Source organism: Sceloporus occidentalis, unplaced genomic scaffold, assembly GCF_023333645.1.
Source record: "Sceloporus occidentalis isolate IW3139 unplaced genomic scaffold, rSceOcc1.0.p SCAF_30, whole genome shotgun sequence".
In the NCBI taxonomy this organism is placed as follows: Eukaryota; Metazoa; Chordata; class Lepidosauria; order Squamata; family Phrynosomatidae; genus Sceloporus; species Sceloporus occidentalis.
The window spans coordinates 6,552,070-6,696,248 of NW_028317010.1; the positions used below are offsets into that span (position 1 = coordinate 6,552,070).

The 144,179-nt window shown below is 38.6% G+C and overlaps 5 protein-coding genes across 5 annotated transcripts; 1 reads left to right on the forward strand and 4 right to left on the reverse strand.

Moving 5' to 3' along the window:
* Positions 1 to 64,344: 64,344 nt before the first annotated feature.
* Positions 64,345 to 87,253, reverse strand: LOC149298985 (taste receptor type 2 member 1-like). The gene is made up of 3 exons (XM_089486810.1): positions 87,208 to 87,253; positions 79,460 to 80,307; positions 64,345 to 64,548 (listed from the first exon to the last, which is right to left on the reverse strand). The coding sequence occupies exons 1-3, from the start codon at positions 87,251 to 87,253 to the stop codon at positions 64,345 to 64,347; spliced, it is 1,098 nt and encodes a 365-aa protein (XP_089342936.1).
* Positions 87,254 to 87,255: 2 nt separating this feature from the next.
* LOC149298986 (taste receptor type 2 member 40-like) lies at positions 87,256 to 88,072 on the reverse strand. The gene is made up of 2 exons (XM_089486812.1): positions 87,367 to 88,072; positions 87,256 to 87,281 (listed from the first exon to the last, which is right to left on the reverse strand). Exons 1-2 carry the CDS (start codon positions 88,070 to 88,072, stop codon positions 87,256 to 87,258), a joined length of 732 nt encoding a protein of 243 aa, XP_089342938.1.
* An 18,537-nt stretch (positions 88,073 to 106,609) lies between these two features.
* LOC149298987 (gamma-aminobutyric acid receptor-associated protein-like 1) lies at positions 106,610 to 110,959 on the forward strand. Its single transcript, XM_089486925.1, has 4 exons — positions 106,610 to 106,699; positions 108,961 to 109,039; positions 109,719 to 109,837; positions 110,894 to 110,959. The coding sequence occupies exons 1-4, from the start codon at positions 106,610 to 106,612 to the stop codon at positions 110,957 to 110,959; spliced, it is 354 nt and encodes a 117-aa protein (XP_089343051.1).
* Positions 110,960 to 114,080: 3,121 nt separating this feature from the next.
* Positions 114,081 to 118,647, reverse strand: LOC149298988 (claudin-10-like). The gene is made up of 5 exons (XM_089486943.1): positions 118,428 to 118,647; positions 116,216 to 116,377; positions 115,273 to 115,354; positions 115,073 to 115,180; positions 114,081 to 114,207 (listed from the first exon to the last, which is right to left on the reverse strand). The coding sequence occupies exons 1-5, from the start codon at positions 118,645 to 118,647 to the stop codon at positions 114,081 to 114,083; spliced, it is 699 nt and encodes a 232-aa protein (XP_089343069.1).
* Positions 118,648 to 122,109: 3,462 nt separating this feature from the next.
* STYK1 (STY kinase 1) lies at positions 122,110 to 128,444 on the reverse strand. Its single transcript, XM_089486876.1, has 9 exons — positions 128,375 to 128,444; positions 126,675 to 126,800; positions 125,670 to 125,912; positions 125,211 to 125,392; positions 124,839 to 124,922; positions 124,548 to 124,756; positions 123,949 to 123,989; positions 122,593 to 122,689; positions 122,110 to 122,314 (listed from the first exon to the last, which is right to left on the reverse strand). The coding sequence occupies exons 1-9, from the start codon at positions 128,442 to 128,444 to the stop codon at positions 122,110 to 122,112; spliced, it is 1,257 nt and encodes a 418-aa protein (XP_089343002.1).
* Between the last annotated feature and the right edge of the window lie 15,735 nt (positions 128,445 to 144,179).

The following is a 144,179-nucleotide window of genomic DNA, read 5'->3' on the forward strand; positions in this document are numbered from 1 at the left end:
ACTTGCACCAAAGAGGAAAACTGTTCTTTTTGTGGGGAGAAGCTGGGCCAGGAGCACAAATTCATCTTGGCGTGTGTGCTCAGTTGAATAGGTTGCAGGAAAGCTGAATGTGAGTGTTGGATCTGCCTATGCCTGATTCATGACAGCCTTAAGTTCAGTGTGTGCCAAGCACGTGCCTAAGCAGCTGACAGAGGAGGATAAGCGCAAGTGCTTAGATGTTTGTTCCCGACACATGGCCCATTATCGTAAAGAAGGTGATGATGTCCTGTAGAAGGTCACGGGTGATGAAACGTGGGTTCACCATTACGAGCCCGAAAGCAAGCGGCAGAGTATGCAGTGGAAGCCTCATGATGATGATGGGAAAGCACCGGTGCATCAGTGGCTACGCATTCAACCAAAAACAATTTTTGCTGATGGCATTAAAAAGTTGGATCGACGTTTGGAAAAATGCATAGCAAAGGAAGGTGACTATGTAGAAAAGTGATGTAATTTGTTTTGAAATAAATAGAGTTAAAAAAAGTGTGGAAACTGTGAACAAATGTGCAATTAAAATTTTCCTTTATTTTTATTTAAAATGTTATTTGTACAAAATAATGTCTTACATATATAAATATAATTTTAAAAAGCCATAGCTGTAGTGAAAAAAATATATACAAAATTTGTGTTGTTAAACTAATTGAGGAAGAGGAAATTTACAGTTGAGCAGAGGCATTGTAAAAACATGAAAATTGCTTTGGTCTGGTGTAAAATGTCCCTTGCCCTGAAGGGGTTAAGCATCTGTGTGCTAAAACACTATAAAGGAACTTCACGAATGGAATCGATTTGCACATTATTTCGGTTTTTCATCTACATTGAGACAGTGTGCAAATAAAGTCTGGTAGACAAAACAAATCTGTTACATTAAGAGCCGATGAGCAAATCAGCTGGAAAATGTGTGCTGGAAATGTGTGGGAGGCAGACGCTACAGCTTTACGATTATTTTATGTATCAGTATAGTGTTTTTTCCCCCAAAGCAATGATTGCAGTGTCACTTTCAGGCAAGGTCTATGCCTCAGAATAAAACCAATAGCGAAACTAGCTGTGCTCTAAGGGGGCATGTATTGCCCTAGTACATTTTATCAATCACCCCTTTCCAACATCAAACTGTCCGCCTGTCCTGATTTAAGATTTTCCGTTGTTGCTAAACCATTACCAGGAGAATTGGCTGTGTGCCCTAAAAAAATAAATGGTAGAAATAATCAGGTTCAGTGCAGTGTGATAATAGTGTCTACCATCAGAGCTCTTATTTGTCCTCATTTGCATACAGGAACAGAAAGGTCAATAAAAACAAAACAGCTACTGGAACACAAAGGCCTTGATGTCTATTCACTAACTTTCTTGTAGACATTTAAATAATACAGAATGGAAAGGTGAGCCTGATATGTAACACTCATTCAAATGAACAGTCAATGTCAAAAATGTCTATTAAAGCCAGAGTTAGTTAACTTTTTATCACATAAGACAGTGCCATTATATTATCATATACAAATGACCTCATCAATGGGACATTGGTGAAATACCATGTGACTCTGCTAAGATTTCAGAAGGACTTTTTTTTTGCCAAAACACAATCTTTACCACACTGCATTTCATGAATATGTCTTAACGTGGCGAAATGCCTTCTTGCCAGCCTTGTGAACGCAGAAAATGGTTAAGGGGAAGAAATAATTAAAACGATGAATTAAAACAATGCACCACTGGAATTGTACTTCGCTATTAGGTATAAATACTAATATATGGAACTTCTCTGTATTTTAGCTGGTGGCTGTTGAGAGGTCTGTGCTGGCAACTGTACAAATAACCACTCATCTCGAATTGGGCTGTGAGTTTGTCCTATGACCCATTATGTTCATAGATGGTGTATTCACAAAGGCTGCTGTTAGGAACCCTGAAGCTTTGTTCTTTCCTTGACCCAATTTCCTGATGCTCAAGTAGGGGAATTATGAAGCTGTGCAGATCTTTCTTCCCTGCTCCTTCCATGATTCATAACATTGAAGAGTGACCACATTGGGATATGACATCATACTCTTTTGTCCTTATTCTCTTCAACCGCAGGGGCAGCAGTAATTGTATTCCACTTGGACCCTCTAAAATGGTTTGTTCAAGATAGTCTAGTTACTGTATCTCCTTTCTGTCTTTTACCTTATACTTAATCGATGGTCTCAGTGAGTCAGACAAGTAAAATGAACTTGATTGTCCTTCATCAACCTCTAACGTCAATAACCCTGTGTCTGTGTGTGCTGTCACCCAGGGATTAGTTAATCGTCTTGCAGTCCTGGGGACAGTGTTGTCAGCACATTCACAAAAAAGACAACATCTCTTAAAGTACAGATATACAGCAGTATTGTAAATGTTTAATATATGCATATGGAGCTTGGAGAATGCAATTCCCTTCACAAGTATCTATCAGAAATGTAGTGGGTTAGAGGTTGACAAACCTTTGAAAATTGAATAGACGTAAATGAGACACTTAAAAAACATGTTTTCAAGGCCATGACTCAAAGACTCCTGGGTTAAAAAAACCATATAATGGGCCATGTGGCAAATTACACTATGAGTATTACCAGTAATTGTATTGGATTAAGAGCTTTCTTAATCTGGCAAAATATGTGAAAGCTAATGTTTGTTTTACACATGAATAATAGTATTGTGCAACATTATTATGTTTAATGGAGAAAATAATTTATAATCTCAATCCTAGGATGAATTTCATTATTACAAACACTTTAGCTAAGGGTTGGTCTTAGTAGCAGTGCTAATGTCCCCAATATGTGAAAGTAGGTCTGGTGCCTTAAAATGGTGTAATGGAAGTCTCTGCAATGCATGGGGCCTAGGCACAAGAGGTCTACAACTACTTTGCTATTCTAGATGTGTGTGTGTCAGGTGGGTGGCAAAGACGCAACTAGCCTGGCCCTTCTTTAGCTAACTCATTTCTAGTCTTGAGAACAGCCCTATTATAAACTCCCAAAGGCTGCAACCTTTAAAAAACGATCTACTCAGTTGACAGAGAGGAAACCGGAAAGGATTAATATAATTAACACATACCATACTAGCAAGGGATTATGCGGACAACATTTCACCACACTAATCGCCTCACATATTCAACAATGGCAAATACACAACAGAGGGATAAGGAAAGTAACACTAAAACATAGACTTGATAGTGACCAAATCTGAATACATTCAGAAGTTTTGTAAGGCAACTCCAAACAAGGTTGCCCTAAGTATGTAGGAATTTGCAGCTTCTGAATCCAGATGACAACCAGGGTTCCTTCTGAAATCAATGAGAACCCAACTGGCCCCAGCAAAGCTTTGTGCAAATCAATAGATAGATAAATCGGTGGGCTGCATAGCTTATCATGATCTTAGGTTATTTTCCTCCATGTATATTATATTAACATAATAACTAATTTCAGTTACTCTGGAATATGACACCCATTGATGATTTAGTAAATTCCTTATGATGCGATGTTCACAGATTTTTCTAGTTCACACCTGGCTCTAAGTGGGCTTCAGGATATGAGTTGAGGATGGTATGTTCGGTCTATTTTCAATTCATATGGAAGCATTTTAATGCCAGTAGAATCTGAAATGTTAGTTTAATGCATACTCGCACAAATGGGCAAAGAATTTATGTTAATGAATGTATATCAAGCTGAAAATGTCTCACGAATAAAACAGAGAATTTATCCAACACCAGAAAAGAGGAGTTTCAAAATAATCTTGCACAAATGTGCAGCTCTGAATATTGTAGTACAACATAATGCTATTGTATATTATGAACTCCTGTTAAGGACTAAGCTACCAGGGAAGACTTTAATTAGACAATTCTAATTATCCCCACTAAATAGCAATTCCATGTTGGGAAAACTAGAAAGCAACTGTAGTAACATAAGCGTGGACGATTTCTTTATGGCGTAATTTGTACTGCATGATAGCTTTTCACAACATGACCACACTTAGCCAGCTCATGTGAGTAATCCACTCCACAGATAACGTGTGATGTTACCCATTCTATGGACTACGGAATATGAAGATAATCTAGATGTTTTTCCATATAACCGCAATGCTTTAATTTGTGTGATGCAATGCCACAGCCATCAACATTTTCTTTAAATGGGAAGGTTGGCAAGTCTCACCCTTGGGGAAAGACCAATAAAATGGACCCACTATACAGCAGCCTAAATTTGGCAGACAATATGCCCAGAGCGGTATCCAGTCCTGTCTAACACACATCTCCAACAGAGTTTAACACAGAACACAAAGTGCAGAAAGGATCCATGGAAATGCTGCTTAAGATCATTGGAGCTTTAGTAAAAACTCCAGTGGCTACTTATTAAAGTATAATAAAGAAAAAAATAGCTTCTTGCAGTGATCCAAGATGTTGAAATTAGAGCATCCCAGTGAATAATTTCTTACCAGTTGTCTAATTTAAATCAACTCTCGCCTTTTCAGGTCATCCTTTAACCTCATTAAAACAAATATTTTCTCTTTGATCAGAAAATATAGCGCTGTGTACAATGTTGTTGACAAAACCCTTTTTTTTTCTCACTTTGTTGCAATAGACCTACTTTAGACTGGCGGCCATTGCTGTTGTCATTCATTTGATATTTTGGAAACTTATGGCAGTGTTATGTAGCCCCTTCCTCAATGGACTTTTATAAGTCAGAGTGCTGTGTGATTAACAATGAGCCATTGTATTGTTTGACACAGGCTGCATGATAAGGAGTCAGAGTGTTTGTCTAATAGAACTGTTTTAAATATAGCACAATATTTTTTTTACATTTATTTTTGACATGACACAAGTAATAGAAAATGGTATGAATATCTCTTTAAAGTCAGGAACTTCATAGCTACCTGCTGGTTATCCCTGGTGTAGAGGAAGGCAGTCTCTACAGAGTTCTGAGATTGCTCTTATTACCCCCTCATGAAGTCACTCACCAAGAAGAGGCAGTGCTCCAGGTAGCCTACCCTAAAATGTTCTGGGATCTTGTGATGTCATAGCGGCATCTCTGAACTGTAGGCTAACTGCTGTTTGAGGCAGGACACTTGGAAATTTCAGAGCAGGGCCCTTGATGACCATTGTAAACATATTTGTAATGTCAAATAAATGTATCTTGTTTCGATGTTAGACTTCTTTTAAATGATAAAATGCTGTGAAAATTGAAAAATACATCTATTACTCATGAGTTGTCATTCCTAGGCAATTACAGAATGGACTCATTTTTTTAAATGATAAATGTAAATAATGCCCAAAACATACAGTAGTTCAAGCATGCATTGTTAGAAAATTATGATATCAGAAGGATTATGGACTATTATGTTAGTCCAATAAAAAAGGTATCACCGCATACTCTGCAATACTTTTTGTTGACATCATGTCTACTGGACTAATACGGCTTAACCCATTTACATATATATATATATGTATATATAAAAGGGTGAAGCTGTATTAGTCCAGTAGACACGATGTCAAAAAATAGAGTATTGCAGAGTATGCGGTGATACCTTTTTTATTGGACTAACATAATATTAAAAAGACAAGCTTTCGAGAGTTATCCTCCCTTCATCAGGTCTGAAGCAATCAGACCTGATGAAGGGAGTATAACTCTCGAAAGCTTGTCTTTTTAATATTATGTTAGTCCAATTATGTTAGTCCAATAAAAAAGGTATCACCGCATACTCTATATGTATATATATACATACACAGTATATGTGTGCAGTGTGCGCAGAGATCACTACCAAAGTGGACTAGTACTGCTATCAAATCTGCTATTGGCTCTAGCCCTGTATCTCTTGGAGACCTAGCAAAGTCCCTGCTCATTATTCAGTGTAATTTTATTCAGTGTAATCTATTGGATTCATATACTCAACTGTGCACTCTATCCATTCTAGAATTACAGCCATTTTGGAATGCACTCAATCTATCCATTCTAGAATTTTTACAGTGTGTATCCTTCAGCACCAGAATTCTTATACAATATTTTATTATAAGATGTGTACGCTGTATGAGTATGTGATGTCAGTTTATGATTTACAGGTTTTATGATGCACTCAGAGAAAATGGGTAAAAAAGTCTGCATTAAGTGCAAGATACTGGACATGTGAAGATGTATTTTATTTTCCACCTCATAATAAAAAGGAAATCAATGCAAACAGCAGAGAGATTTTACTCCAACCAAGAACGACAATAAAACAAACATGTAATTGGAGTCAATAAATGAGGTGGAGAATTCTCCGAGGCTTTTCTTAATGTAGATATAAAATGATTTTACACAAATATTGAGTCAATCTAAATATCAGCAGACACCAGGCATGTGCAAGAAGCCCGAACAATTTGTTCCTTTACTTTCTTGACCTCTCCAACCTCTGTACAAAAATATAAGCAGGGTTATTTTTAATAATAGTTATTAAAAAGAGTGTAATGCATTTTGCGTACTGGATCTAGGACTGAACAAACATTCAGATGGTAACGATTACACTGCAGGTTATGCAAAATATGAAACATTTTAGGGGACTCTAAAAAAGTAGAATTCATTGATCTTATTTTGCTGATGTCTGTTGGCTATGATGCCCAATGCACCTGGTCCTTATGCATTAGACCCAATCAATGGAGAAAAGCAGCAACATGGGTTTTTTTTGTTTCTAAGGTTAATTGAACATGTGCAAAAGAGGGAGACCGCCTGCCGCTTTCTAACTGGATCCCATTGTTAGGTATAGATTATGGAAATTATGATGAGTATTGTAGTCTTAAAAAGTATTTGAAAGGCTTCAAATTCAAAGTCAAGGTTGTAATTTTCTCTGCAGTTCCTGTGTCTACCCGTTTTCTTACAATAAATTAAAAATCTACTCTTCAGTAACATGATACCTGGATGTATATTGGAGGATACAAATAATCAAAGGTGAACCTGGTATATATAGCGATGCATTAGAAGCGCTTCCTGATGAAACCGAACAAAAGGCTAAAATGTAAAATGCCCTAGGCTCTTTCAGAAATCAAAGCATGGCAGTGAAGAATCCAACCGTTTTTAAGTAGCAACCAGCTCATAGTCCTAAATATATTCAATACACCTGTCAGTTACAATGTTACAAAAGTACTCAGCCATGTTGCAGGCATTTCTTGAAGTTCTTGAATTTGTCTAGAAATTTACAAAATATACACAGTGATAGACATGAAAATCAACTTTAGCACTAAGATCTTTTAAATATAATATATTGAAAGGAAAGAAAATTGAGTTAATATTACAAATATTAAAAAGTACAAACAAGTACAAGCACTTAGGATGGGATATAGTAGGCAACATCTTGTTCTCAAAGTTAACATGTTAGAAGCGAGAAAAATGGGCAAAGCGTAAGAATCGACTTTGACAAGGGCCAAATTATGATGGCTAGACGACTGAGTCAGAGCATCTCCAAAACTACAGCCCTTGTGGGATGTTCCTGGTCTTCAGTGGTGAGGCCCAACCTCACAACAGGACTTAAGGGATCTGCTGCTAACGTCTTGGTGCCAGATACCCCAGCACACCTTCAGAGGTCTAGTGTCTCCATGCCCTGGGGGGTCAGGGCTGTTATGGTGGCAAAAGGGGGACCTACACAATATTAGGCAGGTGGTCACAATGTAATGTCTGATTGGTGTATATGAATGATGTAGTCAAACTTCAATCCTTTGGAGAAACATAAAACAGAAAAAAACATAAAATACACAGTGTAGTAATGTAAATATGGCAGAAATAGGTGCTCTTATATAATGCACTCACATATGGATGAAAATGTATAGGCTCCTTAATGCCAATAGAGGTGCTATTCTTGTCTCCCAGTGTGACACTCCACAAAATGTGAAAATGATATGAATATAAATAGAAAAAAAAATTTATTCCAGAAAAAGCAGCAGCTTACATTTAAAATATGCAGTATCCAGCATCCATAGCATAAGATCCAGGTAAGAAGTAAAAGCAAAGTAAGCAAAAATAAATATAGAAAACGAGTGCATAAAAATAGATCAGCTCAGCATTTTGGTGGAATATCACTAAGCGCACAAATCACCAATTTTTTGTTTCTACTTTATATTTTTTGTGGATAAGGAGCCACATCGATTCACAGTGTAGCTGGTGCTGGGTTAAGAGCCAAGTATTTTGCATGTTCATCCTCATTTGATAAGAGACATGCGATCAAGGAACCTGCTAAGTATTTGATCCTGCATTTTATGGCAGCTCATGGACTAGTTTAAAAAATAGAAAACATTTTCTTTAACCTTTCAACGTGTGAAATAGATTTCATAGAACAGTATAGTTGGTAGACTTGTGCAAATGGAGCAAAAACAATTTAGAGGCTTTTTTCATTTTGTTTTTGGTCCATTCATTTTTAGACAAATTTTGTTTCCTGCCCTTTTGGTTCTGGCAAAACTTGGAGGGCTTTTTTATTTTGAAATGGAATTTGTCATTTATTCACATTCACTCTCTTACACAATCTCATACTTTCTCTCAACGTCTCCCTACCTCCTCCTACAAGAGCTTTCATGCTTTCACGCACAAAGCTGGGACAGGCTTCCCCCATTCTTCCAGTTGTGGATCTACTACACCAGACTGGGATAATGCTGCAGAGAACCAGGGCAAGCAGACCACCAGAGAAGACAGGAGAAAAAAGAAACAAAGAACAAGAAGTAGAGCAATGTAGAAGGAGAAGGGTAGATACAGAGAGAGTAGAGAAATATTGTGAAAGAATGTGAGAGTGAGCATGTGAGAGAGTGTGAGAGTGAAAAAAGTCCCAATGAAATGCAAACAGAAAATGTGTGTCTGGGTATATTAGTGTGTGAGCATTTGTGCGTGTTAGTGCCTGGGTGCGTGTTAGTGCATGGGTGCGTGTTAGTGCCCGGGTGCGTGTTAGTGCCTGGGTGCGTGTTAGTGTAAGTGCTCCTTATTTATCAGAACAGAAAGAAGGGCAATACCCACTTCATAATAATATCCAGAACACAAAATTGATTAGCCCCTTTATTATTTGGCAGGGACAACCGTAAGAAACACTAGCCACTGTTGACAACAGCACCCATTATGCAAAGACATAACACATGTTCTAAGCTTATTGGAGTCTAGCAGTTTTTGTGACAGGGCTTGCCCATAGGAAGCAGATGGAAGTGCTATGTGTCCAGGACCCATATTACAACAATTATACCAGTGGAGCTAGTGCAATTAAACTATTTTATGGCCACATGGGTTAAGGGCACATACATCAAGCTTCATTCAGATGCACAAACATTTTTGTTAGTGATAATGCTGCAGATCATTACCAGTGCTTAATTCTACTACTCAGGAACTCCATGAAGTGATTATGCCAGATTGACCACAGTAAGGCTACTTTTAAGAGCCCACGGTCCACCTAAAAAGCCTGCAGATAGTCTACAGCAGAAGTGCGCAACTCCAGTCCTCGAGGGCTGAAAACAAGTCACTGTTTTTTGGATACCACAGCTGGCACATAGGCATCTCAATTAAAAATTAATTAAACTATTTGTTTTCAGGCAAGAATACACAGAACCTCTGCTCTGTTTATGGCTTTTGATGTCTGGAGCTGTACACCCCTGGTCTAGAGTATTTGGCAACAAAATTAGAATATTAAATCTGAAGACAATTCTACATTATAGAGCAAGATGTCTGATTGGGGATTCTGCAGCCAAGGTTTCATCAGAGCCCTGGTCACAGCTGTGTTTCACTGAGCCACATGTGTAACAGAAAAAATGATCAGAGGAAAATGATTCTTGAGGACTGACCCTCTGGAGAAAAATGGCAGTTGCTCCAGTTTCATTTATCTTAAGTTGCTAGAAAAACTGGTTCTAATTAACATATCTATGTTTGTGGCAAATATGAAATGCAAATGTATAAGACAGGATGGTCCACCTTTAACCCAAATGTCTATAAATAATCTGTACTGTAGAACTGTATCAAGATTACCATAGCCCTGTTTTATAAGTATCCCCAGTTAAATGAGCCACCTGGTCAACCCCTTATAATGGAACACATACTGTGTAAAAATTATATCTACTTTAATTATCTTTGTTAAAACCAAGCATATTGATAAAACACATTGCTGTTCAGTTTTAAACCTATACAATGATTATCTAATTTATATATCTGAACAAATGGCAATCCGAATTAAAGAGAGGAAAGAGAATTGCAGGGCAAAATTTGTAAGAAATATATTTTATTACACTTAAGCAGTCTGAGCATAATAAGAATAATAGTAGATTGGTGAAAGCTTCATGAAGGTGATGTTGACCCAACATCAATACATGTTAAGAGAAACAGATTCCAGCAATAGGTATTTTGTAGACTATTTTGTAGATAGACTTGCTGGGGTGCCTGCTTTCCTCCAGTATTCCTTTAATTCACTCTAATTATGTATATACTACATAGTAACACCAAGCTCTAATTAAGTTAACCAGACGATGGAAATTGGTAAACATATCTTGACCATGGAAGCTTCTTCACTTAAATAGGGTAGACTTCATGGTAATGTCATCTGAGATCAATAAACTAATTTAGTTCTTATTAGGTAATATTAACAATGTAACTGATTCCAAACAGAGAAGACAATACATGTTACAGTTCAACAACCAATAAGCCCGTGTCATTTGTTAAATCTCACACAAACACAGCACAAAATCAAAATCTTTTGTATTGTTAGGTGCAGGTTAACAAATCATTGGGGAACCTGCAACCTGTGGAATAACATATGGCATGGACTACCTAAGCACACGTCAGAAGATAAGGACCATGAAGCTATTCCAGTAATGAGAAATAAATGGAATTTCCAACAAAATCATTTGAGGATCTGAAAAGTAAAAAGTGCAAGAAAAGAGGAAACTGGTGTTTGAATTCAGAGTAAAAATGCCTATAGACAATAATACGTTATGGATGAAAGAAAAGCCTTTATCAAGATCATACTCAGCTCAAAGGAGCTCAAAGGAGATAAGAGGTTTATGTAATGTTTTAAGACTTGTGTCTCAGGCTCCGTGGATGATAACCACCATATACACTTACTGCTTGTAGGAAATTGTAACTACTGTTTGATAACGCTACACAATTATAGCGACACATACAAAATTAGGTAATTTGAGTTACTTGTGGATTATGTAAGATTTATTTCATTTAATGAATACATATTGGGCTCAGGTATAGACTGATCATGTATAAATAAGCATATCACACACAAAAACCGTTACATGTATTCTGCATGGTGTCTCTGTGTAATTAGGCATGCACACTTTTACAATACATACAATAGAGAGTGCCATAATGACAAATATACATATGGGGCATTCACACAAGTTACTCTAATGCCTCACGGAGGAAATAGGGTTATATTGTGGCATGCATGGGCAAGGAAGGGGTCTTAGTACTTACACAAAAACCCCGAACAGCAGCGCCCGGATCCCCAGCTCCTCTAGAACAGCCCGCATCATCCACAGACATCAGAGGTTCGGGCACCGGCTACCGGGACCGGAGAGATAACGACTGCTCCAGAAGGTTACAGGAACTCCTCATATGCGGAGACGCTACGAGTGACAGCTCCTGATCTACACTATATCCGCTGCATGAGACTGATCCGGCACCTAAGACACTGTGAGAGACAGTTCCTGGTCAGTACAAGAGACAGGTCCAGCCGTGCACCGGAGACACTGCAAGAGACAGCTCCTGATCTCTACTTGAGACAGCTCCAGCCGTGCACCGGAGACACGGCAAAAGACAGCTCCTGATCAGAACTAGAGACCGCTCCAACCGTGCACCGGGGAGACAACTTGGGCTCGGAACTGTAAGGTACTTTTCAGCAGTTACTCCGCAGGAGAGAATGTAGAGACACAGCCTGCTAGGAATTTGCCCCGGTAACCGGGAGACAGTGATAGCCTAAGCCTGAACACAGAGACAGCCTGGACTAGACTGGCAGATCGCAATCAGATCACTTGGATTTCCCCACTGGCTGATTGCGGGAATACAACTAAAGCGGTTTACTGCGAGACAGCTTTTGGGTCTACTCGCTCTGAGACTACAAAGACAACTAAAGCTACTAACGCTAAGAGACTGCAGGTGATGGGAAATGTTCACATTCGAAGGTTAACTTTGAGGCCACAAGAGACAGCTATTATTAGAGAGCGTGTGCAATAGATCTCTCTCCTACTGCTTGAGACTTGTCATGGGCAGCCAGTGGCGACTCTAGAAACAATATATAGGGGGGGCACACAAGATACCACAGTCAAACTGGGGGGGCATTAATAATTTCCACCATTAAATCATACCACTGAAAAAACACACACACACAGACACACATATATATATATATATATATATTGCCAAAAGTAATGTGCTATGGAATGATACTTTTGTTATTGGACAATACAATATTTGATCATTCAACATGGGAAGCCTGAAGCGACAATTTAGTACGACTAATCATTGAAATCCTTTAAACAACACAATACCTTAACTTTTCCACTAAATGATTTCAGGGCCTAATATTAGTCCCTGCTGCCGATATATATATATATATAAATATACACAATCTCTAAATCAGCGCACACACATCAAATAGATTATAAACTCTCATGACTGTAGTTAGCGCTGATTTAGAGATTGTGTATGATTTTGGTCTTCAGCAGCACCCCCTTATAATTAATGCTAGTTCAGGTGAGTGCTTCCTTTTTGTATTTGTTTGCATATATAAATATATATATAAATATTAGACCCTGCTGCCGATAGCAGGTATAGATCAACACATTAACACACAAACCCAGCTTTGCATGTATAGATCAATTGAAATTCACTTGTGATCTCAGCACTGAAGGTATATCAAATAAACAGAATCAGACATACAAATCCTGTATTTGCAGGTATACAATAATAATATATGAAATGTAGCATTGCAGGTATAGATCAAATAAATACAAGGAAACAGCATTGCAGGTATTAATCAACTGAACAAGACAAGACAAACCCTGTATTTGCAGGTATACATAAATAATGTATGGAAACATAACATAGCAGATATGGATCTACAGAAGAACACACAAACCAAGCTTTGCAGGTACAGATCAATTGGAATTCACATAAAAACACGGCATTAAAGGTATATTTAAAACCCCCTAAATTACAGGGATAGATCACAGGTTGCACACCACAACCACGCTGCCCACATAGAACCTGGCCAGCACCCAGATAACACACATAAGATTTGCCATCTTTGTCCCATATACACCCTGCCTGTGCCATCCTGTTCCCCAAGGCTCAAACATCCTGCTAGTGCCATCTTTGCCCTTCCACAATTATACATCTATGATACACACAAACACATTAACTCATGCTCTCCCTCATTCAGACTAATCATCCACACATTAACTCATGCTCTCCCTCATTCAGACAATTCATCCATTTTAAGAAACTACACCCCTTGGAGCTTCAAATGAGGGGCTACATGTATTTCTAGGACAAAAGTTGAGTGCACAAATAATGATGGAATATGTCGCTTTGCCTTGAAAATATGTTTTTTCTAACCATAACGACATGTTCATTTGTGTCTTGAGCACTCCAGGTTTGTACTAGAAACACATGTAGCCAAGGGATGTCGTTTTTGCAAATGTGTACTTTTTGTGCCATAATTTAACTTCCTACGTGAGCAGTAATGCCACGTCAAGGCTTCAACCCTAATTACTGACCATTCACATGCCTTTCATATCTCCATTCAGTCGCAGAAGCACACACCATTCTTTCCCCTTACAATCCCAAAGAAATTATGGTAAAGGGAGAAGAAAAAATCACTTTTACAGCAAAAATAAGTTTTGCAGTAAAAATGCAAGGCGCTCCAGGGATGATATGGTTACTCACGTACCGCACAGGCTAAATGGCTGATTTTAATAATATTTGCAGTTCATCAGGATTTCAAAAATTGCCTCCCTCTACCGTTGGCTAAATTTAACCCCATGATCAAAGGGATCATAGGATTAAAAATTTGTATCGGCCATTTTTAAAAAGGGAATGTGACTTTTTATAGCTATATGATCGCTGTGGTAACATTGGCTACCACAGTGATCATTTAGCTAGAATACTTAAACTTTTTTTTTTTTTAAAGTTAAACTACTTTATGTTTAAATAATTTAATTTGGGGGTCTCTAGGCAATTTTGATCTTTTTTTATCTGCCTTTAGAGACCCCCAAATCATTTTTTTTACATTTTTATTTTTTTTAACTTAATATTTTTTATTCTTTTTCTTTACAATCTATATACCGTTGGCAAGGTGAGGCGATTACCTTTCCAATGGTATATGTTGGGGGTATGTAGCTGCTTAGGTGCCTGAGATACAGGCATCTAAGCAGCATGCCCCCATACCTCTTTTACTGACAATTGTCAGTTGTTAATAAAGTTGCGCGGTGACGTCATCGCGTCATTGCGCGAGACGTCACCGGGCAGATCGGGTGGCCCCGATGATGCCCTTCAGTGTGAGGGGCAGATCGCCGGGGTAGGTGGTGATGGAGGTCCACAGACCTCCATCAAGGTAAGATAGTGCTAGTGACGGCATGGTGCCGTCGTTAGCACCTGACTGGGACTGCTAGCGACGGCACCATGCCGTCGTTAGCAGTCAAGGACTGTCCTGGGTGGTTACAAATTCGGCGGGGGGGCAACAGGGGGGGCAAGGAATAACCTAGGGGGGGGCAATTGCCCCCCCTTGCCCCCCTGTAGCGACGCCACTGTGGGCAGCTAAGACTCCTTTCACAGACAGACACTACTTATATGCAAACACTACTTACCTTAAGATATTGTAGTTGACAGATAGGACTGCTGATGCTGAGAGACAGACTGTGTGTTCTACTCAGAGAAAGACAGGGCTAAGAGTGCTTACCCCACCAGATTATTCCAGCTATAAGGATTCCCCTGGGCACAGGTGACTTTGAAGGAGGGACTTTGGGTTTATTCACTAAACAATCCTAGGCTAAATAGATGGAGGATTAACCCAGGGTTGGATTTACATTGACTTGGAGAGGGTATCTGACTATCTGTGGGACACACTGGGGACTGAATCTGCATAGGACAGAGAGTGGTCCATATGCACTGAAAGGTCAAATGTCTACAGGCCTACAGTTCTCTTCCTTAATAGGTTTACATATTTGGGCACAATGTCATTACATATCAAATGGAGAGACCTCTCAGCTTGGGCACCTAGGCTAGGTATCTTACCTTTTGAGTGTCAGATGAGTAGCAATGATATTGTTTCTCAATCTTTGCCTAGTGAAGGTTCTTCAAACAACTCCAGTACAAACACTTTATCCCACAAATTACCCAAAGAGCAAGTGCTCCCTACCATCTATTTATGTAACAAAAAGGGCATCTGGTCCTGTTAGGTATATACCATGGCATACAAGTACTATAGGTTGAGAGAACCTATCATACCTAATCACATATTCTGTTTTACAAACCCTTTGGCATAAAGTAATATTTCAGTGTTTAGACAAACTTAAATACATTTGCTTTACACACATTAGACATCCATGCTCACTTACACACAATTATACATCCATGCTCACACACGCACACATGTACACATCAACCCATGCTTACAATCATACAAACATACAAACATTTCTGCCCTGCTTACCTCTTACTGCACCAGCAGCTTTTCTACTGTGCGAGCAGCCTGGGTATGCCTCGGTATGCTTCTGTCTCCCTCTGCCAGATCGATGTGGTCCAGGTCGGAAGGGCCCTTTCAACACTTTTTTGAATTGGTACGAGGAGACATGAACAAAGGGTCCGTAGTTACAACAGTGTTTCCACTGGAAGCTTTTCTGATGTAATATAATCAGTAGGATGTTTAGGTATAGGTGGCACCATTAGAGGGGATGTCATCACGTGCGTCTTAGTTCATTTTAGCAGTGGATCCTGCCTTTTGTCAGGGCAGCACACATCATTTATACATCACTGGCTATAAAACATGTCATCTGTGACTAAACCTTTCCTGACAAGACTAAAAATTGAGATTATGTAACATTTTGCTGAAACACAGCCTTGGAATTGAATGGAACAGCCCAATTTCAAAGTTTGGTAGTGATGGTGGCACCCCATTTTTTCAGATTAGGGTAGATATAAAGGATACTCCCACTATCCTTGACAATATTTTTAATGAAGCATTAAGGATACAAGGAATACATACTCAATGCTATACCTTAAACCCCCATAATTATTTAATTTTACTTACCTTTTTGTTTCATGCAAGTACTCACTTATCCCGCAACATACCCCCTGGCACATATATCAACACATACTTACACCCTCACGCTAAAACACATATAAATGCTTACACATACTTACATCTAGGCTAACACACAAACATTTATACACATCTATGCTAACACACACACATTAAGGTGGATGCCCTTCCCTGTCTCTCACCATCTGAGCGAACAGGTCATCTTTTTTGCTATTTTCTGGTACAAACTTTATGAAGAAAATGTCATACAACTTCAGAGGAAGGGTTGCTAGAAAAGGCATTTGCCCTTTTCTGATGTTAAAAAAGTGAGGCGCGATCCATTCCTGAAATTGAGCTCATAGACGGTACCTCTAGTAGCCTTCTCTAACTCTAAACATTTAAAAGTTCCCTTACATAGATCAGGCTCTGGATCCGCTGTCACAACTGGAAAAAATTATGGTATGTCCCCTTTTAGAAGTGTAGGGAATTATTATTATTATTATTATTATTATTATTATCTTTTCTTTATATAGCGCCAACAGTTTATGCAGCGCTTAATACAATACATAAGTTCAAGGAGTATGACAAGACAAGAATTGACAGACTAAGACAAACCGATACATTCGGTGGAGAGAGCCCTGCTCGCAAGCTTACAATCTTGAGGAATCACACTTTTAATCACATATTGGTATAAATAAGGTTCCTGGGTCACTAGCCCATTGATTCTCCATATGTTAAGGAACATTAACCAGGAAGCATAGTTATTTTCCTTCTCTTTTTTCCTCAAACTAAGTCACAGAGTGTCAGCTCTGTGACTTAGAATCTGCAGTAATCTCTAGTCCCGAATGCCAGAGCTTTCACTTTGAGGCCTTATGCTTAAAACGATAAAAGTAATGACCAGGACATACTGAACGTGACATAAATAGGATGAATTGAATCACTTGAGAAGAATTTCATCTAGGGTTTTTTTTTGCTTGGCGAGAGTAATAACCCATAATATAATTTAAAAAAAGGATTCCCATGGGTTTAACATAATAACATGAAAAATATAGAACTCTAAAGTAATTTGGGAAGAAAAGGGGAAATTCAATATTTGCAGGTTGTGATTTCTCATAATGAGAGAAAAGTAATTGAAAACATGGATGATTAGGCAAATACCTTTCTTATCAGTCTTGCCGCTCTAAAGGACATGTTTTGTTAGGATTGCTGGCATTTATATTTATACATTAAAAATTAAGCAATTAATTTTTTTCTAAATCCAAATCGGAATCCTATTAACATTCACACTTCCACAGACATACGTGGGCTTGTATCTGTTTGCTTCAAGCAAAAGGATAATTACTGTCGTATAGCTTGTACTTTTCAGGATGTAAGGTAGGCACCTAGATGTTAGGTGACCCGCAAAGCTTCTTGGTAAACAGGTGGGTACTAAGTTGCCACTGACAACCGCATTACTGGTTTATTTATGTATAAATTTGCACCTTATGCTTATTTGCACCACAATGAGTGACTATATCACACTTGTAGTAATATGACCAGTTAAATCCAAAATGAAATCCACAAAGGCCCTTCAACAAGGCTTACAAGGTATTTTTTAGTTGACACTCATATTTTAACATAATATTTATCTTTTAGTAAACCTGGACAAATTTCATGAAACACTGCATCATTTTGTTCCTATAGATTCCACGTTTGTTAGATCTGTACATTCGCACTAGGAGTTATTTAGTGGATATTTTTTTGGTCTACATACGGTGAGCGTGGTGTCTAATGGGATGCTATGGCCATGATGAGCAGAATTTGTTCCTAGATGCCTCTAGGTACAAGATTTTAGGTGTGTCAATTCCTACATTTGTAATGATGATTTATGTCAAAGCATGTGATGAATCTGAAAACGATAGATATAATATAGTTTAAGCTCCATCCCAGTTGCCTTTCTGCAGAAGGACTGTATATGTATTAATAATTTACAAAATATTGGTGATAGAGAATAGCCCTGAATGGCACCTCACCAATAGGCAACGATGGTCAAATGAAAGCCCCTTTCAAGTGGTACTAAAGCAAACTGCTATTTTTGGACCTATTTTTGTTTAAGCTATATCATTTAAGAAAAAAATATTATGATTGGTCTTTATGCAACGCTCAAGTGAATACTTCTCAATTAACTACGGTATAAATATACTCTTTATTAATGGAATTGCAGAGACTGCATTGATTTCAGCTGTTCTTTTTAAGGCAGTTTTAGTAAACATTGTTTTCTGATTGCAAAGGAAACAGTGTCCATCTACTGTGATTGTTTATTTAAAACGGGTTAAAAATCACATTTCGCAAATATATTTCCCCAAATGACATATCACTGCAAATTTAAATATTTTTCTTATGAAAAATCCCTATTTTTGGAAATCTGCATCTTGGCACTACATCTTATTAACCTGAATATAGAAGACCTGAATATACCTTAGGGTCTTATCAATGAGGCCATTCTAGCTCAAGTGTACCTACATTTCTTAAACAACCTGAATTTCCACCCTGACCACACAGTAAATGTGCTTCTGCTCGAGTAAATCCGGACAATTCCTCTGCGCCTGGAATGCTGCCAAGGTGTAAATGGGATATTTTCTTGTAAAGCGTCTTCCAGCAGTTAGAATACTGAGAGAGACAGTGCCTGCTCAAAGAATTTCTGGCGTATTCAGCTCCAAGGTCAATACTGTAATAAATGTTTTATTATCATTATTATTATTATTATTATTATTATTCAATTAAATAGGATAAAAGCAACCAGGGTTGGCACTGGGGATTCTATTGCTCTGCACATGTTTTGTGAAATATTTTTCCTTGAGATATAGTAAAGAATGGATGGATACTTTTTATATACGTTCCCTTTACAAAAAGTTCATATACATTTTTTAACAAAGACAAAGTAAAAAAAAATGAAGACGTATATGAAAGAAAAATAACCAACTTTGACACAAATTCATAAAATACTTACTGCATTTACACAGTTGTATGTATTGCCTCCCAGACACAAACAATGGTCCTGGTGCTTCAAGCCCATTTTGTGCCTATAAATCCCAGCCTTTACTAAATGTAAATTACAGTGGCCGTCAAAGTTTTGTATGGGGGTGAATACGGTAATTGGGCACCGGCTCCTGGAGCGTTTGGTTGGTATCGGCAATCTGGACTTGCTTTTACCAAAACTCAAAAAGTTTGGGTGCAATTTTTTCCCTAAAAATAACTCTTAAATGACAGTCCTAAATATTTATTTTGCATATAGATGTTATATGATTTGTTTTAAACTATCCATGTAGAATTTAATGTTATTTGAGCAAAACTGTGCTAAGAGCTAGACTTTGTGCTTGCTTTTATTCAATTGGTTTCCACCTTACTTAATTCAATTATATTTATTCATTTTGTAACAATTTGGAATACAATAACAAAGCTGAGCAGAAAATCTCTTGTGCACAGAAAAGTTTCAAGTAAAATTATTATTCAGTCGTCTTGTGCACCAAGCCCACAGAATGCACAGCTTAGTTTAGTATGACTCCAAAGTTTGAAGACTCTAATTTCGCTATTTAAGGAAGGCAATGATGTAAATAATTATACTGATAATTCAAGGGCCTAAAAAAAGAAACCGTTTTTCAGTTTAGCAAAAATTGGCAAAGAATCTTTGATCACTGACAAAAAAAGTGGCTTGCAGAATACATTTAATAATGCCACCGTGTACGTGGCAGGTACAGTTTAACAAAATACAAGAGGAACAAGATACACGTTGAACATCCCCCGGCACTCACTCGTTAAAATGTATCATTCTTTAAATTGGCCCTTTGTACTGCTTCAAAAGTCCATGAAAGCTCAGAACTAGGGACATCACTCCGTCACAGTTTCCCAGTCTTATTTAACCTTCGATGAACTTGCGTGTATGTTTTTTTTATTCCCCTATGTAGGCTGCTGGTGTCTTCATACGCTATCTGAAAGAGAAATACGTTGTTTTATTTCACTGCAAAGAATGTACAATCAAATCACTCAGATGTGAAATGCTGAAAGCCAAGGTTTGGTGCTAAAATGGAAATAAAAGATGCAGTAGAAGAGAAGAAGGACTGATCAGTTAACAATGTCACAGCTGACATGAGCTGTCCTGTGGAATAAATCTCAGGGTTTAGTATATAAGTGGATACATTTGACATTATTATTTCTCTTTTGCCAACAGATGATTCATTAAACATGCAATGCAAATCACTGGTTAGGTAATTTCCACTTGGTATTATGTTTATGCGAGATTTTCCAATTCCCTCAACGATGATTTCACAAATTTCATACACAATTACCTAAACAAGTCAGTACCTGATATGGAATTCAAACAATGATATATAATGATATATGTTCCCTAATTCAGATTCAAAGGAGCGCAAAACCTTTTCAAATTCAGTTAGATTCAAATTCAGCCAGATTCAATCATGAAAATGTCACCTTTCTACTGAAACTAGTAATAAAAATACCAATAAGATAAGCAACATTTTTTTTAATTTGCCTGTAATTCAGTTAAAATCAGCTCATTTTTGCAAAATGCAACCAAGTCAATGTTAAACCCAAGTAGCTTATTGCTATCATTTTTCCAGGTACCTGGTAACCCTCTGCTGACAATACCTCTAAAGCTGTTCCATCATCCACACACAGAAAGGAACCTTAACTTAGGTGGAGATTTCAGTGCCACTAATTAAATCCCGCTATGAGAACATGCGTCAGTAAGTGCAAGTCAGCAGCACTGGAATTTAATTCCATCAGGGGAAAAGTGACAAACATTTTTCTGTAGCCCTGAATGCATGAACATTTTTCAGAACCTTGATTCAGATTTTCCATGTATTGTGAATAAGTAATTCCACTTTGAAGTGGCCACATCGCTATTTGTTCAGGCTATTTACTACAACAGTGGCACCTTGTGGCCCCATCAGCCCCCTCCCCCTCAGTAACTCACATATGCACTGGCATATTTACTGGCATACACACACTAACACACACACACTCATGCTAACACACACCCTGTTATACATACACTCTCACTCTAATATACTTACTTACATTCTCCACACAGGCTCTTTGGGTCAGTCCAGAATTCATCATCAGATGAGATTGGCCCTTTTTGAAGACTTTTGGACTGACCTGGGGGTAATTGCCCATCTGTCACCCGGGCCAGTCCACCCTTGAGGGATAAACTACTAATGTTTCATTAAGGAAATTAGCATTGTCCATATATTATCCCCTGTGGTGTATTGTCTCCAAATATGTAAGTGTAATATTATTCTTATACTTTATAAAGCACCAACAGATTCTGCAGCATTGTACAAAGAAGAAAATGATACAGATAACGACAAGTACAATACAGCAATTGGATACAAGAGGAATGAAGGGCCCTGTTCCCGCAGGAACTTACAATCTAGGTGGATAAGGGGTGAGAAACAGGAGGTGAGGACTGCATGGTAGTGAATGACATTAATGTAGGGCGAGATAAGGGTTGTAAGTGGGTGAGAGAGACATTTTGATGTTTATGTCAGTGGTAGGCTTCCCTGAAGAGAAAAGTTTATGGAGCGTTTAAGGAGGGTAGAGTTGGTGAGAGTCGGACAGCACGGGGAAGAGAGTCCCAGAGGGTTGGTGTTGCGCGAGAGAAGTCCTGTAGGAGTCGCCAGCAAAAGACACGGAGAGGGATCTGTTGGACAGATTCGAGTTAATCCAGGAAAGAGCAGTGTCACTGAGACCAAGAGAGCTGAGAGTCTGTAGGAGGAGGGAGTGGTCGACTGTGTCAAAAGCAGCAGAGAGGTCAAGTAAGATTAAGATACAGTAGCTGCCATTGTTTCTAGCAGATAGAAGGTTGCTTTTTGACCTTGGGGAGAGCAGTATCAGTCGAGTGCTGTGGGCGAAAACCAGATAGCAGGGGGTCGAGTAGGGAGTTTGAGGACACAAAGTGGGTTAGACAGTTGTAGATTAGTTTTTCTAAGAGTATAGATGTTATTGGAAGTAGTGATAGGGGGCGGTAGTTAGAAGGTGAATTTGGATCAAGGCAGGGTTTCTTGAGGATGGGAGTGACCTGTGCATGTTTGAATGGCGATGGAAATATACCAGTAGAGAGTGAGGAGTTGAAGATGTGAGTGAGGGCAGGCGTAAGGCTAGAGGAGTGTGATGGAATTAGGTATGACGGGATGGGGTCAAGAGGGCATGTAGTGAGGTGTGAGGAAGACAGTAGAGCGTGAACTTCGTCCACTGTGGTTGGGGGGAAGAAGCGGAGGGACACAGAGGGGTTGATTGCGGAAGGAGGAGGAACGTGGAGACCATGCACTGGAATGTTGTTGAGGATGGATTATTTTTTTTTGTGTATCACAAAAGTGTTTTGTACAGTGTTCAACTGCCTACGCAATCCTTCTTCCCGGATCTGGATTAACTACTTTTAGTATATTAGTTGCCATTCTGCATTAGTGTTTTGTCCCATCACCAAAAGTCACGTTAACTCGGATGACAAAACTTCACACTTCAGATGCACTTACATGCTACAACTCACAATTGTACATTAGCATTCAAACTGCTTAATTGCAAGCGACAATACAAATATTTAGTTGACATTTTGTCAAAATTTTACGGCAAACTTGCCTGTACTACTAACTTCTACCAACTTTAGTGAATGAATACATTTGTGTCTTCTCTTGCTCTTTCTGGCAGTTATGACCATGTAATAAATTGAGAAAAAATTATATTTATGGTAACTCTTGCAAAAGGAGACTAAAATCTGAAAGAAACATCGAGGTCGGAGTACTGTAAGGTGTGCACAGTATAGTTCTGGAGCAGCTGGCTGTTTTTTTCGTGCCAATCGATAAGCTAATATAATGCATGGCTGCTCCCTCTACACTGCTTGGAGCACATCAGATCCTGCAAGTAAGCGCAAACACACTTTAATATCCAGTATTATCACTTAATTACTTAATGCAGAGGAAAATTGAATTGTCTTATGATTGCCCATAAGGGACTCTGGTAATTCAAAGGCTTTAACAATGAGTATCAGTGTGACAGAATGTGCTTCTTTAGCCATATGGTGCTGAAGCAAATGTTTGCAGTTCAGGTCAAAACTTTTGCTTCTCAAGAGAGTAGCTATTTAACAGACTTTTTTATTATTATTATTATTATTATTATTATTATGTTGGGAATTAGATACTTTGTTGGCAATGTTAAAACACATACATCAAACAGTAGTTGCCTATTAAATAGATACTCCAGCATGTGATAGCTGAATGGTCCCTCTAAATTGTCTCTTCGTTTGCAAATTGGACATTGGACAATAATTGCAAACCATGGAGGAGGAAGACAGCTGCACAGCTGTAGTTTCTACCTCAGGTAGGTGCGTTCTTCTTTTCTATAGAACAATATTGGATTTATTTACACAGCTGTAATGATCATTTGACCAAAGGAAGGGACTGCACTCACCTAACACTATTTGGATTTTTGAGTACAGCTGAAATGAGCTATACTATATGGCCATACAGAGTGATAGAATGCCCGATACGTTAATCTGCCAAACAAGGCATGTGACATTATGTTTGGGGCACCATTGATGATATAACAGTAATCCTGCATACTGATTTAGGCCTCATCCATTTATGATGTTATTCCTCATCTGCAACATGCTATACGCTATATTCAAAAGTATCAACATTATGGATTTTAATGTCACCTTTGGTAAATAACTAGGTACTATTCAAAGTGACAGGCTCATCAAAATTGATTAGTTATATACAGAAATTAGGATGTGGGGTACAAATTATACACAAAACTAATTCACACTAGCTTTATCCTGACCCATTAAAAAAACTTCAGAATAATGAGCCAGTAAATCCAGCACTCACTGCCAAAGGATTGGAGCCATATTAAAGTGGCACTGGAATTTATGTACTTTCACAAATCTGGGCTACTTTAGGCTTGCACTTAGTTCACAATCACGACTTCTGACGGGCCCACTTGGTCATGTGCCCATTATGGATAATACTCAACAACGTGTCCTTTATCTACTAACAAAATCATATAACACATCTTGTTTTAAACATGCAAGGGATAGGTGTAAAGCTATCCGCTGAACACAAGACAACGCCAAGCACCAAAAAAGGTTTGAGAAAATAGGCAGAATTTGCTCTTGTATTCTGTTAAAATCTCTTTCTGTGTTTTTTATAGAAACGTTTCCAGTAAATACTAGATTTCATCCACATTTCATCAATGTTCTATGTTTTATTTTACCTAGAACTCGGAGAACTTAAAGAAAGGACAAAGAACATACATTTCTTGTTGACAGACTTAACACATTTCATTCCTATTCCATATTTTCAAATTTTCATATGCAGAATTTGAAGTCTAAAAATAGTTTATACTAACAAGACATCCTACAAAGAGCAGGAAGAATATCAAGGAATTAAAATTGCAGTAGATGTAAGATCATATGCGTGTCGCTTTGGATTCTTACTAGAGGTTGAAGGATGTAGATAGCACTGTAATACCTTAACATTATAAAAAAAAACACATATTGTGCTAGAAATACTAAACACTGAAATAATTTGTTGAACTATTCGCATTTCCCGTCTTTTTCTACTACTATCATTAATCCATGTCATAGTTATCGTTTTTTGGGGTGCGCTACATTGCAGCAGAAGGAAACTTTGAAAATTAATAAATGAAAGAAATCTCGGAAAAAAGATATTTCATTTTATAGCTAGACCTTACGATGTAATCAGAATTTTTTAATACCAGTTATATTTCAGTTACACCGAGGCTCAGACAGGCCACCTGGAAAACCCGGCAAATGCTTGGTGGGTCAATGGCACCGCACACTTACCTTCAATACTACTCCAACGGGAGATTGGGAGCAGTATAAGACTGTAAGGGCGTATTTTTGAGGCTGCCTATTGCCAGGTGCAGGCATGTCATTTAGCGAGCCTAGACCTTAAAGTCCCACAGCCACTTTTCTTCCCCAGTCTGGCATGGTGGGGTGAAATTAATAACATGAGTTTAGTGCATGACAACACATCAGTTTGAATCGGTTAAATTAGTAAAACCACAATTTCCAGATCATGGGCAACCTAGGAATTCCAATAGCAGCAAGTGCGGCCGGCTGTTCAATTATACAGAATTTCCAGAATATGGGGTTGGGAGTAAGTATCCAGTAAGATAAGGTCAGATTTGTCCCTTTATACACTAATGAATATTCGTAGGTTAACATAACCATCTCATGTCTGTTTGGCGCCTACCTGGACTTTGGCAAATACTTAATCTGGAAGAACTTTGTCTGTTTCCGCATTTCAGAAATCAGAAATACAAAAAAACCCCATTCATTTTAGGAAGTATTCTTGTCTTTCCGCACCATCATCCACCATCATAACCTTCTAGATAGAATTAGCATAGACACATTTATTTTATTCATGATAAAGTTTGATATGCTCAGCAACCTCATTTTCGTAGCATTATTAATAACACTACATTTTAATAACTAAATGTGATTAAACTAGATTTTTAATAACTAAAATCTTAGTTTAAAAACACCCAATGGGAATTGTGACATGACCTTACTCTTACTTTGAATAAATACTAGAATAATTAACTCTGCTGTCTAAAATATTACATTCTGAATTATAATTAAATTTGCTGTTCTGCCTACTTTGTTGAATTTAACACTTATGTAACTCATTGCAGCATAAAACATTCCTATTAGTGTTGAATTCCCAAACCATTCCTTGAAATTATTATTATTATTTATTGTTTTATATAGCGCCATCAAATTCCGTAGCGCTGTACAATGGGTAGACCGGACATAACAAGAAGTATGTAACATAACAAATCGACTTACAGAGACAACAGGTGAGGAGGGCCCTGCTCAAACCAGCTTACAGTCTAGAAATATATCATTTTTAATCATGATATTAAAAATTAAAAAGGTGCACTTCTTTGGTTGATGGCAGTGGAGGCCCCTGCGGGTTACCAATAGAGTTGGTCATGCGGACATTTAAAATCCTGGTGCCAAATCTGCTGCGTAGTCCGTACCGCGTTAACCCTGTATTAACCCCTTCTACAAAAAATGGCAAAAAAATAACAGAAAAAAACAAACACGAAGAATGTACGCGAATATGCGCCCAAACCGAACACAGGAACATGCGAATATTTACGGAATACAAAGATTGTTTCCCCCATGAAGATGAACACGAAGGTCCTGCAGCCGTTTTGCATTGTGCATGTGTTTTTTATTTCTCCCATATGTCCTCCCAGTACCTCCCAGATTTTGCTGCTGGTGGTGGTTCTGCTGTTCCTGTGTTGTTGCATTGCAATTGGGAGTACACCTTGGATGATTGATTTTATATATATATGCTTACAAACCCCTTGTTCTGTATATAAATGTTATTATTTTTTCATTTGAAACCTTGATAGATTTTGTACATTTCTTTTTATTGTTTCAACAAGCTATGTTAGCTGCTGAATGCAGTCAGGTGTTTCACTGTGATTTGGTGGTGTCTGAGAAGGTGAAAAGGTGATGGAGTTAATGCAAACTTAGCAAGCAGAACAGTTGATGGCTCCTGCCAGGAACTACCAGAGCAAACTATTAGACAAGCTGACATGGTCTATGAGGCAATTAAGGAGAAACGATTACCTTGTGTCAATGTGGCTTCAAACCAAAATCTTCAATTCCACATGGAAGAAATGAGTAAATGTGGACTGGACTATTGGAAACCAATCTTACCATTTCAATGGATTTTGACACAGTTCAATGGCTGAAATTAAGATAAATTCATTATGTATTCTTTATTGTTTTGTGACGCAGATTATTATTATTTAAATATTTATATAGCTCCAGTGTTATATAATTTACATCTCCCACCTGCCTGTAAATGTTATATTTTGTGTTTTTTCTAATAAAATGAATATGAAACTTTTTGGATTACTGTTTAGCCTTGGGACAGTCTAGTTGTATCCCATTGTCTTCTGTTTCAGTTGATAAAGAACAACACAAGACACTCATTTAAACGTTGTGAACAAATGAAATAATGTAATGTCACATTCAAGCCTTTTGGGTTTGAGTAAGATTTATTATTCACAGTTTTCATGTTTCAAATAGAAAATATTTTGTGCTTAACCCCTTAATGACAAAGCCCGTACATGTACGAGTTCAAAATGCATTGTTTTCAATGGGTTTAGGGACCGCCCATTGTCCATAAGGGGTTAAACTTTGTACATCTTGGTATAGCTATAAAAAATAAAACCTGAATGATTATCTTTAGCCATTACAGTCTGTCGTTAAAGGGTATATGAATGGAACATGTGTTCTCCATCTTCATAACGACCTACTTTGCTGATATATTGCTGTTTACCGAAGCTATAACTTACCACCATACACTTTTATGTAACTCATGGCAGATGTAATGTAAGGAAGTCTTATTTTTATTAAGAATGTGGTCAAAAGGTGGAACAGCCTCCCACAAGAATTGGTTGCGGCCAGGGCCGGCCCAAGGCAAAATGCTGCCTGGGGCGAATTTTAAAATGCCGCCCCCCCCCCATTATCTACCCTTCCTCTCCCTCCGTCCCTGCCGCCCCCCTCCCCCTTGTACTTACCTTTCAGCAGTCCTGCGGCGAGTCTCCCTGTTCGGTCTCGGTGCCGGCTTGTAATGCTGAGCACCGAGACCGAACAGGGAGACTCGCCACAGAGGAGAGAGAGAGGGGCGCCGAGCGGGTACTGACAGCTTGGTAAGCGAAAACCACTCGGAGCCCCTTTCTCTCTCTTTCGCTTTTAAAAATTAAAAAAAAAAGGGCTTGGGGCGGCAAAGTGCCGCCCCTTCAAAAGTGCCGCCTGGAGCGGTTGCCCCACTCGGCTCCATTGTCGGGCCGGCACTGGTTGCGGCTAACACAGTAATGGATCTTAAGCAAATATGGTTAAGGATTCAGTGTTTACATAAAAAAATGGCCAGACTGGCAGGCCACCAAGTTCCCATGTTTCTAAGTCTACAGTAAGTAGAGTTTCTATCCCAATCTAGTGTATAGTCACACATTCTGTAATTTTGGCCATTGAATGTAATTACGTGTCTGGTCTAGCAGTGTCTACGCATCCTGTCTGCTCAAGCTGCCTGTTGTCAAAACTGCACATTTTCAAAATTTTATACCATCTGTCACAGCACATCTTGCTGAGTAGGTTTCAAGTTAATTAGTAACCCGTTAGGGATTTGTTGATCATATTTACATAAAAAAACATGAAATACAACTGCCTACACATGCCAGGGCTCACACATTTTTTCTTGAACTTTAGGCATATATAAATGGGGCACCCTGGTGTAAGGAAATAAAAAGAGAGGTGAAAAGGCATGTTTGTATTGGTTTTCCAATTTGCATTTCTTACACTAGGAAGCACTATTTGCATTGTGAATAATTATACTTTTTCAGGGATAATTAAATTTAATTGCAAATCATTCATACCTATTTAATTACTGCTCATGCATGAAAACTTGTATGTAAAATAACAAGTAAGATTTTCAATATACATGTAAAGTTGTATTTTCTTGTATCAGCCCACACATTCAGTCCCTCGCCAGATCCTGCCACTTGCACCTAAAAAGCATCTCTCGCATCCGCCCATTCCTCGCCTAAGAATCCTCAAAAACTCTGATTCATTCACTTATAATTTTCCGTCTTGACTACTGCAACATTCTTCTGGTTGGCATTCCACTGTCTCGACTCTCTCCTCTACAGTCTGTCCTAAATGCTGCTGCTAGGCTTATCTTCCTTGCACGCCGCTCCTCTTCTGCTTCCCCACTCTGTGAAACCCTCCACTGGCTCCCTATTACCTATAGAATAAAATTTAAAATCTGATACAGGGCCCTCCATAACACTGCTCCTCTATACATTTCTGCCCTCCAAAAAAAAAAACACTCCCATACGCGATCCTTACGTTCTTCCCATGGGCTAAGGCTCTCCTCCTGACTTGTCACCTCTTCCTTTTCCCGTCTACAAGATTTCACTCAGGCTGCCCCATATCTCTGGAATCGACTTCAACGGAACCTTCAGCATTCTCCCTCCCTCCCAACATTCAAGAAACATCTCAAAACCCACTTCAGAGAAGCCGCACCATCTTAGTTACTAGAACCTCCTTGCAGGGACGTGCTGGGCCGGGGGGCAGGGGGGCAATTGAATCCGGGCCGGCGGGCTGGCCGGGTGGCCGGCAGACGAACATTCATGGCAGCCGCAAAGTTAAAAACTAAGCGGCTGCCACCAGGACTGTCCGCCGTGCCGGTAGCGTACCTGGCGGGGGGCGGTCCGCCTGGAGTGCCGCTCACTGAGGGGTGCCGGCACGCCTCCAAAAACGATGCGCACGGCAACTGTGGCTGTGCGTCGGGACTTGATGTCAAATCCCGGCGCACAACACTGAAGCCACGCCCACCGTCTTCCGCGCTCTCTGCACCGGAAGGACGGGACACAGAAGAGGAAGAAGAGGAAGAATGAAGAGGAGGAAGAAAAGTGACAGTGCCAGAGGAAAGGTAGGAAAATATTAGTAAGTGTGTGAGAGTGATGGGTGTTATGCTATAGTTTATAATGAATGTTTGTGAATGAGGGTTTGAGATTACATGGAAGTGTGGGGGGATAGCATGGCATAGGGAGGCTGTCTAGGCATAATAGGAGTGTGATTGCTGTTATCAAATTTTTTTTTGTCCTACTGTGGTGTGTTAACAACACTTTTATTAAAAGTAAATTACATACCAAAATTGGACAGAAAAATTCAATAACAGTATTAATATTGCAAACAGCAATCACACGCCTATCATGCTAAGTCAGCCAGTACATGCTAGAACCTGGGCATGATAGGATTGTGATTGCTGTTAATTATAAATATGTATATATATATATATATATATATTAATATTATATAATGATAGCAGTTATGCTGTACCCCTGTCAATGTTTGCCTAACCATAGAAAATATGCAGTTTTAAAGTGTGTGTGTGGGGGGGGGGTGCCACATACAGCATCTGCCACAGGTGCCAAATACTCTAGGTATGCCCTTGCGTCGTGCGGCAGTCAGGCCCAATGGCCATTCCTCAGCTCTTCGTCCCACGTATTAAAAGGGGTGGGATGAAGAGCTGAGGCACGGCTATTGGGCGGCGCGGTGCGTGCCGCTTTAATTTCATTAGGCGCCGGTGGAGTGACTGCCGCACGGTGGCCGCTTTCAATGTCGCTCGCAGTCGCTTTGGTGGCGCAATGGGCCACTTGACTAGACTTGCCCCCCAGGCCTTAGGCTGCCAGCCCTCCCCTGCCTCCTTGTCATTGATACAACTACCACACTACCTCTCATCCTTTCTCTGTGCCTTATGTTCCCTCAACATTGTAAGCTTGCGAGCAGAGCTCTCTCCACCTAATCTATCGGTTTGTCTTAGTCTATCAATTCTGGTCTTCTCATACCCCTTGAATATATGTATTGTATTAAGCGCTGCGTAAATTGTTGGCGCTATATAAATAAAAGATAATAATAATAATAATATCAAGGGAATTTGGACATTTTTTTAAGCAATTGTTCAGTTGGCTGCCCAGAGGTTTGCTTAGGCTAGGGGTAATTTTAAATTGAAAATAGCAATAGCAATTGAGTAGTTTAGCAGTTACATGAGCTAAATGTGTGTTGACCAGTAAGTATACGTTATATTATATTATAATATTAGATATATTGTATATATAGCAATCATCTGTCCCAATATTTTCGCCTAATGTATTGCGTATGTCATCCCCAATGCAATATATTAAGCATGTGAAACTCTGGGACTATTAAATAAATTGTATTACACTTCATAATATTCATTTTGCTAATTTTCATTTACAGATAACTGAAATCCCAGGGAATTAGTTATTTTAGTTGTTAGGAGAGCGGCAGAATAAAAGATCTTTTATTTTTCCAGATTAATTGCTGAGAGAGTTTTAATAAAGACATCATGATAAGGTGTCAAGTCGTGTTTAGTTTTAAAGGCATCATTATCAATGGAGCCAGTTATATGCGTGATGCTTGCTTATCTGCATTTGCTGTTAGTATAATTAGCATACATTAATTAATTTTAAGTGATTTGTAATTTTTTAAAATATTATCTGTATTTTTAATTCACTGAAATCTCTTGCTACCTTTAGTTTGCTAGATATTTATATTAGATATAAGATGAGCATTTACTGAGACCCAGAGGGGATAGCAATTCATCATACTTTTATAGTCTTCCATGATCATATGCCCACTGCTTAAAGGGAAGCTCCAGCCATCATATGAACTTTACATTTTTTGGTGTCCTCCCTTGCTAATGCATGGCGGCATCCTGCGAGATCCCCATATGCATGTACCCTTTTCTCACCCCCAGCTATTTCACTTGCAGGAAATTTATCTGGTTTTGTGCAGCTAAACAGTGCCATAAAATTTTGCTCCAGAACGGAGGTGTTTCTCTGCAGCTCTGGAGCTGTAGCTTGTACTTATTTTTCTTTTTGTAGGCCTACAGGATGTCTGGATCTTTTTGGTCCCACACTAAGAAGATGAATGGCCCACAGGCCAGTTCACCAAAAAGTAGAGTCTTTAGGGATCCAACTCCACTGAAGCATTTTATGTGGGTGAAAATCTGTGACAAAAAGTACAATGTGTGGTTGAAAATTAAAAAGTTTCATGTAGTCCCAGCCCATGACTAGCTTTATAAAAATGTATCTATCACATGCCAGCCAAATGGCCAGTTTGGTGAGGAAAAACATAAAAGGTGCAAGGAAAGGTCCTCCAGGCCAATGCAAAACTATATTACTGTATATAGCATTGTGTTTAATGCGCCAAGAAAAATATTTATTTTGTGCATGGGATTTACCTTAAAAGTTATGGAGAAAGATGTCCCTTGACGGATTAACAATCTCAGACCAAACTAGTAATATAAATCCTCTGATAAAAGGAAAAGCATTGTGATCTTGAATAGACGGCAATATATCGACATGTTATATCCTAACCACCCCATCATTTCAGGCATGAATAGTTTAAGTGACAATATAAGTCATTATGCCACCAATTTTATACCACCTGGTGTCCAATCTTCTCTCACATATTCGTGATACAAAGCATGCAGGCTAGCTTATCTAGCTAATTTGAACATTTATAGCATTCTACACTCAGAAGACACCTTGATTGCTTCAAGTTCTTGCTGCTAAAGGTGGGTCTACAAGCAATTGAAACATAAGGTGTCCTTAGTTTTTCACACACAACTTCTACATTTTGGCTTTATTTTTGTTGAATAAGTCATGGTATAGCATAGGTTAAATTTTCACTTTATTTGCAGTGGTAGTTTTTTTTTATTAGTGTGACAATACCAGAACATAAACAAAAAAGCAAGAGCTCTAGGCTGACAAAGCTAAGGACACAGATTATGCAGGAAGCAAAGAGAAAATTAGGAACACAGATGGTGCACATTGTACATCTGAGACTGGAAACACAAGGGTCAGAAGAAGAGCTCAAGAATGCACTAAAACACAAAAACAGTTTGAGTATTATTATGCAGAATTTAAGATTCGATTTAACCCCTCCATCTTAATGGGTAGGGATGACAGGCAAGGGGTTTTTACTATTGTGAGCATTGGATGGGGAGAGTTATAGGTGGTCCCAATACCTCAAGGTTATTTTTTTATCCTCTGCCCACCACACATGGGGATGATTGCTTGACCTTTTTGTCAATATAGGATGTTTCATTATTTTCATTTTTAATTATATACACTACTGTTCAAACGTTTAGGGCCACTTGAAATTTTCTTTGATTTTCTTTGATTGTGAAAGAAAATCTGATTTTGTCCATTAAGGTGACATCAAATAAATATGTATACATTGTTAATGTTGTAAATGACTATTGGAGCTATTGTAATTAAATGTAGTGAATATACAAGTGATGAGCAAGATGCACTTGACCTCAGATGAGTCTGCTTAGTGGAATTAGCCTGTGCTAAATTTGGGATTAGCATCCTGCCTACACGTGTCCTTTGAAAGTAGTAAGTGTGGAAATGCCTGGATTAGTTGCCACTATTTAGAGTTAATTCAAAATTAATTAGAGTTAGTTCAAAATTCTAAAATAGTGAGGGGTAAGTTTCCTCCTTGAGAAAGAACAAGTTGACCTGAGTGAATAACCAGAGGTGAAAAGCTGTATACATGGACTAGGGGTAGAATGGATATCAAGCCTACAGTGTTCATATAGTCTTAAAACGCTTAAATGCATTTTATTCCATATTCTTCTCTGTTACATCAATGCTTTTCTTACAGCCACTGAATGCATCTGAAACAGTTGCTATGCAACAGTAACTATTCCTCAGTGAAAGTTGTTAAAATGTTCCTTGTGTTATTCTCTTAGGATCACATGGCTACCAAAACACTAAAAAAATGTCAGAAAGTATACATAATAAAAAACACATCTCATATGTGTGCCTTTTGACTATTTACTTAGGTGATAGTAGTGTTTCAATTCAGTCTCAAGAACGTTCTTTGGTTTGTTCTTAATTATCTGCTCCAAGCTGAAAAGAGCACAATGTTCAAATATTTAGAACTCATAATGGTAGTTCTACGGCATGGACAGAGACAGACACAACTATTACTCCCTTCCTAATCAATGCTTATTAGGCATTCTCCAATAGATTATTATTTTAATTTTGTATTATATGATTTGATTTGATTTTTGCTGTCTAAGCACAAATTACAATGTTGGAAAGCATTATCAGGAAAGTTTTGCATTATGCTTCCTAGGAAGTATCAGAGAGACACACATTAAATATGATTATATCAACTCTTCACTTAAACACTATATACCCTGTACAAGATGTGCTCAGCAGAACACATCTACTGCAAGCTTAGAATCGGTGGCATGGGTAAAGAGGCAAGATCATACTGGGGATTCTGCATTTGCTAGAAGACCAAATTAAAATGTAAAGGGACTGTCATATTGAAATAAAGTGGATATGATGGGTTAGAATATACTTGTGATTTATGATTTTCATTTAGCTACTGATGGCTGCCACAATTTTTTGGAAATATCTAATGCCTTGAATGAGATGGGACCCATGAAGACCATTCATCAATGAGGTGGTTTATGTAGTGATCAACCGTGTTTGTGTGTTCTTGTGTATGTGAATGTGTTGTGGGGTTTAGGTGAAGCTTGTTAAGTAAAAAAGGTTGCCCACATTACTTCCTCGGTTGGTACCAAAGGTAAAAGAACATTGTTTTTTGCATTATGAGTGTTCTTCTAAACAGTGCATTTCAAGTGTGGCAAGAGCAAAGACTAGCCCCATCAAAAAGCCTCTTTTTTTTCTGGGAGCAATCATAATTGATTGTTTATGGTAAGGGAAAGAGAAATGTCACTGATCGCATACCCACAATGATAATGTGATAATGCGATAATGATAACCATCAGTATGCATAGGAGCTTGCACTGTTGCACTCGAATATTCTGTATTACGGTAATTTTGTGCTGTACTACACTATTATATATTTTTTTAAATTATTATCGGTTTTGTGTTTTAGCATACTTTATTATACATGTATTCCACTTCATAAAAAGCCTAAGCGTGTCTAGATTAAATGTGGTGCAAACTGGACTCGCTTAAAGGATTATTTTTGGGCAGGGCACAAAGATTTTACAGCAATGGGATTGTTGCTTCCAATGCTTTCTTTTATAAGGTATATATAGGTATTGTTTCAGTGTAGGTGAAATAGCATTTTTAAGAACTGAAATAGAACATAGCACAGAGTTATCAAATAAGGAGAAAGCAATTTTCGCATTGCATTTTAGACATAAGAAGTAGGCATGCTAGCACAATTGGAAAGACAGGATAGACTAAAAAAGAACAGCTAGACCAGCATTTTTCAGTCGGGGCCACCTGTGGGCAACAACCTATAAGTGTGGAGTCACCAGCCTGTAGTCTTATTCTGGGAATATACAGAGAGTTTCTATGAGCTTTAGGTAAGGATTAAGTCAGGTGTCTGAGTGGGGAGTGTTAGCCTATTTAACTATGCCATTGTCTAATCAGGATGTTAAAGTGCCAATTTCATTGATATCACCTTTGTCATTGTAATGTCATTTTGTACCAGACACTGTGGCATCCCTTTTGAATAGAAAAATTATAATCCAATCACTCCCTGATTCTTTTAGCTATGCTACTTTTGTTGTGTTTATATAAAAACCCAATAAATGAGGTTATCATTTGGAAGATGCAGCCTGTCTGATAAGCTAAATGCTATCCCCTTGCATCTTTAGGCAATCCTAAAGCAGCTCTACTTATAGGTCTGCCCGACAAAGGTTGACCACTCTTCTACACTGTTGCAACCCTGCAAGATGTACTTTTGAAGGCTTACTCCAGGGTCAGGTACCGGAGGCATATTTATACTTGATTTCCCTTGAGCCATGTTTTGTCACAATAATATTATGGACTAGACCGAATAACCTATTGTGCATAGTAACAGATATAATCCTTGGTCATTTTTTAATGTTACTAATTAACGCCATGTTACTATATTCAACAGCAGCCTCGCTAGTCCCACATGTTAATGTATAATCATTATAGAATTATTTCCCAGCACTAGTAAATCTGTACCACAATGCCTTGCAAGCCAAAGAGCTGCAATAGGGTCAATAGTGAATAATGAATTTCCAATGCTCTTTGTGCAGCAAGTAACAGGATTACAAAGAACATGGGAATCCCTGTAAATCTATTACTTGCAATCTATCTGTCTACAAACCAATAAAGCATAGATTAGCTTCATGCCTATAGTTGCAGGTCACTCTTTATTTTTATCATTAGCTTCCCATTAGAGCTATACTGCAATTATATACAATTACATTACTAGTGCATATATAGGGAATACATGTTAGACAAAACGTGTCATGTGTTAATGCACTCTCTGAAAAAGCTCATATGTGTACTCTTCTGCCAATGCCATTCTACACAGATATTCGTTTGGCTACTACCCCTCCCCCCCAAAGCCCCCACACACCTACTTTCCACTCACTTCCTAACCCCTTTTAAGTCTGACTAGGGCTAGACTCAACCTTATGTCCAGCTAGCCCTTAATCATTCTCGGGGAGGAAACCCTGTATTTTTTATTCTGTAAAGTAATGCCTTCTTTATGCTGATATTTCAGTTATTCTAAAACTATGTATATGTATATGTATTTGTATATAATTCTAAATTATTCTTATTTTAGCATTGAGCACCTTCATACTCTTTCATATTGAACCTTCTTTAGTCTAAAATAATATGAACTTACCATGAACAGTAAATTGTCTTCATCAATTGAGCTACAGTAACCTGATCTAAACATATCAGTATCGTCCACGTGGTTGATCACAATATAAATGCTACTGTTTGTTTATATTATCCAGATAGTTGATGTTATTATTATTATTATTATTAATAATAATAATAATAATAATATAATAAGTACTACTACTATTTATTACCACTACTACTATTTATTACTGGTACTATTATTATTATTAGTAATAGTTGTTGTATACATATAAACTGTAACTTAAGTTTATACCCCTTCACTTCATGTACCTCTAGCAAATAACTACCAAGATTTAGGACAACCAAAGAGGGACACTTAGCTTTAGGGGGTGTGATTATAGGCTTGGCTTTTGAGCAGGACATTTTGGCTACTTTAGGCCCTAGTTACAGCTATTTATGCAACTCATTAAGGTATCCAGAATGGGAATGTATTTTATTTACACAATTTAATTTACAAATTGATTTCTTGTGTTTGTATAGACATTATAGTGACTGTTATGGTTATAGAACACATTGATACCCAGCAAGCATTCTGAGCTCCTATTCAAGAGGGACATCATGGGAGGAAAGATGGATTTGGGTCCAAAAGAAGGATTGCCCCTTCTAAAGTGGAATACTTAAAAGGTATGGTAATACACAGTAAATGTGCTCATAAAAATGTGATTGATGCTTTTAATTATTACATGTCAAAAGGGGTCATAAAAAGAAGGTTTAACACTTTTTTTTATGTGCAAAGCGGACATGTCATAGCACCAAGATCCAATATTTTACCCAAAGAAAAATGTTTTACAAATCTTCACAGAACACGCTGAAGAAAAAATATATTTATAGTCAGTAGAGTCCATTTCTCATGTGCTTGTCATTATCATTCACTAAAACATCAGTGTTGGGGGCGGCATTTAAACTGAGATGTTTGATACATTCCTTTGTTGGTGTCTCGGCCTCTGTAAATCCTAGGGAAATCAAGTAATGTCGGAGCCTTCTGAGACAGCTGTAGGCTAGCTATGTTTAACAGTTCTGCCAAAGTTTATTAAACACTAATGGAGACATGAAATATAGATAACCAGCAGCACACAGAGAGAACGAGCTACAGAGTCAGATGGGAAATAGTAAATTATGTGTTGGATCACAAAAGGAAATCTCAGTACAGTCACTGTATCTTTTTCTCATACAGGAGTTATTGCCCATGTATCAGTGCCATGCTATGATCACTTAAGGGCTTTGTGCTAAGTACATTTGAACACTCTGTACATATACTATAGCTGTTTGCAATATTTAAGAGTTAACTTGATTATTTCAGCTATTTATATTTAGTCAGTATTGTGCAGTTAAGTAAATACATTAATTCTATACATTAAAAATAGGGAATAATGGTTATAGTAAGTGGATCTCTCTTGGCTTTTGAGAACATTGCTAGTCTACCTCCTGTAACCTTCTCTATAGATAACGCTACACATTTTCATAGCCCAACATCAAAAGCAATGTCTTATGTTTCTAGGTGATAGTGCCTCTTAAAATGTAATAGCATCATTTTTAGTGGTGTGCCAGGTGGATTTATCTAGACTCAACTCACTGCCCCATTTCCTAGTATAAGCACTTTCTCATTAAGAATTTCCACAGCTCATACCATAAACCATTTAATTCATGTATGCCCATATTCCTACTGATAGGCCACCCATGCCTAATAAATCTACACTGCTCCTATTCATTCTGATTTTCCAACCAAGTGTGACACTAGAGCTTATGACTCTGAAACATCAATCATTCTTTTTTCCATGCCTGTTTTCTTTTTTATAAAATTGTGTTGAGTCACAATGATACCACTTGGTTTTCTATTACTATTTCACTTAAAGCCATGACATGCACTAGACTTGAGCATTCAGATTTGTACAAATATTAATTCTAATTTCCTAAAATTGTATGAATGTCTGGAAACAACGAGGGACCCCCAAAGAAACAAATGAAAATGAAGCAGAGATCTCTGAATTCTCATTTGCATTTTGTTGCTGTCATTACTCTTGCACTCTCTCACAATGTCTCCCTACCTTCTCCTACAACTACTTCCGTGTCCCTGTCTTCTTTTCCACAGTTCCGCTTCTTTCTTCATCCGCTTTTACCCATGTAGAGGCTGTTGACATGTGGCATACTGTAGCTCTGCCCTTTTGCAGAACCACTCCAAGAGGCCAGAATATTGCAGACGGATTCACAAAGAAAGAGAATTGTACATTATATGCGCCTCTCTTTCTCTGTTAAATGTATCCCCCAGTGTTTTCACTTAGTGGTTTCAAATGCACAACGAGGTTTATATGATAGAATTTTTATTCCACAAAACCGTTATAGACACATATACTGTATAAAGTTAATAGACCTCAGTATGAGAATGATTTAGATATACCCCAATATCACCCAGATCCTATCCCCCCAAAAAAGATGCAGTAAAGAAAACATATTGTAAAGGATCATAGCACACGGGTATGGTAAAAGAGGTAATATGGGCAGAAATCAGGTAATCAAAATTGTAGCCTTTTTCTGATAACTTAAGTTAATTGGGGCAAAATCAGGTGATTAGTACATTTACACACATACTGTACTAGAACATTTTGTACTTGTTCTGCTGAGGGATTGTCCAGGAGCTTTTTTCATTTTATTATTCAATCTTATACCAAATATCATCCCTGTCTAATTCACAATAAGGCCAATTTTTTGCATTAATGAGTAATTTAAGGTAATTTGAAGTACTAGAAAGATCCTTTATGACTATTTTAAAGCTCTTAATAATTATATCTGAAGATAGCATGCTTACATTTCCCAGTAAAGCTTTATCTCAATATTACTGTTGTTATTTCTAATATATTTCATCCTGCTTAAGACTGGAAGCAAGGTTCCCAAATGAATACACAAAAGTTCCTGTATAAATAAATTATGATGAGTCAATCTTTAAAGAGTAGAATCACTATAATAATTAAGTACATTCTAAGAGGACTCAACCTGCCTCTACCATATAGATTTTTTTGTTGCTATGATACACATAGGTATTGGTAATATACTAATCAGTTAATGGAGTATATTATAGTTTTCTTCTTTGATTGTACTAATATAGAAGGCTATTGTAAACAATTTCTGACTATCCTGACCACCAAGGAAAACAGGGACGCAGTAAAACCAAGGCTTTTCGTGTGTGAGTGCCAGAAGGAAAACTGCAAGTGAGGTAAGTGATGATGGTTGGAGGAAGTATTTATGAATGAATAAACAAATTAATACATGTATGTATGTCTGTTAGAATCAGAGTATATGAGTGTGTTTGTGAGTTACCCTGTACTGTATGTTTAAGTGCATGTTTGTGAGCACGTATGTATAAGGGTTTGTGTGTCAACATGAATGTAAGTGTGTGTAAGCATGAATGTGTTTGTGTGTGAGTATGTATGTGCAAGTGTTTGTGTGTGAGCATGAATCTTTAAGTGTGTGTGAGGGAGTATGTGATAGCATGAATGTTTGGGTGTGTTGAGTAGGAGTATGTGTATGTTAGTGTAAGTTTGTGTTAGCATGAGTATGTAAGTTTGTGTAATTGTGTATACGTATGTGGGGGGGCAAGGGGCTGATGTGCTTTATTCCCCCCCCAGGGCCAGAAGTTGCCAGCCCTCCCCTAAAGAAGGCAAACCAAATAAACACGGTATACAAACATTATACCTTTTGTCAAGATATGGAGACACTTTCTTATATCTGTGTTTGATTTTTAATATTGATTAATCTTACGTACAAACAGTTTTTTCAAGGTCAATATTTAGTTTACGCTATTTTTTTTGTACAGACAAATCTTATGGCTATGACATCATAAACATGTGCAGCTTTAATAGGTGAGATCATAATCGTCTGGACACTCAAATGTATATGCTATAAATGGAACTGATTATGGCAACTAGACAACACATATGCCTTGTACGTCATTACTTTGGTATTATTTAATATTTTTTATGGCGCCATCCTATTCTGAAGCACTGTACAATGGGCCTGATGAACTTGTGGTTGATATTTCAGCCTGGAGCTCTTTACATGTGGCTGCTGATGCACTCATCATTTTGTGAGAACTGTCTTTCTTTAACTAACAGTAACACGTGAGTAGAGTATCAATTTTTTACGAAAGCACCTGCGGCCTCATTGAGTTATGTACAGTTTCAGGCTTGGATAACGGAGACGTTATATCAGCCATCACTCAAACACATCAGCAGAAAAGGTTACTTTCTCCCCTGCAGATATGAGCATATATATATTTATAATGTATTCCTTCAGAGTAGTAGGAGGTAGGGATGAATTCTGATCACTCTCAAAATCACCCCAAATACAGTTTTTCCCATAACTTTTTTTATTTATTTAAATATTTATTTGTCAGAACTGTCTCAAACACACAAAACGGCTGATAGAAGCAAAAGAAAATGAATTTTAAAATGTTTCTGATGTTCTCTGTGAAGCTGATAAGCTTCCAAATGTCTCCGCAGATTTGGACTGTCTAGAATTAGCACAATGCCACTTTCCTTTTGCTGCCGCTAGCTGTCAAGTGTATTTATGCTCTGAGTTTTTCACTATTGTGTCCACATGACATGTTGAGGGAATCCTCTTTTATTTTTCACAGTGTGTGTATGAATTCAGATCCACTGGGAGGTCTAGTGTGGGTGATTAAGGAAATCTTCATATAACATCACATTACTGCAGATTGTGGCTACAAATCCTAATATTGATTTGTTTTTAAAGGTAAACCTCATTGTTAAAATTGGGGTGAATAGCCAGGTTTTGTTTAGTGATGGATAATAAAGAGATCATATATTTAACAACATTTTTTAACATTTAACAACCAAAAGTTGTTACATAAAACCTTACAAGATAAAAGGATTGCAAAATATTTCCATGAACTACCATGAAGTCTACAAAATTAAAGGGACTTTAATCCATTTATAAAATTGTATTGAAGTGACTGCTAAAGTTGTCTATATAATGGGCACAACAAAGATAAAGTGATAAGTACAACCTACAAATAATATTGAAAGAGCAGAAAGATCAATGGCAAACACAATTACTGTAAATCAACGGGAAGCTGCTGTCCTTGGTGCTGAAAGTCAGGTCTGAGTGCAATTTAGAAACATGTAGACGCACGGTTCTAGAATTCTGCACTGGTACAAAAAAATATCACATTCCTGACATCACACCTCACGCTACTCATGTTTCATATCGCACCCCTCTGACACCTTTATATGAAAGGCAGCCAGACACCACAGGTAATGTCATTGGTGACTCGGCATGTCTCTGATTTAAACTTAACTTATTTAATGAAAGTTTCTTACCCTGAAGGCTCTGATTGTGCCAGCAGTGCGGTATCCCTTCTGTACTTGGTGCAGTTTCTAAATTACCTTATTCTATCTTGCATAACCCAAAAGGAACCTCCAATTCTTACTAGTTGACATATACACAATACAAATCTTTTTAAAACACCCACACGTAAAAGGTCAGTGCACAGATTGTTCACGCTAGAGTTATTGTGCTGGTCTTTAAATAAAAAGGTGTTGTTTATGAGCAAAAGGCAGGCCAGTGTTATAGATTGCTTGTTTTATTCATTAAATACGATCATTAAAATGACATGGCACAATCTTCTAAGGTGTAACGTATCTATTAACTGTACAGGATATTACATTACACTCTAGGACGAGTACTGATCTAAGACACAGATCACATAAAGATAAATTCGATACATATCTGGCTTTACTTAAGTACTTAAGTGTTGAGTTTTGAACATATTAACAAAGGCATCAAGGACAACTTCATGCCAGCAACTAAAATGGTGCGAACAGTATATACATGGTTAGAAAATACAGAATTCTATACAATAGGAGTATGGGTCAGTTTTGGCCATTAAATATCCCAGTGCTGAAAAACACTTTAGCAAAATTTCTATTATCTAAATTTCTATAGGAGCCTGTCCATTGATTTTTTTTTACTTTAATTGGGCTGGAGTTTATGCTGAAAGGGCTCCAATTCAATAAAATCCATTTGACTCTTCGGTAGAAAATATGACCTTAAACTCCATTACCCTTAATAGCCACCTAATTTGCTAACCGATTTGACCACCAACTCTAATGTCAGATTTGGCCATCAACTCAACAGCTGTTGAAAAAAGGAAGCCGTCAAATTGAAGTTGACAACAACTTCACCCAACTCTGCAGGACAGCGGTTGAACCAACATAATTTTTTTGTTAATAAATAAGTAGCTTAATGTAACTTAACACAACACTTTAAAGAATTGACCTGTATTGTTTACAGCCAACTACATCCTCCATGTACTAAAATATACTTGGAACGGGACACAAAACACAAAGAGGAGACTTTGCTGACTATTTTGGAGAGACATCATTTTTTTATAGTTTTATGAAAGAAGCATTTGTGCCTTGATATTTTTCAAGCATAATAAAGAAAACAGCATGAAAGCCTGGTAGTGTACATGCCCCAGTACATTTCCCATTGCGCTTGAGTTCAGGATTAAAAACTACAAAGAAAGACATTTTACTGCTACATCCAGAAATAAAAAAATAATATCTTTATAAACTTTTTTTTAAAATAAGTATTTTACGATCATTTCCTCTTAAAAACCTCTCTTGAACTTAGGCTGCAGTTATCATTTAAGTGTACTCTTGCAGTACCACTCAAAATGTTAAAATACCGCCAAAAGCAAGCAGTTAGAGTCATTACTCATTCTGACTGCAGTAATTAACACTACAAATTAGCCAATTAAGGCACAGAACAGTTTCCAGAGGGAAGCAGTGACCTTGATACCCCTTTGGACAGTGATTAATGCTGTGTTTATTTAAGAGATTTCTTTTAACCTATGCTAGGAAGCTGGGCAGAGATTAGTCTAGTGCAAGCAGGAGATCCTTTATTTAGGAATTAATTAACGTCTTGAATTTTGCATGTGCCTTTAAGATCTACAAGATGTTTTCAGTGAAGGACAGAGATTAGAATCAAGGTGCCACTGACTCGGGATGTTATAACAGAATTTCTATTTAGGTTGGTTACAAGAAGAATCAAACTTGTTCCAGTAGTAGAAACGTTAGCAAGACAAGTGACTGTCTAGTATATTATTGTAATTTACATATTAGTAAAGCAAAACTAGGATAAATGTTATTCTGGATTGTAATAATTTGTTATATGTGACGGCATCATTGCTCTGAACAGAAATTCTAACCAGCTTTGGAAAAGCAATCCCACAGAGATTTGCTGAAGTCTTTTGCAGCACTGAGATACTTGAGGGCCAAACGCAATTAAACAACATATTGTGTATTATATTTAATGTTAATATTCTTTAAAAAAAATGTATTTTAACATTAAACATTTTATCATTTAACATTTTGGGTGCAGATTGTTACTGACTCCTTTTCTTTCTTCCACTTATCCAACAATGGGGTGATAAATGTATCTGTTAAAAGTCAGCTCAAGTTAGCACAGTGGAGATATCAGGGGTAGCTGTAGGCCCCCGAGTGCACTTGGGCAACATATATTTTTCCATCAATTTAATGAACCTGTAAGCATTTTATCTATAGTTAAAAATAAACCTTTGCGAACAGGTGTGTGTGCAAACCCTGTGTTGAATGCAAGAGGTTGACATTGTTGCAGTGCAATTAATTTTTCAATAGACGCGTGACGGGCCACCATCAATTTTGTTTCATGTGACAACCTTTCCTTATTCTGCAGTTCTGGCTTGTGACTTCTGGCGGTTAGGAAGCCTGAAAGGTGCACTTTATAAAACTCATTTAAAATTGAAAATATCTCAGGAGTAGTTAATCATCACATTTTAAATTGAAATATGGAAAATCCCCCCCAGTGTTACTATAACCTGCAGGAAATATCTCCAGACATAATTGTGAATAAAGATAAAAAATGAAGCCAATGAAACGGACACCCAGAGTCCCAGGCAGCCAGTTAAACACAGAATGTATGTTTGAATCAGCTAACCAGTGGCAAGAAAACACTTCCATTGAAATTAATCAGACCCCCTGGAGCATGTCGTAACCAGAGCCGGCCTTAAGTGTTCTGGCGTCCTGTGTGGACTACTCCTCTGGTGCCCCCCCATCCCATCCCCTCTGCCCCTTCTGCCTATCCTTACTTACCTCGTTGCCGGAGTCCTGCGGTTGGAGCGGGAGGCGTTGTCTGAACATAGTTATTGGAGACCTAAATACTGTAGGTCACAAACACATTGAAGTTTCAATGTATACCTGCTATTGGTATTTGTTGATCCAATAATTATACCTTAGATACAATAAATGAATGATTAGGCACACGATCAAGTAGTGGTGCGATTGTACTTTGTTATATGGTAACAAAAATGGCTACAATTCAGCCACATAGAGACTCTACCAAGCCAATGTTTTTCACCAACAAGGCAGGAATTATTTGTACAAACTTATAAAGACGTATAAGTATTATTGATAGCCCTGATGCATAGCACTACTTAATAAACATGGTCCTAAAAAGCAGAATCCGTACTTACTATTTTATACAAAATACCACAAATGTAGCCCTTTCTTAGCTCCTGGGAAATCAGTTTGGCTCATGAAAAATTCTGTTTCATTCTTAAATTCTATTGTCAACTTTTGTATGCGAACATCACATCCACATTAAACTCTTATTTTAACCGAAAGTTTTTTGTTAAACAAAAAGCCAGGGTAAAAATGCATTGCAAGACAAAACGATATCTTCTTATCTCTATTTCATTAGATATGTCACTGGAAGAAGCACAAATAAATAAAAATATAATAACTGAGAGTACAATGTACTCTTGATTTAGGTTTGGCTGCTATTGATTCACTATGGGAAATTCTCTAGGGAACTGTTCTTCCTAAGTTCATGCAGCTGTCTTTCACTTTTTACTGCACTGCATCTTGGGAAAAGGTTGACTATATGCGAAACAGAACATAAATAGACGAAATACCTCATTTCAGTAACTGTTTGCATCACTACCCATATGATGTGTAAATCATGTGGCGTCAGGAAATGTTGCTTCAATCATGATTTCTGATGGAAGAAACTAGTGTTTTCCCACTTTTGTATGTTTCTATGGGAGGTTACCCTGGGACGTCACCATGTTCTCCACAATTTTGGGCATGTTGGTGGATGCGGACAAAGAAAGAAGAACGGAAGATGGATGACAAGAATAACAAGAAGATGAAAAAGATTCTAGAGAAGAAGCAGAGCTGTGAGACACAGAAGCAGTCCGTGGAAGTGAAATCAAAACAAAAATTCAGCTTTTTGCTTTGATTCCATCCATTACGTGGGTGCTCTTGCCTCATTTTCAGAGATCCATACGAACTGACCAACTATGCAGACTTTGTTAACTTTGCATTTTGTACGAACCCAAGACTACTAAGCCTATATGCTGAGAACAGCGCAGCTGCTGTTTTGGGGGAATAGTTACCAATTTGCTTTTTTGAATTAATCTCAAATGAAACTATGTTATGGTCACTATTTCTCAAATGTTCCCTTACTTTAATTTAGATGTTTTAGATAAGCTCTTCATTATTAGTTATTACCAGCTCCAGACAGGTATCCATTCTGGTTGGAGTCTCTACTAATTGTGACATAAAGTTTTCATTTTGACAGGTGCAGAAACTTGCTGCCCTTAGCAGATCTAGTTTTTCCATGATTCCAATATATATGGGTAGTTAATATCTCCCGTGATTAAAACTTTCCCCCAGATTTGTAGCTTTTTACTTTTTGATTTGCAATAAAAGCTGATCTTCAACTTAATGCTACTGGATTTTAATTGAGGGTTCATATGTAAACAAATCCACCCCCTTTTTCAAGTTACTCATCCAGTTCCAGCAAAATGTAAAAAAAATAAAGTTTATTATTATGAGCAAGTGCTAAAATTAGCGATGCATCTTCCCAAAAATCTTGAAAGAGTGAAAGTAAAAGCATTTCAAATACAGAAGGGGTGTCTATTTTTTTAAAAAATGAATGGTTTGATGGGGTAAATTTGAGTGGCTGGGCTCAAAGATAGGGCATAGGCACAGACTGACCAAAATGGGGGAACATGGGTGGTACCACTGTACTCGGGAGATGTTGCTGAACACACATTGGGGTGTTGTTGGATAGTGACGTATACCTGGAGCTATAAATTTATACCTGAGGTACAATTTCTGTGAAAGAAAAAAATTACTACCACAAACTTTGGCAGAGGCTAGTGGTAGAATCTCATGCATGGATAGGGTTAAAATACTAGCATGAAATACCTTGGGGTGTCTAGTTTAAAAAATATATGGTTTGATGGGGTAAATTGAATTAGCCGGCTTCAAAGATGGCCCTATTTGGACAAGGGGCAGTAGGACCAGAAGTAAAAGTTCCAAGTTAAAATTAAAACGTTCACTTCCTAAATGTGTCGTTTTACCTCCTAAATAACCCGATATCACTATACTCGGGAGATATCGGGGTCTTGTTTGAAAGTGACGCATACCAAGAGCTGTACAGCCATACCTGAAGCGCAATTTTTGTGATAAAAAAACACAAAATAAATTACACACATTGACAAAGGGTTGTAGTAGAATAAGCGCATGGAAAGAGTTAAAATACCAGCATTTGAAATACCTTGAGGTGTCTAGTTTTCAAAAATATATGATTTGATGGGGTAAATTACATTGGCCAGCTTCAAAGATACCCGAAATAGCACATGGGGCAGAATGACCAGATTTGGAAAAAAATGGTTTTGAAATAGCAAAACACTACTTGTACTTATTGCCCAATAATGTGCAGAAAAAAGCAAAACAAACATAAAAACATTGGGTATTTCTAAACTCAACAAATAGTAGACTCTATTTAGCAGGTTTTTTCATTAGCTTTTTTGGATAAATAAAATATTTTTCAAATAAAAGTGAGAAAAAGTTTCATCACATTTTATTAGTTTTTTTATAGGAATTAGATAGGTTTTTTTTTCTGAAGAAAAACCCTTTTTGTCCTGAAAAAAACAATATATAACTAGTGTGGGTACACTAAATGAGTGAGGAGAAAATTACACCTAAACACAAGTACCGCAAAAGTGTTAAAACTGCCTCGGTCCCAAAGGGTACAAAAAGTAAAAAAAACAGCTTGGTCCTTAAGGGGTTAAGGAGAGGAAGGGTGAGGATGTCATGACGCCGAAATGGAAAAAATGAATGAATAATGAATATATGGAGGTTTGTTGTTCATTTTAATTTGTTTTGTTGGTGAGAATGCATGAATTTGGACTATAAATTAAGTTTTAGTGTTTACCCTTTTTCCTGTTAGATGTCTCGTTTTCTTGAAGCCTTTTAGGCTAAGAAATGGTGAACTCTGTTCTTGTACCAGACATTACATTTATAGAGACTCCAGATTGTTTTAATCCCACTGTATGTTTTGCAAGATACATTGTATCTCTTTCCTTGACAGTTTGTGTCTGATCAACCTAAGGGAAACACAAGTGTCACTAGAAAAACAAATGCTTTTCTCTTCTTTTGCGCTTTAGCTCTACCAATTTAGAAGGCAACAGTCTCAATGCAGGAGCTATTTTTGACCATTTTGCTGTCTGCACGTACAGTCATTTAGAGAAAGCTTTCTGTAACTATAAATCACAAGCAAAAAACATTGGCACAACTTTAAAACTACCTTTTCTGCTGTGAAGCGAAAGCTATTTAGAATGTTTAGCTGGTCTGAAGCATTCTCTAGGTTTAAAATGTTTCAGGTAATAACAGCCATGTACAGAAAAAGTTACACTCTTATTATTTTTATTATTATTATACTTTATTTATAAAGTGCTGATTCCGCAGCGATGTACAAAGATGAAAAGGTTACAGATAACGACAGGTACAATACAGCTATTGACATACAGATACAAGAGGAATGGAGGGCTCTGTTCCCGCAAGAACTTACAATCTAGGTGGATAAGGGGTGAGAAACAGGAGGTGAGGACTGCGTGGTAGTGAATTATGTTAACGTGGGCGGGATAAGGGCTGTAAGTGGGTGAGAGAGAAGTTTTGATGTTTATGTCAGTGGTAGGCTTCCCTGAAGGGAAAAGTTTTTAGGGAGCATTTGAAGGAGGGTAGAGTTGGTGAGAGTCGGACAGCACGGTGCTGCGCGGCGCGAGAGAAGTCCTGTAGGCGGACATGGGAGGAGGTGATGAGTGAAGATGCAAGGAGCAGGTCATTGTGGGATCTTAGAGGGCGGGCTGGAGTATATTTGCTGATGAGGGAAGATATGTAGAGGGGAGTGGCGTTAGTGAGAGCTTTGTAGGATAGAGTGAGTATTTTGAATTTAATTCTGCTATTGATGGGGAGCCAGTGGAGGGACTCGCAGAGAGGTGCAGCAGATGCAGAGTGTCGGGTGAGATAGATTAGTCTGGCAGGGGCATTGAGGACAGACTGGAAGGGGGATAGTCGGGAGAGAGGGAGGCCGGTAAGTAGGTTGTTGCAGTAGTCTAGACAGGAGATTACAAGGGAGTGGATTAGTTGTTTTGCGGTGCTGGCAGTCAGGGATGGACAAATTTTGGAAATGTTGCGTAGTTGGTTGTGGCAGGATTTAGAGAGTGATTTGATGTGAGGGATACATGATAGGTTTGAGTCTAGGGTCACTCCGAGGCAGCGGAGTTGTGGTGAAGGAGAGATAGTGGTACCGTCGACAGTGATAGAAAGTTCAGAAAGGGGAATAGAGTTAGAGGAAGGGATTAGAAGGAGCTAAGTCTTAGACATATTTATCTTGAGGTGGTGAGAGGCCATCCAGGAAGAGATGCCAAATAGGCAGCTGCTGTTCTGAGAGAACACAGATGCAGAGAGATTGGGGGTGATGCAACAAGAATAATTTATTTTATAAGATTACTTTTTAGCCATGCCTCGGATACCAATAAGCACCACCTTTAGAATACATTGCAATGATTGAGAAGTTTGGTTTTATTCCATGTTTTTATGTATTTTCCTAATGGAATTCACCCACAATACCTGGATAGATTACATAGTGGTCTATTAACAGGTTCTGTAAGTAATGTTTCAATGTAAGAATTGGGGCAAAAAAAACCCTATTTACTAGCGTGATTACAATTTTTAAGGCAACCTGTAATTAGTTGGGTAAATTGGGTAAAAATATACAATCTCAACCTGACTGCCAATATTTGTTAGCTGCTACATTAGCTCTCAATGTGAGTGATAATGGAAAGTACAATTTTAAATGGAGCCAATTAATAAAAATAAATGGTGATTGCTAATTTACAATAAAGTAATTACATCCCAATCCAAATTAACCACAATAAAATGGAAATAAAATGCCATAATAGATCCCATCATAATAGTTGGCCTTAACCCCTTCGTGACAAAGGCTGATTTTACTTTTTGTACCCTTCGTGACAATGGCCGTTTTAACATTTCTGCGCTGCTCGTGTTTAGCTGTAATTTTCTTCTTTCCCGTTTACTGAACCCACACACATTAGATATTGTTTTTTTCAGGACAAGAAGGGCTTTCTTTAGATGACATTGTTTTGATTGTATCGTATTATTTACTATTAAAAAAAGTATAAAATATGGTGAAAAATTTAGAAAAAAATGACTGTTTCTAACTTTTAGTTGAAAAATCTTTTACTCATCTATAAAAGGTAATAAAAAAACCTGCTAAATAGATTCTACTATTTGTCCTGAGTTTAGAAATACCCAATGTTTTTATGTTTTTTTGCTTTTTTCTGCACGTTATGGAGCAATAAGTACAGGTAGCGTTTTGCTATTTCAAAGCCATTTTTTCCAAATCTGGTAATTCTTCCCCCCATGTGCCATTTCGGGTATCTTTGAAGCCGGCCAATGCAATTTACCCCATCAAGTCATATATTTTTGAAAACTAGACAGCCCAGGGTATTCCAAATGCTGGTATTTTAACCCTTTCCAAGCACTTATTCTACCATCAGCCTTTGTCAAACTTTATGGTAGTAATTTTTTTGCATTTGTTTTTTCACACACATTTTACTTTAGGTATAAATAAACAGGTTCTGGTATATGTCACTATCAAAAAACACCCCAATATGTGTTTAGCAACATCTCCTGAGTACAGCGATACCTCACATGAATGATTTTGCCTGGCTGTTTGGGGGCAAAAGGGCCACATTTGGGGCATGCACATTTTTCAATGTTGCACTTTGGCATTTGGGGATCCACTGCCCATGCCCTATTTGGTACATCTTTGAGCCGGGCCATTTCAGTGTGCCCAATAAAGCTATATATTTTTGAAAACTAGACACCCCAGGGTATTTCAAATGCTAGTATTTTAACTCTTTCCATGCACCATATCTACCACCAGTCTTTGTCAAACTTTGTGATAGTCATTTTTTTCCATTTGTTTTGTCACACACATTTTACTTCAGGTATGAATTAAAAAGTTCTCGTATATGTCACTATCACAAAACACCCCAATATGTGTTCAGCAACATCTCCTGAGCGCAGTGATACCCCACATGAATGATTTTGCCTGGCTGTTCGGGGGCAAAAAAGCCACATTTGGGGCATGCACATTTTTCAATGTTGAACTTTGGCATTTGGGGATCCACTGCCCGTGCCCTATTTGGTACATCTTTGAGCCGGGCCATTTCAGTATGCCCAACAAAACCATATATTTTGAAAACTAGACACCCCAGGGTATTTTAAATGCTGGTATTTTAACTCTTTGCATGCACACATTTTACCACCAGCATTTTTTAAAGTTTGCAGTAGTATTTTTGTGTGTGTATTTTTCCCACACACACCTACTTTATGTATGAATTTACAGCTCCTGGTATATGCCGCTGTCACACGACACCCCAATATGTGTTCAGCAACATCTCCTGAGTACAGTGATACCCCACATGCATGGGTTTGTCATTTTTGGGGGGAACTAAAAGGCCACATTTGGTACGTGTGCATTTTTCTAATTGGAAATTAGATGTGTGGCCATCCTTCCCCCCGTGTTAATTGGGACCTTGTTGAACCCGGCCAATTCAATTTACCCCATCAAATCATACATTTTTTAAAAGTAGACACCCCATGGGCATTTAATATGCCAGTATTTTAACTCTTTCCATGCGAGAATTGTTTTAAGCTAATATGCTAATTTTAGGACTTGCTCACAAAAATATATTTTTTATATTTTTTTTTTTTTTTTGCCTTTTTTTTTTATTTTTTTAACATTTTTTTTCAACTTGAAGGTTCCCCTGATAGTGACATCAGTGGGAAATTATTTTTACATTTTACTGTTTTTTTACTATTTTTTTTTCTAATTATTATTAATTTTATTTTATTTTTAATTTATTTTTTCTAATCACACTGTGATTAGAAAGCTGAGCTCCATTGACTTTCATGGTTGAATGCAGTACCTATATTCAACCTGCAAGTGGAGCCAGAGTTCTCTAGAGGGTCTGGAGACCGTCTAGCGAACTTTTTAGACTTTATTGTTTCTTTATTGAATTTTCCCGGACCGCCGCCATCTTGCAGATGGCGAAGATCACCGGCAGCTGCGGCTGTGACCGCTCTCCGGAGCGGTCACAGCCCATCCAAAGGTAAGTGTTTGGTGTCGCTGGATGCCTCCTGATCGAGGCATTCCAGTGACACCATTTAAGTTTAGGAGGCGATCGTTGATCGCCTCCTAAACGCTTTTAAAACGGGCGTCCGCCGCCATACAAAGTATGGCGGATGTTGACGCCCCGGGGAGGGGCCAGAGATGGCCCCTTTGTGCCGATAATGGCGTTGCTGAATGCCTCGAGGTCGAGGCATTACAGCAACGCCGTTTCGGTGCAGAAAGCGAAAATAGATCGCTTTCTGCACCCGTTTAATGACGTGCCGGTCCTGGCACGTCATTTGTCGTTATCGACATGAATTTCCGTGACGTGCCCGGACCGGCAATTGTCATCAAGGGGTTAAAGCAACACTTGGGAAAGACTTTTCCATTTTAAGCTTCTTGCTAGCCAGATACTTTCCTCTGTGTGTTTTGGAGATGGATGAACATTTTTGGGTATCGGCAATAATTTTTGGCCAACTCTAGTTGAGAAAAAAATGTATATATATATTTATATATAGTTTAGAATAGTACGAACTAGGCATGTGCAAATGGGCCAAAAATGATTCAGACGCATTTTTAGTTTTTGACCCATTGGTTTTCATTTCCTGGCCATTCGTTTCGGACCAAAACTCAGGGGCGTTTTTAAATCGGGAATGAAAGAGTTTGCCCAGTGCCCACATTCACTCTCATTCTCGTTCCCTAAATGTTTCCCTACCTTCTCTGCGGACCACTTACACTTCTGACGACCACTTCCAATCATCTTCTTCATCTTCTTGATTCCATCTTCTTCCTTCTCTTCTCTATTGTATCTTCAATCTTTAATCTGGTATCTTCATTCGTAATCCTCATCTCCACGGACATAACCCGACAATTTCTGCCAAAATGGCGCGCTGCAGTGACTTCCCCCTGATCCTTTATTCCAGAGAGAGGACGTCACCTCAAGCGTGGGCATTTTGCCCTCATGTGAACTGAGAGCAATATGGCAGAGCTTGCTGTGAGATTATCACCCTGATCCTCAAATTGGAAGAAAGGATGTCACCGCAAGTGCCATCATATTGCCCTCACGTGCTCCGAGGCCAATATGGTGGTGCTTGCAGTGATGTCCTCTCTCATGATTAGAGGATCGGGAGAGGACATCACCGCAGCTCCGGCAGTTTGGCGCATACTGGTTATGTCCGCGGAGATTGTAACTATTTAGTTATCCTCATAAGTAAGTATTTATTTTCTAATACCAATCACAGGTATTAACAAAAGTTAAACAAGTTGAGAATGACAGGTACCTAACTGTCAACCAAGCTCAACTTCTCCCACACTGCAGCCTTTTAGAGCTTTACCCCACATTTTCTACCATATGTCACTATACCTTTTAAACCTAGATTTTGCAGATCTACACTTATCTACACATATTTGATACTTAGATTTAAAGTGTGATCAGGCTAAAATGATAATCCACCTAGCACTAAGGTGCACACAGTGGGATTTATTTATGTCCTCTGTGATTTCACATCAAACAATGAGCCACAAATTCAAATCTGTGTTCATGTTACTTGAAGTTAACATCAATTTCTATTTTGTCCTCAAAGGCAATCAAAGATTTAGGGCTCCTGAGGAGCATTCAATTATCAGTGGTTTTCTATTCAATTTCTGCTTACCTGGTGTTGGCTTCCTTTGGTATGATGACCAAGTACTAAACCTGTTTTGGGGGGATTTTTTTAATTGAACTTCATTTTATTTACTATTTCATTTGTAAGATATCTGAATTTATTGTGTACCCTATTGTATCCTGTAAACAATGTATCCTTATCTGTCCACAAGTTTACACTGATCTGTCTGCCCACCTTGGACTCTTTCTGACCTGCCTTAAAAGTATCTGGTTAACATATATGTGGCTTACTTTATCTCTGTACCACACTGTTGCTTATATATGGTACATATATACTAACATACCATATATTGTAAACATCAGAAGCAAAACTATCTCAGTAACTCTACTCTCTACTTTCAATCCATACCAAGCAATTTCCTTTTAAAAGTAACACTCATTGATTCAAGCTGCTGCATTAAACAACTAATAGAGGCTTGAATGTTACAAAACTGGCCTGTGATCAAGAACAGTCTCAGGCAGTAACCTCTTTTGGAAATTCCTTCAATCATTTTGCCACATTGTGGTAGAGTCTGTGCTTTGATAAATAACAATCAGATTGTCACATCTGATAATGGAATATTGCACAATTGTAAATGGTCCTGCTGTTTATAGTGGGACCTGTATCAATAAAATCCCCGGTTTATAACACTGTCATCCAAACGTTAGGACAGCTATCAGTAAGTGTGGCTGCAAGGCTCTGAGTCATCTTAAGTCATCACAAGAAATCATCAACGCAAGGGTCCTCATGTTGCGTCTCTAGAGAAGCCTTGAAATGCCTACTAAACCATATGAAAGGTGAAAAAAAAGTATGCATTGTAAATTACACTAGGTCTTTTCCAATCTATTTTATCAAAATCCCCCCAGTAAATCCATTCTTATTACTAAGTAATGTAAAAAAATATAATCCGGGCTACCTGGTTTGTGTGGAAATCCTATTTTATGAGGCACGTTTGTAAACTATATAATAATAGGATCAATTGCATTCAACATTTGTTTTAAGGATAATTGTGGCCAGTAGACACAGTCAATCCATTCCACATTTTTCAAACATTTGTGTCATCTGTGTAAACTCCACCAGTTCATTCAATTCACAATCCTGTGAGGGATTATCTCAGCCTAATTTAATAACATTACAAACACTCTTTTTCCCATCAAAGGAATTTATGAATATTGGTATTTGAACATAATATTTTACATACTTCTGTCCCTTACAATGCATCTAAGCTCATTTGGGCAGAGCCCTTCTCACCTGTTGTCTCTGTATGTCATCTTGTTATGTAATATACTAATTGTTATGTCCTGTCTCTTCTTTGTCCAGCGCTGCTAAATCTGATGGCGCTATATAAAATATTAAATAATACCACTAATAAAATATGAAGGTATATTCAGTAGATGTAGTGGACAGTTGGCACACTCTGGCCTGCAAGTCAACTGCCCCCTCCCCATAGCCAATATACGCACTAGCACACACATTTACACACACTCACTCTCCCACTAATTTACACTCACTCTAACACATATACATACTAACATACACACTCTACTGCATGCTAACACACATTTACACTAAAACATACTCACTATATGACCCCTAACTCATCTCACATCTTTCCTTATCTGAAGCCTTTCTTTATCATTGCCCTTTTACCAGGGGGTCACATAATGTTACTCCAACCTCTGCAAGTAGGTCGGTTCCAGTCTGACAGGCCCTGTTTGAAGAAATTGGACTGGCCCAGGGGGCAGTTGCCAGGGCCAGCTTGCCAGCTTTTTGAGGATATGGCGTAGAGATGGATAGCTAGAATAAACATATATGATAGATTCTAAGCTTGCAAGATCAGGACCTTCTTCTCCTTCTGTACCAGTATCCCTTAATGTGTGCTAATGCTATTGTCAATTTTCACTCTTCTTCATTTAAATATCACTAGGGAATGTTAGTTGGTGCTATTTAAATAAAATGTAATTTAGTGAATTCAGTATATAATATGTGTGATAAACTTTTCATGAAACTAAGTGATTTTATGAAGAAAAAAACAAAGTATATGGGTCCATAAAAAAACATTAATCATGATAAAGGACATGTTTCAAAAAGAAACAACAGATTAATAAATAGTTAAATGGTTTATATCCAAAAAGAGGGGCTATGATACAATTATACTGATACTAAAAAAATGCAAACATTTTATTATGTACTATCCATTGGAAATATTGTTCATATTCCTTGAGTACATCTTCACAGATCATTTCCCATCATGGAATTGTAGAAACACATAGCTGTATATAAAAATGGTACAATGTAAAATGTATAAGACTTTACTAGCTGGAGCAATGTTATCATTCAGCACTAAAACTGCATTAACCAAATAAAATTTTTACAGTTAAAGGGAAGTTTAATGTCCCAGACAGCCTTCTCAAAGAAGGAATACTTAAGTATTGTAAGTACTTGCATTACCTAAAATTGAAAAAAATGAAAAATAAAACAATCAACTTATCGAGAACCTGCCGGTCCAATGATTTGCCATGCGAAATGGCTACTTCAATCAATCAATCTGCAGAATCCACCAATGCACTTGCAATGGGGGCACTATTTAGGATGGGTACAAAGCAAATGGAATGAAGGATAGACGGCAGAAATCCATTGAACTATAGAGGCATTTCACTCAAGCATGCATAGAGTAAGCACAAGGCTATACTCAACATAAGGAAAGCATATGGATGGTTCTTATCTGCTTTTAAATTATGTGCTTTATATAATAATGGATAAATTCAACTCCTACTTTGCCAAAATAAATGTATCCAATATTATAACAGTACAGAAAATTGCGAGACTAGCACATTTACTGGGCACCCAACCAATAAGTTGCTGTACATAAAAATGAATCATTATTCTGAGCAGATCAGCCTTAGGGAGAGAACATTGGTGGATTGTGTGAACTGGTTATTAACCCTATTGAACTGAATTTTGTTAAAATTTACAGGATATTACCGTATTGGCTCGAATATAGGCCGCACTTTCCCCCCCCACTTTAAGTCTTTAAAGTGGGGGTGCGGCCTATATTCGGGGTCTAGCGGCCGGGCAGGCAGCAGGGTTAGGATACAGATCCCCCGCAGCGGTGCAGGGGACCCGTATCCTACTCTCGGATACGCTCAGACAGCCTCCCCTGCCAGCACTTTCCACGGGGGGAGTGCCGGCACGGGAGGTTGTCTAAGCACATCGCGCAGACATTCACTGGCAGCAGCGATGCGCGCGTAAACAACCTCCGCTGCCGGCACGTCTGCACGATGTGCTTTAACAATCTCCCTTGCCGGGAATTCCCTTTAGGCTAAGATCAAGTGTAGTTCCCCTTTGGACAGGGGGGGGAGTATGCTGATCCTCTGGCCTTAGGGTTGGGAATGCAATGGAGCCCGAGGTGTTGATTTGCCCCGCCAGTAATGCTGGAGTCACCATGTGCGGTATTGCACGCCGCTGCACATGGTGAGCGCACGGTCGCACTGGCGGTTGCTTTGCACTTACTTTTCCCCCTGAACAATCAGGTCTTGGGGAGAAGAATTTATTTTTGAATCTGGCTAGGCTGGAAATGGCCGCCCCTAAATTTTTTTTCTCTAATTTATTCATCACTTTGTGATTTCACGAGTGCCCATTAATTATTTTCTCTTATTGATCTCACGGTTTTCGAAATTCACGGCGAGGCCCCCACTTTGAGTTGGCACACGTTTTTTGGCACCTTTGTTTTGGACACTGTTTCTTTTAGACGCAGTGAAGCTGGGTTTTGCTGGAGGAGGATTGGGTGCCTATCGCCCCTTTCCTCTCTTCAAATAAGCCCAGCAACGGAGTCTTACCCTTCGGGGTGACTCAAGATCCGACCCTCCCATGGGGGGGGGGAATTTGTCTGGGTTCTCCGTGTGGGAACCCAGAATCGTATCTGGCTTCTGCTGCCTTATGGCACAGAGTGCAGCACCCAGGAGCACGCACCTCGGGCTCTTAAAAAAAAAAAAAAAAGCTGTCCATGAGTGGTGATCTGGCTTTTGTACCTCTTCCTGAGTTTTGTCTAAAGGCTGTCTTGTACAGCGGGCAAATACTTTCAAGGGATCCATGTATAAAGTGGATATAGAGGCAAAGGTGATAATTGTTAACCTTATTTGCATGTGCCTACCCAGAATCCCTTGTGGTTGTGGAAGCACCATGAGATTTCTGAGAGAAAAACAAGCCTTCTGGCTTGTCTGGTGTCTGTAGATGAGTGTTTAATAATACTTCAACTACCCCTTAAATTTAAGTGGAAGGGTTTCCATCACCTTTTACCCACCATAACTTATGTAATGGTATCACAAAGTGACAGCTAATAGCTAATCATAGTGAAAAAAATAAGAAGTTATCCTCACAGAAAAGCAAATCAATCTGATTGGTGACATAACCAATTCCACATCTTATTAATAGCTTCCTGGAGCAAAAACATAAAACATAATTCTTTAAGGCAAATGACCATAAAAAACAGATGTAGAGAAAGATCCCAGACCAATATATATTAAGAACTTGGTAGATGGCAATGCATAAATCCCCCCTTTCACAAATTAAAATATGCTCTGCAAGCTTTTTTCACATATTTGACAATAATTATTAAAGTAAAACAACAAATCGGGAGCAAGCGATAACATAACGGGCAGTCACCATAGAAACCAATGGAAATTTTCTATGGATGTGTGCAACGGTGGAATGGGTGAAATGACAGACATCTGCGCTAAACACGTATCTGCAGGTGTCCTGAAGTCTTTTTTCAGAGTGCCATCCTATACATTACCATTTCTCTCCAGTGTTCTCTCCAACTGCTACAGGTTTTATCAAAATAGACTTGTGCATTCGTCTTTGGGCGAACATGAAAACGAACACGAAGAGTGCGTTTTCGTGTTCGTTCCGAAGACACGCCGAAGAGAAGACAGCGGCGGTAAAACGTAGGCGAAGACAAAGACACACCACGAAGATCTTCGTGATCGTCTTCATCTACCACTCTTCCCGGTTCCTTCCCCTTTGAACTTACCTTGGCATCGCGGCAGTTCACGGAAGTGGAAATCCGCAGGTTTGCCATCACGGGTTACAGGGCAGTGCGAATGAGCCTATTGGTTGCCTACAGGGACCTCCTCTTGCATTAACCAATTGTAACCCCTTCGATGCTGCGTTAGATAACGGGAGCGGAAATCCATAGGTTAAAAGGCCATGCAAGCGACCAATAGGCTCACTTCCACGGCCCCTTAACCCCTTAAGGTGCAACAAGTGCACCAGGAGCCTAAAAGTCTGTACGAGCGACCAACAGAGTCGCTCGTACAGACTTTTAAAACCCCAATGCTGCAACTTACCCGGCAGATCCCATTGGTCTCCCTGTTCTATCAGTTAAATGTCCGTACAAGCGACTTTATTGGTCATTCGTACGGACATTTAACTGATAGAACAGGGAGACCAGTGGGATCTGCAGGACAAGTTACAGCACCAGGAGCCTAAAAGTCTGTACGAGCGACCAACAGAGTCGCTCGTACAGACTTTTAAAACCCTAATGCAGCAACTTACCCTGCAGATCCAACTGGTCTCCCTGTTCTATCAGTTAATAAATGATAGAACAGGGAGACCAATGGTATCTGCCGGACAAGTTACGACACCAGGAGTTTAACAGTCTGTACGAGCGACCCTATTGGTCGCCAGCAAGGGGCTTGTCTGCCATCAACCATTGGCAGACGAGCCCCCTGCTGACGACCAATAGAGTTCCTCATACGGACATTTAAACTCCTGGCGCCAGAGCTACTGCGGTACGCGTTAACCCCGTATTAACCCCTTAGCCGGAAAAAAACGAAGAAAAACCGAACACGAAGAATGTCCACGAATATTCGCCCGAAGAGAAGACAGGAACAGGCGAATACGAAGATTTTTTTTTTCCGAAGACGAGCACGAAGACGAACACGAAGAGCCCCCTGGTGCCCAAGTCCAATTAAAAATATGATCTGTCATTCAATAAACGACTTTTTATATGGGGTTAACCATTGTAATCTGGGAATTTCAGCCAAAGATACTGACTTTTTCATTACCACAAAGAAACACATTAAAGGCAATATGCACTCGTCTGTCTGCAGTTCTAGGTGTTAAGCCTCCCAACCACCTACGTAGGCAGCAATATGATGTTGTTGTATAATACTACAATAGGGGCTGTCAGCATCTCACACCACCAGATATATACTGTTCAGGGAGTTCTGTACTTTCTATAACAATCATATATTATCACAAACCAGCCACTTTTGTAGACCTCAAGATGTGGTTGAAAAAAAGTTTATCACTGAAGGTACCAATAACGCTCCTCTTTCACAGTAGGTGACCAGATATTGCAGAACTGGACTCTCCACCCCATAGTATGGTTACACAGTATGTAAAAGAAAGGTGGGGAGATGCAGTAACTGTGCCCCAGCTGCTTTGGTATGCTGCCATTGCTCTCCTAGTGTACCCTCTAATACTATCAAATCTCCTCCCTTGCCTTAGTGCTTCTAAGATGTGAGAATGATGGACAAGGGAAGTAAAGTGTCTTTGGGTCTTGAGGAACCCTAAGCAAATACAGCCGTGGGCACCCACTTCCAATATACCTTATTAAAAAAAAAACATTATACACAAAACTAAGGAAAGCAATATTTCTGATCACAAAAAATACATTATGATGATATAACTGAAATCTGGAAAGAAATCTGTGTTTTTAAGAGGACCCTAATTAGTTGATACATGAGCTTATGTCAGAGAGCTTACTTCGCGTGCAAGAGATCTAACACTAAACATTATACAGTCGGGTTTTCTCGGATGGAAATTTACAGATAAAAAATCTTTGTGTTATTTAACCGTTGCGTGATTAATTTATTCCATTATTAGACATAAATAATGTACAAAGGTTTGCACTACAATGCATTATTAAAAATGGAGCACTCTGAATGTGATGCAATCCCCATAGAAACCAATGTAATGATTTTGCTGGTTGCTATACATTCAATACTTTGTCCAGAATTATTCTATGTAAGTATGGTCCAATGTTTGTACATTGAAAATTCACCCAAACCTTTTGTCTTAATAATAATCTAACAATATTCTGTGAGGCTACTCCAGTGTGGGTTAAGGCTGTTATTGTGGCTGGCAGGGCCGGCCCGACAATGGAGCCAAGTGGGGCAACCGCTCCAGGCGGCACTTTTGAAGGGGCGGCACTTTGCCGCCCCAAGGCCTTTTTTTTTTTTAAAAAAAGCAAAAGAGAGAAAGGGGCGCCGAGTGGTTTTCGCTTACCAAGCTGTCAGTACCCGCTCGGCACCCCTCTCTCTCTCCTCTGCGGCGAGTCTTCCTGTTCGGTCTCGGTGCCGGCTTGTAATGCTGAGTGCCGGAAGATTTCAGTATCTGAATCTCCCTTTGGATAAACCACTCCCCTAACTGTGGCATACATTACAACACCAATTAGTTCTATTGTTTAAGAAGTGCCTTAACTCTACCATCAGGTAGCACTAGAGAGTGAGTGATGTGTACATCTGTTGTTTATCTAAGACCATAGATAATGGCTACCTACATGAAAAGCCATGTGGGCTATACCTGGAACAATGGGATATCAGGAACTCCAGGAAGACGGGGGAGGAGGAGAGGAGACTGGAAGGACAGGAAGGAAGCAGCATGGCAGAAGCTAAGGGAGCTGTGAAAGTTTGCCAGAGAAAAGTATGAAATAGAAAGCTGCTCTTCCATCTTGGGCTAGTTAAGTGCCAAGAAGCTAGGACTAGTTTAGTGCCTAGTATTGTAACTAAGAATTAGAAAACAACTACTGAAAGAATCCTTTAAAGTCTTCTATATGATCCTGGTATCTAGAGCCATTTTGGAAACTGAACACCAAAGGAGTCATTTGATATGCTGATACTCTCTGAAGTTAAGTACATATGTTATTACAATGTTATTAGAATATAATTGTTGACTGTCTGTAACTTTGTTATGGTAACCTTTTTCGATATATTGTTTTTACCGCTAGAGGTATTAATAAAGTATATCATTATACATCATAACATCTGTTGGTATTCGTCTTTACATAATTTAACTGTATTCCTGAATCAAATTTATTGTTGTATTGTTAGATGTGTTTTGTCTAAATTGTGTATATAAATATTAGCATAATTTTGCATAAAACAGGCCACGGTCACAACATGAGGTATAAATGGACATTATAGGATTCAGTTAACCTGTGAGCACAGGCGACTTTTCCAGCATCCGATACAGATAAGGTACATAAACTGTAACGGTAATCGTCAGTACTGGTAAATATCACAGCGATGGATAATCTCCCACGAGAATGAAACTGGAATTAAACAGAACTCTATCACGGTACTTGACTAGTAAACACAGAACACCTAGCAGGTATCCATGATTGAAATTATTTGCCTCTATGCATAAAAACAATACGTACTAAGATTAGTAAAAAAAAATAGTTAAAGGGACACTCGAATGGCCCCCACCCCCCCACCAAAGAATGATATATATTAAAATATTTTAACATGCATCATTTACCTGTAAAAGCACTTACCTTTAAAAGAAGCTGCAGCTCCAGAGACACCATATGGACACCTTCTGCATTCAGCCCCAGGTTCTGGCATCTTTTAAGTGCCCCCCGTTGATCTCAATGGAAGCATTTTCTGCGCACATGAGTGGAGGTATCATTAGACCCCTCGAAAATGCCACATAAGCAAGAGCGGGAGCTTGTTGGTGTTGAATATACCATGCACATGATGAATCTTTTTGCAATGGAAAACATATAATTTAAAGGGCACAGTCAACTATTGTATGCCTTTAATACAATATGTCCCTTTAAACAGTTTCAGATTTTTGAATAATTTATCTTTCCTTGAGTCCTATATTTGCTTCCCTAGTAAATGGCCATTTTGTTACGTGAAGCTTCAGTGACCTCTATTTTTTACCATGTTAGGCCGTGTTTCACTTAGAATTACTGATCCTTCACTTGCCGCTGGCTACTTTGTGACAGCAGGAGGCATGTCATTTATTCATTCTGGTTTGCTTGTATAAACTATGCAAACAATACAAGACCTATATTAAACACCCTAATAATGTATTTTATACTCCCATATCATATTGCATATAATCATTTACTTCTATATTAAATAACAAAGCCTGTACCTTGTTTCTGTGGCTTCCTTTATTTTTATATCTGTGATTCAGCTGCTGAATAGACAATAAACTACTCTACACGAGGTAACAGTTCTGTAGGCAATATATTTACATAGTATGCCAGCCAGCTTTTCATTTCTAGGTTTCCAAGATTATGTTTATAGAGTTTCCAATATGAGCAGAACACAGCAATTATGAGAAATGATGTCCTGATGCAGTCAGAGATACCTGTGAGTGGGCACAGAGTGTATTCTACTATCTGTTCGCCATGAAAACATGAGTGGGTGGGTATTGGCAGTAGATTTTTGTTAACCATTGACTTATGAGTAGGAGCCAACTATGGTGACCAATGACTGTCCAAAAACAATTGAGTGGGCAGAACTCTAGCAGATTATTTCCATACAATCTATTTTATGCAGGGGGTTAACGAGAAACCTGTAGGGCTCGTGCACACTTTGAAGTCACGTCACCCTGCTACGTTCCTGTCTCCCTGTGCTGGTTCAAAATTGTTTAGAAAGGACCCTTCTGATCCGGACCAGTCTGCCCTTCCTTTTTACTATTAAATTAATGAGTATCTGTGAATGGGGGAATTAATATTTGTAAATGAGTAAATAAATTAATATGTGTGTGATAGCATGGATGTGTAAGTGGGGGGGCATGGCACAGGGAGGCTGTTCGTGGCAAGGATGGCACAGGGAGGCTGTTTGAGGCAAAGATCCCACAATGCTTCCAGTCTGGGTGCTAGGCAGGTCCCGTGGATGCAGATTTCAGACTATTCTCTAGAAATGATGTTTATAATATAGAAAGAGTCATTTGAGACACGCATCCTGCTGTGTTGCAGTAACATTTTATAAAATAGTCTTTTGATGATGTACTCTTGCTACAATAAGTCCTTGATTTGGCTACCAGTAGCCACTTCTCATTAGCCCTGCAGAACCTTGCTAAATAAGGAGTCTACAATATTACACCTGCCGCATAAGCCTCTTATGACGAGCTACTCCAAGCTTTTGTTTTCTTAAAGCAAACAGTAAATCTTTTTTTGTCTTCCCTGGACATTGACCTGAAATGTCCTCTTGGGTATTGCAGTCATGATATTTCTAGCAACAAGGTAAATATGTTTATTGTTATAAATAGGTTTGTTGTCTGCTTCTGGAGAAATACAAAAGTACCAATATACAGGGTTTACGTTTTATGTTCAAAGAATGCAATAAATAAAACATCTAATAAAGTGAACATTAAGACAATCTCCTGTAGTGATAATGTATTTACCTACAATACAGGAAAACCAATGACTGCACAATCCGCCACTGGCTCATACTATCTAGGCAAAAAAAGGGAACCCCTAAGGATAAAATTGGGATCCACAAAACAATTAGAATAATAAACAGACCTGAAAATATTAAATAAATAAACTAGTCTACAACTGCCAAATATTCCTGTGACGGGCACGCCTTGTACCCCAGCTGGGTACACCCGTCGGTTCTACAATGCTTCCTTCCGGGACCGAAATGGTTAACCGCTTTGAGCGGTAGCCGAAACTAGCGAGGATCGGCTCAAGAACTGGTCCGGTGTCTTTAGCTTTGCGGCACCGCAGCTCGCCGAAGCCGTTGCTGTATTTGTCCTGAAAAGCACAATGGGAAGTAACACACTTTATTGGGGAAACACACGGGCTTATATACAGGTTAGATGACAAAAAGACCATAAATCATGTCCACATCTTACACTGAGCCCCGCAATGTCCGTATGATTATAGCCCTCATTCTCGAGGTGATCCCGAAGGAGTGGCGGCGATCCTGGGGTGCCGATATATAGCTCAACTGTTGACAACAGTTCAAAGTTTCCCCGGGACGGACCGCGAGATAGCCGGGTGTGTACGATAACCGCGCCGGACGATCTCCGTTCTTCTGGCAATCCCAGCAAACAGGAATCTGCCGGAAGCTCCCTCTCCGAACAACCCCTTGTCGGTATCCCACCACCCGTGGGTTATCTCCATGAAAGAGCGCTGTGGTCGGGTTGATGGACGGCTACGGACGGCTACGAGGGGATAAAGTCCGTGGGCAGGGCATGAGGCACATGGATAGGGTAGGACGGGATGGGAGAACAAAGCACAGATAATAAACACCACAAATATATAAAAAGAATACACATATCAAACATTAAGGGATATAAGCGGCACTTATTAACCTGGGATAGTCATAACAACTGCTATGGACGGCACATATTAACCCCCGGCCATCACAATTCCCATCAAATGTTGGGCAACCAAGAGTCCACCTCTTGCATCACACCAAGGCTGATTTAATAAACGGTTGGTACACCAGTGTATAGATGTCATACTTGGTTACATGTGTTATTAGTAATAGGCACTTTAAATACCTTTCTTAGACTGGCTTCTATCATTTAATTGATTAAATTATGTTCTTTTATCTGAGCTTTGTATGCAGCTCCTGAATACAATTATGTGTGTTGGACAGGTGCATTTTTCTGAATCTCTGCGCTTTTTATCTGTAATAACACAATCTGTAATACACAAGAACAATACAGTATATACAGTATATCTATATGTGTATCAGTATATACGTTCATTAACAATTCTTTGGAACACATAGAATAAAAACTCACTAATCCTCCAGTGTATGACAAAAAAGATGGCAAAGTGAGGGTCCAGGCTGGATACAGCATAGTAACTCTACATAGCATGTAAAAAAAAAGATCTTTTCCATTAAAATGCCATTTATTTTTGGTTCAGAATTCCACAAATTTCAGGTCATCTCATCCGCTCCTTAAGAGTAATAAAATGAAATGTACTGCAATATAGCAGAGAACGGTTAATGGAGGGATATGTGAGCTGCAAGCCCAGCAGTTTCCAGATGCACTGAACCCCAGCAAGAGAAACTAATAAATACAATAAAATGTAATGGAACATGGATACCTCTGATAGAAAGCTGCTCACTTGGGCATCCAAGGGACAGACTGCATCAAGCTGCCTGTCGGCAAACAAGGCATGTACATTTTTACTGATTTGGGTCTGGCTCAGTACTAAACAGATCTCCTATGCAAATGAACAATGTAAACAGCCTTGGGCTTGCAGTTCTTGCAGCCTATCTGCTGAAGGATTTTGGCAGTAAGGATGTGTGCGCAAGCCGAGCAATGTTCTAACACACAAGACAAATTCAGCCTTCATTATTCAGCTCCTGCCCTATTCCCTCACTTCTCAAAAACATAGACTTCTGCTCCAGCCACACCAGCAGTAAATAAAAAAGATGTAGTTCAACTTCATCCAAAAAGCTAGATAGATGTCCCACGTCTTGAGCAAGGACTAAATATCAAGCATTGTGTGTCTATTCACTAAAGGGAGAGCCTCTTCATTATTCGTTATGAAGGGCTGTCACTTGCAGGTGTCTCCAGCACAAAGGGCTGAGCTGGGTCCCTATAGTGGAAAACTCAATGCTTAATGTTAACTATGCTTTGTACAGGGCCAAGTTTATAGGAGTCGGCTCTGCCTGATGTATAGTTGAGCAAGGGAGTTAACAACTCAACCCCACTGCAAATGTTTAGTTTGATGCTTCTGTATACTGTTTCTATACCTTTTATTAAAGCAAGTTGTTTTATATGGCAGTATATATATATATTAGACGTGTGCATTCGTTTTTGATGAGGTAAAGGGGGAGGGGCTGTGTGTAGGGGGAGACATATCAATGACTGATATGCAGAAGTAGCCAACAAAACAGAGGGTGGTCTCATTGATGGCGATGGCTGTGATTGATGGGTCCAACAACCTGTGGGAGTTTTTTATTACTTTTTTTCACTCTGGCCAATGAGCATTTACAAGGGGAGGGAAAATAATTATATATATATATATATATAAGTGTGCAGATCCATTTTAACTTGTCAGTAGCAGCAGATACAGACTGATGGGAGTTGGAGTTTGAGACAGTGACAGAGTTGATGGTCACCTGCCATACTGCAAGTTAATTAATAGTTTATTTTAGTGCAGAAAATGTACTGTTGTAGAGTGGGTTGGAGAAGCTGTAGTGGGTACTGTAGTGTATCACAGGGACTGCAACATACATTTTCAATCATATCATCTATTATTCTTCATTGATAAAAAATATTGGTGACAATATAATATGTATAATATATAATATTGGGGGAACTCAGTGCTGATGCAAGGGGTTGCATGTTCCTATCATCTGCCAGTGTCCACCTGCCCAGGCCCAGTGCTCTACTACTACTACTACTGCTGCTGACTTTTACACGGACCCACCACCTAACCACATGCTTAGATAATTGGTTGCAACAGAGTCTTTGTGCATGAGTGGATTAAGTGGTTTTAAGATCAGGTAACTATAAATTGTTTTCTATCTTGGCCTAATAAAAGGTTTCACATTCACTAAAGACCCCATCTTCTCTTGGCTATATCGATCATTCTTAAAAATAAATAATCAACTTTGAACTTGTAGGACCAATATTGAAGCATATACACCACATGAAACATACTTTGGGACTCTACCCAGTTTAGATATTAAAAATAAAAATGTTTACATAAAATCAGTGTAAGCACAATTAAATGTACATTTGGTTTGGAGGGCAAACTAGGGAAGAAGCACTGTTCATGTATCCAGGGGGTAGCCTGGGGGGCAAGTCTAGTCAAGTGGCCCGTTGCACCACCGAATCAGCCCACCATTCATGCCTATCTTCTCCTGTATTTCTAACACATATAGATGTAATGTGATGTGATGGGACTGGGAGTAATCAGTACACTAAAAAAAGCTATCATACACAGGATGCCTGAACCAACAATTTAATGCAACTAATCCTTTTCAATAAAATATGCAGATTGAAATAGAGTAAATAACACAAAACCTTTACTTTTCCTCTCACTGATTTCTGGGCCTTGAAAGTTTTGTCCTCTGAAGTGACTACAAATTCAGGAGAGTGTTTTATCTCTGGGTAACTACGAATGAAATTTGTTCAATTTATTCCTACAGAAATTAAAGTGCCAGGAAACGGATGACCAAATACACATACCAGGACAGGCTCTGCCACACCGACACCCAAACACACACACCAGGACAGTCTCAGCCACACCGACACACCAAACACACACCAGGAAAGGCTCTGCCACACCGACACCCCAACATATACACCAGGGTAGGCTCTGTAACACCAACACATGAAACACACATACCAGTACAGGCTCTGCCACACCGACACTCCAAACATCGGCTACAATGGCATCTCGGTGTGCCGGCCCATGCTTTTACTGCGCATCACTGGGTAAAGTCATCACTGGGTAAATGCATGAAGGTTTTTGGCCAGATTAAGATTTTTCAAGATTTATGATTTTATTCTTCAATAAATAAAAATATGCAAAGCTCTTATTTAACTGTTGATTTATATGACTATTTATGAACAAATTATCTTTCTTTATTTAACACGTGAACATCCTCTTTTTTAACCCAGGTCCCTAAACCCATTGAAAACAATGCATTTTGAGCCCGTACATGTACGTGCTTTGTCATTAAGGGGTTAATATAATTGTAACAGTAGTAACAAGATATGCAAGTAAGACAGGGTAGCAAAATATGCAATTTGTATTTTAATTTCAGTAAGCAAATCTGTTCCAAACATCATCACAATCACATTCTCAATTTCTTGTTCTCAGACGCAGCAAAAGTAAAATATGGTCTTAATAACAAAAAAAGAAAACAAGGCACAAAAAGTTATGCTGGGAGAATACTAAATATTTACACAAAGCAGCAGTTAACCAAAAATGCAAAAAAAAATGGGACACAATTATATTGTATTAAAATATGGGTTTTGTGTATTGATACATTAGAACAACACAATAAATAGGAAAATACATAGGTTCTTATTACAGAATGAAATATCATAAATTTGTACCACTAAGGTATTTATAAGTACCTTATGATTGAAAGGATGGGGTTCGTTTCACAAAACAAATATATTTTTCATGCTCTTTCTGGCAACTCTTAGATTAAAAAATGAGTAATTTGCTCATGGAAGAGAATTCCCCTTAAGTCTGATTTATGAAATATTGGTAATTACGCCGTCAGGAACGCAATTTCATTTTTATTGTAGAGTTTGATGTATTATGTAAATTAAACGTAAACCTATTTGGGATTTGGGAACAAGAAATGGATTGTTATTGATGCTAAAATCCTGATTCTTTAGTTGAAACACTATTGCTTTTAAAGTATTTTAGCAGAATGTTTGGAAAGCTGTTTAGAAGCCTACAAAGGTCAACAAAATGGTGTCAAAGGCCATTTTAATAATTAAGTAAAGTAAAAACTTTGTAACTTTTACTTGAGCTAAAGAATCTATTTAACAAATTCAGCAATGAAATTGATTTTTGTAGATTGTATTTTGTTTTTTTATTCCTTGATGTCTCACTGCTCATCTATGTCGTTACCATTAGAGGATGAAGGCAACCATTTATTATAGAAGTGTGACACTTGTCAGGGTTAGTGAAATAACGTATAGATGTCTAGTTTCTTGGTGGCTACCTATCACTATCTTATATCACTCAAAGCATGGTAGATACATGTAACAGTTTTCAAATAGAAGCGTGCTTCAGATAGGCTCAAGGCTATCCTAATTGTAAGACAAGATCAAGGACTAGCAGGAAAAAAATGTCCAACTAGATAGGCCCCTTAAAAGGCTATTATCTATCATACAATTCTATGTTTCAATGTTTCTATTTCCTGACATCACTCCGTCTTCACACCTGTGAGAACCTAGCAGAACATGGTTATAACTGGTCTAGAATAGATCTATTTTGATTGAAATAACAGCGGTAATCCCGCTGCAGATTCATTTTGTTAATTACAAAAACACTCATCTTTTGTAAACACTTATAATTGGAGGGGGAAACAAACAGCTATGCCTAGCTGCATTAGGGTTCTGTTACACTCTGCTACAATATAAGAGGAATGGTGAAACTCTTGCCCCATCTACTGGTCACACATACTCAAATACACAAAAAAAAAGATTAATCAATTGTTCACATGTACTAATCTTTCTTAGAATCTGTGAAACTGATAAATTATATGGCATCGGCCCCAAAACAGATTCATTTATAGTGAAAAGCTGTAAACTCTTGCAGACTTGATGATCTTCTCTCTAGATCTGTGCTATTAAAACAGACATTCCTTGTGTTTATAACAATACGGCTCTTTAAACTGGTGTTTACAAGATCCATGATGTCAGATCATCTTTATTGTATTTGCCTGGCAAGTTACAGAGTTAAAGGTGCGCATTAAACACTATGAGCAGTGCATGTCACACAGGAGCAAATCCATTCACAGAGATGTGAACATGTTTGTGGCTAGGTGTCACAGGAGCACCTACATACACAGCCTCTAAGGGGTGAGTGCCTAGCCAGCCACACAGGGGCAATTACACTCACATGCAAGGTCTTTCTGGTTGGATGGGAACGCTGCCGCTGGTACACAGATGGCACTGGGTGAGGATCATGGGGGTGCTAAAAACCAGAAAGAAGTGACCATCCAAAGCTTGCAAGTTGATAAAAAGCTAGGGCCAGTCCTGGCAATAATTTGAATATAAGTAGCTAAAGTATATTTATTGTCTATAAGCACCCCACACTGTTGTGATTGGGTTCATTACAACTAAATGCTTTTTGCAGCAGAGCATATGTCCATCTGATAGTATTAAACACATAGATCAAACAGCAGGTAGGTGTTTCAGGAATTTAATTTGCAGGAACACATGTAATCTGCTGGTCAGGGCCGGCAGACCAACATTCGGACCAGTCATTGTCCAGCCGACGCAGTTTGGAGCGGCCTTCATGCAGCTGCACGGTTCGGAGCGGCCGTCGTGCGGCTGCACGGTTTGGAGCGGCCGTCGTGCGGCTGCACGGTTCGGAGCAAAAAGCAGCCCTGGAAACATCTGGTGTGTTTGTGTGTCGGTGTGGCAGAGCCTGTCCTGGTGTGTGTTTGGGTGTCGGCGTGGCAGAGCCTGTCATGGTGTGTGTTTGGCTGTCGGTGTGGCAGAGCCTGTCTTGGTGTGTGTGTTTGGGTATCGGTGCGGCAGAGCCTGTCCTGGTGTGTGTGTTTGGATGTCGGTGTGGCAGAGCCTGTCCTGGTGTGTGTTTGGGTGTCGGCGTGGCAGAGCCTGTCATGGTGTATGTTTGGCTGTCGGTGTGGCAGAGCCTGTCTTGGTGTGTGTGTTTGGGTATCGGTGTGGCAGAGCCTGTACTGGTGTGTGTATTTGGGTGTCGGTGCTGCAGAGCCTGTCCTGGTGTGTGTGTGTTTGGTCATCTATTTCCTGGCACTTAACTTTCTTTAGGAATAAAGATAACGATTTAATTATTATTTATCCAGAGACAAAATGCCCTCCTAAATTTGTAGTCACTTCAGAGGACAAAACTTTCTACGCCCAGAAATCGTTGATAGGAAAAGTGAAGGTATTGTGTTATTTACTGTATTTGCTCGATTATAAAACGAGGTTTTTTTCAGAGCAAATGCTCCTCGTCTTATAATCGGGGTCGTCTTATAATCAGCCCCACTTACCGGTGCTTCTGAGTCCCCGGTGTGTAGCCGGGGGGGGGTGTACTAGCGGGGGTTGTCTGCGTCCATCGCAGGGGAGGGAGTGTTAAATGGGGGGCATAAGGCATTTCTGGAGGCAGAGTGTTCTATAAAATGCCTTTTAACCCCCTTAACCCCTTCGCGACCTTTGCCGGTTCAGGACCGTCATGACAAGAAGGTCACTAAATGACCTTTGACGGTCCTGAACCGTCAAAAAATTAAATAAGCTTAGAAAGTGATCAACGATCACTTTCTTTGCTTAAACGGCGTTACTGTAATGCCTCGATGTCGAGGCATTCAGTAACGCCGAGATCGGCATTGGGGGCCATGTCTGGCCCCTCCCCGGGGCGTCAACAGCCCACTTGTATGGCGGCGGACGCCCGTTTTAAAAGCGTTTAAACTTAAATGGTGTCGCTGGAATGCCTCGATCAGGAGGCATCCAGCGACACCAAACACTTACCTTTGGATGGGCTGTGACCGCTCCGGAGAGCGGTCACAGCCGCAGCTGCCGGTGATCTTCGCCATCAGCAAGATGGCGGCGGCCCGGGAAAAAAAACAATAAAGAAGAAAGAGTTCGCTAGATGGTCTCCAGACCCTCTAGAGAACTCTGGCTCCACTTGCAGGTTGAATACAGGTACTGCATTCAACCAAGCAAGTCAATGGAACCCAGCTTTCTAATCACTATGTGATTAGTAAAATATTAAAAAATAAATAAATAAATAAAAAATGGGGGGGAAAAATTAAAAAAAATGTGCTAACATTTAAAAATAATTATGCAGTGATGTCACTTGATGAACCATCCAGTACCAGCAAAATGTGTAAAAAATATATAAAAAAGTATTTAAAAAAATAAAATAAAAAAATTAAGTTTATTATTTTGAGCAAGTGCTAAAATTTCTCAAAAATCTCAACAAAGAGTTAAAATAAAAGCACTTCAAATACCCAAGGGGTGTCTAATATATAAAAAAAAATGGCTGATGGGGTAAATTGGAGTGGCCGAGCTCAAAGATAGGGCATAGGTACAGACTGACCAAAATTGAGAAAAAAAGCGCACTTCCCAAATGTGGCATTTTAAATCTCAAACAACCCGACGAACCCATGCATGTCGGGTATCACTGCACTCAGGAGATGTTCCTGAACAGACATTGGGGTGTTGTTTGACAGTGACATATACCAGAACCTGTATATCTATAACTAAAGTACAATTTGTGTGAAAAATTTTTTTTTTAAAAATTACTATTACAAAGTTTGACAAAGTGTAGTTCTATAATTGGTGCATGGAAAGGGTTAAAATAACAGCATTTGGAATACCCTGGGGTGTCTAGTTTTCAAAAAAATATGGTTTGAATGGGTTAAATTGAGTTAACCGGCTTCAAAGATATTCCAAAGAGGAGATGGAGGCAGACTGACCAGATTTGTTAAAAAAGATTTGGAAATCATAAAACGCTGCTTGTACTTATTGCCCTATAACTTACAAAAAACAGCAAAAAAACATAAAAACATTGGGTATTTCTAAACTCAGGACAAGTAGTAGAATCTATTTAGCTAGTTTTTTTACTTGCTTTTTTAGGCGAGTAAAAGATTTTTCAAATAAGTCATAAAATGTGTTTTTTTTTAATTTTTCACCATGTTTTTTTTATTTTTTTTATAGTAAATAAGATAATACGATCAAAATAATGGTATCTGAAGAAAGCCCATCTTGTCCTGAAAAAAACAATATATAACTTATGTGGGTACACTAAATGGGTGAGGAGAAAACTACAGCTGAACACAAGCACCACAAAAGTGTCAAAACAGCCTCGGTCCCACAGGGTACAAAACGAAAAATGAGCCCGGTCCTTAAGGGGTTAATGCCACTCTGCCTCCTGAAATGCCTTAAACCTCCCTATATGCCACTCTGCCCCATAATATGCCTTTTAACACCCTTAATGCCAGAGTGGCATATAGGGGTATAAGGCATTTCTGGAGGCAGAGTGGAACATAGGGGGTCAAAAGGCATATCATGGGGCACAGTGGCATTTAGAGGGTTAAAAGGCATATCATGGGGCACAGTGGCATATAGGGGGTATAAGGCATTTCTGGGGCAGATGTGCATAACTGGGGGGTAGGTTGGAAAATAGAAGCAAATAAAACCAAAATATTTTTCTCAATCAGCTTTTATTAAAAAAAATGTTTACATGAATTAACATTTACTGGTAAAACTTTTTTCCTATAGGGTCGTCTTATATTTTTCTTTTTTTCCTAAATTAATATTCAGATTTTGGGGGGGTCGTCTTATAATCAGGCAAATACGGTACTCTATTTCAATATGCAGATCTTATCACAAAGGTATAGTGGCAGAAACTTGGATGGTGGTTGGGATTTTCAGAGTCTGTGAAACCCAATTTAATTGTAAGGCCTTATTTAATTCTAATCTACAGGGGATAATTCCCTGTCTCCTTAAGGGAGAACCTTTTACATACACACTGGCAGAACTGGAACTTTTTCATCTAAGCGTTTTTGCAGTAGCGAATGTTTTGATTCCATTATGTCTAATCTCTGTAACTAATTTGGGCCTTTTAACAGTTTTCTGTGATTTAAATACAAATAATGTGATAAAAATGAGTGAGTGACTCAGGTATGTATGAGGGCTGCGTGTGGGTACAAGAGCTCGACCACGAGATAAAATATATGGGGCTGCTGCCCAAATGTTTCCAGGACTGCTTTTCATTCCCAGTCCGGCAAAAAAAGGCTGACATTATTTCTAGAGCTTTAGTAGCTAACATGCTTAAAGTGACCCACACGTTTTAACTAAAAAAAACCTGATGGCATTAAACGTGCATGTAGCTATCACACATGGAAAATCAACACCACCCTCACCGTCAGCTTTCTGTCTGACCTTTGCCTATAAAAATTCTTGTCCTTTCCAAGAATTTTTATGTGGTAGTAAAGAAATGTTCACCTGCAAACGATGTGGTAAAATACAGAGAAGTACACATTTTACAATGAGTAGCAGCAAGAGAACACTGAATCTCTTCAACATGGAGATGTGGTTGGAGGCTGAAAAATTATTATCATGAGAACACTGCTATCAACCGATGTCATCTGTACTGACAAAAGAAAATCAAGGTACTATTTGGAGAATTGGAGTCTAACGTTGAGTGAGGATTATTGAGTGCATAGATGGAATACTATCATTAATAACGTAATGTTATTTTTCATCAATGTCATCACTGTATCTGGGGTGAAATGTGAGTCTGCACAGAAGTCTTTTATTTATAACTTTACAATAGTATATATATATATATATATATATATATATATATATATATATATATATATATATATATATACCGTATATATATTGTTATACCCAGTGGTTATTATGTATTACACAATTTTTGGGGTGTTGTTCAGTTTTGGATATAACCAGGTTACCCATGTGCTGATTGATGACCCCTGATGTACTTTCAGTTGAGTGTCAGTGGGAAAGTTAGGAGAGAAAAAAGAAGGATGATTAGTATGTTAGTTTACACAAAAACGATGACCTTGGCAGCTGAAAATCTGCCATGATTTTTATCATATTGTAACATTTCATTACTGGCATATAATCCAGCAATGGATACCATACATTAAAGTGGATTGTGCTCCATATCATGTGTTTGCATCTCTCCATGGCTTCAGCTGAGTTTTGGGATTAAAATGTTTCATTCAATATTAGATTCTACTAAAGAACTTGCAATCAATTACATTCCCCCCTTAAGCTTTCAGAGATCTGCCCAGAGCCCAATATAAACTTCCCATGCTTACAATAATGTTTTAAGACTGCACTTTATTAATACATTATCCTATCAATACAACATTTTTTTAAACAAACCTGGGTAAAAACCCAAAGCAAATTAAAATATATAAACACAGCAATATCATGTTTCTTTAACCACAATTAATTAAAATGTTAACATATGAATAGAAAATGCAGAAAATAGCTGTCTATTTGTTTTTTGTTGTTGTTTTTTTTTTGACGTATTTTCAATCATAGTTGCATATAATATCCAAGCATTGTATACAATGTTACATTATGCACAATTGAATCACTTTCTAGACAGAGGAGGTTATTTTTTAGCATTATTACATTAGAATTCTATCATTTTTTGATGTTGTATTCACTTTATTTGGTGTGGCTCACCTTATATTCATTATTTGTGTTGTTTATTTTAATTTAACGTTGAGAAGGGTGATCTTAGGGTCATTTGAGTACTTTTACTAGACCTTTTTTCTTCTTTTTTTTTTAAAACTATTTTACACTTGTATATAATATCCAAACTTGTTATACAATGTCATATTATGCACAATTTTATCACTTCTAGATCATTTATTTTCTTACCTATTTTATTTTCTAAAATATACTTCTCTAGTATGCTGCTATATCTCTTTATCATTTTGAATTTTTTGTTATCATTAGCATTCTTTACATCACCCCTAAATTTAACAGATTCTAAAATATTTGAACAAACATACTGTAGTATGGGTATAAAGATGGGTATAAAGATGGGGATAAACACATATATATATATACACATATACTATTTCACATTTAAAACTTTACATAGTACATAGTAATTACATATGAAAAACAAAGCGCTATCTTTGTGAAAGTATATTCGTTTTGGTGGGAGATTAATTAGATTAATTATGTAAAGAATAGAAGCACATTATTTTCCAAAAAATATTGTAGTTGCTTAGAGTTATTATAAAGTAGACTAATTATTAAGTAGGATTACCTACAAACATCAATATTCCAAATTAGATACAACAATATTCCAAATTAGAACTTTTCGCTATGTTGTTTCATTGTAGAGGGAACCAAGATATTTGGAAATGGGGCTATTAGATGCACAACAATGCTTTGTCATATATTTTATTATTGAAGAGAAATCATAACGATTACAACACTTAGCATAATTAAAGTATTTGATATAACACAACGTATAGGTTTTGAGTTGGTTATGAAAATTGCTTTAAACAGTAAAACCAACTCACGAGGCAGTTAACGTGTACAATTCCTTATCAAGCTTGATATTAAATTAGAAAGCTACTGTAGAGATCTGGTAAATCAATCACATAAGTAAGTAATCTTGCATAATTCCTAATCAAGCTTTTCATTACATCGGAAAACTACTATAGAGGTCTGGTAAATGTTTCAGACAGTTTCTGTCTCTGTTAGGGCCACTTTCAAAGAATAGCATCCAACCTTCTGCAGAGAGTCTTGGATGATTTGTCGGAGTTTGTTGTTACCAGCGACCAGGAGCACAGAATGGATGGATGGGTAGGCTCCAATCATTGTTACACAAACGAATTCCTGTACAGGACTATATGAATCTGACATATACACATTGAAAGCACAAATGTAAAATAAGTAAAAGATGAAAAATATACCCATTGTTTTAACTGCACCGTAATGGGCTTTTAGTGATGGTTCCCTGAAGCCTGTCCTTTCTTGTACTTTCACCTTCCTTGTGTGTTTCAAAAGGGAGTATACTACCAACCATGTTGCAATGCAGAAAATGAAAAACTGAAGTACAGACCCCAAAACAGAAAGTATACTAAAAACAGCATAGTCCTGCCTGTCCATAAAGAATGATCTTGATTCGTTACCCCTAGCCATCATGGTAAAGTTGAAAGTGCCCACAGCACTGTACACAGAAGGGGTGCTGCAAGCGATGGAAATTGCAACACTGGTGATTAGGAACCAAGGAACCAGTCGATCAAAATGTTTTTTCAAAAGGATAAATATGGAAAGTTGGATGTTGACTATCCGGACACAGTAGTACACACACAGCCAAGTGACACACCACAAGCTAATGCTACTGAAGAAGAGCCAGCAGTATTGGAAATTTTTGATTATTTCATCTGATAAGGCAGAGCTGGAGTAGAAAAAAATGTAGGCATACATTGATAAGACAAGCCACTGGAAGAAAAAGCGTGATAGGCCAAGGCACATCATGATAGAGTCGGAAGAATTCAGGCTTCCATGGGCTACAAGGTCCATCAAATTACCAACTGACATGAGGCCATTCACAAAACTTCCAATTATTGTCTCTAACAGTAGAATGATGAAGGCTATACTATTAGATATTATATTCTCGTCATCGTAATGGTCCATTTTGAATCTCAAGAAGAAACCTCACTTTAGTCTCTTTCTATTGACTTTCTTTCCTTTCTTCTTTTGTTTTTTGTTTTGTCTCTTTCATCCCCCTTGGGTCTTTTTTATTTCCTTTTCTCTTGTGTGCTATTATCTGTTCTGTTCCTCCAATTCAGTCTTTACTGTATTTTGGGATGATCTGTTCTGTGCACAAATCCCCAAAACCAACACCCATTTTCTCAGATACTTATTAATATTAATATATGGTCACATGGTATGCAAATATAAAAAATATTCAAAGCATTCATCTTCTGTGTATCAGGATTATAAAAAAATATAAATAATAATAAATAAATCAATAAAATATTTTTTTTAAATACATGTAATTTTTATTTTAAAGCAAAAAACATGGATTCATGATCCTTTGAGGGCTACATTTCCCCTCACCCTCAGGATGAATGAAGACAAGGGTGCTGGAAGTTGTAGTCATCAAAGGCAGTGGCACCAGAGGTGCAAAAAGGTTGGCATACATCTCAACATGTGTCTTTTTATCTAGAGTTTCTTTAGCACAATTATGGAATTTAACTTTTTCTAATCACCTACATGGGTTGCATGTAAAATCTGTATGCATGTGCAATCTTATCAATTGGATATATTTACTAAGGGGATGTAGGAGCTTTTAAGAAAATTATTGAATTTTAGTATTTATGGGGGGAAACGATCTGTTCTGTATACCACTATTTAAAGCTCTGTAGTAAACAATTTGCTCTATAAATAGTTTAACTTGTCCTAAAATATATATACAGGTTTCCCTAGCTGATGGACAAACTGTGTGGATGTTTTTTCTCAACTAACTATAACTATAGCAAAAGTAAAAAAATTGCTCCATCACATTTAATGTGGTACTGATGTTAAGTTTACAAACTGATCTTATCACCATAGCAACCAATTAAATTATTTAATAATCCACAATAATCCATATGTTGTTATGTTGCAAAGACACAAGTCATTTTGCTATATGGCTATGCAATAAAATCAGGTATGCAGGTATGCAATAAAATCATTATTCTGCCGAATCATGGATTTTTGTGTATGCTGTGGCTCAAACTTCCTGAGGTTTTGATTATCAAATGACTTATTCTTACTGCATCTTATCAGACATTTGATAATGAAATCTGTTCATGGTAACGCTATCTGTTCAATTTGCATTGGCAGATTCAGTTTCAGTGACTAGAAAAATAAAACATTTCCAAGCTTGTATTTAAACTATTAGGGAAATTAGGTATTCCGGTTTTACATGGATGCAAACAAAAGTTGAGTATTGATTTCTAGCTCTGCCCCTTTCAGTCTGGTGGCTCATTAGCCGATCTAGCAGGCTGGGGTGTCATTGGTTACAGCCTGAATCTTGTCATTAGAGGAGACTCCCTTGGAAGCAAATAAACATGCAAGTAGTCTCAGACAAGGACATTTCTAAGTTAAATATAGCTTATATCATTAAGAGAATGTCCTGGGTAAAGCCAACAATGTTATTCCTGCTTCACTTGATTAGTACAGAAACAACAATTAACTCATCTGATGAAGTCTTACATATAAAATAATCATGTTACAACAAGCATAAGCTTAAAGTCAGTTGTTGAGAGTTCATATTGTGTTTGCAGGGGTGGCTATAGGTTTTGGGGGACGAAAAAACATTCAGATGTCCCCATATCTAAAAAAACCCAAAAAACAGCAGAGTAAACTTGATTAATAAGGAAGTAAACTTGTACAATTCAGGCTTTATATGAAATTAGAGATCTGGTAAATGTTTTAGAGAGCTTCTGTCCTGAAGAGTAGCATCTAACTTTCTGCAGAGAGTCTTGGATGATTTGCCGGAGTTTCTTGTTTCCAATAACCAGGAACACAGAATGGATAGATGGGTAGGCTCCAATAATCGTTACCAAAAAGAATTTTATTACATTACTATCAAAGATCTCTAACATATATAGATTAAAGGACACAATGTAAAATAAGTAAAAGATGAAAAATATACCCAATGTCTGAACTGCATCGTAATGAGCTTTTAGTGATGGTTTCCTGAAGCCTGTCCTTTCTTGTACTTTCACCTTCCTTGTGTGTTTCAAAAGGGAGTATACTACCAACCATGTTGCAATGCAGAAAATTAAAAACTGAAGTACAGAACCCAAAACAGAAAATATACTAAAAGCAGCAGCAATTTTCTTGCTCTCCATAAAGAATTGTCCTGAAACATTGTCACTAGCCATCATGGTGAAGTTGAAAGGGCCCACAGCACTGCAGCCATAAGGGGTGCTGCAAGCGATTGAAATTGCAACACTGGCAGCAAGGAACCAAGGAACCAGCCGATCAAAATGTTTTTTCAAAAGGATAAATATGTAAAGTTGGATGTTGACTATCCGGACACAGTAGTACACACACAGCCAAGTGTCACACCACAAGCTAATGCTACTGAAGAAGAGCCAGCAGCATTGGAAAGTTAAAAAACTGGTTATGAAAAAGCTGCGGAAGAACAAAATGCAGGCAAACACTAATAAGACAAGCCACTGGAAGAAAAAGCGTGTTAAGCCAAGGCACATCATAATGGAGTCGGAGGAATTCAGGCTTCCATGGGCTACAAGGTCCATTAAATTAACAGCTGACATGAAACCATTTGCAAAACTTCCAATGATTGTCTCTAACAGTAAAATCCAGATTATACTGTGCAATAATATCATTATTACTTTTCTGTTGTGTTTCTTTTCTTTCTTCTTTGCTTCCTCTCGTTGCTTCCCTTTTGTCTATTTTTATTTATTTCTCTTGAGTACAGTCAGCATCAGCTCTGTTCCTCCAATTCTGTTCTCCTCCAATCCCAGCCAACACACAAATACTCATTAATATTAATATATGGTCACAGGGCATGCAAATATAAAGAATATTTAAGCACTGATATTCTATGTATAATGAACCCTCTATGTGTCATTGTACAACTAGTAATATTTTCTATGACTAACCTTGTGTTCTTAATGAATTTGTCTATATAGTAAAAACTAAAGTATGTAAAAACTGCAGTTTACGGGTGTACATATGCCTTTTTTGTCAGAGATATAATGCGTTTATTCACAAAACTTTATATTGTATGAGTGGAAACATTTTCTCACAAGCACCACCACCACATTGGGAGTTATTCACACAAGAGGGGATTTACAGAGAGTGTCTCCTTCTGTTGCTTGAAGAGATAAACAGACCCTGCCACACCGACAACCAAACACACACACCAGGACAGGCTCTGCCACACTGACAACTGAACACACACACCAGGACAGGCTCTGCCACACAGACACAGACACACCAGGACAAGCTCTGTCACAGACACCCAGACACAGACACCAGGACAGGCTCTGCCACACTGACAACCGAACACACACACCAGGACAGGCTCTATCACACCGACACCCAGACACACACACCAGGGCAGGCTCTGTGACACAGACACACACACCAGGACAGGCTCTGCCACACCGACAACCAAACACACACACCAGGACAGGCTCTGCCACACAGACACACACACAACAGGACAGGCTCTGCCACACCGACACCCAGACACACACCAGGACAGGCTCTGCCACACTGACAACTGAACACACACACCAGGACAGGCTCTGCCACACAGACACAGACACACCAGGACAAGCTCTGTCACACCGACACCCAGACACACACACCAGGACAGGCTCTGCCACACTGACAACTGAACACACACACCAGGACAGGCTCTGCCACACAGACACAGACACACCAGGACAAGCTCTGTCACACCGACACCCAGACACACACAACAGGACAGGCTCTGTCACACCGACTCCCAGACACACACCAGGACAGGCTCTGCCACACCAACAACCAAACACACACACACACCAGGACAGGCTCTGCCACACAGACACCCACACACATCAGGACAGGCTCTGCCACACCCACATCCAAACACACACACACACCAGGACAGGCTCTGACACACTGACAACCGAACACACACACCAGGACAGGCTCTGCCACACCAACACCCAAACACACACCAGGACAGGCTCTGCCACACCAACACCTATACACACACACCGAGGACAGGCTCTGCTACACTGATAACCAAAAACACACAAACAGCAGGACACAATCTACGTCACAGACGTCTACATCAGGATGGATTTTTCACACCGCATTGTCGTTTATACCCCCCTTAGTGTTTTTGCCCCTTGTGTATTGATGCCCCTGATGCCCATATATATTAACATTAGCCCCAGTTGCCGATAGCAGGTATAGATCAACACATTAACACAGAAACCAAGCTTTGCATGTATAGATCAACTGAAATTCACTTGTGATCTCAAATAAACAGAATCAGACATACAAATCCTGTATTTGCAGGTATACAATAGTATATGAAACGTAGCATTGCAGGTATAGATCAAATAAATACATGGAAACAGCATTGCAGGTATTAATCAACTGAATAAGATATATTAACCCTGTATTTGCAGGTATACATAAATAATGTATGGAAACATAGCATAGCAGATATGGATCTACAGAATAACACACAACCCCAGCTTTGCAGGTATAGATCAATTGGAATTCACAAAAAAACACATCATTAAAAGGTATATTTAAAACCCCCTAAATTACACGCATAGATCACAGATTGCATACCCCAAAGCCAGCCCTGGCGTCCACACTGCAATCACACTCCTATCATACCCAGGCAACCAGTAAATGCTGGTACCTAGGCATGATGGGACTGTGCTTGCTGTGAGCAATCACACTCCTATCATGCCAAGTCAGCCAGTACATGCTGGTACAGGGTGGCTGTAAGTGATGTGTAGACCCCATACTGCTGGCAGCATCAATACACAAGGGGGGCAGCTAGCTAGGTTTCAGCATGTACTGGCTGACTTGGCATCATAGGAGTGTGATTGCTAACGGCAATCAAAGTCCCATCATGCCTAGGTTCCTGCACTTACACATCCAAACAGTAAATGCTGGAACCTAGGCATGATGGGACTGTGATTGCTGTTAGCAATCACACTCCTATCATGCCAAGTCAGCCAGTACATGCTGGTACAGGGTGGCTGTAAGTGATGTGCAGACCCCATACTGCTGGCAGCATCAATACACAAGGGGGGCAGCTAGCTAGGTTTCAGCCTTATACCCCCCTATTTGCCGCTGTGCCCCATGATATGCCTTTTAACCCTCTAAATGCCACTGTGCCCCATGATATGCCTTTTGACCCCCTATGTGCCACTCTTTCTCCAGAAATGCCTTATACCCCTATATGCCACTCTGACATTTAGGGGGTTAAAAGGTATATTATGGGGCAGAGTGGCATATAGGGAGGTATAAGGCATTTCTGGAGGCAGAGTGGCATATAGAGGGTTAAAAGGCATTTCCGGCTGCAGCGGAAGTTGGCTACGGGAATCTCGTAGACGTCTACCCGCTGCCTGGACAACACACCAGGGAGTCAGAAGCACCGCTAAGTGGGGGGAAGCATAAGACAGGAGGATCCAGGTCCCCTGCAGCTCTTGGCACACTTTGGGCCCCTTTGTACCAATTGAGCATTACTTAAACGCAACAGCCTGTTGCACCTGACCACAGTGTACCCATCTTCTGATGGCTACTTCCAGTAGGATAATGCACCATGTTGCAAAGCTCACATCATCTCAAACTGGTTTCTTGAGCATGACAATGAGTTCACCAAACTCAACAAACTGGTTTCTTGAGCATGACAATGAGTTCACTAGATTTCTATCCAATAGAGCACCTTTGGGATGTGGTGGAATTAAATATTTGCATCATGGATGTGCAGCCGACAAATCTGCAGAAACTGAGTGATGCCATCATGTCCATATGGACCAAAATCTCTGAGGAATGTTTCCAACACCTTGTAGAAAGCATGCCATGAAGAATGAAGGCAGTTCTGAAGGCAAAATGGGGGTCCAACCCGGTACTAGCAAGGTGTACCTAATAAAGTGGCCAGTAAGTGTATATATTTGACTGCCATTGTGGGTATGCAGCAAATCATTATCCTGCTGCATCAAGCGGATTATCACAGAAATTATTCTTTCTGAAGTTTATCAAATATTTGATAGTAAAATCTGCCCAGGGTAACACAATCTGTTTCATTTGCATTGACAGATTCAGTTTCAGTGACCAGAAAAATGAATCAAAATTGGTATGGAAAGTGTAAAGAAAGTTAGTTATGATTGTTTTATATGGATGCAAACAAATTAGGTTAAGTATTATTGTCCATTTGGTGTCATGGACTTTTCACAGAGTTTTGTATTAGTACATTTTGTATATTAAATAAGCAATTTTGTATTTTAGTATAGTTAATTATGCTGTGTTAAATTCCCATTGCGTACTTTGAAGTTGCTTGACTCTGCCACTTTCAGCCTGATGGCCCTTAACTCCTTCAATCCCAGGGGTTTTTGGTACCTCAAAGCCCAGAGCAATTTTGCCATTTTTGGGGTATGTCGGTTTAGCGATGATTCTCTTTTCCTGTGAATAGTGTACCCATATAAACTATATATTGTTTTTTCAAGGAGAGATAGAGCTTTCGTTTGATACCATAGTTGGATGATTAGCTGAAAATTTAGAATGAGAAATTTAGTAAAAACTAGCGAAGATTAGAAAAATAAATTCTAATTTTTTTTTTACATTTTCCCTCTAAATCCTCACAAAATTAGCTAAAGTGATGGAAAATCGCCTCCAAGTTTATTAATTCAGGTGTCCTGATTTCAGAAATACCTAATTTATATAGATTTTCCAGACTTTCCCAGCACCAGGGAGCATACTATAAGGTGTACAATTTTGTATAATTTTTATGACTATGGCTTAACGGGTTTGGGGGTTGTGAACGGGGGCAGAAGGGTTATACTGGCTAGATGTTATGTTAGGGCAATGGGAAGTAAGGTTTTTTAATAATGTTTTTATTATCTTTTTTTATATCTTTTTTTAAAAAAAATTTAATTGTAATTTTTTTACATTTTTGTTTATTTGTTATATATTATTTTTACACAGAAATGGTTAGAGGTCCTCCCAGGGACCTCCTGAACATGCCAGGGATGTCACAATGACATCACAGCTCACATTCTAAAAACATTTTGTATTATATATATTATTATTTTCATGATTTATTTAATATTATTTTTTAAATGAATTAACTTTTTTTTTTCTGCTTTTCTCTTTCAGGACGGGAGGGGGAGTGAGAGACATGGTTTCTCACTCCCCTCCCCGCGATCCCCCTGCACCGATCACACTGATCTCTATGCAGGTCCTCACAGACCTGCATAGAGATCGCAGCGTCTCTGTGCCTCATCGGAGGGCAGGATATCCCCGTAGGGGATATCCTGTCCTCCGATGACCTTCCGGGTTACGTCAGCAGTGAAGGGAATTACCGGCTTTCATGTCGGAAGCTGTTACGGGAGATCGGGCAGCAGAAAGCCGGCGATGCCGGCTTCTGCTGCCAGGGGGGAGTCCAGGCTGTCAAACGACAGCCTGGTCTCCCGTGCAGCGGCAGGGATGTGTCCCTGACGCTGCACGAAGGGCTGGACGTACCGGGACGTCCATAGGGGTTTCTTTGTGGGCGTTTTTTGGACGTCCCGGTACGTCTATAGGGGAATGAAGGGGTTAAGCATACCTGGAAGCTTTCTGGCTCCAGTTACACGGAGACCCCCCTGCGGGATGCGTGTAGGACGTCCCGCTGACAGCCTTTTAGTCAATACTTTGTGCTACCTCCTTTTGCCAAGATAACAGCTCGGAGTCTTCTCCTATAATACCTGATGAGGTTGGAGAATACATGGCAAGGGATCTGAGACCATTCCTCTAAACAGAGTCCCTCCAGATAGATGATGCCATGTATCCTAACAAAATGTCCAGGTCCTCTGGCAATAAGGTCTAGCAAACTGAAGATGGTTGAGTTTGTTTTTGGATGACAGAAATGCATTGTGTTGATGTTGGTGACTATGAACTGCAGTTTTGGAGATTTTCTGACCCCACCTTTTTTTGGCCACTCAAACTATGCCCCTTCACAATACTTTGAGGCAATATAGACAAACATCCTCTTCCAGGTTGATTCATAACATTTCCAGTTAACTGGAACTTCTTAATTATTGTCCTGATGGTGGAAATGGGCATTTTCAATGTTTTTGCTACTTCCCATTTTGTGACGCTCAACAGCCTTTCACCGCACATCACAGCTATATTCCTTGGTCTTACCCATTTTGATGAATGACTAAGGGAATTTGGCCTATGTGTTACCTAATATTTATACCCCTGTGAAACAGGAAGTCATGGTTGATCAATTTTCTGTTCCTTGTCACCCATGTACACTAAAAAATTCCATGGGAATATACTTTTTCAATTAATAGTGCCAATAATTGTGACAAACATATATTTCACATTTTTTATAAACCTATGTTATGTTTGCAATTGTTTAATATCCATGAAATCGTATATTTGTGATTTTTTTTAAGAAAAGATATAAGGATTTAACAATAAAGACAATTTTTAAAATCATTCTTCGCTTATATTTACCAAGGGTGCAAATGTTAGTGGAGGGCACTGTATGTTTTAATTCCCTCACTCTACTAGCCTATAGAAAGTCTGATGAGAGGATGTGCCATGTAGCTACTACCTTCTTGATAAAGTAACACTTCCTTCCATTACATTTAACCCTCCAGTTTTAGAGTAGGACTTCTTGTTTTATTGTTTCTTTTTTTTGCTATCACATTTCTCTTCCTTTCTCTTCTTTCATAACAGTTATACATATATTTAAAAGTTAATGTTCTATTAAGTAATATAAGATATGAAAACCGATTCAGATGCCCAGATCTAAACTTCTCATCACACTGCCATGCAGTTTGGTGTAGTGTTCCATTGTGGAGGGAACCACAAACTTCTAAAATAGGAGAAATAGATAGATAAACAATTATTTGTCATTTATTTGTCAATTATTATTGAAGGGAAATTTTGATTGTTACAAAATTTCACATAAATAAATTAAGCAACGTGTAGCTTGTGCATTTTGTGCGTAAGTGTTTTTAAAGCTATGAGGTTTCAATGTAAGAGACTATGTTATGTTATGAAGGCTGAGATCTGTAACCAAAATTACCTAGTGGTGATGGACCCTAGAGATAGTAGAGATTCTATGACAAGGAACATGAACCTGTGACCTACTGCCCAAAAACTCACCTAAATATACTACACAGTTGCAAAAACATTCTAATGTCTTGATGTCATGAAATACAACTAGGTTTTTGTGTTATTGGGGAAGTTGGTTTTGGAAACTGCTTTAAATAGAGTGAAATCAATCACATAAGTGAGTAAACTATTATAATTTCTAATCAAGCTTTAGAGATCTCTACTGTAGAGATCTGGTAAATGTTTCAGAGTAGATTTCTACTGTAGAGATCTGGTAAATGTTTCAGAGTAGATTTCTACTGTATAGATCTGGTAAATGTCTCTCATTGAGCCATTCTCAAATAATAGCATCCAACTTTCTGCAGAGTGTTATGGATAATTTGACGAAGCTTGTTGTTACCAGCGACCAGGAGCACAGAATGGATAGATGGATAGGCACCAATCATTGTTACACAAAAGAAGCTTTGTACATAACTTTGTACATTTGAGATATATAGATGAAAGGCCAAAAAGTACAAAAAGTAAAAGATGAAAAATATACCCATTGTCTTAACTGCACCGTAAAGGGCTTTTAGTGATGGTTCCCTGAAGCCTGTCCTTTCTTGTACTTTCACCTTCCTTGTGTGTTTCAAAATGGAGTACACTACCAACCATGTTGCAATGCAAATGATTATAAATTGAAATGCAGACGCCAAACCAGAAATTATAGCAAAGGAAACAAAGCTCTGGCTGTCCATAAACAATGATCTTGAATTGTTCTCATTTGCCATCTTGGTGAAGTTTAAAGTGTCCATAGCACTGTACACAGAAGGGGTGCTGCAAACTATTGATATTGAAACACTGGCGATTAAAAACCACGGAACCAGTCGATCAAAATGTTTTTTCAGAAGGCTAAATAGGTAAGTTTGGATGTTGGCTATCCGGACACAGGAGAACACACACAGCCAAGTGACACACCACAAGCTAAGAGTGCTGAAGAAGAGCCAGAAGGATCGCATATATTGGATCACATTATCTGAGGTGGCAAACTTGGGAAAGAAATAAATGCAGGCATATGATGACAAGACAAGCCACTGGAAGAAAAAGCGTGATAGGCCAAGGCACATCATGATGGAGTCGGAAGAATTCAGGCTTCCATGGGCTACAAGGTCCATTAAATTACTGACTGACATGAGACCATTCACAAAACAGCCAATGATTGTCTCTACCAGCAGAATGACGAAGGATATAGTTAAAGACAGCGTGTTTGCATCATCGTTGTTCATTTTCAGTACCTAGTAGATGCCCAGTAAAAATTCTAATTTACTTAAGTCTCCTTTTCTTTATTCTTCTATCTTTTGTTTTTGTGTACTGTTTGATTCAGTTATTTTCTTCCAATTCTGTTTTCAGTCTTCACTGTATTTTGGGATGATCTGTTCTGTGCACAAATCTAAACCAACACTCATTTTCTTAGAAACTCATTAATATTCATAAATGATCACAGGGCATGCAAATATAAAGAATATTCAAGCATTCATATACTATGCATATTTAGTTTGATAGACAATTGAATGAATGAATTCTCTAAAGCAAACTGGTACATTTTCTTGTACCTTATATTAATATATGCAATAAATATTAAATAATAACAAAGTATGAGCCCACGGGATATTCATTTTTAGTGATGTTGATAACTTGCCTATAAAAATTTAAGTACATGAAAAGCTGCAATTTATGAGTGGGTTCATGCAGCTTTTCAGCAAAGATATGATGAGTTTATTCTTTAAAGTGCCTAAAAGAGTTTTTCTCCCAAACATGATTTCTTCCTGCAATAGGGAATTGGCAGGGAGTGTTTTTCCTTCTGCTGAAAGGTTGGGCCGAGGGGCAATTTTTGTCTTTAATACAAAGCAAATGCCAGCATCTCTTGTACCGCCTAGGGGAAGCAGGAACGCAGTTCACATGACCGTGTTGAATTCCTGTTTCCCCTGCGGAAGTCTGTGTGTGATAGTATGGATGTGTAAGTAGGGGGGCATGGCACAGGGAGGCTGTTTGAGGTTAGGATACAACATGGAGGCTGTTTGAGGCTAGGCATGGGCGTAGGAACCAGGGGGGACAGATCCCCCCCAGTAACTCATGTGGGGGGGACCGATAATGAAGAAATCCCAATAGAAACGCCGCAAATGCCGCACCTAGAGCCCTGCTACTTACCTGTGGGAGGGTCTGCTTTACTGCACAGAGGAAGCGGAACCCAGCAGAGTTCACGTGACATCACATCCTGCTTCCTCTGTGCAGTACCAGAGAACGCAGAGGGAGGCCGCGCCCCCTGCTGAAGTCTGTGAGCGGCATCGAGGGAGCTGCAGTGCAGGTAAGGGGGTGGGGAGGGTGTTTGAATCAGTATGCGTGATTGAGGGAATTAATCTGTGAATGAATGAGTATATGAATGAATGAGTGTGTGTGTGTGATAGCATGGATGTGTAAGTGCTGGAACCTAGGCATGATAGGACTGTGATTGCTGTTAGCAATCACACTCCTATCATGCCAAGTCAGCCAGTACATGCTGAAACCTAGCTAGCTGCCCCCCTTGTGTATTGATGCTGCCAGCAGTATGGGGTCTGCACATCACTTACAGCCACCCTGTACCAGCATGTACTGGCTGACTTGGCATGATAGGAGTGTGATTGCTAATAGCAATTGCTAATAGCAATCACAGTCCCATCATGCCTAGGTTCCAGCATTTACTGGCTGGATGTGTAAGTGCTGTAACCTAAGCATGATGGGACTTTGTAGTCGCAAAACTTTCTAGGCCCAGAAATGAGTGAGAGGAAAAGTAAAGGTTTTGTATCATTTACTTTATTTTAATCTGCATATTTTCTCACAGTGAAAAAGAGAGGGTAGCTGGTGAGAAGGGGGGTAGGGAAAGTGTAGCTAGTGTGAAGGGGGCGGTAGGGAGAGGGTAGCTAGTGTGAAGGGGCAGTAGGGAGAGGGTAGCTTGTGAGAAGGGGGCGATAGGGAGAGGGTAGCTAGTGAGAAGGTAGGGTAGGGAGAGGGTAGCTAGTGAGAAGGGGGTAGGGACAGGGTAGATAGTGTGAGAAGGGAGGGTAGGGAGGGGGTAGATAGTGTGAGAAGGGAGGGTAGGGAGGGGGTCGATAGTAAGAAGGGGGGAGAGGGGGGAGAGGGGGTAGATAGTGTGAGAGATGGGGAGAAAGTGGGGATCTGATGGGGGAAAATGCTGCCCCCCCCGATTTTTAGGGCTTCCTATGCCCATGAGGGATGGATGCCACATGCAGGTTGTTTAGGGGCAAAGTTGGCAAGTCATAATCTTCCAATCTGGGTGTTGGGCAGATCTTATGGATATAATCAGCATGCTAGGGTGACATGATACTAAAAGGGAGGGCATTAATTTACAAGGGGGTGCTGGCTGGGGCATCACATAAATCAATACTAAAGGGGGGCTGGGTGGTGTGATAAATACAAGGTGGGGCTAGTTGGGGCAATACACGAGAGTGTGGGGCCATTAGGGTGATTACATCATTAAGTGACGCAGACCTGGGGCCTACAGGGGAACCACCAATTGTTGTGTATTGGAACTCTACTGTAATGTCACCAATAACCACATAGGGTTTGCCCTGTGGTAATAGAGACCCCAAAGTGGATCTTTACATTGTATATTGCTCCCTAGTAAGGGAGCAGTATAAAAAAAGTAATTGAATTGGGGGAGGCAGTTGAATTTTTAAAGAGGTATTGCTGAACATAAAATGGGTTTTATTCTGTGATTGGCCATTTTCTGGGCAAGAGACACATATTAAAATTGCATAATGTTTGCTTGAAAAGTGTCAAAATGGTCCTAGTGGGAGTTGCAACCATCAGAAGTACCGTATTTTCCGGCGTATAAGACGACTTTTTAACCCGTGAAAATCTAATCAAAAGTCGGGGGTCGTCTTATACGCCGGGTATACTTACTTACCGAGCCGGACCAGAATCTCTAGGGGAGGGGCTAGCGGAGAAGCCACCTCCCCTGGGCCGCGCCGAGGTAGCTAGCCCTGATCAGCGGGCGCCCGATGAGCAGGGCTGGTTGGGGAGATCACGACCTCCCTCTAACTAGCCCAGCATTAGGGAGCTCGAGGTCTGGCACTTCAGACCTCGGCTTCCGTGCTCCCTAATCACTACGCGCTGGCTACCGATGCCGAGCGCGGGGATGATGTCATGTCCCGGCGCTCGGCATCAATTGCCGGCGTGTAGTGATGAGGGAGCAGTAAAGCAGAGGTCTGAAATGACAGACCTCGCGCTCCCACAACTGGATGGAAGACAGAAGATGAGAAAGGTAAGAGATGGGGAGAAAGGGGCAGTGTATGTGTATGGTCAGGTGTGTGTGAGTGCAGTGTAGGTATTTGTGTTTTTGTAAGCTGGTGTGTGTGTATATATATATATACTGTATATCTATATACAGTATATATATATATACAGTATATACAGTATATATATATACTGTATATAGATATATATATATATGTGTGTGTGTGTAAAGGCAGGGGTGTGTGGTGAGGGCAGTGTATAAATGTGTATGTATGGGCAGGCATATGTTAGTATGTGTAGATATATATGTGTGTGTGTGTGTAAGGGCAGTGTATGTATGTATATGTCTGTGTATGGGCAGTGTATGTGTATGGACAGGTGTGTGTCAGGGCAGTGTATGTGTATATGTGTGTTTGTAAGCTGGTGTGTACGTGTATATGTGTGTAAAGGAAGGGGTGTGTGAGGGCAGTGTATGTCTATACATGTGTGTGTGGACAGGCATATGTTAGGGAGAGCTGACCCACCCAATCCAAGCAGGCTTTGTATACAACAACCAGCCAATCACCGGTAAGGTACATCGCTTGCCGTGATTGGCTGGTTGTTGTATACTGGGTAGAGGGGTAGTCTTATACGGCGAGTATAGCCCAAACTCTATATTTTAAGTGGAAAAGTTGGGGGTCGTCTTATACGCCGGAAAATACGGTAGGTACACCAGAGATTGTTTCTTTAGCATGATTATGGAGAATAACTCCTTCTTTCGTAAGCCTAAACTGTCTTATATTGTGTACTGCTACCTACATGGGCTGCATGAGGAATCTTTCCACATTTACAGCCACATCAATTGGATTCATTTACTAGGGATTGTGGGAGCTTTTAAGGAAATTATTTAGTTTTAGTTACTTTTAAAATTTGGTTTGGAAATTACCTCTTTGAGGCTTGGTATTATTCCCACTATATTGCCCACTATATGACTTCCATTGCAGGTATGCAATAAAATAATTTTTCTTCAGCATCATGCATGTTGTGTATATTGTAGCCCACATCCTGGGGTTTTCATTATCACATGAGTTATTCTTTCCACAGCATATCAAACATTTCATAGTAAAATCTACCACGGGAAACACAATATGTTCCATTTGCATAGACAGATTCCATTTCATTGACTAGAAAAATAAATATTTCCGAGCTGGCATTGAAAGTATGAAAAAAATATTTATTCAAACTAACAGTGAATAAACCCCCAGAGTAATTTAACCAGACAGTACTAGTCAGAGTTAACATGAACACCTAAAGAAGGTATTTTCTATGTTGATGTATACAATAGAAAAGATCACTTATTCTCTCCAGTCAACTTCAGTGTCTGTAGCCAACATTCATCTTCCCTCACTAGTAGACGTCTTTCTGGCCTGTCTTTAGCACATTGCCCCATGGCTTACGCTTTGCATTTTAGAGATCTCACCCCAAACACTTTCTTTGTTTTCATAATCCTGACTTGCCACTGGTTCGTTCTAGGAAAACACTCTGTATAGATGGGCCTGGTATGTAACTGTTACCTAATTATTTGCTCATTTGGTGGACGCCTGGTTGCTATTGTCAGCCCCTCTGGCACAGGTGTGTACCCGCTGACATACTCAAATATGGCCTAATTTGATTGACATTCATGTTGTTTATGGTGACATCAAGCGCTCTGCAGAACAGCTTGGCACCCCCACCCCCTTCCATGATCTGGTATGCTAGTCTGTTCAGTGGACTAAAGTGCCAATGACACGGACAGTTAATTAAAGGGTCCAGTCCTGAACACAACCTCCTTTACTTTTGAAAACAAAATCAAGCCTGTATGTCCCTCTGAACACATAAAGAATGCAGACACCATTGTATTACCAAATGGCAAGTGATTTAAGTAACTTTGAAGAATGGCAAGTTATTTAAGTAAATTGGAGAATGGTGGAGAGTGCGGTAGCTGCAGTTTCATGTTGATAAATGTATAAGAATGCGACATAAAAATCTGAAGGCAGAATATAGCACTACGGACAATGTTTTGTCAGTGACAACAGAAGAGAGGCACTTGGGAATAATTATTTCTGAGGATTTAAAGGTATGTAAGCAATGCAATAAAGGGTGCTGGGTTGTACGGAGAGAGGCAATAGTAATAGGAAGAGGGAGATGGTTCTGGCAAGAGAAGAAACGGAGCTGCGGAAAACGAGACAGGGAAAGGGTTAGCAGAGAAAGTAGGAAGACATTGAGAGAAAGTGTGAGAGAGTGTGTTGATAGAGTGTGTAAGAGTGTAAGAGAGTGTATGTAGGAATGAATCTACATTCACCTACAAATCCCCCTGAAGTCCATTTTCCAAACTTGGGATCTCTGCCATCTCCAGAAGGATATTGATATTTTGGATAGAGTTCAGAAAGGAGCAACCAAAATAGTGAATGGTATGCAGGATAAAAACGTATCATGAAAGCCTAAGGGATCTCAGTGTGTAGCTTGGACCAAAGAAGAAAGATAGGAGGTGCACTACAAACATTTAAATACTTAAAGGGATTTAACAAAGTAAGGGAGGGAAGCTTACTTCAAAGGAGGAGAAGCTTTAGATCAGGAGGTCATAGTCTAGACCTAGAGGGTCAGAGGTTTAGATGTAAGAGGGTGATATATAAATGGAACAGCCTATCATCAGAAGCGGTAAAGGCTAATACAGCAAAGGAATTTAAAATTGCGTGGGATAGCCATAAAGCTATCCTGAATCTAAGGCCTAAGTATTACTACGTAGGACTCATTAAGGTCTGATTATTGCATCAGAAAAATGTTATAGACTAGATGCGCCAAATGGTTCTTGTCGGCTGTCAAATTATATTTTTCAGGGTTTCATCATCTGTTTCAGGTTCAGATCATGATTTTTTCTTTAATTTCAACATATCGTATATCCCCAAACCTATCCACATGGGTGCATAAAACCTTGGACATCAGGAAGAATGATTTATAAATTTATTGCAATAACAAAGGCTTGGTAGCAAACAACATAAACACACACATTTGTTTGCTAATGTGAGAGTCTTTGATTTCATTCTGCACTGGCAGTGAGTGGGTTAAAGTATTGACCTTCACTCAGGCCAGGTATGACCTTTGTGGGCTGCATTTCGTTCCTTTTCTCATTTGCAGTGGTTCCACATAGCTTCACTTAATGTGCTTGCTGTTAATATTAACAGTTGTAATTGGAAGTCCTATTATCTAGCTATAGCAACCCCCCTTACTTCCTCCTGCCCTAGGGTGGGTAATTACATTAAAGAACATCCAGAACACACATTATAATGTCCAAGCAACATCAGAACAAATATTACCCTTTGCTGTTTTGCATGGACACTGTCACCTCCCTAGTCCTGAGTATTTTTAATTAGTTAACTCCTTACCTGCTGGACAAACACACATTTATGTTCCATGCGTTCCATAGTAATAATAATCCATCTGTGACATCCACAGTGACAGATTACTGCCATTCTGGAAGGGAAAAAGTTAATTTGACATATTTAGCAATTTCATTTTTGTCGTATACTAGGGTAAAATTATTCCGTTCAGCATCTAAGGGTAATTGTACATATGGTAGTCCAATTTTACTGGGGGAACTTCGTCTCTGTTTAAAGGTTTTGTCGAAAATTAAAATGTTCTGTTGAAAATTAAAATGTTAAAAAAGGGCTGCCCTGCCATTTTTTTTCATGGTTCAACGGAACGTTACATTTAGCTCCTATTCCAAATTTTCTGGAGATCATATCTAGCTCCACACTCAGAACCCTCCCACTTGTTACTCTCCTTGAAACTAGTTAGGACATTAAGGAACGTTTAAGAGAGTCTGAGTTTTATTCTGCTTTTGGCCACAACTTTCACAACACCAAAAGCATGGACATTTCTCTCAAAAACACAGCAAGGATCTACTAGACTGACGTGTGAGGTGAGGAACCCGAATACTAATATTTTGAATAATTCTTGTTAATACTGGCCATCATTTATTTACTTTCATGGACAGCAATTGATTTTGGCTTAGTTTCTTAGAATATTCTGCTGTAATCTTACCATTTTCAGAACTATACATTATATTATAATAGCACGGCCACTAAAACATGGTGTGATTGTCCAGTGGCAGCATCTGTCCACAAGTGGTCCATGCACATGTAATATATTTCACCTACATACCTGTTGCAACTTTCTGGTTCACTTGCCTTCTACTATATCCCTATCTCAGCTTGGCGCATGTCGCTTGTGAACATATTTGTGTGATGAGGTAGATAAACTCAAGCTGGCCTATGTAAACCTCAGACACTAGACCTGACATTTGTCATATTCACTGAAAGTAACTTTAGCCAACTTGAGGACTGAATTCATGCACTATGGGATATGCTTTATTCTTGTTTTTTTTATGTATTAACACTGATTGAGTAAATAATTGATCAAGAATGATTGAAAACTCAAGGGTCCAATATGTCAAGGGAAAGTACCACCAATATCAACGGATTGTTTGCTGTGTGCAGCACTAGACCTTGGTCTCTACCGTACACAATTTGTTTCTAAACACTGCATGGGAAATGTTACTGTGTTTTCAGCACGTTCAAAATATTTTGGAGGCTCTAGATAACAAATTCAATATTTGTTTGCACTTCAGTACATCTTTTTTCTCTTTAGTATAGACCAGAGATGTATTCATCTTTACACCCTCCTGTGTTAGCGGATAATCATGTTTATTTTATGGGGGGGGGGGTTATATAAAATGAATATTTCACAGAATTTGCTTAGGGGGCTTTACTGTCCAGTTAATGTTTTTTAATGTCAAAATAGAGCAGCATCTCAAATCTAAGCTTGGTAGCTAACAAGGTCTTGAAAAAATTGACATAGTATTTCTCTGTGTGTATTTAATTACGGTAGTAAACATTTTTTTTTATCTTGTTTATTCTTATCAGGTTCACCCTGGGACAGTAACATGAGAAGCCACATTTTTCTGTCTGTGGTCACTGGACTTTATCTGGTAACGTAGGACATAATGAATGGCAGTGACACAATGACGCATCTACATAATGCATAATAACATTAACAAGACCCGAAATAGCAGATATAATGTTACAATTGGAAATGAATATAACGATGGTTAATGATAAGGGCACAATGACAAGACACAAAATGTTATAGGGTTACAGACTCCGTACGAAACAGCGTATAAAATGAAAGACATGATTACAGACACACCTGCATGGTTTTATAAGCCACTATATGATGTTGTGACAAATGTATTTGCCACTCTGATGCAAGTTTCTTTGAAACTTTCCATATTGCGCAACAATCCAATATAATGACTCGATTCTACCAACTCATTTATTGATTGTATACATTTACTGCTTGTGGATATTGCACAGGCACGCTGTCCTTTCTTTCTTTGAAAAAATAAGAATTAAAGTCATTGGTTATTTTTTTTATGAATATTATGGCAGCAGTTATATAGTAATTAGAAATCTTAGCATATGTTTACCTAGTTTGTAGTTTGCTTATAGTAGTAGTTTTCAGCAGGTTAGCTCTGCAGCCTTTGGAAAGTCCCATGGCCCACAGCCAACCTTTGTCTGGGCTAAGTCAGATGTAGAATGTAAGGGTTCATAGTTCAATAACATTTCATAGATGCTCCTTTTTTTGCCAATACCCCAATTATTTACTATATGTTTCTTTAAGTTTATATGAGTGTGTTAGTACCGAACAACTGTATTAATGCAATGGTGCTTGCGCAACTAGGGTCAAAGTTCAGTATGTTTCAATGATTGTGATTGTGTTGCAGGTTTGTATGGGAAAATGTGAATCAGACTGTGAAAATCCCAAGCAGTGAGTATCTAGACTCTCCGGCAGGAAATATTTCATTTCAGCTTCTGGAGAACTTTGGCTCAGTGAAATAAGTCATGTTAATTCTGCATTATCGCTTATTGGAATAGGGCAAAGAAGTGGCTACAGTACTTTGGGGCTTAGCTGCAATAGGCAGAAAACCTTCTCTTCTAAATTATCTGTAGCCATCTCAGACCAAGGGACCATCTTCTGATGTGATTTTATTTCACTCTTGCATATTGTTTAATACTTTGGATAATACAATTATAATATAATCATTCTAATCCTACTAATTGTTGGCTTTAACTATATCCATATATAAGGGATAATATTATTATCTATAATAACTATATCCATATATAAGGGATAATATTATTTCTGTTTTTCCATCTAGCTGTTCAAAGTCAGAATGGGTGAACCAGTGGTACATATGGTAAGAGTGCTCTCCTGACATTTGGTAGGGAAGAATGTGCTTTTTAAGTATATAGTGTAGACATTTATTTTGAAAAAGCCAAGAAATTGATAGAATAGCAAATAGGGCATCGAAGGCAGTCCACATATATTTTTATATTAGTAGCAGTAGTATTATTAGCATTCTTTGTTTGCAATTACACATATTTGAGCTGTATTATAAACACTTATACTGAATTATTGGCCTCCATTATGTAGTCCCTCCATAAGCTTTGAATATAAGCCGTCTTTCAATACCGCACCGATTGTTAAGTGCCTGCATGCACTGACTGTTGGGACTGTTGTGGCCCTATTGTAGATCGTTTCTCTGAGCTGTTGCCAACCTATGATGCATATTCTCTATACATCCCACTTTGTAGACATCCATCCTGTTTTGCAGGTTGGTAGTGACTGCTGGGATTCTGCTGCTGATGTTTGGAGTCACCTGCGCCTGTCTGCGCTGCTTCTACCTGAGACAGCAGCATTGTCCAGAGGGGGGAGGAGAGCGTCCGTGTGAGGTCACAGTCATCGCTATTGACCACGATAGCACAATACAAAGCACTGTGACCTGTAAGTTACAGACGCTGCTAAATGCACTTATGACAATTCACAAGAAACAGTTCTTCTATCTCTGTTTTAAGCAATGTCTATAAGACCAGCCAAGGTTTGTAGAAAAAAAATATTTTTAAAGAACTTTGGAGGCTAATTGTAAAACTATAAGCCTGCAGCAAATGTAATAGCCCAAGGCTTGTTTAGAAACTAAATCAAGTAGAAACATGCTGTTTATTATTAGCACTATCTTTGTCTTTAACAATGTACTTTATGCTTTAAATCTATCTGTGTCTATCTATTTCAGCTCTGCAATCTGTGTTTGGCCCAGCTGCCCGTAGGATATTTGCTGTATCTCATTCTCATGTCCCCCCACCTCAACTCTCTCCTGTTGCTCCTGAGACCCCACCATGTTATGAGGAAGCCTTACAAATGAGTCGCTTTACTGTTGCACGGAGCACCCATAAGGCCTGTCATCTGACCCCGGTGCTTGAAGAGAGGACTGAGATTCCTCTACCCTAAGAGACTTTAAACTACATGACCCATGTGTGAGGTACTGGCCCCAGGAACAAACATAAGAGTGTTATGCATGAGTTTATTGTGAAGAAGACTGCAGTATACGTACCTGCATTTTGGCCATATAAGTGTAAAGCTTCAATCCACCAATGCGCAGTAAAGCATATCTGGGAACTCTTTGGGCTAGACCCAGAGTCTCCATGTGAAGCGCTGCTCCCCCAGGTCTCCGGGTCACTCTTCACTTTCAGTATTTAGCCACACCTGCTCCTTATCCAATTCCCCTGCCAGTCCTAACACATTTAATACTATCTGGGCTAGCTCTGCCAATCACAGGGCTAACCACGGCCTTCACATGGCCACCTTGCATCTAGCTTGCCCTACCCCTCACAAGAGAGAGAGTTACCAGGTTTGTCGTAAAGGAACTATTAACTATAACCGCATTAACCTTTTAGCAAAACTGACCTACTTTTCTGGCAAATGCTCACAAGACATAATCATAATACATTTCACACTGCTTATTAGTAGCCAGGCCCAGACTGGCTATCACAAGGTGGCCCTGCCACTTTAAGGCCAGCAGACATCTGATGATGTAGGTGAGGCTGACGGATGGATACGTGAGGCAGCACACTATGTTTTTATGTATATCCTGGCCACACTTTGTAACACCCATTCTGCTGCTCTGGTGTATGGGGAGCTGAGGGCCAGCAGCCCACCAGCATTTGTCTGCTGTGCTGTATGGCCATCTCGGTCCTGTTAGTAGCACTGAAATATTAGCTAGTGGGTCATACAATTAACCACAGAATCATTTCACCCAGGCTATCTAGAAAGGCAGCAAACCACGAACTTACATATTGTGAGTAGTTAATAAGATTATGTCATACCAAATCGTAAAAAAGAAGAAAAAAAGGAATTCATATTGCACTTTGAAAAGATGCCACAAGGTGGTGCCACACTGTTGCGAATGGTTAAAGGTAAACTAACAATTATTGTTTTCAGGATGTTATTAGAATCGAAAATATGATCAAGGACCTGATATTTTCAATTTATAGTATATAATGATTTAAACTAAATAGTCAATGATAGAAATAAAATATCTGAGTAACCCATCACTTGCCTAAGGACAGATTATCTAAAATGCGAACGTCGTATCAACTGTCCCAGTAGCATTGTCTTACTAGCAAACATAAAATAATATAGAAATTCAAAATACCCAAATATTTTTAATGAATTGATTAAAAGGGAATTGGTACGCATATAAAAAAGCAATAAGTCCAGCATCTGAATTTTCATATTACTTGACTATTTCTTCCTTGGATGGCATAGTCTTACTAGTATTTTCATGTCAAAGCAAAGCTTGCATCCAAAAAACCCCAAAAGTAAACAAAAAAAGCAAAATAATCACTTAAAAATGGAATAGGTATCATCCCTTATAGCCATACCCACCTCTGGCACTGACAGATGCATAGCCACCTATTAACACAGCTTTGTTAAGGTAATATTTATGTACCGAGTGATATACTGTACTCTATAATTTACTCAGCTGTAATTTTTTGGCTGGTGCACCTCTTTGTATAACGCTGCTTTTTGCCAAAAAGTTCACACAAATATTGTTTAAGAATTACTTAATATTTATGGCTCGTGTTTAATAAATATTATATTAAAGCAGGGTCTCATTAACACTCACAGCCAAATGTATATGCAGATACAAATCATGACAAAAATTGTTTTAAAGTAATACATATTTAATCAAAAAAGCAGAAGAAATTAGGAGTAAACCTTGTCGGTATCCATCCATCAATGCCATGGTGGCCACTGCACCAAAATGGGTAGAACTAAGCAGCTCTGCAGATTCTTCCACACATAAACCTAGAAGCCCAAAGAGTGTATGTCACCTTTCCATTAAAAAAAATAGTAATGTAATTCAATTAAATTACATATAATGTTTTGAAATATTATATGCAAATAATTGTGCATCCATTTTATCTTATATTAATGTTAAAATATTTTTATGTATTTACACTAGACTTTTGCGCTGGCCAACTCTTCGTGTTCCACGAATATTCGCCCGTTCCTGTATTCGGTTCGGGTGAATATCCGTGTACATTCTTTTTTTTTCTTAGTTTTTTGCCTTTTTTTTAGAAGGGGTTAACACAGGGTTAACACGGTACGCACTACACTGCAGCTTTGGCACCAGGATTTTAAAGGTCCATACGAGCAACTCTATTGGTCACCGGCAGGGGCCTCCTCTGCCATCAGCCAATGAAGTCGTACAGACTTTTAAAATCCTGGTGCCGAAACTCGGCCTGGGGAGACCCCGCTCCAGGAGATAAAGGTCCCTACGAACGACCAATAGAGTCGGTCATACAGACCTTTAACTCCTGACGTGGAACTCCAAGAGTTAAAGGTCCATACGAGGAGCGACTCTATTGGTCGCCGGCAGGGAGCTCCTCTGCCACCAACCAATGAAGCCCCCTGCTGACGACCAATAGAGTCGCCCCCTACATACAGGGCGACCAATAGAGTCGCTCGCACGGACCTTTAATTCCTCGCGCGAACCTACAGATATCCGCTCCTGTTAACCCCTGCAATGCTGCATAGATAAGGTAGGCTAGATGGGGAAGGGACCAGGGAGATTAGTAAACGAAGGCGAACACGAAGATTCTTCGTGTTGTGTGTCTTCGTTGTACGTTTTGCCGTTTCTTCAGGATTGGGGCTGAACAACGAAATGCACCCTTCATGTTATTGTTTCAATTTGTCAGTGTATGTATAACTCATTAAATAGCACTACAAAACCTGCTAATCCTATATAAATAAAATATATGACAGCTAAATGCATTGTGATTAATAAATAAAGACATACTGTATATAGTCAATTGTTGTGAACCAGCATCTATTTAGCTAAAGTCCTGGGTGTTATGTTATTGGATATTATAATAGCTCAGCTGACTATTTATGGTCAAGAGCAGTCTGATATGATAAAGCTGATTTTTTTTCTAATTTCTATTGCTGAGTGAGCATCTTATAAACGTAATTGTTGCATATGATTGGCTGAGACAATTTTACAGTTATACATGTATAAAAAGGTTGTCATGGTTGCTGATATAGATGACCATGCAGTCAGAATTTTGACATCACCGCTTATAAATAGCTATAGTAAATAAAAGACTTAAGTTGATTGGCGAAAGATAATGTGATAAATACGGTATTACCTTGTCTGTTTTCAGTAACTACTTCACATTGGTCTTAAAATAGCCCCAAATAATGGATGTTTATAATAGTAACATTTCACTTGGACCAAGATGGATGAATTGCAAATACATACAGTATGTAGCCACCATATGTCACTGCATTATGATGTCACCTACAGCAGTCAGTTCATTGTGACTCCATACAATACAATGCTTGCTATAGCAAAACATCTGTTTGCTAAATATTTTCATTTTTATATTTATGAGAGTTGAGTAGAACATTTAACCCCTTTAAGGTGCAAAGCTTAGTGGAAATACAAGGTGCTTACCCTGGATATACCTACACAAAAATAAATGCAAAAAAGGCTGCCTAAACATTGTATTAAATACACATATCTTAAATGCTTCAGTATGTTTTGTCCCTCATGGGGTTACAATCGGAATTGGTAAATCCCGTCAGAATCTAATCAGACCATAATGAAAACCTTATCAGGGATCCATTAGCTGCTGTTGGGAGAAAACCCAGAAGGCAGCAAAAACTAATGGAAATGTTTAGTGGGATCCATAGAACTTGAGAAAAAGCCATTGAAGTCACCTGGGTAAATAAGAAAGGCAGTTGATGTTATGCCTGAGATACGGTTGCTTTATAGTAACCTTTAGTATTTTCTCCTACAGGTGAGGTATCAGGCAGCAATGAGCGCTGTGCCTACGGATTGGTGCAGAAAATATGTAGTTTATTATTAATTTGTATTTAGCAAAAGCAGAGCAGTCATCTTATGTAACAAGTACTTATACCGGGCATTTTAATGGCGTGCTTCTGTCTAGTCATTAGTACTGTATGCTTTCTATTTCCTTATTGCAAATCAGAGGTTTCCGTACACAAAGACACCAAGACAAGGACTGCATTGTAAAACGCGTCACCAGTAATCGGGTACACCCTAACATGAGATAGCCTAATTAGTCCTTAAATAATACAGATGATTTATTAACTTACGTAACTGTGCTTATGCAGATTTATTTTATAATCAACTCTTTTTAGCGACTGGAAAAAACATTTATATACTTTGCCCACCTGAAGTGTGTGGCAAAAAGGCATGCTCAGGGTGTGATGTCGCTATTTCACCACTATCCTAATGTGTGGCATATTTGTTACTGGCTAGAATGTGCTTATTTATTGTTGTTGATAATACCACGTCACTAGGCATAGGCTTTTTACCATACTTTCCCTTAAACTTATGATACACAGTCTAAGGGCTGCCTTTAGAACATTATTGAAAGTTATTTTCATCAGAGCTGAAAAATCCATGATGGAGCATGTTTTGAGTCCTACAACCTGATTTTAAGAGTCCAGTCTGCTGACTTTAGGGAACATCTAGAAGATGTTTGCACCGCTGGTATTATATATTGCCTTCATCATAGCTAAACTCTAAGAAGCAATGATATTGTAAAGGATGAGTATTCCTTATATATGTAGCAGCAACTAGCTGAGGTTCACTTAAATGACTAAAACAAACAGGGGTGGGTAGTTGTTATATATAGTTACATACTACATAAGGTTGAAAAAAGTTCAACCCTTCTACCTAACCTTCCTACTCTTGATCCAAAAGAAGGCAAAAAAAAAAACACCCTAATTAAGCTACTTCGAATTCTGCCATCAGGGGAAAAAATTCCTTCTTGACTCCAAAAGGCAATCGGATTTCTCCTTGGATCAAGATGCTCTAAAATATCAATTCTACTTTTAGCCCTGTATGTCATGACCTGCATGACCCACTTTTGCCCAAAGCCCCCAATTTCCGACAAAATCTCTGCCTTATCACACCTTCAAACCCTTCTTTTTTATTAATTACGGGCTGAAAGATCTAATACCTCTTAGGCACATCATTTTGGATTTAACACGACGCACAGATTCAAATATCACACCAGGGGCGCCCAACGGCCCGCCGGACTTCAAGGTGAGATTTCCCGGTGGGCCGGCACACGGAGATGCTATTGCGGTTGCCTCCGTGCAGGCACCATGCCCAGTGCCTTAATGAGGCTCTTCGTCCTGCCCCTTTGAAGATGTTTAATGTAATTGCCCCATGTGCATTTGTGCCCCCAGTTGGCCCCTTTGTGCATTTATGCCCCAACACCCTTGTGTATTGATTTATGTGATGTCCCCAGCTAGCCCCCCTCCCTTTTGTATTGATGCCGCCTTTTGTACTGGTAAATGTACCCTTGTGTATTGCCCCCAGCCACCCACCCCCCTTTGTGTATTGATTTGCATCTTCAAAGGGGCTGGGACGAAGGGCCTCACTGTGGCACTGAGCGGCATGGTGCAGGCACGGCTTCCGCCGTGTCTCACGGCCGCTTAAAAACTCGCAGCCGCATCGGCTGCAATGGCATCTCGGTGTGCCGGCCCACGGCGGGTGCTGCAGGCTTTTGCTGCTTTGTTTTACTATTTTTAAGTAGTTTAGTATTGATAGAATGACATATAACGGCTGATCAAAAAACTGTCCACTGCTTTTTTCATTATCGCCAAATTAACCCTGTATTAATATACATTATAAAGCTAAAAGGCCATATTTTCTCTCAGTGAAAAATGAGTGCGGCCGACGCACATATACATTTCTGATGAAGTGGCCCACTGCAGAAAAAACTTGGACACCCCTGTATTATAGGAACATTGTCAGCAGATGAGAAGCATTCGGCCCATCTGCCCTCAGCAAACATCTCAATCATGATCCATAAGTGACCTGCAAACACAAAAAGAACGTGTGGGTCCATTGTGTATGAAATTGTTAAATGCTGCGCACATTGTTGGCAAGATAAAACCACGACTTAAATAGAAGATTCTATGTGACCAGTGCAGTGTATGTAAGTTTTTGAGGGCTATAGGGATGAATCAATTATTTTTGGTTCTGGTCCTCCTGGTACAACAATAATTAAGATTTTGTTCTTTTTTTCCTTGCCTCACACCTGACAAAGAATCATCTGCTTACCATGACTTGGAGTCATGTGACAATTACAAGGTGTCTGCTGAGGTCACGCCATGAATCAGAAGTGAAGAAGGCATAACACCGCCCGTTGTCCTGTGTGCATGTGGCCCTGTCATCATGACTACAACTAACAAAGTACACAGAGCACCTCCAATATACCGGCCGATAACATGACACATGTTCTGTAATGAAAATATATATACCGCTAATCATATTATATAGAATTATAATGACTTTATATAAGAATAGAAAGGTTGGTCCAATATGTCAATACAAAGCCATACAGGTTAGCCACATTATTAATTAAACAGCCATTTACAATTTATAAGCTAGTCAGTATCATGCGGAAATCATAGGTAAAAATACGGCGATGCACATTTATGTACACATTTATATCTTACACGCGCTATAATTTTCAGGGAGCTTCAGGTTGTAAACACGCTTATATTAGGTTGGACTTAAGAAGTAACCTGTGCAACATTCTGGGCTAATTCGGTGTAGAATGGGTACAGACTTAAATTATATATTTTCAAATAAGTTTTTTTCACTTTCCAGATGATCATCAATACTCTGCATTATGCAGAGATTCTTCTATTTCATTATGTCCATTTACACGATTGATAAAGGAAGAATCACATGATCACTGGGTTTCTGGCAGATCCTGAGGAACCCTCGGGTAACAGTGTGTACAGGAGCGCACTTTCTTCATGACGCTCCACTATTTTCATGATGGCATAAAGTGCCAGGTCTTCCAAGCTATCTCCAATCTGCCCTCTATGCAGCCACAAGAACAGGGCAGGGGCCGCCAAGAAAACCCCCTGTGGGGTGCACTTCATACGTCTCCAGTTATAAATTATTATTTGCCCTCCCAACATTTCAAATGGCCAAAGAGGACACCTTTGTTTTAGGTGTGTAGCTAGAGATGCAGCCAGGAGCTGGGACCTCATAGACTTTCATATATGTTAATATTTTATATTGTGTATTTTTACAAAATCTCATTTGTTTACATTTTTTGTTGTTCCTATATACAAAATTGTAACTTTTTAGGGTTGTAGAACAGAGACACTTCTGCCCACCAATCCATTCCTGGATAAAGAAGGGCTATTGGATCAGTAAATATTGTATTAAAATGTCTGCATTAAAACAGCCAACTGGTAATTAAAAATAAAACCCAGTTGGCATAGCAAAGCTGTATGGAACACTATCAGGACATTCTATGTATAGGAACAAGTATAGAAACACGTGTCCCCAGCCACAGGCAGTGACCACTCACCATCACACCTGTTATTCTAATCTGGCTGAGTCACCTGTTTACCTTCTGTGAAACCACGTGATTTGTCACAAGACTAGCTAATTCAGCAACAAAACAACACTGCAGACTATTGTACACGCAGATCATCGATCGCAGTACTAACCGGTATTTTTTTTTTATTAACAAACCCTGCAAATCAATGCTACGTTTTAGAATTGTGATGACATTAACTCGTTCAGTACCTAGCATCTCAATTTGCGTGACCGATTTTACACCCACAATATCAGATCATGGGTTGGGAGGGGGTTTGTAATTTTGAGATTACACACAATAAAAGTATTAAATAAAAATGGTGCGTCCCCAGAGATCTAGTAAATAATTGGCATGGCAGGAGGATTGGGTTAACGGTGTTGACTAGGATGGCTGTCCATAAATAACTACATGATGAGTATTTTCCAGGAAGTCGTAGAAAACAACATAAAAATCGCTTGAGGTGACGTAATAGTTCGACTGCATTTTAAAGCAGCGATACTGTGCGTGTCCAGGCTTGTTGGGTTACATATGCTGTAGCTAATCTGCCATGGAAGAGGTTAATGTCATCACAGGCTTTGTTTGGCTCAGAGGGCTCCGCCCAGTGGGGCGTGTCTTAGAACGTCACATTGTCCCTTCTGGGCTCATTGTGATCGCGGAGGGTATACAGGTTTAAAGGGATTGATCAGCAGCGGAGAACGTACGTCTGGACCTTATACCGGGCTAGCTATGAAATTCCAATACAAAGAGGATCATCCGTTCGAGTACAGGAAGAAAGAGGGGGAGAAGATCAGGAAGAAGTACCCGGACAGGGTCCCTGTAAGTCTGAGGCTGCCCGGTCCCGTCCTGCCATCCCCACCCAGTCACGGAGCCTCGGCTCATGGCAGATTGCCTTTACTGCATTTTTAACCCTTTATTCATAGGATACCGTTGGGTATAACGGAAATAGATTAAGTAACGTTAATGTACAGGATACTGTCTGATACCCGTCAGCAAATCTGTATTGGCTAATGGTGTGACGGGATCGTAGGGTTAATGGGTACCTGTAAAAGTGGGAGTAGTACTGGCGAGCTGACTCTCTAAACGTGTGATATGAGCCGATGATCCGCTGTAGGTTACACCAGGAAACTGGTGGTTATGATAAGTGCAGGCCCAGATATACAGACAGCTCTGACCTATATAAAGAAATGATAGCGTTGATGGTTATGAACTGTACCCTATAGAATATGATGTGTGTGTGTGTGTATATAGATATATATATTTATTTGCTTGTTTCATGTGCATTAATTGTGGGACAGGTAGTGATGTCAGAATGATTGATTCATTAGAACCTGCGGAGCTGGGGTGGCCTTTTGGGTTGCTGGACGTCCATGGGGCATCTACTACATAGGAATAAAACATGACGGTGTAATTCAGAGTTAGACAGTCAGTGGCCATAGTCATTGATTTTTCCCGTTATCACCGGACCGCTTCCAACCCAAAATAGTTGATATGGGTAGTAGTTAATAGTACCTGACAAACAATGGACATAAATACAGTTGAGGCTAAATTTCAACACTGAATGACTACAACCTACCCTACAAGAAACTGGTACCCCTCTGATGTGATCTGGTTGTTAGTGATATCACAAAGCTGTTATGGAGGGATACAATCCCAAAGATTTCCTAATGTTACAGAACATGAGGTTTCCAGTGGTTCCCTATACATTAATGCCATAACTGCGCTTTCTACCAACATAGCAACAGATGTTTGGTTGGTTAGATGTTCTTCCCTAGACTGTAAAATACAGAAGTACTAGTATTTTTTATATAAATACTCCGGTACCGCATCTCTGGCTGGGGCCTTCACTGACACCGAGATTCTAAGCACTTCTTAATCATTTTGACGTTCGAGTGCAGCGCCTGTCACTACACCTGAAAAGCAAGTAGCTTAGGATCACGTACTAGACTTAATTAAAAAAAATGGGGAGCCCCAATGACTACCCAATGACCCTGTTCTCATCCTTTTTTTTTGTTTTGTCCAGTATTAATAATATCTAAGAAAGACGTGTGTAAGTGTGTTGATGAATTGTTTGGAAAGCACAGGAAATTGAGAAATCCGGCACCCCGGCCGTTGCACAACCTGTAATGACCAACTTGTGCACCTTTGCTGTAGCTTCTACCCAAGGGAGAGCTCTAGAGCTCCGGGCTCCTCCTCTCTCTGCACTGCGCCGCTTACTTCACATTAACCCCGTATGTTATATATTGTGCTGCAGTCTGATCTATGCCATTAAGTGGAGTTGAATAGCTGTGTGTGCTTGCCATAAATGCACGCATTTTCTGTAACCGGTGCTGGCATTTAGACGTGGGTCAACAGCGTCTGCTTATTTCCGCAACATTCGTAGGCATTCATAGTTCTAGATCTTCGGTGCCATAAATACCTTTTTACTATGAAAAAATATATATTATTGAAAACCAGCTTTCCAGCAAATAGTTAATTGTTTAACCTGTGTTAGTTAGATTGTAAGCTTGCAAGCTGTGCTCTCTCCACCTAATGTATCGGTTTGTCTGTCAATTCTCGTTTTGTCATACCCCTTGAATATATGTATTGTATTAAGCACTGTGTAGATTGTTGGTACTATATAAATAAAAGATAATAATAATTGTAGCGGCTATGTTAGCTACATTATTCCATGTGTCTCATTTTTATTCTGTTTTTTGTTTCTGTTTTTTTATTTGAGGAAGATCAAGATTATAAAAATGTTTAAAATGAGATTATATCCCAGATTAGTTCTGAAGTGTCTGAAGCAGAATGGAGAGATGCAGATGGACCCCTGGAAAATACCCCATTCAGTGTCAGTACTTTGTGTCTGTTAGTCATGTACCAAGTCACCTTGACATAGTTGGAGAACCAAGGATCATATTAGAACGGCCTAGAATTAGCTGAAATCTAGGACATCTGTGTGCGGTGTTAACCGGTCTCTGATTCCTTCTGTACCTCTTAGTGTGTGTTCTTCTTTACGGGATATATTTACTCTGTTACACTTCTATGTCATTTGCTGCTAACTGTCCTTGTATATATTTATTTCTGTCCTGATTTAGGTCATTGTGGAAAAGGCCCCTAAAGCACGGGTTCCAGATCTGGACAAGAGGAAGTACCTGGTGCCATCAGACCTCACAGGTACATGCCCTCCTGCCCCTTGTGTTATTGAGGTATTCTGCCCACCTGATAAATGCAGAATGAATGCATCCATCTCTTCAGAATATAGTGAAACCTAAAGCTAAGGGTAGTGTCTCAGATGATGGGATCTAACCATGGCTAATCCAGAATGACAGAACTATGATTAGGAAATAGTAGGGAAATGTTTGATAATCACTGAGATTACACGCGTGTGCCAACTTCCAGCGTCTGCAACAATAAAAGTTGCAGTCTAGCAGTGACTAACCTGCCTGCTGTCCGGCACATGGAAGTCAAGCAGGCCTTTTAAAGAAGCCTTGAGAACCCTGTGGATCAGGGATCACGTTCTTACCACCACATCTGTACCATTATTATTAGTATGTCTGTTTCATTCTCAATACCCTTCTCTGTTACACTCAGCACCTCATTTTGACCATTTATTTTCCATTTTTTGGCCATATCCCCCAGCCACTTGGTATCTTACCTGGGAACATGCCCTGGCAGTCTACCCAGTGCTCTCCCTGGTGGGTTGGCTTTGCGTAACTCCAAACAGTGGGTGTGGAGTGGGTAGAGCTACACCCAGAGACTACAACTGAAACCTGGAGGGTTCTTAGTATCTCAAATTCACGTCACTGGTTTGCTTCCTCTATGTTAAGTCTTCTTCGTTTTTCTTTTCTTCTAGTTGGCCAGTTTTACTTCCTAATCAGGAAGCGGATTCATCTTCGCCCTGAGGATGCTCTGTTTTTCTTTGTCAACAATACTATTCCCCCCACAAGTGCTACCATGGGGCAACTGTATGAGGTGAGAGCGGTTGGGAGTGTCCTGCTGATAGTATGAGCTAAACAAAGCTTTATTACCATCATAAAATATGTACTAAGGTCAATGACCATCATTTTCTTACTTACTACAAACAACTACATAGGCTGTCATTATCTTAAGTTAGAAAGTTTTTTTAGCAATGCTGTTACTGAAACAATGTTATTAAACCTGGTATTTCAGCATATATTAACCCGTGTTATTTCTTCATAGAGTATTTTGCAAGCAAGTTTATCACATCAGATTAAAAGCAAGATATATGTTTTTAAAACTCTGTCGTTGTTTTTGATAGCCCTACTAGTACATGAGATTGCTTCTAAGTGCATAAAAAATAATTATGACAAAACTAGTGTATCTATGACATAGGAACCCTACAATGCCATCATAATCATCATCGTTGTTTGTGGTAACTGAAAAAGAACACTTGGCAGGGCAGACAACACATAATTTAGGATTGGTGTCTTAATCTGGTTTTAATCTGGTGGCAATCAAGTATTTGTTCCAAGATCAGGTTAAATTTCTGTGAATTAGGTTGAATGTCTTTCTGTGTTTTGGGATGACAGATAAAGATGTTGGTCATGTTTGCGATACCAAGGGCGGAACTGCCAGAGAAAAAATGTCAAGGTTAAAAATAAAGTCTTGTTAATTTCACAACAGCGGCATAAAATAATAGCATTTCTGAGATACTCCGGGATAAGTAGAACATCATGCAGCTGGATAATATCCTTCGAGGCTGTCGAAGTGTCCTGACCCACTTTCTTGAACGTTTTGCTGAAATGGGAAAGTGTACAGAAGACTTTCAGGAGAATACTTTGGTGAATCTTGATATGCTTGTCGCCCAAACCATACCTCCAGTTGAGGAGTGAAACTGCACAATGGACTCCTGCGTAGCCTTGTCATTAATATTATTTCAATATGGGTTTTGATTTTAGTCCAAATACAAATTGGTTCAAGATCCCTCGAAATAGTAAATGCAGAAAGGACAGGCAACGGAAAGTATCTTGCAAATCTTAGCAACAAAATGTTTTTGATGTTTTCTAGGACAACCACGAAGAAGACTTCTTTCTGTATGTGGCCTACAGCGATGAGAGTGTGTATGGAAAATGAAGCCAAAGATGGAGAATTGCAATCCCTACCCTGACACCTTGACCATTAACCATATAACTGCTTACCCAACCTCTAAGACTGCACAGATCATGAAACCTACCAGCTCTGGAACTTTTGGGGAATTATATGTAAGAGTGTGTGCGGAATTGAGAATTGATCAGTTTTAAGAATGGGCATTTTAATGGATCCAATTGGTTTTCTTAAAGTGAGACAATTCCAGTGCTAAAGAAATAGCAAGTTGTGTACATTACATCTTAATACACACAAGAGGGTTAGAGTGGGCTGGGTGGTTCCTGACCTCTCCACCTGTCCAACATGTTTTGCTCACAAAAAATCCTTCTTTAGTTACCCAGCGTCTTTTTAAACCAATGCCAACATGCCACTTTACACACAAACCAATACCATCTGTAACGAAATAAGCATCGATATCATTATATTTAATACAGGGAGATGAAAGCCAGAGATATATGAGAAGCACCTTTACATGTTTGAAATCATTAGGGCATTCAAGGACCATAATAGAACAAAATTGTCTCCTTGTATAAACCAACACACAAAGAACCAATTATATTTTATAATCTCCTCTTTCATGGATACATCTTTTTATGTGAATAAACTATATTAATAACTAGACCACTAAATATGTTTTCAGAGAAAGAAAGTATATTACGAGTAGGAATGCACTTTGTAATTTACCTGTACACATACATGCCACAAGGAGGCTTGAGGACAAAACTGAAATAATTATTATTAACTACCACCTATTGATGTTCTGTGCACTAGTTTTATGATTAAAAGCATGGGAGTTTTGACAGATGCTGTAACTCTTGTAACCTAAACCTGTCTGTAAGGTAACGTGCATTTTAATTGTTAAACCGTAAAGTGCACTTGATATTGAAAGTGTCCTTTAGGGGGCAGTGTAGAGAGAAACCTGAGACAGGCTCTCTGTCCTTTCAAATTTTCGTTTAGCAAATGTACTATATTACTGTGCCTGTATATTAGTCATGATTTATTTTTGTTACTATGTGACATAAACAAAAGTATGACGCAGTATTTGGATGTGGTATATATTATGTGATGTGAAATGACATATTCAATCCCGATTAGCTATCATGCACTGGTTAAGCACAGTCAGCACAACCCTTATTTAATGGTTTATAAATTTTTTTTGTATCTTTTTTTTTTTTCTTGTGCCGTGACAGTTAACTAGTATTCCAGATCCAAGCATAGAATACAGGTCTGTATATAAAATAATTATTAATAAATAAGCCCACAAATGAACATTAATTTGTTAGGGAGAAATGCAGGCGACACTGCACATACATACATGCATACATTTTATTTTTTTTCTAGATCTCCAGGGAAGCTTATACAACGTCTATAGTCTTTTTTTTTAATAATTAGAAAACCTATAGAAACATTGCATCCTAGCTTAGAACACTGTGATACTGAGGATTCATTTTTGGATAACTTCTGCGATATGTAATAAATGTTATCTTCCACAGTAGAATGTTTGGAGATAATTGGTGCCACCTTAGATCTAGCCCATATACTTAAAGTATTTTCAACCAAAGCAAATTATTTATCTAGTCGATTAAATTGAAAGGTATCATGTATTAACATTTGTGTTTTTACTGTTTTAGTTAGGGCATATACATTTCTGTGTCTTTTATTTTATGTTAATTTGTTTTTGTTCTATTCAATAATTATATAATTACCATTACATGCATATGTTTCAATAAAACTGGAAACATTCACACTGGAGACTGTGTTGTCGTTCATTTGCCCAAGGGCAAAGGGGATATTTCTGTCTGTTGTCATTTAAGTTCCTGGTATCATATCACTTTTTGTGAAGGTTGATACCTGCAATTTCATTCCAGGGTAAGGCTGTCATTAATGGAGGAAATAATGCTGCTACTAGAGGACTGCATTGGGAGGCGGGTCCCGCGTGCGCGGGCGGTCTTGCTGGTGCTGCGGGCGGTCAGGCACTGTACCTGCGGGTCCCGGTAATCCCGCGCAGTCCCGCAAGGCTGCCTTCTCGCTGCTCCCTTACAGTGTCTCCTCTCTTGCTCTGCCCAGGAACAAAACGGAGTCAGGTGATGTGATGTCACTTCCCGTGACTCTGCCTTGTTCCTGGGCGGAGCAAGAGAAGAAATGCTGTGAGGGAGCAACTCGAGGGCAGCCTTGCAGGACGGCGCGGGAACTCTGCAGTTCAGATAAGGAGGTGGGCGTAATTGGCCACAAATGTGACGGGAGTGGGCGGGATTGGCCACAAATGTGGCTGGAGCGGGCGGGAGTGGAACACCCACATTGCGGGAGCGGGATTAAAAAAGCCGCCCCGCGCTGGGGGCTCTAGCTGCTACCCTGTGCCAACGCATTTCCCAATGCAGTGGCCCTGACTGGAGGTAGGAGAAAATAAGTAAAAGCAGAGGCAAATAAAAAAACAAGGAATGATGAGATGGAAGATATTGTAAAACTGTACTGAACAGAGAAGGGTTTATGATCATTTACGAAGGAGAAGTTGTTTCCATTTACACTTAGAGACATTCCTTATTCTAGACGTGTTCATTTCAGCTGGCAGCGTTTAAGTATAGAATTTGCCACCACCACTGAATTTCTATTTCTGATGAATACCAACCACTATGCAGTTTACCCTGAAATTCTAGATCACCTATGCCCACCAGGTGGGTGATTTTACTCGTTTTAGCCAGATAACCTGTAAGCAATTTAAGGGCACATGTAGCATTGGGGAAGCATTTTTATTTATTAGGGACAGCCATGAGGATGGCTGCAACAAATGTGAGATAATACACATCTATAGCTACGTGGCTTTTAGCGTCCAGCTGAAAGCTTTCCAATGCTTCTTTTACATAATTCTTTGTTGTCTGATATAGTTTTTTGGCTTGTCACCTTCTTTTTCATGGTTTAGGTTCTGTGGGTTGTAAATTCATTTATGGTTCCCGGTTCATTGTGGACTGCTTAGGACAGTGTGCGAATGTGTAGGACAATGATGCCAAATGTTCATGCATCAAGTTTTGTCCTTTGCCGCTGAAACTGAATCCTTGGAAGAGTATACTTTGTTTGGACTGTACATGATGTTTCTTCATTTGGAATGTTTCTGTCATACGTAAGCATTCTTATCAAAGTGTCTAGGAAGATCCCTGTGTGCGTTGCGACCATTGCTTGCATCTGGTAGACGTGTACGTGCTGACCTGACTGATGGGACTCCATTATAAGAATAATTTATCCTAAAAAACATAAATACACATCACCATCAAATGTTCATAACAAATCGGGTACATAAGAAGTTCTGTGAAGTGCTTAAAGCACAAAAAACATGAGAAAAAGCATAACAAAGGTCTATGTCCAACTTTCGGGAATGTGTATGACAAGTCTGCATTCACTGAAAACTAGGTACATTTAGATCAAAGGTCACTGCTCAACATCCATCAGATGTATCAAAAAGGAGAGAATCAAGCATCTTGATTTCTTGAATATGTTTTGGACACAGGTCGCTAAAAAACATCTTAAAGGGGAAATATTCACACAAAAAAATTATATGACGCACAACGTTGGCAGCCTCCAGGTCTGCAGATAAAGGTTTGACCCAGAGAACTCCAGGAGAAGCTCCTCCGGGTCGCAGGAGCAAGATATTGACACACCCCACTCCGCGCCCATTTCCCCTTTAAATGGGAGTGTTTCCCGCGATGTCACCAGGACTGCCCATCGCCGGTCGTCCTGGCCGTGTCGCGCAAGGGTAGGGTCTGGGTAGCCGGAGCCCAGAAGTTCTTAGGTATGAAAATGACACAAAACAATTTTTTTTCAATGCTAACCCACAATACTGTGCAGCACTGTATTTTATGGCTTTATACTTTAGTGATTATACTTTAGTATTATTTTCTTACAGAATTAAAAAAATTAATAAATAATGCAACTAGAACAATAAGAGTTATAGTTGCATTATTTATTATTTTTTTAATTCTGTAAGAAAATAACACTGGATTATTATTTCTTATTGATTTATATAGCAAAATCATACTCTGTAGTGCTGTACAATGGGTAAAGAATATTGCTTTGATATTTCTGGTACAGAACTGGAATTTTTAGTGTTACCTGGAGTCTTTTAAGTTTTCATTAAGAGAAAAGCAGAGAATGGATCCTCCAATGACATTGAGAGAAGATCCACCCCATCCGATGAAGAGGGCTGCTCCCAACTCGTACCTAACGAGCAAAGATACCAGAAGCATGACACATAATGTAAACCTTAATTATTATTAATGAGTTATTGTCTGTATTTAACATAGAAGACTTACTTTTGCTCCAAAAATGTTGGATCAAAGAATTCTGATGTTATTTTATGGGCATACAAAGAAATGCCAGCCATTGCACAGATACCTAAAAAAAGAAAAGATAGAGTATCATTCCAGAGACAAAGAGCTGAGCAGCCTGCATATATCTTCATGTCTGCCTTTAAATAAAGCGATTTCGAGACAGACACACTAAATGTGGCCACATATGGCGTGCAGAGTGACAGATTTAATCTGAATCCTATAAACGGTAAACCCTCCATATACAGTATATAGGTGCACCTATGTTTGTAAACCTGAAAATGCAAATAAATGTAAGTTTCAAAGAAAATGTGCAAATATTTGTGTTATGAATCGGATCCCAAATAGTCATCTTCTGAATATGTACCCAGAATATGTATTTCAGTGTGTGAGATATTTACATTATGGATAACATATATGGAAACATATTTATCATAGTGTGTATACTAAACCTATACCTATGCCATCTGTTACATTTCTTTTCTATGGAAAACACACAAGGCACATATACAAACAGAAGAAGTAGGTTGATCTTATTGTTTCAGATGCAGTGAATATTCATGTCTGCAAAAAGAGACAATTTATTGATCTATCCATTGATCAATAAAGAAGAGAGAAAACCCCAAAATGGGTAAACGGCAGATGCATTTTTCAAACTTAACAGCTCTCAATCATTGGCACACCAAGCACTGTAAAATCAATAAATGGATCAATAAATAATCTCATTTTTGCAGACATGAATATTCTCTGAATATTTCATTCGGTAAGGAGATACCTTACCTACCTCTTGTGTTGAATATGGAAGCTCGGCTCGGATGGGGAGTGATTAGTGTTGCAGTTTTGATGTTACATTTTGTCTGTTAACAGACACGAAAGTAATGCACACATATTTGACTGTTGACTGTGATGTAAACTCACTCATACTTACCACTCAAAATGTACAGTATGCCGGAGAAAACTGTGATTTTTATTTTTTGTTTGTCTGATCCTCCAATCTTGGTGCATTTCATGCCAATGAGAGCAAAAATTGAACCAAAGAATCCTAGACTCACTGCTGCGATTAATAAACCCCGGCAGGCTTGGATATATCCTGAAATTGATAAATATTGTGATAAATTGGTATATATATATATATATATATATATATATTATAAGGAAAAGGGACCACTGATTCATATTTTATCTAAAAGAAGTGTTGAGCTAGTTCACTAAAGTGGGATTTTACATTCATTTCAGATTCCTGATATCACTGTATCGAAGAAGAATATGCGAGACTTGAAATGTTTAGCTCGTCTACAAACACTCTATTGGGTGGACCTCAATGTGACTCAGGTTTTCAGCTTTAGTTAGTAGGAACTCATCACAAAGTAGGAATCCTCAACTTCACACTAAGTTCATCTGAATTGAGCAGATCATTTCACAAATAAAGATTTCAGATCTCCAAGGTGTTCAGAATCCATGTTTATTTTCTGAGAACAGTATCATTAATTTCAAGGTGTCTTCATAAGATAATTGCAGTGATGATTGGTATCTCATACATAAATCTTAATAGTAAACTTGGAGCCAATTTGGTGTTTAGTAAATAAACACAGCATTTGTTGGCATATTACACATTTTCTGTCTATTCACTAAAGTGAGAGTTGGCAGGAAAGTTGTGTTTCAGCTACTTAACTTTAGTATATGCAATGAACCAGAATGAGCTTCTTTACAGCAACGCTGTTCCTGCCCTTGAGTATGTGTAGTTAAATCAGTGACATTTTTCACATCTTTGACATTATACAGGACCAGCTTAGCCTTTTTGCTTGAGAGATCTGCCGGTGTTAGCGCTTGTGCAAACTCTCCTGACAACTATCCCTTTAGTGTTTAAACCCCATCGTATCCACCAAAGTGTAATCGTTTACCACATGGTAGACTTTCAGATTGATTCTAGTTCATGGTGATTAGTTAGCACCTAAAAGTACTGATTCCGTGAGGTACACCTTATTTATTATCTTTCTTTGACGTTCTGTCTTTCCTTCTGGGACGGATTGATTTGTTGGTTCCTGCTGCATGCTCGGACAAAAGGGTAAAACAGTAGCCATATAAAAACACGAATGTTTGTAGATGTTAGTCATTAACTGACTCATTAAATGCCTCATTACCTCCCGGGAGTTCATAAAGAAGATTTATTGGGAACACAAGCTGCCAGAGAGACTTCAGTTATTTCTTATAAAATATAATGTTTAATCTTAGGATTCTCCTCTGCTAAGCTAATTTTCCTAAAATATTTATTGATGCCATACATTTTAATAGTGTAAAAAATAAATAGTAGTGTACTACATTAGCGTCTGAAGATGTTTGTGGTAATGTATATCCTACCATCTTTAAAACGATGCTTTAGAAGAAGACATTTAAAACCCAAGACCCTCTCCTTTAAAATTAAGATAAATAATAATTTCACTAAGTACATCGGTGACGTATCATGTTTACTCTATATTTTCAATATTGTTTTAGCTACTAGAAAATATAACTGGATCATAGTGCTTTGTGTTCAATGTCATTTAAAATATATACACAAAACTTTGATAACTCTTTCAAACCGTTTTTTTATTGTGTTTGATATATGACCAGTATGGCTTTTCTTATTTGCCTTTAGAAGCATCGCCCACAAAGTATAGAAGCTATGCATGAGGTATAGGTAGGTGGTAAATATCAGAAGGTTGCTTTCCCAATTATTCCCAGCTGCAGCTTTAAAAGTGTATATGGTATGACCTCAAACATCAAAATCACTGATACAAAAATATACTGTCATTTTGGGGTCAAGAAGGAATTTTTTCCCTGGTTAGTGCAAAATTGGAAAGAGCCAAACTGGGTTTTTTTGCCTTCTTTTGGATCAACAGCAACAAATTAACAGGTATAGGAAAGGCTGAACTTGATGGTCGCATGTCTTTTTTTTCAGCCTATATAACTATGTAACTAGGGTTTTGAACCTGCTTAAATAAAATGACAATGGCTGTATTTTTAGGGAAATATGTTTATATATTCCAACATTATAAAAATTAATCTGACCTAATTTCTAATGAAAGAAATTCTAAACATTAAAAATACAAATGAAACGTTCTGGCTCTCTTATCACCACCATATGCATCCCATATTCTTACCTTCAAGTGCAAGCATGGATGGGAAGTCCTTACAGTTGGACACTCCGGTGGAGTCAGTGACACATGTCTTCCACAAATTGGACCAGAAGGTTGCAGTGGTGATAACGGTACCATCAATACTGGACACTTTCCAATAGTCGGTGGGTAGAGTGGAGCTGACCAGCACCCAGCCTGATACTGCCAGAACAAACCCAATAATCTCAGATGCCATGTGAGCCATCTTTGAAAAGGACAATTTTTTTTTTTCAAGAGAGGAAGAAAATAAGTTTTTGGAAAAATAAAAAAAGACTAGAACATGTTAGAACAAAAACCACTAGAATAATGGAAACTAGTGTTCATTCTCTGTGTAGCATGAACTAAAGGGTCAAGAAAACCCCTCCCTGATGTGTTTTTCGTGTGTCCCTCCCCTAATATATTCTCTACATTCCATGCACAAATGCAAAAGAAACAAAACATCTCAAAGTAGTCCTCCTACTATGCAGAATTACTTTTTGTGAGCGCTTTAAATCCAAATCTCAGGTATTTGAAAACAAAATAAACGGGACCATTTAGCTATTCCAATGAATATAATTTGTTATAACATATATGATATACTTTATATCTATCTATTCAAGTTAAAAAAAGGATATTCTTTTCCCTTACAACATAGAATTCCTCAAGTGGTGTTTACTCACTGAACTTGTAGTTGAGGTTCTAACAACCCCAGATGTACACTTTAGCCTTCATGGGCTCTAATCAGGGAAAGCTCAATGATTTGGGCCCATGAAGGTACATCTGGGGTTGTTAGTTCCTTCATTTTGGTTCCAGCCCTTATAGACTCATCATGATCCTGTTTTTTCCTCTGTGAAGCCGCAACTGAGCTAAAAACCAAAGATTTCTCCAATTGTGGTTTGCAGTAGGACAGGGTATTTTGTGTTTCCCTTCATATGAAATAGTTAACTACTCATTACAGTGAGTTATTCTTATTTGTTTGCCTGTGCATTATGAAGGGTAAGCCCCTTTTGCACAACCATCCTTTAAGGCTTGCCCTTTATAACACAATACTTAGTGAGTAGAAAGTTATCCTCAATATTTAATCTCAAACATTATTGACCAATCCCGACTATGCAGGAACTTGTATTATTTCTCATAAAATAACAGTTTCATAATGGGTACAGATCATAGTAAATAATAGTGCATTTTTTAGGGGAAATAAATGTGTGTAATGTACTTCCATGGCTATTTCACTGAACATGAGCAGGTCTAGCTAGTAATGGGCTAGATACATTTTGAGTTGGTATTGTCAGCAATGATGATTTCTATCATGTTTGGAATAGTCACAGCCTAAAACTATTTAATTTGGATATATTTGTCAACAACTAAGATGCCTCTTAATGCAATAAAAACTGTAATTCATGTGTTTCATTCCTGCATGTCAACCTGTGTGTTTTGGTTCAAATAAATTTGTCTCGGGCTAAATTAGTATCTTTCCATTACTTAAGAGGCGCTGCTATAATATTAGGCGTAGGACACACAGGCAGAAAGTATATGTCAGTTATGCTAAACACATATTCACCCCTTCAAGTTTGGTTCACAAAACCAAAGCTAAGGTGAGTTAAACTATTCATGAGTTGGTTGTCATATAAATGTGTGTTTGGAGATTCCTAGAGTCAAATGAGCCCTGAACTTTGCAGTTTAATGAGTTAATTAACGACTAGCTAGGGCATTAAATCAGACCTGTCAGAGTTATAAATTAGCACCTTCTCTACTGCTAACATTTCTGTGTATATCGTCAGGGCTAGAAAAGGCAAATGACATACTTATAGTATATGAAAGATGGAGGCAGGGGCTAACTTGGCCAAGGTATGTGAGCGGAATATTTTGCGAGACTGCAAGGCAACATGATAGAACCTCTTTAGCAATGTTTGTAGATGGCATAATGCCATAATAACAATGGAATGTATTTAGTAGACAATAAATCAATTGGACTATGCATTTTGAAGGGCCAACCCTGTGAAATTAAATCATTATGGTGTAATTAAAAAAATCCCCCTGCATTTTGCAGAGCCAACTGAGCACTCTTTACAGGGATTGTATAATAATGATTGGTCTTTGATAACAAGTGATTACATTTAGGAAACTTAGAAGTAAAAAATAAACCACAAGAGTAAATCAATAGGTGGGGAGATGAAACGCAAGGAATTGTGAGACGTTTGGAACATGCAAAGTTACCTAATCGGTTAAACAAAAAAAAATATACTAAGTAAGACGACAAAGAAATAGCTGAATTCTGCCACCCATTACCTAAAACATTAACTCACTTGTTTTTATTTAACAGGATATTTTATGCTAATTTAAAAGACTGGCTTGATAGAACATACATGTTTCTGGAAAACAGATACCATAAAAACCTGCAAACAAAGCAGTAGAAGAAGTTTTGTGAAATATAATGTATTTTATTAAATATAAAATACTTGTAACCATACAGAAAGGTGCATTTTTCATTAGAAGCTAGGTCCAACAGACTATGGAAGGAGCTACGGCAACTACTTGACCTTGTCCAATCATGAAATTCATCATCTTACTGTCATCGAAGAATAAAGGTAAGCGTGTTGTAACATGTTATAACGAAAAATCTGCATTCGGGATACATATGTCATTTTGTCTCACTATTCTCACAATAGGTGTTTTTTTACTTAAAAACATGCACTTTTAGAGAACACTTTATAAACTTGTTTTAAAGCTGTAGACAAATAGAAAAATATTGCTGAAAGCCCTTAACCTTGTGACCTTTTTTAAAAAACATACACTTTTATTTTACTTTAAATTTTAGACAACATTACCAAGCTGTTATGATTAGTTTAATATTAATTAGATCAACCAGTATAACACTTCATTGTCATTGCCTGTGATTGAAAAAACATTTATAATTACAAAATTGTTATAGTAGAGAAAACAGTAAATGTTTATGTGTATTTCTTAAATGAAGTTAGAAGACAAAATGTAGCAATAAAGTACTTGCTACAAAATGCAATTCCTATATTTCTTAACCTAGCAAAGAGGATAATGGGAATTACAGTCAAAGCATGGTAACACCACATCATGTTAAGGATGGAGGACACCAGCCAGTGACAAGAGTAGGAACTGACATTGGCAACAGACTGAATTTTAAGGGCATGAGGGCAAGTTTAAAAAAAGACCAATTTTTTTCTGCAATTTTTGGTGAAATTGATTTGGCTTATTTAGTTGATAAGAGAGTTAAAGGCAACTCATTCAGTGCTGTCCCCACCATAATGCCATGCAATGACCAGAATCATTAAGACTAATGTAAGTATTCCCGTGTATTTTTGTAGTTGCGGAAAGTAAACCTAGGTTAATTACTATTGCACTACACACAAAGTTAATCAACGTAAAACGCTGTCAGCCTTTAACATCATTCAAAATATCGAAAATATTGTAAACATACATTGATTTATAGAAAGGTACAACCAAATGTGATAGGAGAGTCCTGAAGTCCACACACCTGAGTGTCAACACAAAATGAAATCGTCTCTTTCATATACTACAGTCAATAAGCTGTTAGCCTTAACATTACCAGCCAGGTTTGCTTACAGTTAGAAAATGTTCTAACTCTTCTCCAGCAGTTTCCTCTAAGTCTATTTAAACAACTTGCCACAAGTCTTTGTAATTTGTGGCCTGCTTTTCATAGCACCGTATAATCGGCCTCCATTTTCAGAGGTTCCGTCCCAGCCACACCTGCATACAGTTCAGGAACAACTAACTCAGGGACCTGAAGAACCGTCTTGTCATTGGAGTTTCTCTTTCCAACTTCCAGGCGGGTTTGCAGTTCTGAAAGTGAGATACGTTCTGAATGTTTCCATGACCAACAGGACTTCATAATGGTGTACCTGGGAGAAGATTTAATCATTAAGATAACATTTCTTGTGGCATTTTATAAGTATCGATTACAATCTAACAATGTATACATTATAAATAAAAGAGAAAGGAACAAATAAATAACAAAAAAACATGTAATTGACATAATTTAAAAAAAAACCAAAAAAACCTGATGCACTAAAATAAATGTAAAACGCCAAATGAAAAGCAAAACGGAAAGGTGTTAAAGCTGAAGAAGGGGGATGCAAATGTCATTTGAAGACTGAAAGTGAAAAACTATATTTCTTACATGGATGGCTTGCAGGTGGAGGGTCTCTGCATGATGTTTCCTCTCTGTAAGTGTTGAAGAATGCTGGAAGGAGGAACTTCGGGGTATGGGGGGGCACCTGAAACAATAGTATAGAGGGGATTCTCTCAGGTGTCTTCATGGATGGACGGGACAAAGAAGACATTTGGAGCTGCACAAAAACTTCTATAGCCAATAGGATAGATTTTATGTTATCTAATGTGTATAACACCTGCATATTATTACATACGAAGAAGGTACCTCTCAGGCCTCGAAAGCCTATGATTCCACAACCTACTCTATTAGCCTTCTTTAAAATACTAGAATTACATATTGGCTATTTTTCTGTTGTATGGAACCTGAATTCTTAACAAGTTAATATGTTAAACCTGCGCGACTCTTCAGCCATAATATTCACTTTAATGCACATGAGAGCTGAGTTTCACCTTTAAATTAATGTTTTGTTTCCACAGTAAATGCACACTAATGGAATCTCGTATTTGCCAGGGAACATTAATGGCATATTCACCATCTGCCAGCTTTAGTGGCTCTAACCTGAACCCTGAGCACATTTGCAGAAAGTGCTCCTTTTCATCTCAATAGAAGTGGTTTCCTACTGGCATTTGGCTACTTCAAGCAGTGAAAACTGGCACACAACTTGGACAGTGTGGGGGATAGTGATATATAGAAATGCATATTAAAGTACTAAGTACCTTAATATGCCTTATCTGCTGATGGATTGTACTGGATATAAAACTATCTCTTTAACTCCCTAGGGAAAGAGGTGCTCAATAATATATAGAGTTACTCAGACTCCTAACAAATTGGTATTGGTATACTGATAATGTCAGTGAGATATGTTTTGTTTCTCTTATAAAACCTTTAAAATTCAGTATATTTTTTTCTTTTTCATTTAGCCCTGCTGCAGGCAAGCAGCAAGGTTAGGATCCAGATCCCCCGCAGCGCTGCAGGTGACCTGGATCCTCCACTCCGGCAGCCGATGGACGTCTGCGCAATGCGTGTGACATAACCTTCCGTTGCTTCACCATAGAAGCGGAAGTGCTGGCAGCAGAGTAAGGTGCATTATGAATTAAGGGGGGACCTTAAAATGGCTAAGGGTTTTCCAAATTTCTGTTTGTTTGTAACTAACTGCATATAAGTTACCAAAAATGTTAAAATACATGTATTCCTGTTTATTACGTGAAATACTGTTTTACCATTCCACTAATGTGTATTTTTTCTTTAAGAATAAATTTTTCTTTAAAATAGCACCAAACTTTAAGGGTGCGGCCTATAATCGGATGCGGCCTATAATCGATACAATATCAGTATCTGTCTAGATAAAAGTTACAAACTTACCCAAACTTATCATCTCATAGAGGAAAATTCCAAATGACCATCTGGAATTGATAAAGATAAAAATGATTACAAAGACAACACGTGATTGCTGATAACGTTGTGTACCATCTGACCTACATATCAAGAACCGGTGGAGAAACAATAGCCCGGGTTCTTCTGAACACCAAGCAAGGGATGGACTTTATAGTTACTACAGGCCCTGACCGGCCATAGGGCAAACTGGGAAAATGCTTACTGTGTCTTCCACATATCTTTTTACTAAAATATGTTTCTGGATTGCACAATGTATAGTTAAGTAAATGAATAGCAACTAATTAGAAAAATATTTGATAGGGGAAGTTCCTATGTTGTATAATGGCATGTATTACAGCATTGGCAGCAGTGATGTGGTACCCCCTCCTCAGATGTGGTGGTGTATTCTATGGGGTTATTTGGTGCAAACAGTAAAAATACGTTTATACATTTTGGAATGTGAAAAGAGAACCCCTAGGGATTTCAGTCCCTAGTCCACTCCTGATTATATCCCATCTGACACTGATCTGAGTAAGTTCATTTTAAACATTCCAAAAGAGCTTTTGAAGAATTAAGGTAAAACGTACACATCAGATTTTCCAGAAAGAGGCAACTGAAGTAGCCGCTCAGGGGCCATCCATTTCAGTGGTGCAGGGCTTCTGGAAGGAAAAGACCCACTCAGTTGCATAGTACAGGCGCTACCAAGTCCAGCTAGTTTTGCAGTAAAATTCCGATGAATAAGGACATTGCGTGCTGCTACATCACCGTGCAGCAGATTACGCTTATGTAAGAACTCCTGATGAGAAAAACAAATATGCACTCAGTTATGACTGGAATAGTGTGAAGGAAGTCAGAGATAGTGGATAGGGTACACCTACCAGTGCTGAAAGGATCTGAAGTGCTATAATGTAAACTTGACACTCTGTGATATCATAGAGTATTCCATCCATAGACAGAACATCCTGCAAAATACAAAGATTTGATATTCTTATGTAAAAAAACCCCATAATAAAACATTAAGAACAGATGTATGTCCCTTCTGATGTACTACACTTTACAAAAATGTATGCTTCAGGTTCAACAAAGAGAATGACCAATAACATCTTCTTAAAAGATCCTGAGAAATTACTGACTCCTTACTATATAGAATCTACTTCCTATGGTTGTGATAACTTAGTGAACTTCTTATATTGTCTCAAATGCTAGCAAAATAGAAGAGTCCATCACCTGACCTCAGACCCCTTTCTTACCCTGCGGCAGTCCCATAAGAAGTTCAGAAGACACCCTGGCTCGATGTTCTCTAGTAGCATGCAAATTGGCTTTTCTACAGTGCAGCATCCAACCAGTCCCACAAAGTGCGGGTGCCGACCGAGCCAGGCTTGAAATGCTGACCTCTTCAGGAAATCTCGAGTATTGCTCGGTCCTGCTGAGTCTAAACAAAAACAATTAAATAAAATGACAACTCATGAAAACATAATGGAAAACAAATAATAATCTAGTAAATGTGAGAGATTTGTAATGTCTCGATAGTAAGATTTATACAGTTAAAAACATCATACAATTTATTGATTTATATAGCACCATCATATTCTGCAATGCTGTACAAATAGATGTATATGCATTATATCACAATTTTAAATTACAGAAACTAAAGAGGAGCCTTTGCTCTGAATAAATGGAGCTGGGCCATTTTTAAAGATTTTTTTTACCTCTTAACTGTTTGATGACTATGTCCCTTTCTTGGCCTCCACCTGGAACATTCAGTACTGTCTTGTAGATAGGACCAAACTGTCCTTCTCCTAAAAGTTGAAGAGGCTTCCTGACCCTGTCCCAAGGTGTTTCCAAGGCCTGTAAGGACGCGTCTGTTGTTCTTTGCACAGCCTCCAAGGACAATTCCTCCAGGGAGACTCCTGAGTTGAGACCATTTTGACTAATCTGTGACCGGCCATTTGCTAATAAAATAATAAGAAAAATTAGCATCAGAACAGGTTGCAAGGTGCTAATATTGTCTTGTTCCTATGCTAGTACACAATTTGTCACAATACAAAAGTATGAATATGCAGCAAATATTTTTTTGTAAACTAATCTCTAACTGCTATCCTGTGCCAAAGTGGCAAAATGCCAGCTACAATTATTACCTTTGGAAATTAAGCAAATCTACTATTGGTAGAAACATACGTATCAAATTAAAAAAAATGGAAGTCGCAGCTTTTATCTGTCTTTTGCGTTAGACTACGGCTAAAATATATCTCATGTAATGATATTCACTAATGTACTCAAATGAGTTTATAAAAGCTGAAAGGTGCTCCTTTCAACCCAATCAGGGACATTTGCTAATCTAGCAACACTACACTGGAGTGTGGCACATCAAAAACAATGATCAATGCTTAGCGCCATCAAATTCCGTAGCGCTGTACAATGGGTAGACAGCACATAACAAGTAGTATATAATATAACAACCTGACTTACAGAAACAACATGTGAGGAGGGCCCTGCTCAAACGAGCTTATTTACTTAAGAAAAGTCAACAGTACTCTGGGCAGCATATGATCATAGATTGTAGTGGTTCATTGATTATTTTAGTGATATAATAATAAAAGTTATGTTTTACTTTTTTATTAATGGCTACTTATCTAGTTAGGGTCCATGTCCATAAGTAGCAATTACAGGTCATAACAGTTAGATTTGTAGTGATATTTTCTAAGAGAAGTTACCTTGTTTGTGTTCTGAGGTTTTCACCGTTCGATATCGCATCCATAATAGAACAGCTAACAATATCACAGTGACCCCTATCAGGAACACAGGGATGACAATCACCTCATTCTGGTATGTTCTGACAACTGCAGAGAAAACCAACAATGTGTAAAGTTCCAAAAGTGCAAAGATCCTTTTACTTACTGTATAAAAGTGAACAGTGCGCTTTCCAAACGTGTACAAGCACTCTTTACATGGTTTACACATCGTTTGTATGTATAGTAAACAACTTGCATCCTTAAATGGAGTCATCTGTTCTCCCGAAGGCCAGATTAAGCTTTAGACCCTGGAGCAATTACACAGGAAGGGCCCTTCTCTTTTTTTCTTTTTCCTCTGCTTTCTGTCTAATGTTGTAATTTTTTTTCCTTTCTGTTCTTTCTTTTGCCCCGATCTCTTTTTGTTTTGCGCTTACTTGCTGACATCATTTTTCTTCACGTTTTTCTATCTTCTTTCCCCTTTTTCTTTTATCTAGCTTTTCTGTCTTTGACATTTTCATCCTCTTTCTAACCTCTATTCACACATGCATATACACACATACTGTATACATCACATATACCTAAAAATACACAAAAATACACACGCACATGTATATATATTACACACACCTACACCACATATATACGCGTACACACACACATATACACTGACAAGAAAAAGTAAATGAACCCTTTGGAATTACCTGATTTTCTGCATTACTTCTTCATATAATGTGATCTGATCTACATCTATGTCGCAAGTATAGACAAACACAATGTGCTTAAGCTAATAACATATAAACAATAATAATCTTTCATGTCTTTATCAAAAACCCTTTAAACATTCACATTGCTGGTGGAAAAAGTTAGTGAACCCTTCAAATTAATAACTGGTCAAACCTCCTTTAGCTACAATAACCTCGAACAAGCTGCAGATCAGACCTGCGCGGCGTCCAGGAGGCATTTTATACCATTCTTCCTTACAGAACTGCTTAAGCTCAGCCGTATTCCTAGAATGTCTGTTGTAAATGGGTCTCCTGAGGTCATTCCACAGCATTTTAAATGGGTTAAGGTCTGAGTGGGCAACTCCAAAGGGCAGATTTTATTCTTTTTTTTTTTAAACATTTTGTAGTAGATATAGTTTGATCTTAAGGATCATTGTCCTGCGGCATTATACAACTTCTACTGAGCTTCAGCTGGCGAATAGTCTCCCTATTATTATCCTGTGTGATACCTTGATAAACTTAGGAATTCATTATTATTCATAAATAATGGTAACTAAAGGGTTCACTTACTTTTTCTTGCCACTGTGTATATATATATATATTTTTTTTTTTTCTAAAAATGAATCCATAAATTCTACAAATTCTCAATTGAAATCCTCCTCTACCAGCATGGTGGCACTGAAATTCTTTCCATTTTCTTATGAAATCTTTTCCGTCTCTTCAAGTTATCCTTGCAAAATCTGTTAGAACCCACTTTAACCAAAGGAAAGTAGTAACTTAACAAGAAGGGGAGGAAGAACTTAATGGATAGGAATAATTACCACATATCATAGCACAACTTTGAGGTGGTTTCCCCCATGGTATACACAGAAGGTGCTTTTATGATATACATAACATCCAAAAAATCCTTGTTTAGATCTCTGGATATACCAACTCTTAACAAGGGCTCTCGGAACTTACTGCACAGGGAGTCATTACTGGCACATCCCAGCAGAGTACGAGTGGGCCCACGGATATGATCTTCTCCCATTGCCCACCATCCAGTTAGCTAGCCACCACCTACACAAGGAGGGGACACAAAACCAAAACAATTTTAGCTTGGAAGAATGCGTATAATTGATGTTGCAAAACATCAGCTTGTAATATAGCATTAAAATAGTGGGATAAAATCAGGTTGGGAGGTTAATCATTTATATGGGGCAGCAGCATTTCCAGGAACATCTAGCAATAATATATATATATATATATATATATATATATATTATAGTGCTATGAAAAATTATTTGTTTCACAATTTCTTCTATTTTTGCTTATTTGATACATTAAAATGTTCCAATCATCCAACTAATTTTAATATAAGACAAAGATAACCTGAGTAAACACAAAATGCAGTTTTTTTACTGATCATTTAATTTATAGAAGGTAAAGAGTTAATCAAGGCCTACTATATATCACCCATGTGAAAAAGTAATTGCCCTCATGAAACTAATAACTTGTTGTGCCACCGTTGGCGGCAAAGACTGCAATCAAGAATAATTGCCAATGAGTCTTAAATCACTGTGCAGGAATTTTGGCCAATCTTCTTGGCAGAATTGTTTCAATTAAGCCACAATGGAGGGTTTTTGAGCATGAACTGCCTTTTTAAGGTCAAGTCACAGCATCTCAAGAGGATTCCAGTCAGGACTTTAACTAGGCCACTCCGAAACCTTGATTTTTGTTTCTTTTGAGCCATACAGAGGTGGACTTGCTTGTGTGCTTCGGATCATTGTCCTGATGCATAGCCCAACTGAGCTGGAGCTTTAGGTCACAAACTGATGGTCGGACTAGATGGTCGGCTAGAGAGGCACGCAGCTCTTTTACGTGTTAGTCCAGGTTCCTCTACCACCTCCTGGATGAGTCGTCAATGCGCTCTTGGAGGGATATTGGTAGGCCACCCACTACCTGGAAGGTTCATCACTATTCCAAATTATCTCCATTTGTAGATAATGGCTCTCCTCATGGTTCACTGGAGTTCCAGAGCCTTAGAAATGGCTTTGTAACCATTTCCAGACCGACAGATATCAATGACTTTGTTTCTCATCTTACATTTCATGTGGCATCGTGTACTGCATTTTGAGACATTTTAGCCTACTTCACTTTGTGAGACAGGTTCTATTTAATTGATGTTTAGATTCAACTGGGCTTGCAGTAGTCATACCTGTGTGTGTCTAGTGAAAGTGAACTTAGTTATTGAAGTTATTTTCTTTTTAGACCAGGTAAGGTTGGAAAGCTTTTTTCTGTATAAAAAAAATCCTCATTTAAAATATATTTTTGTTTTATTCTGGTTGACGTTGTCTAATATTAAAATTAGTTCCATGATCTGAAACATTTAAGTGTGACAAATATGCAAAAACAGGAGACATCAGGAAGGGGCATATACTACACAGAACTGTATATAAAGAGAGTGACACAATAGTAGTCTTAAAATGAATGTCAATTGAAAACAGACTCTTGCAATCTGTTTCTATGGACTATTCAACGAGAGTAGAGTTGACTCACTGAGGATAATTCAACTGAGTTGGTTTAGATGGACCAACTTATTGATTAACTTAATTATACTCAACTCAATCAGCTATTAAGTGGATCCTTCATTTTTGTCCATTTTTTCACAAAAAAAGTTAAATTTACAGAGAAGCTGTACTGCATCTTGATTGCTCTTGTGTTTCAACACAACTCAACTCAAGAACAACTCAACACCTTTTGAAAGTAATTTGTCTAAATGGCTTGAGAAACGTAGGTCTTTTGATCAAGTTAAGAAAAATAGAGTACAGTACAGTTAAGTACAAAAGTACTAAGTATTTAACAGTCTAGGTTCATCTGAATCATGGCAAGGCATGTGGGTAATTACAATTAAAATGACCAATTAAAACGTGTACATAACTACATACAAAACACAATGTTAAAATGCACTCATCATCAAAACTTGCAAATCATACTCAGAATTTACTCCCCCTTGCCTCATTAAAGTACATACATTGATAACATTACTTATATATCACATAAGTATTTTTTGAACACACAATAATTAGTAAACATACCAAATCAAAGGATTGACTTAGAATAGAAAAGCCATGGCATAATGCATTTTATAAGCCTCATACCAACGTCTTAGTCTTTGTATAGCAGCTTACCACACTTTCCATCCTTAAGGGTACTCCCTCCTACCTTAAACTTACAAAAGAAGTAAGCTGATATTAAAGGAGGCTTTTTTGATTCATGCAGCTACAAGAAAAAACGATAGGCTGCCCAAAGCTAAAACTAACTAATTGTCTTTCCTTTACACAGACTCAAGACATAGAATAGTTTAACTTTGGACACATGAGCTGTTTACATTGTAACCGGAACCTGTTCTCTGCATATTGTATGAACCTCCATCTGCCCACGCCTATATAATTTTATTTATTTATGGATTTGGAGTTCCCAATCTCAGCACGTTTACGGTGAGCAAGTTATTCTTGAATCATCCGCCTTCTTATAATGATAATAATCTAAACAGTGGCCTAATTATTTAGAAAACAGCATGTATAGTAGATTACTACTTTTCTAGGTTTTAGTGCCTTGGGAGTGATTATTTAATTACTTAAATAAGGTCTACATAATGCCTCTCACAAGAGAGATTAATTTGAAGCCAGTCAGAGAAAAGGGCTAATCACCACAAATCACTACATTTCTAAGTTTGGTAAAAGAAAAGCGCACAACCTAAAAAAGCATAAAAGGTGTACACATTGAGATTCCCGGGTTACTGCTAAAATAATAACGACCAATAAGTACACAAAACTAAGCATTCCCTGCAAATACCATTTAAAAAACACCTATCTAAGGCATAAGTATTGGGGTTTCCGACACGCTATATGGCCAAAAAGTTCCATTCATGCTTATAAAGTCAAAAGGCTCTAAGGAAGTGTAGTCTTTAAAAGAGGGAGTGCTAAACGTCATAGTAAATGATATATAAATCAATATTTTTTGTACATTTATTTCAATGTTTATTTTGACTGCATCTGTTTCTGCGGGAGTTAAGAAATAAATATTGAATATAAAATGCAACAAAATACATAAATTACTACTTTGTACCACTACATAGCATTTCTGTCACAAACACTCAACATCTAGAGAATAAACACGTAATTCTTGATGACATTGATACCCTTCTTCTCAAGATTTCATGTCTTTGGGACAGGCAGGGTACCCATTGGGTTAATTGCTGAACCAAGGTATACAGTGCGTATACGTGGACTCTCTGTATCTGTTCATGTGGATTTTATCGGACAGTAAAGCAAATGTAATTTACCCTGATCCCAGAAAAACTAACCTTGACTATTCCAATAACGTCACTAGTAATCACAAACTATTTAAATATATATATATATATATATATATATATATATATATATATATCCTAAATACTGTGTAAATACCAAGTTCAGTCCAGTTTAACAGGTACAGGTATGTCGACATGTACTCTATTTATGGTTACACATAACAGAACAAAATATTTGTAGTTTTTTTACAGCTTCACAGATGCCACTATAATTGACAGTACAGAAAAATAATGTTACATGTTTATACAGAAGCTCGATGATACATAATACACAAAAAATACACATACCTTTTTTTTTGTTCTTTTGATTGTGTGCATACCTAATTTTACCTGGGTGCCCACCCTTTTCTTGAGTGCATAAGGATTCTCAAACTTATGACTATATGTAATTAGTTCACTGACTGAAGTGTATATTTTACTACACACCACAAATCGAAACACAGAATTTGATGGCAGATTAGAATTAACTGTCTCATGGAGTCAGTTAAGTTTTTTCCTGCTGTAAAGACTTTAATCAGGCCTTGGTCTTGGATTCAGAATAGCCATGTGCCTATCCTATGCATGTTTAAATTCCCTCATGGTATAGGCTTCTACCACTTCTGATGGGAGGCTATTCCACTTATCTACCACCCTCTCGATAATGTATGACAGTAATGACACTAGCCTTGTGTCACACACATTCTCTGGGGAACTGAGTTATGTAGAAAGTAGCAACCCTCATAAAGTCACTTGTGACTATTTATTACTAAAGTGGCTGTGCAACTGTTACATGTGCAATAGATAATTGACTAGTTAGTGTAGAAATCCCAATCTTTTATTATCGTATTATAAATCACTAGATTATGGAGGTCACTTTTCAGTTAGTAATTCATTTACCAGTGATGTTTTAACCCCTTTTTTATGGATTTTGTCATTTATCCAGATTGCTTGATTATTGAAACTCCTGAGTAAGTGTGTCTCATTTTAACAATTTCTTAAATAAAAGCTGTGTTTTCATTTTGGTGAAATCATATTATTTTTCGTTTTGCTTTATTTGGGTTATCCCCTGTTTGTGTATTTATCCTTAGGCATCCTGTTCATCAGGGCTACTTTGCAATTTGTAATTAGAGACACTGTTGTATATTGTATATAACCATATGGCTATACAGTGTGTGTGTGTATATGTGTGTGTGTATATATATATATATATATATATATATATATACTATTTCTCATTTAATAAACAGTTAATAAACCTACACCAGGTGTTAAATTAAAATCATCATAAATTACTGTTTTTTGCCTTTTTTTATTTCTGTCCAATCCCTAATGATTTTTATTGTAGATGCTGTTCTAAGCCTCTCTGAGGGGAACAAACCCCACTAGCACATAGAGCAAACATCTTGTCTCACAAAGACAAGGTAGCTCGCGGATATATTAACATAACCACAAAAACAAACACTGTTTAAAAATAAAGTCTAGGTCTGGAAAACAAACAATCAAATGCAAATGACCCCATACTATAATACATTCTTTTCAATGTCTGGTTTTCATTTTTTTTAGCACTGATGGTTTAGTACGTGCTGTTCTTGCTTGTGTAAAGAGCTCACATGGAAATATGCTTCTAGTACCGGATCCACATATTTACAATTTTCTTTATAATACTAATTTGCTTATAGCTGCTTTGTTTACCTCCCCAGAATCACACCCTATGAACATACCTAGTAATTTCTCATCACTTCCCTGTATCCTTCTGCACTTACTTACCTGTGTGAAGCTTCCGTCATTTAGTGATTACCATGCTTTATCCACCATCAACTTAGTTTTCTTCCAAAGTTACTTTCTGTTCATAATTTGAAGTGAATTCCCTCTCTCCCATTTGGAGTGTCGTGGTTTTTCACCTAGCTTCTCGGAACTCTTCAGGCAGACAGGAAGGTCCCATGATACACATATGTGATCAGATTTCCACTGACTTCACACCTGTCAGACGGGTCTTTCTGGCTCTAATGTGTACTAACTCCACACCCCTGTTCTATGCACTGGTTGGACACCTTCCTTCTCCATGCACACAAGGTGCAGCTGCAATTACATGTTCAAAAACCCCTGGGGACAAGAACGTCCATAAAGCCCAATCCTGAGGATATCCAAATATACTAACAAAGAGATGACGGAAAATTATGTTGGAAAAAGCAGAACTATTTATCTTAATGTAGTTTATGGTGAAGCCGCACGGTATATGTTACGTATGTATTTTAGCTTAAATAAGAAATGATAACCTTGATTGACCCAATTACTTTAGACTTAACATATAATAAAGTCTTGCTTCATTTAAAAAAAAAAACCTTTTACTTCAAGCTTCAAAACTATGATAATTACTTCCCTTCCTGAATTTTAAATGTGCGCACGGATTTTAGCTACCCCACTTTATATATACTACAAGACTTGATGATTTATATACCATTAAAAAATAATGTGTACCAGATCCATCAAATAAACCAGTAAAAAAATGGCTATATCCAACAAACATGTGGTTTTGTAACAAAAACATGTCTCTTGCTTCCTGTCAGCCTTGAATCTAAATTTTTTATATAAGTTAAATAGAGTCTTAGTTGAAGGTGACACATTTTCTTCGATAGAATCATGGAAGCTATCTGAGGTCTCTTGTCCATCTAATGTAGCCCATGGAGCAGCGCTGCTTCGCAGAAGGGGGCTTGACAGAGCTAGGATAAGGGCTTTGGGTGTGAGGTTGGTGATTGGGTGAAGTTGTTATAGGCGGGGTTTAGTCACTATATATAGGGACTGCCTTTATTAACTTAGCTCTACGGACCTGTTTTTGTCCCTCCCTCTCTAAGCTTTTGGAGTTTGTTTAGTGTTGCTCTGTTTTGTCATTTTGTCATCTGTGGGGTCATTGTCTATGTGTTATTGGTATGATGGAGGAATGTATAAGGGGTGACATTGTTATGGTTTGCTGTTTGGACAATGACTTATCAATTGTATGTTTATTATGTTATTTATTGTTATAATAAAGCTGTGGACAACAGTTTTTCCAACAAGAGAATGTGTGAGTCGCGTTTCTGGGGTTTGGTTGGGAAAGTCTTTATTCTTTTTCTTTAAGCCCTCATTAGACGATGCGCCTGTCAAGAAGTGAACCAAAAATCTTCTCTTTTTTTTCTATTTTCCATATATCAGTTACACAACGTTTGGACGGATTATCATTAATCCTTTAGCTTCAGGTGTTTGTGGATTTCTAGGAAGGTTTTAAATATCACAAAATGTTACATTGCCGAGAATGAAATATTATTTGACATTTTCAAAATAATCATTTTGTTAGTGTTTAGATCTATGTAGATATTCAGCGACCTGACTTATTTTTGTTCATGTTTAGTAAGTCCTTCATTTTAAAGAAACAAAACATTCTCGTAACAAAAACTAAAATGTACTAAAGTCTAGCATGCTGGAAGGAAAGGCAAATTTCATTGCGCATTGTTTATTTAGAATTGCTCTTATTTTTTTCTTATAAACAGCTTGTTCATCATTAATATTTCCCCAAGGTGGTGGGAGGATAAATGCATTTGCTTGCCCCCCACGCAAGCATACTCATTCACACATACTCATTCACTCATTTATTGAAACTCATTTATTCATTCCCACATACTCATTCCCACATATTTTATTTTTAAGAATAGGAGCGACAGAAGTTGATGTATTCCTGCTCTCTGCAGTGAGGACAGCGGCCATGGAGGGGGGCCTAGGTCACTAGGTTAATAAGCTACAAAGTGTAATAGGATACTGGAGTGTAAGCCAAGGTTCTTAAGACAAAATTGGCCCACCTAGGGCCAAGTGCATGTTATACATAAGATTGACATGTGTAAGGTAAGGATATTACATGCTGGTCTGTTATTGATACTTCAGGGCTTGTTTAGGAACAATTAAACAGCATAACTAAGAGACACAAGGTAAGGCAAGTAAAGTACAAACAACTACTGCAAAGTACACATAAGAGCTCTGATGTACAAAAGCAGCCATGTGACACAGAGCGTGGAATCATACAAGGAAACGCATAGAGATACATTGTATAATGCCTGGGTGTAGTTATGTTCCTCATTCCTGAGGACTGGTCTAACTGGATTGTTTTGTGAAGTTAATTACGAATACGTTAACATAAAAATAATCAGTTATAATGTCAAACATGTTATCTAAATCCCAAAATGTTTTCCAAATGTGTTTGGTCAAACATCAAAACAGGCAGGCAGGATGGGCACTTAACTCAACATGTGCTTAGCAACAGTTGAGAGATGAAACATAATTAAGAATCATAAGGGCAAAGATTAAATCAGTACAAACCAGCAGGACTAGGAAACAAATAATACATTGAAAAACAATGACAGCAATATCTTTTAAGGATTTATTAGCTAAGAACAAAAAGGTGTTAGTGTGTGGGTGTCAGTGTGGCAAAGCCTGTCCTGGTGTGTGTGTGTTTGGGTGTCGGTGTGGCAGAGCATGTCCTGGTGTGTGTGTGGGTGTCAGTGTGGTAGAGCCTGTCATGTTGTGTGTGTTTGGGGGTCGGTGTGGCAGAGCATGTCCTGGTGTGTGTTTGGGTATCAGTGTGGCAGAGACTGTCCTGGTGTGTGTGTGTATGTGTTAGGGTGCTGGTGTGGCAGAGCATGACCTGGTGTGTGTGGGGGTGTCAGTGTGGTAGAGCCTGTCATGGTGTGTGTGTTTGGGGGTCGGTGTGGCAGAGCATGTCCTGGTGTGTGTTTGGGTATCAGTGTGGCAGAGACTGTCCTGGTGTGTGTGTGTATGTGTTAGGGTGCTGGTGTGGCAGAGCATGTCCTGGTGTGTGTGTGTTTGGGTATCAGTGTGGCAGAGCATGTCCTGGTGTGTGTTTGGGTATCAGTGTGGCAGAGACTGTCCTGGTGTGTGTGTGTATGTGTTAGGGTGCTGGTGTGGCAGAGCATGACCTGGTGTGTGTGTTTGGGTATCAGTGTGGCAGAGCCTGTCCTGGTGTGTGTGTGTTTGGGTGCTGGTATGGCCGAGCCTGTCCGGGTGTGTGTGTTTGGGAGTCAGTGTGGCAGAGTCTGTCCTGGTGTGTGTGTCTGGATGTCAGTGTGGCAGAGCCTGTCCTGATGTGTGTGTTGGGGTGTCGGTGAGGCTGTGCCCGTACTGGTGTGTGTGTTTGGGTGTCGGTGTGGCAGAGCCTGTCATGGTGCATCTGTCTTTGGGTGTCGGTGTGGCAGAGTGCCTGTCCTGGTGTGTGTGTGTGTTTGGGTGTTGGTGTGGCATAGCCGGTCCTGTGTGTGTGTGTGGGTGTCGGTGTGGCAAAGCCTGTGTTGGTGTGTGTGTGCATTTGGGTGTTGGCGTGGCAGAGCCTGCCCTGGTGTGTGTATTTGGTCATCTGTTTCCTGGCTCTTTGCTTACTGTAGGAATGAATAGAACTATTTAATTTTTACTTATCCAGAGATAAAACATCCCATTCACTTCAGAGGACAAAACTTTCAAGGCCCAGAAATCACTGAGAGGAAAAATAAAGGTTTTGTGTTATTTCAATCAGCATATTTTGTCAAAAAGGATCAGTGGTACTAAATTGTGACTTCAGGCGTCCTGTGTATGATTTATTTTTTTAGTATACTGAGGTACCCCCAATCCCATCACATAAGATTTAACCTTGTATTATCTGCGGATCACGGATGTCATCTTTATCCAGTACACATCGATAGCGAGGAGTTAAGATTCTGTCTACTTTATTTATTTCTGTAAAATGGCCACCAAAATTCTCAGCACCAGGCCAATGATGCTCTTGATCCGGCCCTGCCTCCAGTGTGCATCAGCCATCTTAAATCCAGTTTGTACCCAAAGTGTGCTCCATCCTTGTGCAGCTTTATTTGGCTAAACTTGTTTAAAATGGTTTGTGGACTGACTTTTTTTGTTTCAGTTGTATTTTATTAGTTTTCAAAATACATAAAAAAAGAAATAATGGACACATAAACAAAAGAAAAACACAAAGAGGAAACTAATCAACTCAGCATATAAATACTAAATGCATATAGCTCATTCATTGATTTGTGCTTAACTTAAAACGTACCATCCATAGGTAATCAAGATCGCAAACATATATAAGATTTACTTGCGATATATACCGAGTTTACGTCGCCTGTAAGAAAAAAAAAAAAAGGGAAAAAAAACCCGGGCATATGTGTTGTTTTTATGTTTGAATCATAAATTCTTTAATTTAGTGATCCAGTCTTTCTGTTGTAGGCTAAACCAGTGGAGGCCGCTCTCCATCTGCAATTGAAACACAACCTGATTTTTCAAATGTAATTGAGAGAAGGGTTTAGTTTCTCTCCAATTTCTTGCAATCATCAGTTTAGAGGTTGAAAAAACATGGATAGTTATTATCTTTTTCTCTAGAGATAACTTATTTGGAAATATATGGAGGAAAGCTGTTTCTTGTATTTTATTAATCTTAATAAAAAGCATACTTCCAGAGAGGCCTTACTTCTTTACAAGTCCACCAAATATGTTTGAAGTCTCCCTTTTCCTGATTACATCGCCAACATCTATCTAAAGAGTTTGGGAACGTAGATTTTATTTTTGTCCGTGTTAAGCTAAGTATAGGTTTAAAGTCATTTTCTCTAATTGTTATAGAGTGTATTTTATTATATGTCATATTTATTGCTTTATACCATTCTTTTTCAGTAATTTGTTTCATTGAATCTCTAACCCATTTAGTTAAAATTGAGGTGGTTGGAATCTCATTAATTTTATTAATTACTTCATATGATTTAGACATTACTTTTTTGTATCTTTCTTATTAAGTACATGAGACAATTGGTCAAATGGTTTTATGTTGTCAATTTTATTGCCTTAATTCCAACAGTTTTCCATATCCTTAAATTTCTATAATATCTTCTATAATATCCAGTTCTGTATTATCTAAGACCTTATTAGTAAGGCCACGTTTTTTCCTGATCTTTTTCCATTCTCCTAAAATATCTCTGATTATATTATTTTGTGTATCTTTATATTTTGCTTCTAATTTTATCTGGGGTTGCCACATACATATTGACAGGTTAATATTGGACAGAAATCATTCTATTTTAAACCAAGATTGATTAGTATTTGGAGTTATAAATTATATAAATGAACTAGTGTACATGCTTCATATGCACTTTTGACTCTGGGGTAGTTCAAGCCACCTCTACTCGTTTTTTTTTGCCAAATATTTAATACTATTTTGTATTTTCCTCCCTGCACCACTTATTTCCAGCTGCTATTAGGACAACTTTAATCACTGTACCACCTGTGCACATTACTTAACATTCTGCACAAAATGTTTTATTTACATAGAAACAAAGATTGAAAACAATGTTGTAATGGTTATTTATTTATTTATTTTACTTAGGAAATAATTACAGAAAGCCAGATGCAATCTATATTCAATCTATATTCACAGACATAACAATTATGTGATTCTTGCGATCCCTGGCCATGCCCAGAACTCCATTGCTTCTATAGCGTGGCTTAGCAGTGACGGAGAGGCCCTCTTTGATTTTCCAGGGGGTATCTTTGTCATAAAAATGCCTCCATATGATGTTGAAGGTACATTTCTATGTTAATGTACTTGATCTATACAGAAACTCTACATTAGAGATTTTAAGTTTAAATGGTGATTTTGTGTTTTAGGCTTGGAGACTACCCAGGAGCTGAAGCAAACTTCAGTAATGCAATGACTCCTGACTGGTTGGAGACCCGCTTCTATACGGTTGGTTTAGTTACATGGTTGCCTTCCCAGACAAGCTTATAGAACAAATAAATGCAATTCCGTTGTGTCTCTTCAAGTGATGCCTAGGTGATCAACAAGTGCTTGAAAGTTAAACACTAAGGCCATACCCATCTATAAGTAAAGTTACTAAATTCTCCTAGTATTCCCCCATTGCACCCATTAATTTATGATGACTAGTCATAGATTTATAGAGCGTTTAAATGACAATAATATCCTGGTAGAGTTTGGTTATGTCTGTTTACATGTGCCGTCATGTATAAGCTTTTACATCTTTTGGTACTTGTTGTTGTTTTGCTGCATGAAGCAGAAAGTTGTAATAACAGAAATAACAGATTCTTTGTATCACTAGTTCAGTAAAATCAGTACAGATGTGGTTATATCAGGCGGTCTGTTTTCCTTTAAAAAAATAGCGTTTACAGCAATTTGTCTTTAAGTTGACCTTGTGTTTGTTTTCAGAGGAGACCAAGGTCCAGCCCACCTTCCAGTAAGTCTTGCGCTTCACTGACTTGATAACGATGCTTTCCTCTTCGCATTGTGTCAGGATCATAAGCTCCGCATGTGGTCCTACAAGGTAAGCCAGCTGACATTTACGCACGCTCTCTTATCCTGTTACGTCACTCGCTGTAGAAACCTACATACACAGGCAGGCAGCACTACAGTGTCTTGGTTCATGAGCATGCTCGCAGTTCATAGTCCCTTTATACATGCTTCACATCAGGCTGCCATTCATTTTCATTATTTTCAGGCTCTAGAACGTTCTGACAGGCTGCTTCTGAAGTGGAGCAAGAATCATTTTTGGAGAGGTTAATTCGTGATGAAGATGGTAAACCTACATCTACTCGTCTCCAGTATCCCAGTTCCCAGTCAACAATCCTCACAAATGTTCAAATAAACAGTATATCAGAAGTGGGGCGCATGAACATGTGGGAAAAAATAATAAGTTCAAACACAAGTGGTTTGTATATGTGTAAGGTGCACTCACAAGTGTAACATCAAAAGGTGGCTCATCAGGATAAAGAGGCTTTAATTCTGAAAATCTGGAATATAGATGAAAAACCACAAATGGTGCAGTATCTTCTTATACTTTTAATATAGAAAATGAGGAAAACTTACAAATAAGTTGGCATAAACGGTAAGTTTAGTTATTCTTTTTACATTTTGCTGGTACTGGATGGTTTCTCTGGTGACATCACTGCATAATTATTTTTAAATCTAAGCCCTTTTTTTTAGCATTTTTTTTCCCCATATTTTTTTTATTATTATTATTTGAATATTTTACTTATCACATTGTGATTAGAAAGCTGGGCTCCATTGACTTGACATGGTTGAATGCAGTACCTGTATTCAACCTGCAAGTGGAGCCAGATTCTCAGGAGGGTCTGGAGAGACTCTCGACATCGAGGCATTATAGCGACGCCGTTTAAGCGAGGAAAGTGATGTTGATCACTTTCCAAGCTTATTTAATTTAATGACGGTTCAGGACCATCAAAGGTCGTTAAGGGGTTAATCACATGTAATAAGTGTAAAATACAATATGTTGGACGTGCTGTGCGTGAATTGAAGGCACGCATCAGGAAACATGGCATTAGTATTAAGGACAAAGATATTAAATCTCTCATTGGTAAATATTTTTTTTGATTGCAATGGAGGAGATCTAGCTTATTTTTTTATTCACAGGGATTGAAAAAGTTTTTGGCTCCCCACGTGGGGGTTGTATCACTACCCGTCTCAATCAAAGGGAAGTCTACTGGATATTTCGGCTGGGCACTCAAATTCTTCATGGTCTCAATTCACAATATGAGGTCTCTTGCTACGTGGATTAATTCCTACAGAGTTTCACTGGATGTGGCAGTAACTGTTATAATTACCCTAACTATATATGCTCCCTATGTAAGATATATATATATATATACAGGCCCGGACTGGGACAAAAAATAGGCCCGGGCATTTAAACCCGAGCACCCCATATTTATTTATTTATTGTTAAAGCCCACCCTTAATGTACCATCTTTGTATTTACTCATTCACACAAATCAAAACACATTCATTAATGCAGTCTCAGAAATCATTCAAGCAATTCATCCACACATGAATTCATTAATTGTCATACGCATTCACACAATTCATCCACACATCTATTCATTCATTCATTCTCATACGCATTCACACTACCTCTCCCCATCTTATCTGCCCCTTCTCTGGGCCTATTTTAAAGGTAGGGGCCTGGAGCTGCAGCTCCATCAGCCCCTAAGTCAATCCGGCCCGACCCACCGGGCCCGGTTTGCCTGATGGCCAGTCCGGGCCTGTATATATATATATATATATATATATACATACATATATATGCTCCCTGTGTAAGATTTTTGTCTTTATTTTGTCTCATCCTTCTATTCATATCACATCAAGTTATGGTGTTCTTTCTCCATTTGTGTGTTTATATATTAATATATGTTGTTGGATTTGTATAATTTTACAATTCTATGTTTAATTTTGCCTTTATTATATATATATTCTTTCTGTTATATATTGATGTCCTCTCTCTCATTATTCTAGGCATGTGGTAATATATCTGTAGCACCTTTGGTGATTTGACATGCTGGGTCTAGGAGGGGTGTGTATCCTAAGCTCCTGTGTTTCCTCCCACATTTGCACCGCTGTTGTTGTTTTCTAATTGTTTTAATTTGCATGTACCCTATATAACACAGTGTACCATTCTGTTTGGCTGCTTATGACTAAGCACAGTTTGTGCTAAACGTGTCAAGCGGTTTAGCCTTTTTGTTTGTTTTCGTTCTGTTGCCCTCTTTTGATTTTATTGTCCATGGATGTTTAATACATTTTATACATTCACGGATATCCTTGTGTGATGCTGGTGTTGGCTGGAGCAATCTCTGTTCTTAAACAGTATGCTTGTGCCTCCTCTGCATCCTTAAAAGTAGGGATGTACATATATATCGGTGGCCAAAATATATCGTCCGAAAAGGGCATTATTGGCAAAATGATAATAATCGAAAAATAATCGTTCGAAAATAATCGTTCGCAGGGCCAGGCTGCTTACCTGTGCGTTGGTCGCACACATTGTGTGTGTCGAGCAGCGTCTCTTGTACAAGCCAGGAAAAGCAGTAACCCAGCGGAGTCACGTGAATGCATGTCGCATGACTCTGCTTCCTTCCCCTGGGGGTGGGACAAGAGAAGTTGCATTCACAGCAACACAGAAGGAAGCAGCAGGGCCCCTGCAGAAGTCTGCGAGTGAGATATCTGCAGTTCAGGTAAGGGGATGAATGAGTATATGAATGAGTGAATGAATGAGTGTGTGTGACAGCATAGATGTGTAAGTGTGTGTGGGGGATAGCATGGCATAGGGATCCTATAATCACACCTAGCATGCCTAGGTTCTAGCATGTACTGGCTGCCTGGGTATGATAGGAATGTGACTGCTGTTAGCAATTTTATTTATATATATAATGTTTTGGTGTGTTAACCACACTTTTATTAAAAGTAAGTAACACACCAAAATTGGACAGAAAAATTAAATAACAATATTTATATATAATATGATTAACAGCAACCAGTACATGCTGGAATCTGGGTATGCCCAGTATTAGAGCAATTTGCACTATAGTATATTTCACTATAGGGTATTGAACTACTGTTCTAATAATATTTAATAAGTCTCAGGGTGAGTTCATTTAGAAAGTGTCACAGAACTAGAGCTGCAGAGGATTGTTTACCTTGGCATTGTTTTCCCCCTGTTTCCACATTCCCACAGGAGTACAATCACACCCTTCTGTTCCCAACCCGTTGGATCACTATGGAACTCTGCGTCTGGTAGGAACCGCAGCAAAGCCAGCTGACATTTGGAACTGAGTCGATACGCACGTCTGTTGTCCCACCACATCGCTCTTATGGGGTTATAGTGTGCTTGTGGTGGGCAGCACTCAGAGATGGTATATAGAGGGAGCTCATTTGGGAAACATGGTTTTATTATCCATCTTTAGAACCAGGGTTTACCCACCGCAGCTCTGGAAATCTGGCCCGGCTACAGCGTGGACTATTCCCGGGGACGTTCCCGACACTGACTCTCAGGGTCCCAACGACAGATCAACATAACATAACATGAGCTCTCCAACTGTACCCCGGGATTGATGCCGCTCCCTTGGGATCACCCCGAAATAGTGACTGCGCTGAAGGGGTTAATCACAAAGTCTCAAATCTCAGGAAGCACGATTTGGAGGGTGTACCCAGTATGGGAACAAGTCAATCCATCCCATAACGTTATTTCAGATATTTCAATAATGTGTCATTGATTACACCAGATGTAGTGATTACTGTATCAAAAACAAGCTTTATTTTGACGTTCTACATAAATATACTAACAATACGGTATCCTCCACTCTATTCTGCAGGAGCATGATACGCCAGGAGTTCCTAAAACGTTTGCTAGACACAAATGCAGTCATAGCAATATTCTGGTGGCCACACACAAACAAAAACTCAAATACACATACCACTCTTAGCACTCCCTCTGCCATTCTGTGGGAGCTGCTATACTACTAGCAGAGAAGCACAGGGTCAAACTGCCCACCTGAGTGCCTACCTACCTCATAATGATGGGAGAGTAATCTAAGATCACAGATCACTCTCCCACT

Coding starts and splice junctions, on each gene's coding strand:
- LOC149298987 (XM_089486925.1), top strand. CDS start 106,610: ATGAAATTCCAATACAAAGAGGATCATCCGTTCGAGTACAGGAAGAAA. Junction 106,700..108,960: donor AGTACCCGGACAGGGTCCCT/GTAAGTCTGAGG, acceptor GTCCTGATTTAG/GTCATTGTGGAAAAGGCCCC. Junction 109,040..109,718: donor GGTGCCATCAGACCTCACAG/GTACATGCCCTC, acceptor CTTTTCTTCTAG/TTGGCCAGTTTTACTTCCTA.
- LOC149298985 (XM_089486810.1), bottom strand. CDS start 87,253: ATGATTGGTGCCTATCCATCTATCCATTCTGTGCTCCTGGTCGCTG. Junction 80,308..87,207: donor TTCTGTGCTCCTGGTCGCTG/GTAACAACAAGC, acceptor TTTTACTGTTAG/AGACAATCATTGGAAGTTTT. Junction 64,549..79,459: donor TCCAAGACTCTCTGCAGAAA/GTTAGATGCTAC, acceptor TGTGCTTTTCAG/GACAAATACAGCAACGGCTT.
- LOC149298988 (XM_089486943.1), bottom strand. CDS start 118,647: ATGGCTCACATGGCATCTGAGATTATTGGGTTTGTTCTGGCAGTATCA. Junction 115,181..115,272: donor CCAACATTTTTGGAGCAAAA/GTAAGTCTTCTA, acceptor TTTGCTCGTTAG/GTACGAGTTGGGAGCAGCCC. Junction 114,208..115,072: donor GAAAACTTAAAAGACTCCAG/GTAACACTAAAA, acceptor TATGTTTTTTAG/GATAAATTATTCTTATAATG.
- LOC149298986 (XM_089486812.1), bottom strand. CDS start 88,072: ATGAACAACGATGATGCAAACACGCTGTCTTTAACTATATCCTTCGTC. Junction 87,282..87,366: donor ATCACTAAAAGCCCTTTACG/GTGCAGTTAAGA, acceptor AAATGTACAAAG/TTATGTACAAAGCTTCTTTT.
- STYK1 (XM_089486876.1), bottom strand. CDS start 128,444: ATGGGAGAAGATCATATCCGTGGGCCCACTCGTACTCTGCTGGGATGT. Junction 125,913..126,674: donor AACCTCAGAACACAAACAAG/GTAACTTCTCTT, acceptor TTATTTTATTAG/CAAATGGCCGGTCACAGATT. Junction 123,990..124,547: donor CTTTCTGGAAAATCTGATGT/GTACGTTTTACC, acceptor TATCAATTCCAG/ATGGTCATTTGGAATTTTCC.